Source organism: Cinclus cinclus, chromosome 3 (genome assembly GCF_963662255.1).
Source record: "Cinclus cinclus chromosome 3, bCinCin1.1, whole genome shotgun sequence".
NCBI lineage: Eukaryota > Metazoa > Chordata > Aves > Passeriformes > Cinclidae > Cinclus > Cinclus cinclus.
In genome coordinates, this window is record NC_085048.1 from 54,160,611 (window position 1) to 54,280,856 (window position 120,246).

Below are 120,246 nucleotides of genomic sequence, written 5' to 3' on the forward strand. Positions count from 1 at the left end.
TGGATGACCTAACTGGACACAACCCTTGGAAAAGGTAATCTGACTAGGCCTCAAGCAGAAGGTCAGAGTAGAAGGGACCTTAGGAGATCCCTGTCCACCCAAATTATACTGTGATTTTTCTGAATCTGTGTTTCAAGATGCACAGAGCCTGTCAGGGATAAATCTTCATTATTTGGTCACTAATTTTTGAACCCGTTCTGAGTAACCTGGTCTAGTCTGTGTCCCTGCCCATGGCAGGGGAATTGAAAGTAGTCAATCTTCAAAGTCCTGTCCAACCCAAACCATTCTACGATTCTATGATTCCTTGATGTGTTGAACACACAAGTCACTTTCAGTGTCCACACATGCAAGTGGACAATCTAGACAAGGTCATGCTTTATTTTCTTTGAATCTTTTCAGTGGAATCAATCAGAAAAATTTTCATTTCTGTACTTCTGCACAGTAGTCCTGAAGATAATAGTGGAATGGTCCAGACATTTTTAAGGTTAAAAAAAAAAAATTAGATTCCAAGTCTGAATCTCCAAGATTCAGGGTTGGAGCCTGATAGAGACCACAGTAATTCCGAAACATGAGTTTATTGTAGTTTTCAATGGCTTTTTGTCTGAGGAATTTCTGGAGGGAATTTCCACACAGATACACTAAATTTGTTTTTGGAACATTAGTACATTATGGATGAACTCATGGTTATACTCCAATGGCCATTGCCATTTACATGCAGAGGCACAGGATATTGCCTCTTTTGCATGTTACTTGTAGGTTCTTATTGGAAGCCTACAGAAAATAAGTTATATGGAACATGATTAAACAGCCACACTTTTGAAGTCTGTCCATTGTCCATAGGGACATGCTGTAAAAATCTGATACAGAAGTAGACATCAGTTCAGAGGAGGCTGATATCCATTTCTCCCACAGCCTGTACCATGAAAGAACCTTTGCCCCTGTAAGCTTGTGGTTCTTGGTGGTCTCTCTTCAAGCTTGGGAGCCGTGCTGGAGCTGATGCAGGCACACAAAACTTCATGTTCTCATCTGTTCCCATTCTAAATTAATAAACCCTTAATTATACTAGCAGAGGAGCAGAAACTATTTTTGAACAAATTAAAATACTCCATCATGTGCTTTGCGCTTTTTTCTAAGCAATTGTTGTTTTTTTTCCCCCTCCTCATTAATGCTTTTCACTGAGGATGCTAATGACTCACTCAGCAACGATGCTATTGCTTTTAGTTAATCAGCTCGTTAGCAGTCACTGTTGGTGTCAAAAGGAAACCAACCTCCCTGTCTCCCATGGAGTATAATTCACTCTGTGAATGTTAAGCTGTGAAAACAAGGTGTGTTTTAAGGTAACTTTTTCCAGATACTTTTTTGTTGCAACCATCAAGCCAAACTCATCCCGAATGATTAATATTTGTTCTTAGTAAGAATAAACTCCTCTGTATTTTCTTCTTGTCTGTAGAAGGAAACATTTACATAAATATAAAGGAGTTAGCCCTCTATAAAATGGAAATAAAAAGTTTTCAGTTGAATAATTTATCTAAAGATTATTTAATGCATGCAAGGAAACAGATAACAGTAGAAACTTTCGAAGAATTAAACATTTACATATTAGTATTGTCAAACTTTGACAGCTGGAACTAAGGACAGAGAACTTCACAGAATCCCAGAATCACAGAATCACTAGGTTGGAAGAGACCTTCAAGATCATTGAGTCCAGCCCATGCCCTAACACCTCAACTAAACTATGGCACTGAGTGCCACATCCAGTCTTTTTTTAAACATATCCAGGGATGGTGACTCCACCACCTCCCCAGGCAGACAATTCCAGTACTTGATCCCTCCTTCCATAAAAAACTTCTTCCTAAGATCCAGCCTTGGTGCTTCTTGAGACTGTGTCCTCTGGTTCTGCCAGTTGCTGCCTGGTGAAAGAGACCAACCCCACCTGACTACAAACACCTTTCAGGGAGCTGTAGAGAGTGATAAGGTCACCTCTGAGTCTCCTTTTCTCCAGGCTGAACAGCCCCAGCTCCCTCAGCCATTCCTCACAGGGTTTGTGTCCCAAGCCCCTCACCAGCCTTGTTGCCTCCTCTGGATGTGCTCAAGTGTCTCAATGTCCTTCCCAAACTGAGGGGACAGAACTGGACACAGCACTCAAGGTGTGACCTCACCAGTGCCAAGTACAGGGGAAGAATGACCTCCCTGCTCCTGCTGGCCACACCATTCCTGGTACAGCCCAGGATGCCCTTGGCCTCCTTGGCCACCAGGGCACAGTGCTGGCTCATGTTCAGTGAGCTGTGGACCAGCACCCCCAGGTCCCTTTCTGCCTGGGCACTGTCCAGCCACACCATCCCCAGCCTGTAACGCTGCAGGGGGTTATTGTGGCCAAAATGCAGGACTCAGCACTTGGATTTATTAAACTTCATCTTACTGGACTCTGCCCATCCATCCAACCATTCCAGGTGTCTCTGCAGAGCCCTCCTGCCTTCCAACAGGTGGACACACACTCCCAGCTTAGTGTCATCTGCAAATTTACTAATGAAAGACTCAATACCCTCATCCATGTCATCAATAAAAATATTGAACAGGACTGGCCCCAGCACAGACCCCTGGGGGACAGCACTGGTGACTGATCCCCAGAGGATGCAGCACTGTTCACCACCACTCTCTGTTCCTGGCCATCCAGCCAGTTCTTAACCCAGCAAAGAGTGCTCCTTTCCAAGCCACGGGCTGACAGCTTTTCCAGGAGTGTGCTGTGGGACACAGTGTCAAAGGCCTTGCTGAAGTCCAGGCACACAACATCCACAGCCCTTCCTGCATGCACCAGGCAGGTCACCTGGTCACGGAAAGGAGATCAGGTTGGTCAAACACGACCTGCCCCTCCTAACCCCTGCTGGCTGGGTCTGGTATCCTGACCATCCTGTAGGTGCTGTGTGATGGCACTCAGTATAAACTGTTCCATTGCCTTACCTGGTACTGAGGTCAGGCTAACTGGTCTATAATTACCAGGGTCCTCCTTCCCACCCTTTCTGTGAATGGGAGTCACACTGGCCAGCTTCCAGTCACCTGGAACCTCCCCAGTGAGCCAGGACTGTTGGTAAATGACGGAGAGCAGCTTTGCAAGCTCATCTGCCAGTTCCCTCATCACCCTGGGATGGTTCCCGTCTGGTCCCAAAAAATTATGAATATCCAAGCATCTCAGCAGTTCTCTGACTGCCTCCTCCAGGATAACAGGGGGACCATTCTGCTCCCTGACACCATCTACTTGATACTCCCAGATTTTTATTATAGTTTAGGTATCCATTTTTGCAATAATTTATCTTTTATAAAGATGAGAAAAATACTGGTTTCAAATTAAAAAAGGCTTGGGTAACACTGGCAGAATATGGTGAGGACAACTGGCAGTACTGACCCTTTGTCTCACTATCACAGCAGACAGAGAATATGAAACAAAAACATGAATCATTTAGGAGTGGACTGAATTTTACCATGTGGTTTTCTTGTTATTACTTCTGTAAGTAGATTGGCAAGAAATCATTGATTGCAGGACTTGCATTCAATGCTGAAAGTAGACAGGCACCCTGCATCAGGGAGAAAATGAAACTAAGTGCTAGCAATAGCACTGCTCTGGGGTTGCCCAAGCTCTGCGCTGTGCCCTTCAAGGGAAAGGCTTAGAAGGGGAAGGAAGAGGGATGCTTGGGTGGTTCAGGGCAGAAATCATTGTTCTTGCAACCCCAGATGTCAGAGGTGCCTCAGAAGGCTGGTGCTCCAAGTTGCTGCTCCTCTGGAATGAGGGCATAAACACAGTTTGAGAAACACACCCATGTATACATACACTCACAGTACACAATGAGAGCTTGTGTACTTTGCTCTTGTAAGAAAGTCATGCTCAGAAATTTCAGACAAGTGTGTTTCCAGTTTGCTCACAAAACACACCAGGTGTAAATGCTGACTGGTGGTGTTTTCCTTCTCTTGGTGTTTTCTGTGTCATTTAAAATTGAACCCCAAAATTGGAAAGGTATTTATAACTTGAAAAGAAAACCTTGAATCTTATACCAGCCTGGATTAATTTCAGTCTCTTCTTTACTTTACCCCCATAAATCTGCCGTTCTGAGTACTGAGTATTGACTACTGCTCGTTAGTGGTTGCTTATTTCAGATTTTATTTTAGATTTTACCCTCCACTGCTGAAATTTGGACACTTTGTGCTGGACTTACCACACATGTCTTCTTCCAGTAAAATCCTATTCTCTGACCCCAGGCTGAGGCATCCAGACAGATTGCCCATGAATAAGGACTAGACTGGAGGGTACAAAAACTTTTGAGGATGTTTTTAATTCCTATCACTATCTCCTACCAGAGCCAGTAGAAAGACTCCCATAAACCAAGGGCAACAGAGAACTGAAGTTCTTCAGTAAAGAAGGTTATCTCACCAAGTTCAAGGCTACTGAGTAAAAAAATATATTTATAATTTTTGTTTGTAAGGAAACTATTTATTACTCCATTCTCTCTGAACTTCCACAGAAAATCTTTTTCACAGCTATCTTTTGCTCTTATTGAAACTTTTTCTTTCCTTTGTTCTTATTGAAACTTGCAAAATAAAAAAAATAAAGCAACCAAGGGGGCTGTTGACAGAGCATCGACTTGAACAAGCAGAGCCTTTTGAATGGTCTTTAAAAATACATAAATGCTCCTTGGAACAAAGCAAGTCTTATACATTATTGTGTCCCTTTAGAATAGTCTAAAGTATCTCTTTAGAAAAAAAGAGCTATTATGAGGATTGTGTGGGAAACATTTGTCATAAATTCCATTTTTTTTAAATTCAGATGCAGTATCTGTGGGAGCATTTGGGCCAGGAAAGCTTTATCTCCCTAACGTGCATTGTTTCCACATTCACACCTTCAACGCCACCGGCCTTTGCTGGACCTTACAAACAAATAGGTGGAATTAAGCCCCTCTGTAGCTTTGCATGAAATGATTGCATGCTCCAGCTCAAAGAGGAATTACCCCACCAGAGCTCTTGTTGTCATCTCCCAAGAAGCCATAAAAGCCTCATAAGTTTTCCTCCACCATCAGACTGTGGTGCAATCAGCTGGTCAGACAGGCAACCTCTCTCTCCCTCTCCCCCCACCTCTCTCTCTCACTTAAGGCACAAGCTGTGAGTATTAGAACAATAGCATAAAAAGTTTCTTCCTGACTTTGGCTTCTGGTCGTATGACTGCTGCTGAATACAAACTAGAAAATTCACTGCTAATTAACTCACTAGGTAGCTGCTTGTTACACAATTTGCCCTATTTGTGATCAAAATTATTTAAGGATAAAAGTAAGGCAGTTCTTATTTATAATTTTTTTAAGCTGGATTGGCAGCAGTGCTGCTGTTGTTCTACTTCTCCATGTCAAAAGCCAAACAAGGGCCCCTACTGAAAAGATGTTTCATCATAGAGGATGTTTTTTGGTAAAATGACCTCGCCAGGAGGGGCTGATCCTGATGAGGGAAATTGCACAGAAACCTCTGTTAAACAATGAGTTTTGTGCAAACAAACGTGAACTATACACTAAATATATGTATGTGAACTATAGAGACTACTGTCCTTCCCCACTCTTCGCAACAAATACCTTTAAATGCACCAAAACAAGTATTTCCCTCTCAGATGAAAACAACCTAAACAAGCTGACAATTCATTCAAATAAAAGAAAATACGTTGTGCACAATTAAACTCCTTTCAATTTTGTTTTTTAATTTTGCTTCCTTTCTATATCAAAAACTGTTGCTTTGAATGAAACATCAAACCATTATAGTCCAACAGCATTAACATGAAACACTTTGACATTTTCATACCAATATTTTTTTTCCATGTCCCATCTTGTTTATGTTGTGGGATTTTACAGGTCTATGTTGTGAGTAGAGTGAGTACAAGCATAACTGACCTATAGATATATATATATGAGTTTTCTGAGGTACCAGCTGCTACAGCACTGAGGGCTATATAAAATTGTATATGTGTGAGGTACAAATAGATTTAGAGGAATTAGACAAAAATTAATTAATCATTACTGTACAGGACCCCATAAACACCACTTTCAGCAGCAAATTCTTAAATTGTAAATTATAGTTTTATAGATATATTAAATTATTGCATGCATTGAGATATTAAATAATGCATATTAAATATGCAATTACTGAATCATTTAAATGCAAATATAAAATATTTTAACAGCTCTGTTCTACTGAGATCATGATTTTTGTCCCCAGTCTAATAGAAGCCCACAGTAAAAACTCTGACTTTGGTCCATCTGTTGGTAAAGGAAAAAAAAAAAAGAAAAACATCCTTCCAGAAATTACTTTTGCAATTCTGGCACTGGCTTGTGATCTGCTATATTACTACTTGGTCCAGAAATTTCTGTTTCCCTCCAATAGCTTTTCTGTAATCTGCCTTCCACAGCTTTTCTATTGACAAGGGAAGTGAAGTGTTCACAGAAATGGGAAACGTTCAGTGGCCGTATAGCAGAAAAGGCTCCTGGTAAAGCCATACCACATTTGTCAGAGCAAAAGGTAAATGTTCTGTTCATGTGAGGAGGATGTAAGGTGTGCTGGTTAAGCTCTCATCGCTTGATCCTGCTGAGCCTGGCACGGTGACCTCCCTGCTGGGCAGGACTGGGCAATGTGCCCCGAGGTCTCTGACCAGCCTGAGGTGTGGCAGGTCACAAGGATGTGACTAGACATGGCCGCAATGTTTGCTGCATGGCAGGTTTACCCTCCCTGCTCTGCCACTTGTGACACCTCGTTTAGGGTGCAAGGAACAGCAGCAAGGACCACCAGCACCAAATTTGGCTCCTTTTTGGTCTCTCATCCCAGTTCTCCTTGAGCCATCTCACCATTCTTGTCTTAGCCTGGGGAGACTGGTAGGCATTGCCTGTCCCTCTAGCTGTGCCACTCAGAGAAAAAGTCCTGCCCACTTACAGCCCATTCAGCCTGAGAAATCCTTTAGGCAGACCAGCAGTGTTTGGGTGACAACAGACTATCCCAGAAAATCCCCAGTGCTCTGCTGGGTTTGCTCTACTCACCTTGCTCTCCTGACTCCCAGCCACCACAGGGAAACTCTCTGGCAAGGAAGAAAACACAACAGTACATCTTATCTTCCTTTCTGTTTTGTTTCAAACTACACAAAGAACCACCTTCTGTTTTTCTTTTCATTTCCTTGCAATTCTAAGTCCTAATCAAAGCACTCGTGAATCCCCCACTGTGCTATCACAGTGTTTATGAGTTGGAAAAATTGTAATAGTCTGAGAAATAATGAAGGAACATCTCTGATCTTTATTGCTAAAATAAAACCAAGGAAAGAAACTGATGAGTATAAAACCTTGCATGTCATATACTTCCTTACCTTAATGTGGGATTTGCATTTGTGTCACAATTTGACTGCTCTTCAACACATGTGTCTGACTTTCCTCCTCTCTGGAGAAATCTGTGAGAACTATGCTGTTTGAACAAACTCCAGGTTTTCATTTGCAACTTTTGTGAGTTTTAGAAAAATTTACTGTAATGCACTAATTTACAATTCTACATGTTACTGAATACTTGCAACATTTCTACTTTGCTAAAACAAATTCCACAGGGTTTTTGAAGCAAGATTTTTTATGTCCACAGCACTACTTGATGTAAAGGTGGACACCCAAGACTGGATAAGTGATCTTTGGAATATATAAAATAAAAACATGACTAAATTGACATCTATAATTTGCTGGGAGTTTATATAGGATACAAGGATATAACACCTTGAAAGAGCATGCTTTCTGAAATGGAGCATGTATCCAGTTTCATCTTTCTAAAATATTCTTAGTGAGGCAAAATCCAGGCCTCCAGGAAATCAGTATTTTATTGAAGTGGCATCATTATCATTATGATGAAGGTTGCTATGCCAGAATAAATACCTGGATTTAGTTCCCCCTCTTCAGGAAGCTATAAATGATCCCTCTAAATTAGAATTTATTGACTTGGTTTCAAGGCTCTTAGCCAAAAGCGTGAACAGCAGAGGACTATTTCATAGCATTCTCAGTAAGGCAAGCAAAGCTTTTTAGAGGTGCTGTGCACACATCTCAAGGAACGGGAAATGTCAGAATCTGCACATTTCTACATCTTTGAAGGTCTGGGGTTTTCAAGCATCTAATGATGCAGCATAGCTGTGCCTAAAATCCCTGCTGAGGAATATTAAAGCTCTGCATTACAAGTTACTGAGAACAGATGCAATAAGAAAGAGAATTTCTGTCCCAGGGAACTTTAGACCTCTACATGATGAGACACAAAAGACAAACACATTAAATATGTAGGGAATTTGGCCAATGTAAAATGATAATCTAGTATGAGCATTGGTTGCAGTGGAAAGATAGGTTAATACCTCACTTGTAAACCGAGGGGAATAGCAAAGCTGAGCATAATATTTCCATGTGACTACTGGGACCTCTAAAACATCAGTATGTTATCTGTCTTCCTTCACACACTCCTGAACCTCCACACAATGTTCGTATGACACCACTCAAAACTTTTTCCCCTCCACTACCTGGTGATACAAGCAGCTGCTGTTTTGGAAGCTGCAGCTTTGTCAAGGCTCTGCTGTACTCTGCAAATGAACTATTTTTCTGAATGTTCAGAAAAATAATGGAAATGCCTTTGTTATGAAAGGGAAAGGAGGAAAGGAGGAGGTTGTAGGACAGCTGATAGATTAGAAAATTTCTCTGCACCAGAGTTTCTGACAACAAATCCCCACTGAAGCCTGTTTCTAAACAAATGGTAACAGTGAGATGGCAGACTCTGGGGAAATCAAGTCTCAGCTCCTCATGTAATCAGAAGTGAGGCTTTTCAAGTTACTGTAGTCTTGCATATCTGCATGAGGGGAAAAGATGAGCTCTAGCTGGGTAAGGGGTAAGGGGAAGGAAAAGGAGAAAAAGAAGGGAAAAGGGGAAGATAAGTGTCTTCATCCCACCTTTCACTTGAAAGGGTAATTAAGTGTTAGGTTTGACTTTTTCTTTCCCCCCAGGCCTCAGCTAGGAAATACTTACCCAGAAAAAATGCTGGTTTGAGAAACAGAGACTGTGCAACCTCAAAGCATGATCCCTGCTTCCTCTTATGCTCAGGTGGAGAAATCCTCCTCTGAATTGCTTCTTCACCATTATGCATGATGAGAAAATAAGAAGGACTATTATTATACTTGAAAAAAACCCATATTTTTTGTGTTGAAAGAATAGTTGGTATCCATGTTGTCCAGTCACAAATCGTTTGGCAGCAGCCAGGGCCATCACACTGTCCCCAGCCTGACACTAGCCAGGGACTACAGAGTGATGTTAAGTCACAGTGTGCTCATGCTCCCAGTTCATATCTGCCTGCTTGCTCATCCTGCTCACTGGACTCCTACTAGTAACACAGAAGTGTTGCTCATAGGAAAAAACAGCTCAATACAGAGCTGAGCAAATAATGAGAGTCCAATTTTTTCTCTTTTGTAGCTGTGCTGTTGCTTTACCACTTTGTAAACAATGAGGTTAAAGAAGCTTAAAAGCACCTTGGCAAAGCACATGGAAGGACAAGGACAGTGGAAGGACAAGGACAGCAACCTCGCTGCGAGGTGGAAGAGCTTAACAAGGGGCATCATATATCATCCACTACATGAGCTATGGAGTTGCACCACTCTAAAACACCAGCCTGGCTGAGCAGCACAAGCTCTTAGTTCTCTTCTGGACAAATTCTTTCTGACAGTTTCAAATGGAGGGGCTTGACTAAGCTAATACAGGCATGAATTTAATTGTTTGGTTGTAGAGAGGATGTCAACAACCTTCCCATTACATACTGTTGTTAATTACTTTTGTCTTCTCTCTGTCACCTGTCTGCAGGATGAAAACTCAAGAATGAAGGATCCATCATGCATCTCCTCTGGCTGAGTGGAGTTCATTGTTATGGCCTGAGGCTGGAGAGGGTGGGACATGTCCTAGGGGTGACAAATAGGATTGTGGACAGTGATTTCAGTAGGAAATGTCACTCACTTTGATGAACAAGGGGTGTGTGAAAAATACAGAGAAAAAGTATGATCCTCTCCTTTGAATGCTTATGTCCCTATCTGCAACTTCTTTTTCTACCCTTCTTCCTCAGGGGAAAACAAAACCCACCTCCATCGTGATGGTCATTTTAGATATTGAGCCACCTGAATTGTGTTAGGTTTGGTGTGGGGCACTTAAGGATGACTTCAGATACCACAGAGAACTGAAAATTTTCTGTAACCGGAAGAAACCAGTGCAGCAGCCAACAGTGACAGTGGTGACAGCACAGGAGCACAAGTTTGAGAACCTCTGCAGAAGGCAAAGAAAACAGTACCAGGCTCAAGGGGAAGGCTGCTCTTAGCAGTTATTTCATTATTTTCCCTGTTATTTCCCTATGGCCATCACACAACCCGAATTACTAATGTGTACATGAGTACTTTACAGCCCCCATGACCCAACCAGGAGGTAGGGAAGCATCATTTGCCTAGTTTTAATAGTGAATTCCAAAACTTTGTCTAAGATCATTTGGGAAGACACTGTCAGAGAAGGAGAACAAACCTGCAGGTCCTTCCCATACCTCAGCCATGAGCCTTGGTTGTCCAACATTTTATACTTTAATTTCTCAAATACTCCCACTCTGCAGGGAGTATTTGAGAAATTAAAGTATAAAATGCTGTCCTACTTTTCTGTCTTTTAGTCTGTCTAATTTCAGGGAAAAATACAGACAACTGATTCCAAGGAAACCTATAAATCATTTTATATAATTCGTAACACTACTGAAAATTCTGTTTGTGATTTATGCCACTGCGAATGAAATGTGCCATTTGCAAGCTGCTTTTTATAATTTATTAAGCAAGCTGAAATGTTTGTTAAAACAAGCTTTGTTAGCGTGTCATCTGCTGGAGTAGAAGAAATGCTTTGCTGACAGATCATAGAAATTGTATTTTTATGGTCCCCCATCCACTTCAAAGAGTTTTCTCTGACAGGGTTGACACAGGATGCTACTTCAGAAGCACTGAATGTGCTCTAGGGGACCATCTCTGTTTTTAATTCATACAACAACCCATCCTGTGTTTTCCTTGAGTCAGCTCAAGGAATACTGTATGTTCCAACATTTCAATCTGGAAAAAATAGTTATATAGAAACACAGTTAAACATTTAAAGGCTGATGTAATGCACGCTTGGAAAGCTTCAAATTAATAATTTATTCCACATAACCTGCTTTGGACCCTCACTCGATTGCAGGTAGCTGCCAAGCAACCCCAGCAGGCGAACCTGGTGAGTGAGCTGTGTGTGCCAGTGTGAGAAGTACAAATCCCAGGTCAGATCCCAGTGAAGTGATGACAAGCTTTCCCTGGGCTTCACCGAAGTTTGACAGAGGACCCAAAGGAGCAGACATCTGATCAATCTCTTCACTTCAAGACTTTCTTTCATAAGCCCAAATATTGGGGAGGTGCCTAGAAGCAAGGATTATCCTAAGGGCTGTACTGGTATTTTGGATACAACGCTAGAAAAGCCTCCTGTGCAGGACAGCTTGAACACTCTGCATACAGTTTCCAATGTAGGGCCCCGATCAGAAATGTTCATATATAAATCTGACAGCTTGCAGTGCTGCAGCTTCTGCTTGCACACTGGCTGGAAATGTGCTCAAGTCAACATCTCCAGTGTTAATTCCACACACAGAGAGAAAAAGAGAGTATAATTATAGCACTCTGTTATTTTCATTTTGGTGAAGAGTGCTCATTTTGAAGAGAAGAAAGAGGTGACCCAAACTGCCTCTGAGAGAGATGAGAGCACCATCAACATGCTCAATAAAACTCTTTGCAGGCTGGGAGGTTGGACCACTTCCACAGCTCATGTGATGGTACATCTCTTGGAAAGCTATGGAAAATAAAATTAAATAGTGACATTCCTTTGCAGGTGGCAAACATCCTGATCCTACTTACATATTATGATGACTGAGAGAGGAAAAAACCCAACTAAATAAATAATTTATATTAAAGTTCCATTGCAAATATGGGTCATTGCATTTTTCCAGAATTCTCAGGAGATTTTTATATTTTCTCTGAAAATAATAACGAGAAATTGTAGTTAAAGCATCTCTTATTTTCTTGATTGTTTCAATTTCTCTTGCCCTCTTTTAAAGACAGAAAGTCCTAAATCTTCACCAAAGGATTACTGCTATTTTCAATATGTATGCTTAGGTCTTGGCTGCTTCCCATGCTCACAGGGGTGAGCAGCTCAGAGCTGGGGGAGTTTGGATCCAGTGGAAGTTGTGGTTGCTGGCCACTGAGGTTCTGCAGAGGAATGCTGTGATGACAGTAGTGAGAGTGGGAGCATGGAAAAGTGAAAGAAATGGGATAATGCCAGCGTAGAGGCTGCAGAAAACCAAGAGACTGCATTGCAGTGGTCATACATTATTGGGCCATCCTTCATGGGCTGGTCTGGAATCTCTCCAGTTGCTCACTGGATGAGAGAGGAGAAAGCTCAGGGGTGCAGGATCCAAAAGGGAATGCTGGGAAGGCAGGCATAGAAATGTGCCATGTGTCCCCGCTCTGTAGACCCCTCCCCAAATGTGCTCACCCAGCTGTGCCCCATGTCTGGGTCAGAGCTTCTCGCATACACTGAAGCACAGGAATTTTTCTCTGATATGCAGCAGCTCTGTGAGGCATCATAAAAGTCCTCTGGACTTGGTTCTGCAAGTCTTTTCCAACAGAAAATGCTGAGTGGGAAAAAAAAAGAAAAAAGAAGAAAAAAATGCAAGGAAATCTCAAAGGGAATCTGAACGAGTTGCAAGAGTGAAGAGGTAAAAGAGTTGTTATCTGTCAAGGGTTATCCATCTTATTAAAGCAAATGCCTAAATCTACTGTAAAATGAAGCTGTTGAGGGGGAAAAAGAAATAAGGAAATGAGAGGATAAAGAATCTGACCTAAATTATAAATAGCAACATGAATCATAATCTGTGAATGCGTTTTTCCTTCAAAGATACTCAAGTGGTGCTGCCCAGCATTGTATGTCATGGAAACACATATTTCTTAAAATCTGCTAAAATGGCATTTCAGTCATATGACAGACTGCAAAAAGACAGTCTAAGAAAAGAGTAGAACAATTGCTACCCTGCAAAAAAGCTCAAGGACAAGAAAGCAGTAACAGCTGCTGCCAGGTTTTTTGTTTTTCCTGTAGATGGAAAGAAAAACACATTCCTTCTTAGAGCAACTTCACCTCTGTTGCAGGTGTCACAACGAGTGTCAGGTTGAAGCAGTGAACTGGAGTTATTGGAACTTCTCTTTCCAAGGGACAGGCAAGCAGCAACTCCAGCTTTTGCCAGACCAATCTAGAAACACTTTTGCTCAGGGTGTGCGAGGCTGCAAATTGATTGAGTTGCCACTGGCTGTGACCTTCCTTCAAGGCTGTTCATCCCTTTTGCACAAAAATCCCCAGAGCTTCATGGAAAATATGGAAAACTCTCAGACACATTTTTTTTTTTGTAGTGGGAGGAGAAGGAGTTTTCATAAATGTTTCTTTCAGGATTGACTTTTTTTGAACTTTCACCATTGTCTTTGCTTTGAACTTAACACAGGGGTTGATTGGGGAAAATGAGAAGTTACTTTTGCCCAGTATTCAGGACAATTGGGGCCCCTTGGCAGTATCTCACCTCACTGTCCTCTTTAGGCTTGCTCCTCCAAACCTCAAACCTCAAAGAGGTCAAAACCAGCTATTAAAATATGTAAATCTGACTCTAAATATTAGAGAACACATTTTTATTGAGAAAAAAAGAGGAACTTAAAATAAAATTACTATGGTGGCAGTTCTCTCTCATCTGTACTGGGGGAATTTAACTCATCCTACTGAATAATAAGAGTTTAACATTCTCCACTTGAAGAATGGAGGTAGACAACTGTGTGCCATAACATAATAAGAGTCTTAGAGGCTGCTTCTGAAGCTAGGTACAGCACATACAGTGCTTCTGGCATACTAATTTTGAGGCCCACAGGACTCCAGAGAACATCTGGATGCTATTCAGGCTTTCCTCAGTTGCTCCTTTAATTCTAGAGGTAGAAGGCTAAGAAGGGTTTTGTCATGCACTGTCCAAATTCAGCTTGACCTGCAGCATGTGAGCCCTCAGCACCCTCTTCCCCACACCTACAGCCAGGTTCCTCTGAGGAACAAGCAGGGCATGGGCCAACAGCCAGGGGATAGCAGGAGAGGTGAAATCCATCCTGTCCTGTACTTGGGAAGGCCATGATACTACCAAGGCATCACAAGTTTCAATTTGAGATCCTAGGTAGCAAAGAGACAATAATGACTCTGTTTTCAGCTTCTCCTAGAATTTCTCGAAAAATCTGATTCACCATGCAAGTTCTCGTAAGAAAAACAGGCACAAAGCCATCAAAGAGGAGAAGGTGACATGGGTGATGTGTGACCTGCACTTGCAAAGCGTGGGTACACTCAGGCTGAGGGACCCATTACCAGCATGGACTTGGTGCTCTGCAATTCCACCAGCACCAGTGTGTGCTGAGACTTAGTTAGATCAACACTGCACCCACACTTCCTTTCCAGCCTCACAGGGCTTCCCCTATCCCTTCTAAAGCTACTGAGTAGCCCAAACATTCCCTGTCCACACTCGGGCTGTAGTCCTCCAGCAGCACATTCACCACATTTTGCACTTCCTGCAGCATGGAGGCTGGGAGATGCTGATGATACTATTCTTCTCCCAGGCCCTGGTTCTCATCCAGCCTCTCCCACGCCAGATGCCAGATAGGATTCGCTCCCAAAAGAGAAAAACAATTTTAATTTTCACAGAGTACATCTGCAGTTAGGGAGCAGAGGAGTCACCGGGGGCACAAATGAATAGAATAGGTGGGAAGGGAGAAGAAAAAGACAGTGCTGCTGCTGAACTCTTTTCATCATGTAGTTGAACTTACAGAACAATGCTAGTTCTGCAGTGGTAGAGAGGATACGTTCTCTGACTTTCCTCTTTCTATCCATAGTCAGAGCACTGCTGCTGCTTAAGAGGCTCAGTGCCTGCTGAAAGCAGATGACAATCTGCTCTACTATCATGCATGGAGTCAATCTACACTCCTCTAATCATTTTATCTAACCTTTTAAAGAAAAACAGGAAAGAAAAAAAAAAAGGAGAATTACTCCAGTAAGGACTCAAAGGCTGGTTCAGCTGAGGCTTGATAATATGGACACACAACAGAAAAGATACTGATGTGATAAGCTACAGCCAGGACTCCTTTCTTGTAAATTACATCTTGGCAGAAACAGCATCACGGAAGGAAAGAACCTATGAGGCTTTTTCTTAGAGAATTCAACCTCACAACCCTTCAGAGAATATTAACTTCAGAGAATATTAACAGTTTTCCATTCCCATGTTCGTCTCATCCTCACCTCTTAACACATTTCTTCATTTGCCAAACACCTCCATAAATTAATTCAAAAGTATCACACATAGATCCTGCTTTTCCATCACTCACAGGAAAAGTGATATTCTACTAGGAAAACCCAATAATTTTTTTCTTCCTCAACTATATGATTTTTCTCTTTCTGCACGCTGTCATTTATAGGCTGAAAGTTTTCCAGGGCAGGGACTGGCTCACTCAGGACTGGCTCTTTCAGGACCTTGTTTTGCGCTCTTGACTTTGACACGTTTAGTAAATAATTGTATGCCTTGAGTTATAGCTGCAGTGGGAATTGACACTGAATTTCTCAACTCCTCTCAAATCATACAGATAATACTATGCTGCCATTTCAGACAGAACATGCTAATTGTATTTTGTACAACTTTCAGTTGAACTTTACTAATTTTAAATAAACCTGCTGTTGATGTAATGACAGATATAGTCTTCAAGTCAGCATGGAACAGGCCACCTCAGTACAAATGTTACACAGGACTGTCAGACTGCTTTCTGTCTGCTCATTTTTCACTGTTTCTAGCCACCTGTCATCTGTTTATAATGATGTGAGTCATAACTCACTGACACTTGCATGTCCTCTCCTTGTTTGCTTTGCAGTACTTAACATGTGCTAGATTTCACTAGATATTATATCCCATCAGCAGGACCATAAAAAGATGAAACATATCAAAGTGGTTTCATACATGTTATGAAGAAATTACACCTGAGAGACAGTAAATGTGACAATGGCTCTTCTGGATGTGCAGGCTGATTTCACTGTAGGCTGAGCTGAGCTAAATTAATAATGGAATCCTACCTTAAATCTGGAATATCAAACTTTCAATTTATTTTTAGAACAACAATATGATCAGAGCTTCACACAACATGTAAATTATATACCTAGGAACTATTTAATAATGTTGGGGCTTTTTTCCCTTGCCTCCATGCCTCCCCCAGTCTCTCCTTCATGCAGCACTTTGAAGCCTTTCGCTTCAAAGGTACCCGTGTTGCTTAAGAATTTCCCATGTAGCACTGAGGTGAGGGCAATTATATGCAGGGACTTTTCAGCTTTTTAATTAAAAATTAAAATGTAAAGCAGCCTGGGCCTGCTCAGGGCTGAGGCAGGCTTGGGAGAGAACTATAGATCCTCTGCCTTTAATGGGTGACAGGAACCAGCCATGTTCCTCTCACCAGGACACAGGATTCCCTCACATTTCAGGAGAAAAATATTAGAAGGTGCCCACTTATCTTTGAAACAACTCACTCCTATTGAATCTGACATCAGATGCACACCACCAAGTCACAGAGTGGCCTCTCTGTGAAACACTAATGAGGTGAAGGATCAGACCTGAACAGCAGCATAGCTCACGTGAGTTTATACAGAACAGATATATGGGAGAGGCAAAGAAAAAGGAGAAAAAGGGAATGAAATCAAGGGGAAAAAACCCCATCCTCACCCCCTCAAAGACCTTTCATTTAACTGAAATGATTATAAGAATGGATGGAGAGGCACAATGATATCTCTCTGATTATGGCCAACAGCAAGTGCACAAGTGAATAAATAGGGTGGTTGGACGGGAAACTCGCCATGTTGGCTTTTTGGATCCTGAACCAGAAAATGAATCTGTACTGTGCTTGTATTTGCTGAAGGAACAAAGGTAGAGGGAAAGCCAAAAGATTCACCACATTTTAGAGCTGCAGAGGTATTGCCCCTGTTTGATTCACCTTCAGAAAAGGCTGCATGATTTCAGGTGCAGCCTGCCAAGTCACCAGTATCCATTTATCTCCTAAAAAACCTTTGTGCTAAAGATCAAACTCATATACATGGTTCTTATTGACTGGTTTTTTGGGGTTTTTTTTAAGTAATCAATTACGAAATTCTGTCATCAAATCTGATAGCTGATGCATGAATCAAGTGATTGGCTTTTATAAAAAAATAATCTGAGACAATTCTGAAAGACTAAAGATCTTTGTATTTGTTCAGAAGATTTTGCAAATCCCATAGATCTCTGGGGTCCTCCACCAAGCTTTTGAGGAAGATAAATAAAGCGTATTTCAAACATCAAGGACAACAGTGTAATGGGGCCTCTATGTTATCAAATCCTGGATAAAAATGTTGGCAGATCCAAGGAAGATCTGAGTGTTCAGTATATTGCATTATACTCAAAACAGTTAAAGACCAGATTTTATTTTTTTAATGAACTCTCCCTCTGGTGGCTAAAAAGAGAAATCAAATTTTTCCTGACCTCATTTTTTTTTTATTCAGGTTTAGAAATCTGTTGACTCAGCCGGTCACAATTTTAATAGCATTCCAAGTCCTACTTAATCAATGACTCTGTGAGAGTCAAATGGAGGGATGGAGGAAGTCTGGTACTATTGTGTCTCTTCCATATGGCTACCTGCAATTTGAAATACAAAACAAGAAGTCAAACCCCAAACCTCAGACTTATGTTACTCCGCACTACTGTCAACCACTTTAAGCTCCAGCAGACTGACCATTTTTGACCGACATATTTTGAATTTTAAAACCCATATGACAGCCAATCAATAACAAACATATGTCTGAAATCACACTAGAATTTTGTCTTGCTGTGCCAGCGCTTTAGGGAGTGAATTTGGTTAGCTGGATTTTAAAGGACAATATGTTCAACTCAAAGCAAGCATCAATAAGAATTGATTTTTAGACCAGTACTGCTTCTGAAAATGCCAATGTATATTATTGCAGAAGAGATACCTTATTCCAACTAGTGATGGTTAACACCTTCAGAAACTTGGGGAGTTTTGCAGAGAAAGAGTGTGCATGCTGGAAAGAAAGGATGGTCTTCCTTTGCATTTTGCAACATATAGAACATGTAAATCCCTAATCCTAGTAGGTGAGCAAGGGTCCCAATTCATAGCACTGTTAGTGGGTTGCACAGCCTTTAAGCTCTGGGACAAAAGTTCAAAAGTTCATATCTAGTCCAGTATTGATGAAAGCCAGGTTTTTTCATTGATTTACCAGTGCCAGTCCAGTTGATGCAAGTCCCACCCCCAGTGCCAGACCAGTAGCTCCAAAGCCAGCTTAACATAACTGCACCTGTGGCAAAGACATGGAGCACAGTGAGGGAGCTCTAAAGAATTCCAACAGCATTCAGGATGTGCTGCTGATGACGGTTACCCAACTTCTTCAGGACACCCTCTGAAATCCCTGTGACTGAAAACAGGTGCTAGTTTAAATATTAAAAGGGACACTTTAGGTACCACATAAAGTGGCAAAACTATTTAAATATGAAATAAGACAATTCAGGAAGATGCTCAGAAGTGTTCAAATGCAAAATAACAACAAAACACACTTCTTTCTACACTCTTTGCTGCCAAAAGTGCTTATGAAGAGACATCTCACTGCCAACAAAAGTCTGCAAACCCACAACCAAAATTTTGCTCTTTGGTCCGCCCAGAAAGCTTCCACAGAACAGTTCACTGGATTTTTGGAGACCAGCTATTTGACCAATTATTACTTGTTTGACTTGTTATCAAAATGGTGCCCAATGGCACTAGAGCTACTTGACTCTGGAAAGGAATACAAGATGTTTAAAAACATCACAGAATCATAGAATTATTAAGGGGTGAAAAGACCTTTAAGATCAAGTGCAACCTTTGACCAAGCACCTTGGTGTTCACCACTAAACCACATCCCCAAGTGCCACATCTATGCGCTTATTGAACACTTCCAGTGATGGTGATTCCACTCCAGCAGTGTATTTCAGTGCATGAAAACCCTTCAGTGAAGGAATTCTTCCTAATATCAAATCTGAAACCTCACCTGGCACAACTTGACACCATCTCCTCTTGTCACTTGTTACTTGGGATGAAAGACCGACCCCCACCATGCTACAGCCTCCTTTCAGAAGTAACAACCCCAGCTCCCTCAGCTGGCTCTTTGCAAGACTCCAGACCCTTCACCAGTTCCATTGCCCCTCTCTGGACATGCTCCAGCCCCTCACTGTCTTTTACTGAGAGGCCCAGAACCAAACAGGATTTGAGGTGTGGCTTCCCCAGTGCTGAGTACTGCTGCCACTGTAGTATCCCAGTATCCTGGGCACAATACACTGTTCCTGATCCAGACCAGGATGCCATTGGCCTGTTGACCACCTGGGCACAGTTGGTTCACATTCAGCTGCTGCCACCAGCACCCCAACATCTGCAGAGCAGCTTTCCAGCCACTCCTCCCTCAGCCTGAAGCACAGCAGAGGTTGTTGTGACCCAAGGGCAGTATGTGGCACTTGGCCTTCGTGAACCTCGTACAGTTCACTTCAGACTGTGGATCCAGCCTGTCCAGACCCCCTGCAAAGCCTCCCCGTCCTCCAGGTCAAAATTCCTCCCTAACTTGGTGTCATCTGTGACCTGACTCAGGGTGGCCTTGATCCCTTTGTCCAGATTACTGATACAGACATTAAGGAAGACTGGCCCCAACACTGAGCCCTGGGGAATGCCACCTGTGACCAGCTACCAGGGCAGCTGGTACCTGGTAGGTAGCTGGACCCTGTACCAGGGTACCCCATAATTATGCAAATGTGATTTTCTGTCAGACTACAAATTCATTAAAGAGCACTCATGGTTCTGTTACTCAAATTACACTTCGCAGAATTTAGGATCCAAGTACAAGGACAGCAAAAAAAGCAGACTAACCAATTTCCACCCACAGAGTCACCAACTTCTTTCCACAACTGTTGAATTTTTAGAGAGAAATAGATCAGATCAGACCTGATCTTAATAATCTGGACTCTATCTGTAACATGTTAAAACAATTATTAATGCAAAGCGGATAGAGAACTTGGGACATGGAAGTATCTTTGCTATGGTCAATTCTTATTTTTAAGGTAATGAGTATGGAAAACAAATAAACTTAACAATACTAATACGGACTTTTTAAACAGTGGTGTTTTTTAATTAAAAATTTGTCCAAAAAGATGAATATTTACAAAACACAGAGCCTTTCAATTTCATTATCAAAACCTGCTGAGCCCAGTACACATAAACCCTGAAGCAGAATATTATACAAATCCAAAATATAGTAAGATCAGTAAAATTGATGTGATTTAATTAATAAAAATGACACCATTTCCCAAATAGGAAAGATCAAATATGATCCAGCACAGTTTGAAGTGAATATGCAGACTTCCAATAGATTCATTGGAGACAGCCTCTGGGGTGTAATCCAACAGTCTAGTAACTGACACTACATCAAACCCATTGAGGTGTGTTTAATGAAATCCGTACACAAGAAATTTACAAATATTTTCAAAGGTTCATTCTTAGTCTTTGGAAAGATGTCATTATTAACTCCATAAAATTGATGCAATCTGTCTAGGAGCGTTTCTGAATAAGGGCTTAAACTGTCTGTCCAAAAAGGATTTAAATTCTTCTGTTGGATGAAAAAAATAAAAATCTTTAATAATAAGGCAGAAACCAAATTTTAAAAGGCTACTTTACACACACTGAGAGTCCTTTCATATCACAGGCAGAAAAAAAAAAAAGGAAAAATCCAGATGACTCAACCCAGGATGGGGAGCAGAATATGGTAAACTCTTCAGAAATCCATGTATTTGCTTGCAGAGGAATCTTTACTCAGTCCTTTCTGAGAAAGGCAACATATCCCTTATCTAGTGTCTAGCATAAATAGCTAAGAAGATTGGCATGCAAAGAGCTAGGCAGCTTCATGATGCATAAGAAATCAAAGCAGAAATCTTTACATGGTCCTCTGTCCTTTCATGAAGCACCCCAGATTTCAGATCAGATGCTGCTTCACTTGGGTCAGTAAGAGGAGGAAGCCCTCACACCAAGGTCAGCCCAGCACTTTGTTTCACTGGGTTACTGGCAAAGGCACGTTGACGGGCACTTGGCTGGGCTGCTGTGCTGGGGATCCATTGCTGAGAGGCTGCTGTGAAACAGCAGCTGGCTCCATTTTGCTGATGTGTGTTATGAAGCGCAGCCGAAGTTTCAAAGCTGGTCTTAGATTACAAATTATCTTCTCAACCTGTTTTGAAAATAGAAAAAAAATGCATTCGGTAAAAAACAGGCATATTTTTACATGCCACTACTGTACACAAAAACATGACATCAGCACAACAGAAAATGGAAAAAGATATAATAAATGGAGGGGTTTACATTAATGTTTTATTTAAAATGTTAGCTTTTGGACCTCCTCTGATAAGCAATTAAAGAAAACGAGCTTCCTGTTATAAGAGTTGTGCACCAAAACTTTGTAAAACAAGTCACACAACTGACACTTTTAAAAGTGCATACTGTTAGAAGCTAGAGATAAATTGAGTGAATGAATTTTCACTGAACATGAATGAAATCCTTTTGTCACATGTCAAGTTACACTACTGAATCAGAAATTAAGTAAAACTTTAGAGAAACAGATTTAAATGTATAGAAGGTATGAAATATCCAATAGCTTTATTTCTAGCAGTAGCTCTAATTATAGTATTTAAAGCACCCTGAAGCTTCATCTTAAATTTCAGACTACATAAATTAATCTTGCAATTTGAGATACCTAATCTAGCCATCTAAACCTTGTCCTGCACCAGCTTCCTACTTTGTATATAGAGACTAATCAACTGTTAGGGAATTTGTTGTACCGCTACCTATGAAAAATAGTTCACAAAAAGATTCAATTACTATATGGGAAGAAAGGTAACTGAAGTACCAAGATATACTGTTTACTTACTTGGTCTTTCACACTGTCACCTGTAAACATGTATTTCATATGATACAAGAAATCACAAATGGGATCCATGTAGTTCAGGTGGGAGCTGTACCGGTCTGCATTCAGGAGCATTTCATAAAATGCCACTCCAATCTGTTTCCATGGACACAAAGAGCAGCCCAAATGAAAACAAGTTTTAAAATATTTATTATATTGTTAATCTAAAACATGTGCTGCTTGTTAAGTTGCTGTGATTCCTAATAATTTACTTTCTTACCGGGATGAATGGGCAGATCTAGGTCATCCCATTATGCTTCACTAAATGATTCCCAAGTTAAGCTCTTCTTTCTAGCAGGGTCTCTGATCTGACATTTTTCAGTTCATCTGCCTACTGGTGAGCTGCATCTCTTTTTTCCTCCCCTAACCTTATCCACACTGACATGAATGTAAGCAACGGTTAATGTACCTCCAACCTCACAATTCACCTCCTGCATACTTCCTTCCAGGCAGTAAGTCTCATGTATATTTTGGAAGTAGTTTGAGAGCCAAAGAAAGCATCTACTGATTGATATTTCTGGGGGGTTATTTCTTTTCTTGCTTAAAAAGAAATGTACTGGGTGTTTTATCCAACAAGATTTTGGTAAATGTGGTAAGCTGAATACCATCTCAGCAACTCAGATCCCTGCAATTACTGCTTAATCTGTACAGAATTTAATTCTGAGTATTTGTTAAAGATTTCTATCCCATTCTGATTAATGAGTTAATTGCAAAGGTAAAATAACCCATGCAGTATAAAGCAAACCATGAGCCAGACTTTACCTCTATCATGCACCGTGTCCTCTCCTGCTGGAACCGTTGCAGGAAAGGACCAACAAGATGGTAAACATAGAGCAACTGGAACTCTGTTTTCACAATGGGTATCAGTGTTTCCGTGAGAAACCTGCAGTATGTCAAGACATGTACTACATCAGCTGTTTGGTTATTTGGAGTTCATTATTTCTTTCACCTGTATCAAATTCTAGCCAAAACATCACAGTCTCTCTCACGAATTTAGACCTTTATTTTAGAAAAAAAACAGTGTGCCTCTGGAAATATGAGCTATTTCAAATATTTGAGGGCAGCTCTAGAATTAAGAATAATATTTACTGTTACAATTGATGCTTTAGGAACATCTTACAGTCCATCCTTTAATAAAAATTTAAATTAATAAAAGCATAAAAGCTAATCTAGATTTAAAAATATTTACTAAAGGCAGTGACACTACATGACAGGCCTAAAGCCTACAGACAACCAGAGTTATGTCAATGGAAGAGGGAGCCGGAAAAAACCTTGTGATCCATGTGGCAAGTCTTAGAGGTCCCCTGTACATATTTATTCGTTGGTATAAGTGCTATAGGTGGAGATTTGTTATCTACATTACGTGTGGAATTTAAAAGACAAATTACATTATCAAATATCATTACACCTACTTAGGAATGAGAGAAAGCTGTCCAATGCTGGAATGATGCCAGACTGCATGTGCCAAAGCCAAAGTGTAGCTGCAACTCATCTCAGAGTAAGACTGGTGACATGCTGTGAAGTCAAAGAGCTGGAATGGGTAACCAACCCACTCTGTTTCTGATGTCAAACTGGGACTGTTGATGACATTCACAATGCAATCATGAAGAACAATCCAGTACGGCTCCTAGGGAAAGAAACACAAAACAACAGAACAATCCCAAAAATTCAGAATTGTTTATAAAAAGAACACCTAAGACAGTGCTTCCTCAGCTCTTTCCACTATTATTGCATTTCTAAAATGTGTATATATAAATATAGATATAAAAAACTGTTGTAAATTACATATGGTACATAAATGGTAGTTGATAACCATGTCTGATGAAAATTTAAGATGCATGATACAGAAAGCATCCATGTTAGTGGGTGTGGCAGACTCAAGGGTGTATAAGAGGCATTATAAAAATAATAAAGACTAATGTTGGCTTCCTACCAAGAAAAGGAACCATTTTATTGGAGAAGAGAGGTCACAAGAAAAGGACAGCTGTGACACACATAAGCAACACATATGGCAAGACCAAAATTACTCAGGCAATCTTTGTCAAGTATTAAGAGACATGATATTCATAAGATCAAAGTTTCTACTCATACACAAACTGCAGTACTGCAGACATTTCCTTTTGCAATCTTAGCCACATCTCATTTATATGGTTTAAGAACTACAGGATGTGAAAGCACAAGCATTAATGAAAAAATAACTTTGCATGAGAACCTTTATAGATCTGCCTATTACATAACTCCAGTTCTCAATACTACATACTATATATTTAAACAGGAGTGATTTACTTCTTTCCATCCTAGCATCACATATAAAATAGAAAATCCAGGCCAATTTTTCTAAGCTGGAGGGGCAGATTTTCTCAGACATGCATATAGACTTGTGAATAGCTTGCTGTGCAATCTACAGATGTTGGCTGTAAGTTTTTCCAATGTTCTCTAGAAAGATGATAAACATTTCACGGAAGAATATTTTTTTATTTTAAAATACAACATATTGACTCACTGGTAAGGCTGTGATAATCAGTCCAATCGCATTCATCCAAGCTGTGATGTTCTCTCTTGGCACCAGGGGCTGACTAGAGACAAAGAAAAAGAAAACCAAAGCTCTGAAGTACACAACTGCAATTTGTGTTTCTCATGTATCAACAGACCAGGTGTATTGACACCAAGAATGTTTGTCAAGTTGAGAGAACTACAAAAACACACACAGGTATTTACAAGAGCCAAAAGATGGTATAAATGCTATTGAGATATTGTGTGCAGAACTTTATTTGAGTGTTTTGCATTAGTAGCAGGCTTCCTTCAAAGGCTTCTAACTTTTTTACTTAAGCTTTAGTGCCTAAGGGCTGTCTGTCCCTTTATTGACTCCCTCCCTCCATATGCCCCAAACAGAGCTAACAATAATATATTACTAAGCTGAATGAGCAAATTACCCAAGTAATTCCAGTTCGTCATTGCTGAGGGATGCCAACTGAATGGCTACAAGAATACCAGGTCCTGTCTCTCAGTGCAGCTTTTTTCAGTGGTTGCTCAAGAAGCAGGTAATGGGTGAAATTTAATGCACCGTGACAAAAGGTCAGCCTTGGAACACCACTGTTCCAAAGTACCTCTGATCTACATCAGCATCAGGAAGGTTCAGAGTCCCGCCAATGATTCCGGTCCCTTTCTTTGCCCTCAAAGATTCTGTGGTATCAACTGTCCTCCTCTCAGCACAGCTCAAAAAACAACTGACTTTCTCCAGGCCTTCCTGCTGAACCCAATGGATAAGATATTTGCCTGTGTGAAGTCTTCCTTCTAACTTTTATCATGTCACATCAACTGTTCCTGAAGCACACAATCCACTACAGCACATGAATCTAACGCATAATTTTTCTGCTTGACCCCTGTCACCGTTTGTCATCCAAAAACACATTATATATAAAATGTTACCTATATACACCTATTTTTGTTTAAAGTAAGAAATCCAGAATCACAGACTACCTTAGCAATCTCTAATTACGTACGATATATTGCAGAAAACCATTTCAGAAAGCAAATGTACCTCTTCAGCACAACATTCAGCAGGGCATTGCCCACCTCCTTCCCTGGAACAGCCAGAGCCATGAGCTCAACACAGGTAACGTGCAGAGCATGGGCAGCTGGGTTAGGAAACTCATTGAATCTCCAGTCACAATTTGGAAATGGACCAGGTGATTTGCCTGCCATAGGTGGCAATGGTTAAGGAAGAAAAACCTGTCCCAACACAGACAAGTATAAGCAGCACAGTGACTAAAAATCGATGCATATACCACATACTAAACTGAACTGAAAATTATTGAAAACAAGTAGAACCACCACATTCCATTAAAAAAAAGTATGAATATAAGATGCTGATACTCAATCATTGAAGGACTGCATGAATACATAGCTATAAATATAAATAAAAACACACACAAAGCCACGCAAAGGATAAACTCCCCTGATAAAGAGGTGGAAAAAACCAGCAGCAAGCATCTCATTCACTGTCTGCTTCCAAAAGGAGAAAATATAAATAATAGGAATTTTCTATGCATGTATGCAGAAACCAGTAGTTTGCCTCCCTGTAAGATCTTCTGGCAGACTTCTAGGGTGACAGTTTATGTAAAAGCCTTTAGCATGAAAAAGCCTGCTTAGCCTCTGAAAATGTTCCACTTTCCCAAACAAGGCTAACTTATTTGAAATACATACAGAGACATTCTCCAGAGTTAACATCTGCATAAAAGCAGGGGTTTATATAATTTTAGCTTTCTTTAGAGACATGGAATAGACTTATTTCAAGTTACACATTTATGAAAGGAAAGTTCAGAAGAAGGAATGAAACCTTGTAACATCCTGAAATTGGTCAACTCTTAGAAAGCTGCTCCAGACAGAAGCTGAAGTCCAAGAAGATTCCTGTTCGCTAATTTGCCAGCTATTCCCACATCTTAAACGTAACAGTGCTCTCAATATTTTATTCTCAGTAATACCAATAAATGGCATTAGAAAACAGCAATAGTAATATCATTTTTGAAAAATTCTTTAAATACTCACACTTGGCTTCAAGCTTATGTTTTTGACAATCAAAATTCAATTCAGAAAGCATAAACATCAGTAACTGTATTTCTAAGTGATGCTTAAACAGCAAAATATTTATACAGCTGTACTGTACTTTCACCGTATCTTTTAAGATGTCTACTAGGGCAGCACATCGCTGCTTAGAAAAATGAAGAAATTTAACTTCATTTTGATGAAATGAAGCTGTAAGACATTGTCACAGCTTACTCAAAGCAAACTTTTAGAAGGATATTGTCTACTAGTCTTCCAATGAGCTTGCAATAGTAAGCATCATCAGGAACCCATGGATTCTCTTCTCGGGGATTCATAGCACATTTGAGGTAAGTATCACTCAGACACCAGCCCAGTGGACGATTATCTTTGAGAGAGCCAATTATGGCATGAACGAGTTTTCTCTTGAGGTTTGTGCGCTCTCTCAGATGCCCCTCATAATAGTGAAGAGTATTGTACAGGTAGGTCACCGGTCGGTCTGCCAAGGCAAAAGGGAAAACAATAAAAGCCAGAAATAACCTCCTGCATCACTATTTGTGGCTAACAAAACTAAAATCAAGAGCTCTGCAAGACTAAGTTGCGCCTATTTGAAAATGGCACGTACAGCATTAATTCATGTTCTTTATTTCAATATACTCTACAAAACTAATTTTCCTTTGTTTTGTACATACTCCAGTGTTTGTGCAGAACAAAAGAAGTGGAACAAAGAAAGTCAGTATTACTAAGAGTTCACAACTTAATGGTAATATTGATATATCTGTAAGTAAACGGACTAAATCATCTCTTCATATAGAAGTTACTAGTTAAGAAGATTCCAGGTATGAAGTCACAGTAAAGAAAGAATATTATAAATTGTCTGAGCATAACATAGCAATGATACTTAAAAACACAATTACTGTAAAAGTGCATTTCTAAAAGTATTCAAGTATCAGGTCAAATTATTTGAATCTTAAGTAAGGCTAGAGAGAGGAACTGCTTTTCAATTGTTTCAGTCTTGGTAACAGAAAGTTTGTTAGGACACAGGTTCAAGCATTTACTACTAGAAGGGAATGGATGAGAAAGGTGTGAAGGAAGCATGAATTAGCAAGAGGTACCTGAATAAAAACAAAGTCACTGTCAGCAAGCTGAAATTCACTAAATAGGAAATGTACTTCTCTGTGTAAATGTACACAGGGTTTAGAGAACAAGAAAGGAATAAGGCAGTGCTGTGCTAATACATGAACATAATGAATGAAAGAGGTGAAGAGGACATAATGACCACAACAGGAATATATCCAACTGTATTCATGGATAACTTACCATGGAACTTATATAAACCTCCCAGATGATCCAGTAAAGTTTCCAGTGATTTGGACACTGGAAGCAATTCCAGAAATCTATGAATTACAATGTCAAACACTGGCAGAAAGCGCAGGCATACGTTTCCAAAATAAATTGGTAAGTACTGGGGCTGGATCTGAACTGGGGGATTCACTTGCTCTGCCAAGCCTTCAAAATACAGCTTTTCAGGATATTTCTGGAAGAAAAGAAATCCACCAAAACAAAAATCAAAATCTCTTTTTTTAATAAGTAATGGATTACACATTCAGCATCTACATCTCAAAAAGACACTTCAGAACCCTCTTCATGATATTTGAATTCAGTGAAGCTTACTATAAGCTTACTGAAGAAAACTGAACTCTGACTTGAACTGGTGATGAGAATAGTAGATAACATCTTCAAAAAAAGCCAAGAATAAAGTTTCACCACCACTCAAAATGGGCATAAGAGAACATTATCCCAAAGCAAAGCTGAAAGCAGCCAGTGGAAAAGAATAGTAGTGTATTCAAATAACAGAGGAGAACTGCTGAGGGCTGAACCTACGTCAGCTTTACCTGTTACTGAAATTTCTATATGCCAGTTTGGGTGCAGTAACTGTGCAGCCATGTCAGAGCACTTCCCAGGCTCATTTGCTTCCCTGCTACCCTTACACTTTTAGGCACTGTCAAAACACTGTACAGACAAGTGAGAGGGCTAATATAGACCAAACAGCTCCTGGATCAAACTAGAATGCATGTATTCAGATACATGACAGTTTGTTTATATCTGTTGCATCCCAGTGTTTATTTTTTGACAGAACAGCTCATTGGCACATCCTCTTCTAGCCAGCAGAAACCAGTACCTTAAAAGAAGCATTAAAAACTCAGCAATTCTCTTCCCTAACATATCAGGCTATCATGTCCTTGTCACACAGAAGACGGAAGAAGTTTTAATAATTAGAAGAAAATTCAGGTTTACCTCTTGGTGTAGTCAAAAAAAAAAAAAAAAAAAAAAAAAAACCAGAAAAAAATACCTTCTCCCTGATGCACAAAAACTCTTTTCTAAGTGAATTTCAGTATAACTAAGATTTTGAAGTTATTTGATTTAGATGAGCAAGAATGAACATCCACCTAATTCTTAAGCTACTTCTATCGCTGACTATTATTGCATTATAATTTCAAAGTCATGACATACAGTGATTTATTATTTTCATACTAGCCCAAACAAATTACAGCTTATTAGACAAGTCCAAAAATTGATAAGGCTGTCCTGTAAATGATGGCTGATATCAATTCCACAGAAATATTACCATAAAAGAATATTATTAGCTGTGATACCTTGTGGTAACTCATATGTTTTGTATGCCAGTCATTCTGCAGCCAGTGTTCGGGAGAATTCTCCTTCACAAAATCACTCACTCTGTTTCTGAAATCATTAGGCTTCAACAAGAGTAATTGGATTATGAAGTAACAAACTTGAGCTTCATTTCCTTCATGACTACGCATAGCCTTAAATGAAACAGATCAGATAACATGAAATTACAGTTCACACTGCTGTCTGCTCTATAGCCCCAAAACATGGCAGCCAAATTTGCTACATCTGCACAAATTCACACTGAATATAGGGTCTTTCAAGCGAAGCCATAAAAGAGAGGCACGTTCAATCCCTATCCCATTTTTTGTTCCATGGGCACTTTCTCCAGGAATCTCTTATCTGTCAGTTGTCTTACTGAAAATAACCAATTAAGTGACAAGGAAGTTAAGATTGCTTTTAACCTCTGCCCATGCTGCCATGATTGGACTTCAGTCTGAAAACCAAATTAGAATTCAAACAACAAGCTTTACATTAAGATGAGATTTAAAATTAAATATAAAGGACAATTACTGAATGCAAATGTAGTTCTCTCTAGGTGAATACTGCTTTATTTTATAGGATAACATGAAAAGCAAGAGAATGCCATTTCTGTCTTGCTATTATGATGAAAGAGGCTGATTTCTAAGGAAACAAAGCATACTCTAATGGGTACAAGATTTTCCATATGCTTGTGAATATGAACAGCATGCTACATCCTACCTACCTTTTAAGGGTGCAGAAATTGCAGAACCATAGAATCATTTAGAGCAGAAAAGACCTTTAAGATCACTGAGTCCAACCATTAATTGAGCAGTGCCACTAAGCCATGAAGTGCTGTACCTACACATCTTTTAAATATCTTTAGGGATGGTGACTCAACCATATGCCTGGGCAGCCTGTTCCAACACCTGACAACTCTTTCAGTGAAGGTATTTTTCTTAACAGCCAATCCAGCACAACTTGATGATGTTTCCTCCTGTCCTATTGCCTGTCACTTCTTATGGGAAAAGAGGCTGACACCCTCCTTTCAGGCACCCTGAGCCTCCTTTTCTTCAGGTTAAACACCCCCAGCTTCCTCAGCTGCTCCTCATAGGACTTGTGCTCCAAACCCTTCCCCAGCTCCACTGCCCTTCTCTGGACATGCTAAACATCTGCTTTGTAGTGAGGGGCCCAGAACTGCCCAGCCTGTAGCACTGCAGGGGTAGCTGTGACTCAAGTGCAGGACCTGGCGCTTCGCCTTGCTGAACTTCAGACAACTGGCCTCACCCCATTGATCCAGCCTGTCCAGGTCCCTCTGCAGAGCCTAAATAATGGCACAGGTCTGAGGTCAGAGACACAAACCACCGATCACAACATATAATAATGCCAGTTCAATGGTTGCCATTAAATAACCGACAAATACTTCCCTGAGGACTCAAGAGAAATGTAAGAGTTGAGATTTTATGTTGCTTAAGAAGTAATCTATTATTCTACTTGATTAGTGACTTAGCAAATTGTCACTATTTAAGGCCAATCCATTTTTAAAAGACTGCTCCTAAAAATGAGTCAGAAAGCAGACTGCATCAAGTGTCATCTTCTGAAGAGATACTTACCAAACAGAGTATCAACCTATCCAGTGTTACAATATTGTATTTCCACACCATATCATTGAGAATCTCAATACATTTATTGAGCTGCTGTCCTCCTGCAGATGTAGAGAACTCATACACCAAGAAATCTGCAAATGTCCTGACATGTGCCACCAGAGCTCTGGCCCCAATTCTTTCCAACACTCTAGCAGAGGAGAAAAAAAAAAAAAGCAACAAAAATTGTTACAGTTCCTAATGTATTTCTAATGCATATCGGATTGATATGAGTAAGCAGCTTTTAACATAATAGTCTTAAAAAACAAACAAAAAACCCCCAACCAACAGCAACAAAAAACAAACAAAAAAAAAACCAAACAAAAAACCCCACCAAAAAAAAAAATTACTTCCCTCTTATTAAATTACTGAAGGAAATGCCAAAGCAAAGCAAAATACCCCAACTTTAGAGCAAGAAAATTCCAAAGTCCAAATACCAATCAGTAGAAATGCTTCAAGTTCACCAATTTCATCTGCAGTATTCTGCCCAGAACCCATGCTTTGCTTACGCCATTTTAGTTATACACCTCTGAGGACAACCTTCTGCAACTCAACTTTATTTTCCTATGCCATGCACTTTAACATAGCCATAGCATTATAAACAATTTCTTCACTGCACACAAGAATAACACATGCTACCATAAATACTGTTTCAGCAGACCTAGGAAGGACTGAAAAGAAATATATCTCTTTTTCACAGCTAGAACTGATGCTATTTCTACCAGAAACAATTTAAAAAACCAGATGATTACTAGTTCTGTAATGAATTTTCATCTTAATCCAACATTTGTTTTCTAAAGAAATATTTGTCCTTTATTCATGTATAAAGGCTAAGTAAATGAATGCTTTATATTTTCTGTTTACTCTTTCAGATTGCCTGAAACACTGCTATTATAAGTAAACTGTTTAATTCAGACACCTCACATCCTTGCTTCTCACCATAAGAAACATGCATTACAGACCACTGCATGGTGGAACCAATCTTAAACTCTGCACAATTATTATGGCATGCTGGCTACTACCTAGCTCCACTCTATTTTTCCATGCTACACATGCTACAAATTAATTAAAAGAACAAGCTGTTAATGTGCAAGGCCCATGTCCTCAGAACTGAGAATGCTGCTTAATAACTTTGAAATAGCATGTTTTTAAACTCACCTGTAACCAATTTGATTAATGTGATCAGTGTCTAACAACATCTTCCACAGGAGACAAAGGAAAAGCGGGGATGAACCTTGAGCAGAGAAGTGTGTGATTATTTCATTCTCACTGGTCATTGACTTCCACTTCCGGTATTCTTCTTCCACATTCTTCTTCAGATTAAATCGGCTTTCCTGAGGCACATTGTTCTGCTTGAAGAACACCTGAAAAAAAATAGGGTTTCCTGTGACTGAGAGCCTACAGTAAAACAGCTGAAGAGGAAAAATTTGCCTGATTTAGCACTGCATGGTTCCTACTTCCTTGTACCATACCACCTACTAGGGAGGGTTCTTATTTCACTTTGGTACCACAGGGACTGTTTTGTAACTAACAAAGCTACATGACAAACTGTCACAGGAAAAAATGGCTTTTCCAACTTTTTCTTTTATTTTTCAATTTTTAAACCACCTGATCTATCTTGCACCAGAAGTAGCAGTTGACCTTAGACAAATCTAGTAGTTTGACCTTGACAAATCTGACCTTAGAAGACTCCAGGGGAATGTAGCTAACACCTTTCTAAAGCAATAGCAATGTTATAATCATGCTGCATTCTTTAGGGACCTCAGATTAATGCAGTTTAGACAGGAGAAAAATCTCACCAACCCCCAAAAGGCAAATGATCTTGTTAAGAGAAAAAATTCACTGTATTTATAATTGTAACGTCTTCAGGTCTAAACTATTACCTGCAGAGGAGCTGGAAAACAGCTTAGTGTATGTGATGCCCAGTTATGTGGAGTGAAACTCATGATAGTCTGCAGTATATCCTTGCACCAAGTTCCCTGAATTGAATCAGAACCTGTGAAAAAGTCTAAAAAAATGGATTGATGGTATTAGAATTTCACACAAAACCATTTCTTATTGGTATTCCTTTTGTCATACGCATCAAGGCTTTTTTAGTCTAACAGTTTCCTTTTTTGTCCAGCTTCTCCAAGCCCCTTTCTCTGGCTTTATTTGCTGTATAGAAGGTGTTGGATATTAACTTTTTTATGTTATTAACAATAAAAAAAATATTTATAAGGTCTGAGCTAGAAAGCAATCACGATTTTAACATTTTATATTTAATTTCCTGTAATATCACTAGAACAAGCTTCTGCTGATTAACTGATTAGACTTTTAGAAAAAAATCCTGAGGAAGATAATGATGATGAAATTTCCAGATACCATTTTATATTGCTTCAAAAAGGCTGTTCAGAAGTATGCACCCCAATTAAGCTGTAGAAATGAAAGCCTCATTCCCCCAACCCTTGGGCTGACTTCATTAAAGGTTGAGAAATGGTTAAAAAATAAAAAAGAAACCAACACACAGAAGTCCTTTCCCCTTCAAATCCCATGCACCAGTCTTTGTGAATCAGTTCCTCTAATTCTCCAGTGAGTCTGAAAACTAGAACCATAAAAAAGGAGAGAGACAACGTCTCTCAAAGCTAACAAAAACCTGATCCATGTCACTGCACACTGTCAAAACATTACAAGACACAAGGAAAGTCTCCTATTTTCCCTTCCCAAAAAAAAAGAAACCAAAAATTCAGACTACTTTTTCTTAAATGTAAGCTATAGAGGGGGTGGCTTCCACATAAGCAGCAAAGTTGCCCTGAGTATTGCATGCTATTTAAATAGCATGTATCAGTAATCAATCCAAACTTTTCAATCTAAAACTAATGAAACTCAAAATAAGACACAAAAAACCTCTAAACCCTAGTCAAAGTGAACTTTTAAAGTTGCCCTGAGTATTGCATGCTATTTAAATAGCATGTATCAGTAATCAATCCAAACTTGTCAATCTAAAACTAATGAAACTCAAAATAAGACACAAAAAACCTCTAAACCCTAGTCAAAGTGAACTTTTAAACAACGTCTCATTTTACAACTGCTTCAATAATAGCTGTTTGTCTAAATACAAGTAGTTGGAAATTAAAATTACACTTTTCTCAAAACCAGAAATGCATGGGATATGTTTTATGACTAGGTCATTTCCATGACACTCTTTCGAACAGTACTTTAGAGAAATGGTTTGTCTACAGCTTTTACTAGGATGTACTGCTGTTACCTGTCACATGTGTTGCCCTTGCCAGAGTTAAGATCAAAGCCCTGTTGAGTTCTTCTGATTCTGCAGAAAGAACTGTTTTGGGATCATTGAGGAACCGTGTGAACTGCGGTTGGACTTCTGAGCTGCCCAAAGCTGTGATTAGCCTTAGAGCAGTACTCTCAACACTGAAAGAAGGAAACAGTCCATTTAGCAAGTAATACTTATGCTGATGCTTCTAAGATTCCAAAAATACCTATTTTTTCCTCCATTTACTGCTTCAAGTAATACAGAAACATTTTGTTTTAAAAATTATGTTCTTAACCTTTTGAAAAAGTTCACTGTTTTTACTGCTTAATAAATTTATCAACTATTTCAGTATCTCATTTTCAAATAAAGCACTCAAAAGTAGATTTAACAAAAAATTCCAAGTGCAGAGACCCTGAGAAAGAGCCTCAAGTCTCTCCAATTTAGAGCCCCCATTATTATTTTTTGCACATCTTCATTTAGAGAAGATAATAAATATATGCAAAACCAAAATAAAAAGGTATGAATAATACATAGGAAGCTTCAAAGCTAACTACCATCTTCAAGTAGACAGCACTAAATTGTCCTTATTAAAGAAATTAGGAAGTTGAGGAAGTATAACTTTTGATTAAAAGCACTTTAAATTCCAGTGTTTTAATTGGAAGCACTTTTCACACCAGATAGTCTGAAGACATTGGAAAGATTTTAAAACATTGTGTCTTTGAAATGCCAAAGCCATCATTTAGTTCATTCTAGTTGTATGCAGTGCTCATTAACGTTGACTATCTGTAAAAAAAAAAAAAAAAATCTGTATCTTACAGGCTAATATGACAAAACAAGACTGAGGTCAATAAAGATATCAAGGCCTTGAATTTCAAGAGAAACTTGACTTGTCCTGTTTTCTTTATGCTTGGTAAAGCATAAGCAACTAGGCAATTTAAATTTGGACTATGAAATTGAGAAACCTGATCCAGTGGAAGGTGTCCCTGCCCACAACAAAAGAGCTGGAACTAGATGACCATTAAGGTCCCTTGCAACCCAAACCATACTATGAATCTATTAATTTACTGTATAATTAGACTTTATATGAACTAGTCATAATGAAGTTACTCTGTCTCATACTCCCACAAGATTTACTGTACTCTAAGAGTAAATGGACACTATTTTCCCCAAGTTTTTGACAACAAGCCCAAGATTCTACATAGAAAATGAATCTCATGCTCTTCAACTTCATTAACAGTAAGGTAAACTCAAAACTTTTGCCTGGAATTACCTGCGTAACCTCTCTAGACCTTCTCTAACCAGCTCTGTCACCTTTCTTGTATTTAAATTAGCCACTGTTTTAGGCTATCATGACACACACTCTACGAGAGACTCCACTCAGGTTCACATACAGTCACCACAGCTTAGCACAAAATCCTTTTCAGCTACAGGGTGAACCAGATTATTTCTCTGATCTGACTGAAAAATCAACCTCACATAATAATTAAGTGGAACCAACTTAAGTCTTGTAAGGGAATTAAACATCCTCTACAGAAGGAAGCGAGCACAGTCTCACTTGCAGACCAGCCAAGCACTGATTACAAGTAGCAGGCATTGCTCTTTTTCTATTATGCACGAAGCACTTGTGGACATGACAGTTCTGCTGCATATCCTGTGTGCTGACTCATGACACTGCTGCCATGTGTATACAAGAGCATGCATCCCTGCAGAGCACTACTGCTAACATCCAATGGCACTGCTGAAACACGCCCTGCTGAGACACCCCAAAGTAAGTTAGTCATAGAAGTAAGACTTGGAAGTGCCATTTAAACAGTTCTCATGCAGCTGTCAACAAGAAGAAATCTGAGATTATGGACAAAGATGGAAACATCACTCACCAAAGATGAAGCTGGTTCTGATTAGTCTGTGGCACAGCAGCCAAGGAATGAAGATGGCTGAGGAGCTGGACTCTGTAGTGAGGCTGGATGTGATGCATCCGATAGCTGAACATTTCCAGCAGAGTATGCAAAATTCCCCATGCATGAGATTTGAACACTGTTGGCAGGAGCTGACCTTATGAAAGAAAGTTTGTACAGTAAGTTTTACAACTGATCACACCTTGAAATACAACTACAGAGTACACTGGTTTTACTAGGCTGTAAGTCAGACATTTGATTTAAAAGTGTGTTACCTACAAAGAGCATATGTGCAAGTGCTGTCTGAAGATGTAAATGTACAGAGCTTAATAATCTTTTGAATGAACACATACAGCAGACATGCAAATTATTTTAACAAAAGCAATTAAGTATCATGTGTCTTAAAGTATCTTTGTTGATGCTTTTCCATTAAGTATGTTTTTACACAACACAGCACAACTGGAAAGGTCCAGGCCATACAAGTGATGGCATAAAGGGACAGCAACACAACTAGTCTGGAATTTACTAGGACAACCCGCAACGTTTCTTTTACATTAAACTAATTAATACATGCATCATTATATTTTCAGTTTTACTATGGTCTGCAGTTGCCATAAAAAATACTACTTAACAAAAAGAAAAGGGAGGGGGAAAAAAAAGGTTTTCTTTCTTACTGATAAAGCCTTTGATGCCCAAGGATTCTATTTCCATATAAACCAACAGGCGACTATAGGTTTCCACAAGAGCAGGAGCCAAGGCCACACTAGATTTTGCATGAGCCAGCTTAATTACCCTTGTAGCTATGCTGTGAATCAGACTGAGGAAAGAGAGAAAGTGTTTTTGAATCAAAAACATGTACTTGAAATATAAAACATTTTAAAAGTAAATTAATAGATCTATATAGGACATGTCCGGCCACAGAAAGCCTTTCTGATGATAATTAGCCACGTACAAATTTATGGGTTAAAAAAAAGAAAGCTAAGCTAGCTGCATATACAGTACCTCATTTTGGCATGAACTGTGAGGGAATCCAAGAGGTTCATTGGCAACGGGGTGATAGACCCTGATGCCATGCAATTAGTGCCTGGAAGAGGTGTCCTCATGCTGCCATTTCCGTAAATAGTCTCTACTAGTACACCCATTGGCAAAGTGAAACATTCTGAATTGGTTGAGTAAGCATTGCACAACAAAGCAATTTTGTAGTCATTCATCTGTAAGCTTTTATTCCTTAAGCTTTGTTGCAAAAACCTGTGAGCCAAAAAGATTAAACATTAAGCAGAAAGTGCATGCATTCCAGGAATACAGCTACAACAATCTCAGTCAAAAAACACATTATAAAATAGTAGAAAAAAAAAAAATAAAAATAGTTATTAATTGCACTGCATCAAAACAACTACTTCTTATGCCACAGTTTCACCATGTTACAATTTTTCTACATTGGAGAAATACCTCAGGAGAAAAACACAGTTAAAAATCACTTTTCCAAACATTTAACCCAATGTACTGCTTATAGACACTTTCCAAGCCACAGTGTAACAAAACTAAACTGTCCATTTACTTTCAGATTCTCTATCAGTAATAAAGACTTATTATTCTGAGATAAAATATTTCATTTCCGCTAGCTAGATAATAGCATTCCACTTCTTATGAAGTATTTTGAGTTTGAGCTCTGTCTTTTTGAAATCACTTTATTGATAACCTTCATACAGCATCCAACCATACAATACATTCTGAACACAGACTTGGAACTGCCTATTTCATTATGCCTAAACATAAATCAGCACATAACAAGACCCCCACACTCACTCATGGTGAAGTTTAAGAGAATGAGGAATGGGAATCTGCAGCTTGGAGTTGTCACTATGGGCCTTCCGGTTCAGATGAATCCAAATGCAGGTCATTGCAAAAGCGTGAGTTGACTGGGGTTTGTTAATATCAGGTACAGGAATATACTAAAGAAAGAACACAGGAATGTGACATACCACATGGATTAACATGCAGAAAAACAACTTAGGGAGACAGTATTCACAAGATCAGGTTTTTCTTTCTTCTGACTTGCTACACCATAAGGAACATTTTTAAAGAACAGATTCTATCCTCACCAGTGTTTGTAATTTTAAATCAAGAGCTATGGAAGAGACCTGCATCTCAGTAATTATTCTGAAAAACACCCAAACCAAATAAATTATCTAAGACCTTGGCAAAAGAAAATTCATGCCTAAGAGCATACAGCTTCCAGACTTACATAGTTACAAAGAATATGCTTTTTCTCTCGGCCTCACACTTACACATTCAGAAACTACTTATGGTATCTGCTTCCATAGTAGGTACTCAATGGTTCAACAGTATTGTTTTTCAACAGAAAAATCTGAACTGTTCAGCGTCCCAGTAAACCCTCAAACATTAACACACTTCTCATGAAAAGGTACAGATACAACCCAAAATTTAAAGGTTTTGGATCCAGACTTAGCTACAGTACTGCCATTGGAAAAGGAACTCTGGCTCTCCCCTTTTGCAAACATTCGTGTTTCTTTCCCTTTGATAGAGTTACTGCTGCACAAACACTACTGACAGCGTGAGACAGCACCAGTACATCATCAACAGGATAGCAAGGCAGATCCTCTTCAGAGCAATGGCCAGACATAACATTTTAAGGGCTTGTGAAACTGAATCTTAAAAAATGCTCCCTAGGATTCAGTTTCAAAAGCAGTTAAAATGTAGCACTTAAAAAGCATTAGTCAAACACTTTCAGTAAGTGTAACTTGGAGCCACAACTACAGCTGAAGTGAACAGTCCTACTGCCCCTTCCTGTATTTGACGCTGACAAAAAGAAATTGAAATCTCCTGACACAAACTGTACTGAAGATTTTCTGTGGGTCACAACTAATGTAGCAGGGGGGTAAACCGTTGCATATGAGTTTGATTCATCAAACACTTGCATTATTCTATCCATTCACCCAAAGTAAAAAGCACTATGACAAGAGTAAGCAATCAGGACTTTGCACTGACAGTGCTGCCAGAATTGAAGTTTAAGAACTTCATGTAAGTGCCCCTTCCCCAGGAACTTTAATTCTAGAGGAAGGTACAAAGTATGGATATGATTTGATTTGCCTCTGCAGAATTAATTTAATGTACTATTCTGTTTCAGCCCAGATGTAACAATAAAATTACACATTATTCCTTTATAGCCTCCTCAGTGCTTCAACAAACTCCTCAAAACCTTAGCCAAACCAATGGCAAGGAAGAGAGGAACTAAAACAAAATTTTCTTGCCCCTAAAAACAAACATGATTATCTGGATATGAAATCCTCAAAACAACTTATGAAATATCTCCCTCCAATTATGCAGCACTCTATGCTGTTCTATGAGTGGCTAAAGAACAATAGTGATATTGACATATCAATGTCCCAAGTTGAATTAAACATAAAACTTCTAATATCAGAGACTTACTTCTTTTTCAGGATACAGGAGGTCAAACAGCTTCATAACTGGGAGGAAGTCAGCCAGTGCATTTTTCTGGATGCTGCCAGAGATAAACTGGAGTAGCACCCACATCAGGTGGTCTCTCCCCTTAATGAGACCGCGGCCTGCCAACTGCCAAGAACACTCAGTAACAGACAAATACTGCACGCAGAATAACAATCACTGCAAAGATTCTTATAAAAGTGAGAGGACAGACTAAAACAGTTTCAGCAGAGAATTGTATAGCAGGACTTAGGCAGAAACATATATTGTTTTCAGAAAGAAGAGAAATAGGTATGTTAGTTGTAACACATGAATGGACTCTGTGAAGGCCACAACAATTAAAGGTTAAGACTTAAAATGCATATAACTTCTGAGGATCACTGCTTTGAAAAACCAGCAACATTTAAACACTGGTCTTAAACTGTCACCTTGTAGCCCTGTAGTAAAGTACAGCATTATCACTGCCAGTATCAGACCACAGGTTTTATAAACTCCTACAAGGGAAGTCTCTGAGTCAGAGAAACTTCGGTTTGCTACATCTGGACTCACCTGGGGTTTTTTTTGGTTGATTAACTTCTTTATCTGTAACAGCAACTCTCTAGTAACTAATACTCTACACTTATCTTGCTTGCTGTAGTTTTAAACTAAATTTGTGCAACTGCATTGTATAATGCCTATTGCTTCAATGATTTATTAACAGTAAATACAGTAGGAATACAGCCCTGTTAAAACTAATTTCCAGGTAAACAGAGAGCAGAGAACTACAATCCACCGCCAAGTGGAACAAAACATACATAGTAATTTTTTACATGACACAGAACTGTGGACAAATTAAGATGGAGCAATGTGTTGTGCGTGTTGGAAACTACATCTAAATAGCCCCAAGCCAATCCTACAGTGAGGAGAAAGAACGTCCCTACCCTACCATCAAATGCATCTCAGCAAAGAGCTCAGGATGTTGCTGGCTGACTGTAACCCCTGCTCCCCCCTTCTTATGGAGGACTGGCATCACCACCCTTAGAACCCTGAGCAGCAGAGGAAAGGGCAAATAGTAGTATCAGTTTAAATGAAATTATTACTAGGAAGTAATAATAACTTAGGACTGTGATTGCCAGTATCACCATACTTGGACATATTACCTTTGATTGCTTGAGTAGATTGATTAGACAAACAGCAAGTTCCTACATCCATTTGCATGGCATGACTTTTTAGTCCACAAACAGAACAGGGCACTCACTCTGATCAAAATTCGTCTGTAAACTGGATGCAACAGCACAGTACTTAGATCTTCTGAATCATGCCAGTTTATCTCTTTATTCTATTTATTAGCAAACTTTGAATCCAAATAAAATGCAACATGCTGTAACTAAATACGCTAAAAACACATCTAGCTCACAGCACCATAACTTGAGAATTTGACTCCTAAAGAGAACAGTGATTAAAAATTTAATTAATTCTTACACATAAGGTACTTCTTGCAGGGATGAGTGACACTTCAAAAATACTGGTTTTGTCTTTTTAATTCCTCTTACCGTGTGGGAGCGATACAAACAATTTACCTTTTGATGGAGTGACAGGACCATATGAGGAAAACTTGCAAACTGAAAGAGCACAAAGAAAATGAGCTGGCTGGAGAGATGCTGCCACAGAAGCTGACTGGTTCCACCATCATCAAACTTCTCTTCAGTCTCTGACCGTTCCATGGCATACACCACAAGATCCACCAGCTGGTCCTCCAGCACAGGGCAGCGTTGTTTGTGCTGTAAGGCAGAGATCAGATACAGTATTCCAAAAGCCTTGCCATTAACTCCAGAACTTGCACAGTTGCAGTTACAGTACAATATTTTGACAGAAGGCTGGGAAGCATGAGATGAAGTCTGAACTTAAGTTAAGGATAAGCCAGTATATTAAAGCTGCACTATGTTACAGGTCACAATGCTTTTTACATTTTATCATATATTCCATAATTCCCTACTCACTTCTGAAACACAGCTCATCAATGCACAGGTAACATCTGTTTGTTTTTTTTTTTTTTCTTTTTGCTGTTTTATAATAAATTCAGGCAGAATGTTATTTCTCTGATTGCACTCACAGAAAACAAAGCCCATTCTTTAAACACACAGGTGGGGGTTCTTTCATTTGATTTGGGTTTTTTTTGCTGGTATTTTTTCACTCCTTTCCTCCATAAAGTCCATTTCAAAAGTAGGGATCACCATACAGAAAATGTTCAATTATACCATCAAATTCAGAGGAAACATCCCAATAAATTATAAAGGTATTTGATGACTATTCTCTTTTTCACTCTCATATTGGATTAACCTGCAACTAGCAGCAGAATTAACATCTGGTTAATACCCCTATAAATAAACTAGATAGTGTCCTATTGACACATCATCACAGGTTACATCAAAAGGCTTGAAAATTAATCAGTGTTTTGTTGTACATACTGCAAATAGAAAAGAAATTACACATTAGAGTGAGGAGCCCCTTGGATGTTGAGCTATGCAAACCCAGAAATAATTTCAAATGCACACCATCTTTGATGATTTTTAATTATGATCAAGTAAGGAATGCATTATATATTCAGACATATTCTGTTAGTACAGATGTATATAAAATAAGTCCACTACCAGTAATTTGGAACTGAGAATATACATCTGCAGTTCAAGACCACGAAGTATAACGTCACGTTACAAGATCTTCAGTGCGACAGCTTTTAGTTATTATCCTGCATTTGTACTATACACTCATATAATGTACTATAACTAAGGAAAAATAAAACACGGAGAATTTAACTTATCTCAGAAAGTGCGAGCACTTTAGAAATAATCTAACCTGTTTGTTTCAATGCAGTCTGTACTCAGGAATGGTCACATTTATTAATTTTAATTTGGCCCGATACCTGTAACATAATGCAGCCTTAAAGAAAAAATTATTACTTTATGATACAAAAGAAAAGGAACTGAGCTGCTCAAACACTAATCATGAAAATGCATTATCCCTTTCTAGAGGCAAAAAGGTGTATGCAAAAAAGTTTTAAAATATCACCCCAATACTCATAAAACATTTTAGGGATGCCTTAGATGAATTTTTTGACTTACTAGCCAAGCGGCCTAAAAAAAGGCTAATATAAAGATATAACAAAAGTAAAGAGAGATGCTGAAAGGAGATGCTTGTTCTACCTTCATTGATGGTAGTCTTTTGCTATAAAAAAAAAGAGATTCTCTTCAATTAAAAATAGAATGCAAGAATTGCAAAAGTTGACAAAATACAGAACAGCATCCCCTGTTGCATGCTCTTTGCCAGCTCAAAACTGCAGAAAGCTACGATTCCAGCTGTGCCTTCTTGAAGCATGCTTAAGACAAACCTCCAGCTAAGACAGAAAGCACCGATGATACCTTTTCTCCCAGTACCCAATGCCATTATCACAGACCAACCATGGTACAGCTTTACAGACAGCAGTATTGGCACCGTCACTTCAGAACACTTGGGGTCTTTTGTGGCTCGTTTTTCTCCCCCTCCCAAAGCAACTAATTATGAAGCAGAGCAGGGTGCAACAGACAACACTACAGACTAGTTTATATTCCAGCATGCAAAACTACTATGTACAGGGCTTGAAATTTAATAGTTTGCTAAGCACTGGGTTAATGTCCAAAAGCCTAATCGTGTTAGGCTACATTAATTTGGAATTAAGTTACTCAAAGAACACAACAGGAAAAATATTACTGTTAAAAAGAGAGCCAGAATTTCCAGTAGGAATTTTTGCTATTCTGAATAATTCTAAGACTGGGAAATGTTTAAGAGCCAGTAAATTTTAAAAATGAATTCAAGCTTCTATTCTGAAAATCACACTTTCATTGCTTTAAGAACAATTTTCCATCAGAAAAATAGCAGTACATCACATTCTATCCTCATTAATTTAATTTTCTGGCCTTTTTTTTTTTTCTGTATTTCAAGTGAACTTACAAAATATTTGCAGAAATGTATCTAAAGTTTCAGAACTCTTGGAAATAAAATACTGTACTGCACAGGAATTTGCAGGATTGGGCCCTTGTTTCATTAATTACTCATAAGTGAAAGAAAATCTCAGCATAAACTGAGATGAATAAAATTATCAGTAAGAGCTGATTACCCTCACAAATAAGTAGGAATGGATGTTTTGTTGTGGGTTAAGTAAAACAAACAAAAAAAAAAAAAACGAACAACAAAATACCTCTAAACACCTGGAGGTGTTCTAGATTAAGCATGAAAAAATGGAGCATTCAAAATCACTATGTAAACATGACTAATTTTTACAATTTGGTTGTACAAACACATTCTCCATTTTGTTCTGAAAATAACATTTAAAAATCTGAAAATATATAATTTCATCAAAAACATTATAAAACTGTGAAGAAATACGGGGAGGAAAGTGCTTCCATGACAACTTGACACTAAAATTTCTCGAGACCAGCCCTCTAATGTACTAGTAGTATTTTTTAAGTGGATCAGAGTGTCAGCTGGATGGCAGCTTGCTGTTCTTATTTGGGTTTGAATTTTTAATTCCTTCTTTTTTTGGGGTGTCAATACAGGGTGGATATCAAAGTGTGGGGCAGGGGCATGGCAAACATCAGAAGTATTTCCTAAAAGAAAAATATTTTAAGGAGTCAGTAAGGCTGGCTGATGGCTATGATAGCTTTTAAGTATTTTAAACAAACAACATTTAGTAAATATCTACACTTAAGAAAAGGACTCAGAAGACCAAATCACAGAGGCGAAGACCCCTATGAGAGTCAATGATGTCTCCAGAAGTCCAGTTCAAAATGCCTAAAGTAGTTAAAACATCACAGAATTACTCCCATATTTCATTTTTCAAAACTGTATGCTAGGAGGAACAAAACCTTAAAGCTTATTGTTTATATTATACCTGATTCTATCATCTATTCCAAGTTTGGCAGCCATTCTCAAGTTTCCCTCATTAAAAAAAGGAGTAAGTTTCAAGGAACATATACTTGAGTGTTCTCAACACACACCCTCACAATCAGAAACATATAAAAAATAATCACACTCCTTAAACTAAGTCCTTTGTCACATTATCACCATAAAATCGGATAGTAAAATCCCAGCATCAACCAAAATTTTAAAAATAAAAATGAAAGTCAATATATAAATATTGCATAATGTCATTCCTTTCACTTAACAGTTCTGCTTACAACACCTTCCCCATGCTAATTATCCTGATTTGCAGCTAGCAGAGAACACAACTACATATTCACCTGCACAGAGTAAGGCACAGATAAGCTGCAGATGACCATTGCTGGTTTAAAAGGTGACCAGCCAAATGCACTATTTAAAGAGCAAAATCATTAATAAATAGCTGCTAATTAAAAATTTTTACATTAGAGAAACAAGACACCTGAAAATTACCTCCTCTCTCAAATATTCGTCAAACCAGAGAAATATTGATTAGAGGATTGCAACAAGATCCTAACTATGCAACCAAAAATGCCATTTTATTCTTCATGCAAGTCTGTACATAAAGAGAAGGTAAAGATACAAACCAAAACATCCAAAGTGAGTTCATGTCCTTAAGACATTAGTTTCATTTTGAGAAACAACTGTAAGATTCCCTAAACCAAATCTTAATGTGGTATCAGTGCACTAAGGCACTCTGAACTGTTAATAATTTTCAAAAAACCCCCAAATTGTTATATAAAGTTCAAAAAATTATTTAAAAAAATAACTAAGAATTGAAATTGACACCCCTGCTAGCAGGAGAATATAAATTGACATAGAATTGTAGAATCATTTAGATCAGAAAAGATCCTTAAGATAAGATTTCAACTCTAAACCATGATAATATACAGGATAAAATACAATTTAAATCACTACTTTCCATAGACCAATTCAAACATATATACAAGAGTATCTACTGTCCCACACAGAAGTACACAGTAGAAAAATCTCAGAGGCCCCAGACACCAACAAAAGAAACATTTTGAAGTCCGTATTATTATATCTGGACTTAAAAACCATATACTTGATAAGGGTATTGGAAAACCTCATCCCACAAGAAAACTTAGAATTCTGAAAGGAACACATGAATCTATAAACATATTAAATTTTACCTTCATTTTTCTCCCTGAAAGGTTAACAGAACAGCTGGATTTGTATATTTTTTACACAACTCAGAGATGGCTTGAGTGAATAGTTTTCTAACACAGATCTGCTTAGTTTAGACTGAACCACAACATTTCGTTGTTCATCTTCAAGAATATTTGAGAACTAGGACAAATCTGGCTGAACCATACCTAGATTGTGATGCCAAAAGATTCAAATGAAGGCTCCAATCCTGCAACTGGATCTGTGTAAATAGTTGACAGGGCATACAAGCAACTCCACATAAATAATTAATGATCATAAATAAATAATGATCATTGCGTTGAGATGTTTCTGTATTTATTCTGAAACAAACTTGACACTATTTGCATTTCTAAGTGTCTTCTGTTATAGTAACAGCTCACTTTCTGCAGGTTATTTCTCTAATAATAAAATACAAGATTATCAGCCATTTTATGAAAGCATTGATATAGTTACACAACTTCTGAAAAGCATGCTACTATTTTTGTCAGGTGGCTACATTAACAAATTGAAATATAACACAAAGGTAATTTGTACCTAAAAGCAAGTAATATTTTTTCACAGTTTTCCACAGTTTTATGCAGAGTATATTAACATTTAAATGGAACACATTTCCTGTTCTATACCACTGTACCACCCACCTCTATATCTGTATTTTCAACTCACAAATTTTCAACAACTTTATGCCAGTGTAAAGGTAGTACCACAGCTATAGTTAATGTTCTGTCAGCATTTCCTTTATAAGCTACATTCTTCACGTTTGTTCCTTGGCCATAAAAGTTCACGCCAGGATGAAACTTTGTGTAGGAATTCCTATACCAGCAAACAAATTTTAGAAAGTATAATTTAATACATTTTATTTCTTCAATTACTTTTAGAGGACTGTGAAGTAGGAGTTAAAACCCAGCATTTTTAACAATTTTTTTTTTTTTACATGAAAGGACAAACCATCCATAGTTAGAAGAATAAAATGGGTTCAAGATAATTTTTGTCTGTATCTTCTATTATTTACCAGCTACAAGATGGATAGAAGAATAGTTTGGTTTATCAACTCAATGCAGACACAGAAAGACACACAAATACTACTTATTTAAACAGTAAACCTAGCAGCTCAATTCCAAGGTTTAACATTTCAGCTGCTTTAAATCTCAGGTACAAAATATTGTCATGTACAACACAGAGCCAAGATGCAGGAATCTGTGCATTCATAAACACTGTCCCAGTTCGGAAAATGCACTGGTGTATTCCATTACACTGGGGAATGTACACAAGGTTTCAGGATCATGTAAATTTTATAGTCAAGTTACAAACCTGAAAAAAGTTTCTTAAATGGAAACACTGACACAACCTTCACTATAGTATTGCAAACAGCAACGCTATTTTATAAATCTTAAACTCTGTGTTTTTAAAGTAGGTGTAGCAATTACTACTGCAATGAGGGATAAACTATGAATATAGCACCCATAACTTCAAATTTCAAGCAGAAGTCCACTTGGTTGACTTGCTCAGGTGTTTATTTATTTAAACAAGTAGTCAAATTTTTAAGAAACTACTTTTTGTGTGGTATTCTGCACTCCTCTTCTTTCACCTAGATTGTAGAATATTATAATTGCCTGTTGGGAAGTTCTTTACAGAGGCTTCCTAATGATAAGAAAATTCCACTAGTAAACCTTTCTTTTTTAATGATGTATTTACAGCCTTATATTTTTACAATTATGTCCAGTGGATGTTTTTTCCCACCGCCTTAAGGAAAGAAATTTTGAATTAAAAATCTCTCCTCATCTGAAAATTCCAGCAAAGTAAAAGTTATGACTGGTGAGGGAAATGGTAGCAGTCCATTCCAACAAAAATTTTAGTATCAAAGGACCACTGACTGTCAGCTTTATGCTACATCTCTCATATCTCCAGAGAATTGTAGTGAGAATTTGCTCTTGACTAATGGTCCTGCCAATTTCAAGCCCTGACTGTACATGTATTCTCTACCTGGAATCAGTGGCTACAAAGCGGCCAGCGTATCGTTAGTCACAATACAACAGTAAGGTTGTGAACATACCTGAGCAATGTTCAAGGTCTAGAGCATTGGAGGATGGGCAGGACAAGACAGGACAGAACAAAAATAAAGGAAGAAAAAAAGAAAAGACAAAACAGTGACTATGAGGCCAGCCTCAAGGATCCCCAAGTCAGACTAAGCCCCCCCATTCTAAGGTTTCAAAAGAAAAAAATGTAACAAAACAAACCCCAGCTTTCAACTCTTCTAGTACTATAACATTCCAATAAAACAGAGTACAACAACGCTTTAAAAACCAACTAACAATAACCAGTCTCCTACTGTCTGTCAAAGGTGTACTTGAGGCTGGCCTTATAGGAAAAAAAAGCAATGCAAAAAAAAATCATATTTTAAATCTCTACTTTTCAATTTAACATTCGTAAAGCAATATACAAATGATAGGAATAACAGTGTCCAATTAACCTAATATGATCTCATGAAAAAAAAAAAATCACTCTCTGTACCTAAACTGTTTTGCGTAGTTAGCTATAGCAAAGAAAAGAGAAAAAGAATAGTGCAGATTCTATGCAGAATTAAATCATGTGTTACAGCACAGTACAGTACCTGCTTATTCAGACCTAGCATATTGCAGACCATATCCCTTGAATACGGCTGTTCCAGCACATATCTCAACAAAGCAGTCTGTGGCTCAAACAGATCCTTGAAAAAGAAACAAGCAATCACATACAAACATATATTGCCTCAAGGATATGTTTAATACTGAGCTTACATTTAACCAAATAAACAATGTAAGAATGAATGTTTAATTTATGCAGGTATGTATTATCTGGGAAATCTTCTTGCTCTCTGGTAACTAAAAGAAATGAGGAGATAATCATGACTCTTAAGTGGCAGATTTTATGAGGTCCAAGTAGAAGAACATTCCTCATCCAATAAAAGGATGGTACACTTCTTGGAACAGCCTTGAACTCAAAGGCAACAAGGTAAGACAACTGAGGAAATGCACCAAAATGCATAAAAATCAGGACTGATGTGAAGAAATCAGATATGAAACAACTGCTTACTGCATCTTCCAACAGCCTGAATCACTTTAAATAAAAATATTATCTGGAGCGGAGCTCAACACAAACAGAAGGAGCCGATTCCTCATGCAACATGAAGCTGAAATGTGGCACTCCTTGTCTAAGGAATGTTAAGGATACTAAAAGCTTACAGGGACTCAAGAAGAATCTGAACAAGTATTTGGGAGATGAAGGTTTGCTAAATACAGAGAAACCACATCTGGGTCAGGAAATACACAAAATTATAATGGGTGTAGATTGTGAGTACTGTACATGTCACTAGACATACTGTATTTATTTCCTTTCTTAGACATCTAGGGTATGTGGAATAGGATGCAGGATAACATGGACAACATTTTAAATTCTGATCCTTTAAATTCTTTCAGTACACCACTACTTCACACTCAGAATTTTAAGTTTAAATACGCAAACTTAAAGTTTGAGTTGTAAATTATCTTTCCTGTGGGATAATGAAGAGCACAGAAAATAAGAAATTACTTTCCCATTCTCTTCCATCTAGCCAATTTTCCAACCAATTTTACACTCTTACTTGCTCTCTCAAATACACACACTCACAAAGCAGAATCCTGATAGCAGTTATACCAAACACTACTTTCCAGGTCCTCAATATAAACTTTGAAATCATTGAAATATCCTTCAAAGTTAGCCTAAATATTCACAGTTGAAATTGACACAGAAGATTTTTTTTTACTGAATGTAACAGGTTTGAGATGTTTAATAAGGCATACCTTATCATATGGTAAGAGACCTTTCAAAGGAAAACGAAGGGTTGTAGGATCCAGCTTCCATGAGTTACACATGGCACCCGAGTTATTTACCACAGGAAGGAGACTACAGCGACCTACACGCAATGAAACAAATTCTCAAGCAGTGAAACTGGCCCCTTGCCTGATCACTTTGATGCAAAAACTGGCATTGGCCACTTTTATGCTCTCCTTAAATTTCCACCGTTTAAAGGTTTTTACCACAAGATTGCTTCAAATTTACTTTATTTTTCTAACCAATTTTCAACTAATAAAATATCTAAGCAGTAATGTCCCCATTTATTCACACTGGGTACCCCAAAAATAAAAGTATATGCAAATATCAATCGAAAAAGTACACTTACAGATTACCAGCATCCTGTTCCCCCACCATTGCTTGACCTAGGGATTTGATTTTGGCAGACTGACCCTTTCCACAAAGAAAATAGCCTTGTAAACCTAAGTATAATCTAGTCTTTTAATTTTCCTTCACCGATCCTCTGGGCAAGACTGTGGTCAGTAAAGCACTCAAACACAAGTGTCTGTATTCCAATTAAAGTCGATGAAGATCCAGTAAATTCAGACAGTGTAGCCCAGTGAGACCAAAACACATGAAGCGCGTTTGGTAGGCTAAATTTACACTTCTTAGTCAGTGTAGATTAGACAACTAGCCTTTACTTTAGTTGCTTAAACATAAGCATCTGAACTGAGCCCCAAGCAAACCTGTATTATCAGCATGTAAATTTTGGTGCCTCAATTTTGACCTCTCTCAATTCAAATTCCATGACTTCTATTATCCAAACTGGCCATATTATTATCAGATAAAACAAGAAGTAAACAAGTATTTATTTCTTCCCTTCAATTGTATCTATAGAAGTCATTTACACATACAACACTTGGAAAAAATAAAATGCGATCCCTATCAGTAATATAAATAAAAGCTATTAATACTTTCAATACAAGAATACTGTAGCAAGAACACAATAACACTTTCAATACAAGAATAACTAGATGTTTCTGAAACAAAGTGCTTTGGGGAGCATTACAGATTAATCTATGTTTTTAATCTCTGCACTAAAGAAGCTCCATTGCACTAAACCTTGCTCAGAACTAATGCAGTTCTTATTAAACTACTCAAAGCAAAGAGAAGACATTTTTATCTTTTGAAGAAGAATGCAGCAGGCATCGCATTAAAACAGAAATTTCAACCATGAGATTTCTAATAATAAATGAAGATGAGCATGTCTTTCACAGAAAAGTGGAACAAGCACCCATGTGAGCTAGGAAATGTTCACCCAGAAGCCTGCAACAACAGAGAAGATACTGAGCAGCTACAAAAGCTCCAATGGAAACTGAATTCAAACCACTCCAAGCCTAACATCCCAGTGGATATGTATTAATTCAAAATCCTAGGGCATAGAAAATAATTTTCCTACTCTACTAGTGACCTACAATTTTCTACTAGTGACCTGTAGTTACAAACCACATGTCCAGGTAACAACTAGCACACTTCCACCACCAGCAGGTAGCAAAAAATTATTTTGACTGCATCGATGAATTTTCCCCTTAAAAAAAAACCTGAAAGGAACCAAGTCTGAGAACAAACTGACAAGGGCAGAGATACTAGATGAAACATAAGATCTGAATTATTTTGCTTAGATTATATAGGTCCCAAAAGTTTCAAAGAAAAAATAGTTCAAAATAAATTAATTCATTTTAAAGTCATTCATTAAGTCATTCTCTTACCACAAATAGAATTTATTCTTGCTGTAGGTCTGAAGGTATCCACAAAATCTGACACTAAATTACCTAGTAACTGGATGAGAAGAGGAGAAAAAAATTAGGGTTTACGTTCCAGACACTGATAAGGAATATTTAAGACTTAAAAATATACATGTGCATACATTTAAATAAAATATGCAGAAATCTACTAAAATAACTAGCTTCCTATTTCAAAAAGTTGGAAAAATCATCTGGAACATAAAACCACAAGATCAAAAATGTGGCATTAGAAAGGCGGTGCAGGAAGCACTGTTCCCCATTTGAACTCAAATAGGAGTTTACGTAAGGACTGTCTCCTGTGCAAACTATGTTATCTGAATGCGCAACACTTAGAAATAGGCAATTTTAAATAAGCTATAATTTCTGTTCATAACAAATCTCTGCCACTAAATACCAATTCTACATAGAAAAATTACCCAGATTAGTACAATCTACTTTAAACCTTCTCTCAAAAGACAGTGACAGTTTTCCCGTTAATACAAGGGAGTTGGGATTTGACCCTTTTCCAAACACCTAGTTATTTTAACAGAATACAAAATTAAAAACTGGATCAATATAACGTTATTTTTTGAAAACAATGACAATTTGGAAACAATTTCCATTCCACCAGAGCCCCAAGCATCTCTGCATAACTGAGTTTAAACACAGAAAACACTGGTCAGCTATTTAAAGTGATTTTTCTTATCCTGAAGCCACAGAGAAAGCACAGTGATAGGTATGCATGACCTGCATTTCCAAATGTATTCAACAAAACCAACTCAGTGCTTCAAGAGTTTTGAACATCAGACCATAGGTCAAAATTATGGCATCAGTTTCATGCAAGAACACATGGAGCTGCTGCTGCAATTACATCAAGCCAGTATCTTCATTTATGTGACTAAACACATAGCTTACTGTTGAGGAGATTTTAAATTTTCACATAAGCTTTGTTTTAAAATATAGGTGTTGTGTGCAACAAAATTCCAGGGTACATTATTTTATATTATATCATTACCCAGTGGGGAAGTTTTCCTTCAGGGTATAGTTTTCTTATTTCTGTAACTGCAAAGTAGGCAGGCAGCAAACAAGCATTTCTTTCTAAGATGTAGGCTACCACCTATAAATAAAAAACAAATACATCAGTGTAACAGATCCTGGATAGGGTAAATGAATGTGTAATCTATCTACTGGTCTGAGACAGCGCACTAAAACAGATACAAGAATTGAAATACTTTTTCTTGAGTTGTATTATGATAGTAACACTTCATTCTCAAACCTGTTTGTACAAGCATAGTAAGTTAGACCGTTTGAGCCTAATTAAGACCACGCCTATGTCTGCCCACAAAGTACTGAAAACAATTACTATTTTTATTCATTAAGAAAAAACTATTAATCGTTATTATAGCTTTTAAATCTTACATTATGCAAGTCAAGCATTGAGCCTGACTCTCTCATTAGGGATTTTAACACTTACTTACAATATCCCACAAAAGCACTTTGATTACTGAATAAACTGCAATTACAGTAAAGAATTGGAACACAAACAGCAAGACTTTCCTGTTGAACTACACCAACAATCAGAGCTATCCCAACCATCAGAAACTCACTAATAACAAGAGAATGAGGCCTATCTTCCTCTATAGTGGTACAAAATCCATATAGTTACCTCTCTTGCTGCTAAAAGTTGCTGTACAACAGCTGAGCTCACAGTGTTTGGAATTGTTAGGATTTTTTCTAGGATCACTTTCAGCAGATCACGCACACCCTGCAAGAAAGCACATAAAATTAACATTCCTAGATATTCTTTAGTTCTGGCAGAAAGATTACACAATCAATATGGTCAGACAATATTTTGACAGAAAAATTATTTCTTGCTGCTAAGTGTCAGAAAACAAATTGCTACAGAGAATATTAATACCGATTCCATTAAATTTTAACACTAATTACATTAAATTCCTTATGGAACTTATTAGTCTTAGGATGCTCCAGAAGAGAAAGCAACTGTTGGTATTCTGATGTGTATCCAGAGACATCCAACTTAACAAAGCCTTCTGCAGCCTGACCAGAGCAGTGTTGCATTTTATGTTTTCTGCTCTAACATGATCAACAATTCAGCAAGGTGATTCCCTGCAAGACATGCACGGTTTCCTACTGCTTCTGTTGGAGCTGTGCCACGGCAAGAACTTGGATTTCAGGAGCTTTTTTGCTATGTAGCAACAGAGGATTAAACAGATGACAGAATTCCAGCCTTAATGCCTGACAGTTTTTATTTTCCAGTGTTTACCACTTCCACAACTGCATTAGGGTTATTTAGCTTGTAACTGAAAATGAAGGAAAGAGACTGTAACTGAGAAGAGCATGAAGACTTACACTGTAATACAAAATTATCTTAGGGTAGAGTTCAAAAAGCATTAGCAGTGCTCACTGAATTTTCTTTTGTAAGAAAAGCAGAATTTGAAAAATTGGATGTTTCTGAGATAAAGCCATAAAAACAAAGGTAGCAAATAACATGTCTTTGCAAAGAGAAAGGAATGAGTGGAAGATACCTTGTAGTCTACACCTCCAATAATCTTCCGAACCAATTTAAATGTTAATGCCCACAGCTGAGTCCTTTCCCATTCAAGTGTATCAGAGTTTATCAGAGATTCACAAACCATCCTAGCAGAAGAAGACGTGCAAGAATGAATGGCAGATAATAAGCACTTATTTTCCAGTAGTAACCGTACAATGTCATTGCAGAAATACCTCAAATATAACATCTTCTATGTATCTAATCAATTATTCCAACATGGCTCACCTGGGTGGCAAAAGTCCAGTTTCTACTGCCATTGCTAGGCAGTCATAAAGAAAAGAAATTCTTTTAGGACTATGTTGGCTATGAATGAATCTTACAATCCACTGGACACACTGTTCATGGGACTCCTGAAAAATACAAGAGGGGAGAAAGAATATATTTACAGGTAGTGAAACAATTATCAAATTCATATAGTATACTACTATGAAAAAATGAAACTACAACAACAACAGGACTATAAATAGGAAGAAGTAATCCAGTTGCCCAACCTATAGTTTTTCCTACAAGTCTTATGATCGTATTTTGAAGCCCGCTTGTCCAGCAGAAGTTGGTCAGCTGTCCAGTACAGGAAGCATTCCCTAGCTTAACCACTGACTTAATTCAGTTTTTGAAAATAAGTCAGCACAGACTAAAGTAAAACAGAACTGTTCTACATTATTTTTTCCCTTTCACAATTATAATCAAATTCAGTGAAAATAAAGATGAACAGGCTTCCAATCATGGAGCAGTGTCTGGAGGTATCTAGCTTTTGAAAGGTGATTGTTTAACTTAGCCATCTTATATTTTTCTCTTTTACCTACTTATTGACTTCTACCAAAAACTCAGGGACAAACTACCCTTTACTGTTTATTTCTTTACTGTTACACTTCTATTTGCTTACCTTTATTTGCACAGCACATGAACCTCTGCTGAACAACTATATAACCTTACAAATCTCAAAATTACCCTTCTTTTCTTTCAAAGTCTTCCTATATTCTTTACTACACCATGTCTGAAACCAGATTCTGAATGACTGGACACAGACCTTATAGCTTAAGTGCTTGTCTACTAGAAAAGGTATATTTATATTAGAAAAGTATATAGAGTACAAAGACATAAACAACCAATCAAATGTTAACCTGGGAAAGACTGCTCCAGAACTGCCTAAAAGCTCCCAGGCAGCTGATCAGTTTGGTTCTCTCATCTTCAGGAGTGTCCATAAACATCCTAATGCAAATAAGAACATTAGTTATTAGCAGTACCTAATGAAACAAGTAGAAAAATACATTTATACATAAAATCTTACACATATAAAGCAGTATTACACTTACCCAGGAAAAGCTTCTTCAATTACTTCTGTTTTCTGTAAGAGAAAAATGCCAAGTGAGCTACTGCTAGAAGGTTTTCTACACTTATCACAGCCCCAGGATGAAGCACAAAAGACAAAGTCACATTGTTATGGGATTGTACCAGAGGACAGGTGTGATTTCTGCTAAAATCCCACTATTCCAAAGATGAGACAGCTTTGTTTTGCTTTGTTTTCATACAGACATAAATGCTGCACATCCAGATTAAGGCTTTGTTTCTTTGATTCGGGTTGTTTTGATTTGGGTTTTTTTTTTGTTTGTTTTTTTTTTAATTTTGGGTTTTTTTGGCTTCTAAACACTTGGAGATTAACTCACTTTCCCAAAGCTGGAGAAGTTATTTGACTGCATTATTACAGCTCTCTTCTTGTAATTTTAAAAATTAGTATTTTTGAATTCCATTAAGTTTTTGCCCCTCTTATGTTCCATGACACTCAGTTACACAAATCAATTAAATACAATTACTTTCTCATCCAAAATTAGATCCATTGCTTTTAAAATCAGATTAAATGATGTTATGGTCTCGTACTAGGTAAAAAACTAAACATTAGTATCTCCTCTAAGACCTTCCCTTACTCCCCCCTTTTCCCTTTCAACTATATTTTGCTCAAAGGCTTCTACATAATTATTCTAGATCTTCAATAAATAGGTTCTGGAAAATATTATCCTAAAGCTTTTCCTACCTTTTGTAATAATTTCATATTACACTCAGGTGTGATCTATCACTGACCACTGTGATTTTATTGTTATGTTACAGACATAAAAGCACGTAACAAAATCAACTTTTTGGTGTTCCCTTTCCATCATTTGGCCCAGAAATGCCAGTCACTGCTACTCAAGAACCAAAGGAGAAGCTGACACTCATCTGCTCTGCACAGAAAGCAAGGGAAGGTTTGCTGCTGCCCACCAAGTTGGGACCAGCAGCAGGGAAAGCGGTAAGTTGCTATTATATCAGTTATGGCTCCAAAAATATGGAGAAATTTTCTCAGGAACTATTTTGTTGTTGTTCCTAGTCAATCTTAGGCAAATAACATTGCATAAAAACAGGCAGTGTTACAACAGAGGCAAATGACAATTTTTAAAAATGGGAAAGCAATCTGAATGGCAGCGCCAAAATGAGGAATCGGCCACGTGTAGGCAATTAATATGCTACAAGCAACTTAACATCACACAAAGTACATTATGCATTTTATAATGCCAGCTTAAAACAGAAAGGTTGAGATTTTCTTTCCTCTACTGAAATTCATCATATGGAAATAATTTTCAATTGCTCTGAGACCTACGTATTCTTTCCACTTCAGACATTTCAATCAGCTTCTTTTTATCTGAAATGTCAGTCAGGTCCCACTCAGGATCAGCTCCTGCCACCCCAGTGTTTCCAACTGCAAATGTCCAATACCTACCAAGAAGCTCATTCCTTTATGCTCCACACAAGTGTGATTAATGACCCACTAACTTGGCTTCACAAAGGGAAAGTCCTGTTTAACTAACTTAACATCTTTCTATCATAAGGTCACCCATCTAGAGAGGGCAAAGAGAAGGCAGTGTGGAAGTACTTTTTCTGGATAATGCTTTTAATACTACCCCTCACAGCATCCTTCTGGACAAGCTGTTGAACTGTGAGCTAAGTAGGTTCACAGTGTGTTAGGTGGAAGAAATGACTGGAGTGCACAGCTCAAAAGGGTGCAGCCAGTGGGGCTGCATCTGGCTGGTGATGGGTCACCAGTGGTGCTCCTCTGGGCTCAGTTCTAGAGTTCAACATACTTCTATTTCTGTTATGGTGCAGGAGTTGAATGCATCATTAAAAGATAATCTGCTGATGATTAACTAACCTGACAGCTGCTGTTGACTCTCTTGAGGGATGAGAGGCCTTACAAAAAGATAGACTAGAGCACTGAGCAATCAGTAACATGAAATATGGCAGAGTTTGTACCTAGGACACAGTACTTCTGGGCACAAGTATAAGGTGGGAGAGGAATGGCTGGAGACCAGCCCCGCAGAAATGGATCTGGGAGTGCTGGTCAGCAGCAGCTCAGTGTGAGCCAGCCAGCATGACCCAGGCAGCCAGGAGGGCAAATCCCATCCTGGGGTGCAGCAAACACTGTGTTCAACCATCCAGACAAAAGAGGTGATGATCCTGCTGCACTCAGATTTGGTATGGTCACACCTCGAGTACTGTGAGCAGTTCTGGGGCCTTGAGTGCATCCATGGATAGCCAGCAAAGCTGGGTAAAGTGCTGGAAGAAACGTCCTATGGAAAACTGAGGGGGCCTTTGGGCTAACTGTGCCTATTTTTGCAGGCAACATTGTGCGTGCGTACTTCCACAATGTGACCATGCCATTACGCTAGCTCGCCCACCCGAGACATCCATCTTCTCCTCGTCCCCTTAAAAACTCCTTACACTGCTTATTTTACAGGAAAGTCAGCATTGGCTAAGCAAGCTGTTTTACGCCCAGCCCAACTCTGTCCCAGCTTTCCCTATGAAGCCCAGCGGGGGTAGACGGCAGCCCTGAAGAATCACCTTCCCTCATGGCTCCCCCGCCGCCGGGAACAGCGCGACACACGGCCGGGGACGGCGGCGGAGCTCCACCGCACCGACTGCGCCACGAAAACCCAAAACACCTCTCCCACCCTCTTGTAATTTCCTTCAGGATGGCCCCATCCCCCCCAGAGGGACCACGGCGGGCCGCAGGGACCCGGACGTGCGGCGGGCCCGCCCATAACGCAGTCCCGGCAGCGGCGGCGCTCCGGGGACGGACTCACCACCACCTCCTCGAAGATGCTCTGCAGCTGCGTCTCCATGGGCACCATGGGGATCGCCATGGGGCCGGGCCAGGCCCCGCCGGGCCCTTTGTCAGGCGCAGGCGGCGGCGCCCACCCCTCCTTCTCCCGCCCCGCCGGAAGCTCCGTCCCGGATCCGCTCCCCGGGAAGCGCCTGCTCGGCCCGGCTGTTCCGGGGGGCGCCGCCCCGGCCTGCCCGCAACGCGGGGGAAGCAGCGCCGCCTGAAAATTTAGGAGTGACTTGGTTTTGTTTTTCTTTTTTTACTAAAATATTCGTTTAAGCTTCTTTGGTTTTTGAGTAATATTTTCGTAGAATAATCTTTTCGTAGAATATTTTGGTGAAATGCTGGTTCTGGTTCTTACGGCAAGGACGCTGAGATCCCTCTCTGCAGGGCTGGTCTCCAGCCACTACTCTCCCAATTTCTACTTGCGCCCAGTGTGGTGTAATTACTGTGGGGTTATTCATTCCTGTATCTAACGACATCCAGCAATACAGGATCACAGAATGGGTTGAATTGGAAGGGCCCACAGTGGATCATCTGCTCCAGCCTCCCTGCTCAAGCAGGGCCATCCCAGAGCGCGTGGCGCAGGATTGTATCCAGACAGTTCTTGAATATCTCCAGTGAGGGAGACTCCACAACCTTTCTGGACAATCTACTCTGGTTCTTGGTCACCTACATAGTAAATAAGTTCTTCCTCATGTTCAGCTGGAGCTTCCTGTCTATCAGTTTCTGCCCATTGACTCTTGCCCAATTGCTTGGCACCACTGAGAAGAGTCTAACTCCATCTTTTTGGCACCCTCCCTTCAGATGCTGATAGATATCGATGAGGTCTCCTCTCAGTCGTCTCTTCTCGAAGCTGAAAAGGCTCCCTCAACCTTTCCTCTCTCGTAAGAGAGGTGCTCCAGTCCCCCAGTCATCCTCTTGGGCCTCCACTGGACCCACTCCAGGAGCTCCATGTCATTATTGCCAGACCTGGATACAGTAAAATGCAATAGTATTGCATTTAAAAATTAATACAACAGTATTACTTTAGAATCACAAAATCATTAAGGTGGAAAAAGACTTCTAAGAACATCGAGTCGAGTCCATTTTCCAAGTCCCTCACCAAACCACATCCCTAAGAGCTACATCCACACATTTTCTGAACACTTCCAGGAATGGTGATTCCATTACTTCCCGGAGCAGTCTGTTTCAATGCCTAATCACCCTTTGAGTAAAGAATTTTTTTTCCCCAGTATCCAATCTAAACCTCCCCTGGTGCTATTTGAGGCCATTTCCTTGTGTGCTATAACTTGTTGCCTGGGAGATGTGGCTGACCTCCATCTGACCACAACCTCCTATCTGGTAGAGACCATTATACATACATATATATATGCATATATGCAGAGGTTTTCATACTAAAAAAGAAATTTAAAATGCCAAATCAAGACAGTTCTAAAAATTTGTTTGTGTTTGATGCTGACACTGTATTTTCTGAGCTGTCTGTGGATGTTTGGCTACAAACATCCAGTTGGTGCTGGTAAACAGGTACAAACTTACGTTTTCAACAGAAAAATAAAGCTGATCACCTCCCTGTCTGATCAAATATCTGGCTGATAACTAGAGGCCTCAGTGCAGTGAAAAATTAACATTCTCAGGCTTGGAGTTGAGCAGAAGGTAGCAGAGTGTACTTATGGGGAAAACACTCACATGGAATTGGATAGACAATTACTTGTTTTAAATGTAAACAGCTTTTGTGTAAATAGGCCTGGAAGAATACATAACATAAACAATGAGAAATGGTATTAGTAAATTTAAGAAGTACCACAGAAGACAACGATACATGGGGCATCAGTGTTTGCACAGCTAGCAGAGACGTGTGTTGTAGGCTCCAGGCACAGGCTGCTTTGAAGTCAGTGCTTTCTTGTCAGCAATGGGAAATTTCTGGTTAGGAAACAAATAATGCTTGCATGCATATTATTTACCTACATATACATGTAACAGATGATCATTGAAAACAGAGGGGATGCAATTGAGAGTCTGCTTGTGCTTGCTTGTCTTGCTCTTAGAATTGGGTTGTCCTTAGTCTTAACATGAGGTTATTTATTCTGTAAGAACTGTTATTTCTACTCTTAATTGTATGCTTATTTAAAGATTGCTACACAACAATCTGATGTGCCCATGCATGTCCCATCAACACCCAGTGTCAGCACTTTTTATTAAAATGACAATGCACAGGGTGTCTACTCAAATTCACACAAATTCTACTCAATCCATTCCCACAGTGACCCATAAGAGGACTGGAAACTGAGCCCAAAAGTTGTTTTACTTGTCATAATGTCCTATTATTATTTTGAGGACCAGTCTACTATTCTTAATTTTTTTCTGCCTTACTGCTCTGTCAGATTCCTAGGATAACAGCCATTCCTATCCAATCCTAATACATACCAACATACAGTCTATCCACTACTTTGTGCCTAATACAATTTTACCTTAATTTTAAGTCATTAACCAACATACGTTCTAAACAGAACTTAGCATCTAAATCTAGCTGGTCATATTTAGTAGACAGACTTAGTCTAATCCTAGTTAGAGTCCTGGTTCACAACTTGTCCCAAATACTATACCAGATTTTGAATTTTAAAACTGAACCACTCAACCATGTAATATCCTTGAACCCCCAAAAACGTTTAAGTGACAATTTCCGTCCTAAATTAACATCTTGTCTAACCAGACCTCGTTTTAACAAAACTGAACTACCTATGATCCTTTATGAACCTTTATGTAGAAGAGCAGTAGAAAGCAGGCTCTTGGTCAGGCACAAGAAGTATTACATATTATGTAGATGATTATGATTAAATTTATTGCTAATGCAGTATCTAAATATTGCCAAACCAGTATACAATATAAGCACGTTATAATATATAAACTTATTATAACCAGCTAGAAATATACAGGTTTACAGTCCAAAGACTTACAAAGACTTACAGAATGCACAATGGCACAGCATAAAAGCACCTGTGGAGCTGCTTTAGGATTCTGACTGGATTTTGGTGCTTTTACTCACCTGCCCAAAAGTGAGTGTTCCTCATCTTTGGGCTGGATGTACCCTGTACGCACCCCTTCCAGGACAGGGTGCTCTGCCTAGAAGCTGCCTGCAGCCTGGGAGACCAGTTTGCCCAGCTGGCCCAGTCTCCAGCAGTATTTTAAACACCTTTACAGGCTGATGTGTGCCAAAGTCATTACAACTCCCTGTCTCTTAAATGTGCCATTATGGGAACATCCAGACTGTTCCTCCTGGAATGCTCACTGAGTGTTCTTACCTTTGCACCATTCTCACTTGATATTCTTATCTTAGGACAAATTTTATTTCCCATCAGGGACAATTGTAAAGGAGTGGGGTGTGTGTTTGGGAAAGGGCACACCTGCTTAACTTATCTCAGTCACACTTTGGCAGAGAATCTCATTAATGGGATGGAGCTGGAAGCAAGGGGTGCTGTGGCAGGTGAGGCCTAAGCAAAGGTCATCCTGCTTTGCCTAAGGAAGCCAAGTATCTAGGAGGAGAAACAGTACTGCCATTAACCCTGAAGTGACTGCACCCAGGTTTGTCTGCCAAGGCAGGAACCACTATGAGTACTCTGTACTGAGTAACAGAGCCACACACCTCACCAAACAAGGCAGAAAAGCAGCATTTACATCAGGATGAAATGACCCTATTCACCCACGCATAAAAAAAGCAATGCACTTTTCAAAATGGTTGTAAATATCGTATTACTCTAACAAAAACACCTTCATCAAAATGACCATTTTAATGTTTGTGGGTAACAAGAAACACTTGCAAGAAAAATGGTTAAACTTTGAAATGTTTTTTCCTGAGTGCCATTTATTTTAGAATATAGATGACAAATGAGTACAAAAATGTTTAGAATTCATGGTGTGTAGGGTCTGACTAGTTCTTCATGGCCTTAGGGGATTTGTGGCTTCTTAATAATGAAAATTGAAAAGTGTCTACAACACAGTGCTATTCAGAAATTACTCTTCCCATGTTCCTGACATGCTTATGGCTGAGATGTGTTCTTTGAAATGTGTTCCTGCCTGTGTTCTTTGAAAACATCTTCTTCTTCCCGAAAGTGTCAGATGAACTGAGGACTGCAGTGTAACTATGGGAGAATAGGGGTTTTGTTGTACCCCTCACCCAGTATTTGAATAGTGTCAGTCTATATTCAGAACAGCAGTCAATCAAAGTTATGATTTAGTAATTGACGGCAGAAAGGAGAATTATTTCCTTCTTACTTGTTTTTTTTTAGTCTTATGTATTGATCATATGGATTGTTTGTGTTTTTTAATGTGAATTTCATTTTGGTCGGGATGACAATAAGTATTTTTAACATATGAGGCCCTTGATCTTGAAACAGAAAAGTCTGGGTTCTTGGTTAATATTTGTTAAGTTTTATGATAAAATTTAATTGGTGAGAAATATTCTAGAATACCATGACTCATCATGGGGAGTATAAAGTATGTCAAGTTAGAGCAATGATTATGCAAATATAGTAAAATCAGGTATATGAGATCAGATCCTGTTGATTTTAGGTGTTGCTTAAACAGACTGAGACCCTTCTTTCTGAGTAGCGTGGGGTACACAAGGGGCTGGGAGGGGGCACAGCTGGGATACCAGACCCCAGCTGACCAAATGGATACCCCACACCATACAATGCTGTGCTCAGCAATAAAACTCTGGGGAAAAAAGAGAAGGCATAGAGAATGGTCATAGTGATGGTGTCTGGCTTCCCAAGTAATTATGACATGGTGGAACTCTGCCTTCCTGGAAGTGGCTGAACACCTGCCCACTGATGTGAAGTAGCCATGAAGTGATTTTGCTTTGTGTGAGTGGCTTTGCTTTACCTATTAAGCTGCCTTTATCTCAACCCACAAGTTTTCTCATTTTTACCCTTCCTGTTCTTCCCTGCTACCCACAGCAGGGGACATTGCGAATGGATGTGTGGGACTGAGCTGCCTGCTCAGATTAACCCACAAGTGTGCTTTTTGTCACTCAGTGTGGGGCCAGAGGGATTGAAGATAATGACAGATTTGATAGGAGTGTGCTCCACTGGATTTACAGCTGTTACAGCTGTTTGAGCTATTAATTGGCAGGCTGCTGCTTTCACTGGAGGACCTTCTTGCTTTGCTCTCTATTAGAATGGAGTGATTGTTCGTGGTTGCTGTATGCTGTAGTGCTTATCATCTCACTTTCCTGTGCCTGGGGACATTTTGTAAACAGCACTGGCCATGTGCCTGGGCTGACAGATGGCCTGGTCATTGCTGCTGTTCCGGTACTTATATGGCATGTTGTAACTGTAGTCTGAACTCAGGTTGAAGGGGGTGTGAGCTCTGAACAACACCAGGCTGGAGGAGGTGTACGCCAAAGTGTCTGTGGCTGTGGATATGGCCATAGTGGAGCAGTTACACTCCTGAACAGTACAATCATTTAGGTTGGAAAAGACTGCTAAATCCACCACTAAGTCATGTCCCTAAGCACCACATCTACATGCCTTTTAAATACCTGCAAGGATGGTGACTCCACCATACCCCAAGGCTTGACAACACTTTTGAGGAAGAAATTTTTCCTAAGAGCAGCTAAAGGCCTTTTCCTCTTGTTGTGTTACTTGTTACCTGGAAGAAGAGACCCACTCAGCTACAGCCTCTGTTCAGTTGTTGCAGAGTGATAAAGTTCCTTCCTAAGCCTCCTTTTCTCCAGGTTAAACAGCCCCAGCTTCCTGAGCCATTTCTCGTAAGACTCGTGTTCCAGACTCTTCCCCAGCTCTGTTGCCCTTCTCTGGACACACTCCAGCCCCTCAATGTCTTTCTTGTAGTGAGGGGCCCAAAACTGGACGTGGCACTCGAGGTGTGGGCTCACCAGTGCTGAGTACAGGGGACAGTCACTGCCTTGGTCCTGCTGGCCACACTATAGCTGATCCAGGCCAGGATGCCACTGGCCTTCTTGGCTACCTGGGCACACACGGGCTTATGTCCAGCTACTGTTCACAACACTGTAAAGTCCCCTTCTGCAGAGCAGCTTTCCAACCAGGGCAAAGCCTGCAACCTGGGAGTAAGTCCATGCCAGCATGGTGAGACAAGAAGTAATTGTGGAACCTTAATAGCCTCATTCAAAGGGTCCAGGTGTGGAAATTGAAATGGATGCAATGTTTAAGTGTTGTAACTCATTGCTTGAGTTTGTGTTATATGGGAAGCACTAGAGCAGAAGCTGCCTGAGCAGAGGGCAAGCCTCACAAGAATCCTTACAGGTTTGACCCAACCTGAACAGGTTTTGGCAACAAGTAGCTCCACACAACACACCTCCTGCCCTGAGCAATCACCACAAGAGATGCAACCCTGGTCATGGAAGAAGGCAACTCAGTGGGCATTTTATGGACTTTTTACAGGGGTATCCCATAGAATAATGGAGTGATATCTGTCTGTAAATTAAAGGATGATGATGATGATGATGATGATGATGATGATGATGATGATGATGATGTGTGTATGTATGTGTATGATTATTTGGGTTGTACTGGATAATGTGAGACTTGAGCATAACACAAACTGCATAGAATAAGGAGATTGTACTAATTTGGGTTGCAGTGGAGTTTATTTTCTTCATACCAGCTTGCATAGTATCATGGTTTGGATTTTTTATATGTAATTTTAAACATTATAAATTTAATTATTTTAAGTTGCAGCTCATGCAATGCTCAAATTTGGAATTAGATCAACATCTGAAAAATTACACATTCATAGTCCTAGTAGGCTATGAAGGTACATTTTCATAACAGTCAATCCTTCCAGTAGCCACCAAGTTGAAAAACAAATAGATTTTAAATTGCACTTAAACAAAACCTTTTTTTTTAAATTTGATTCAGTCTTATACACTTTGTTTTTATTTAGCAGTTATAACTACTGAAAAAAAGGAACAACTTGTAAGAAGCAGAATAAAAAGTTGAGACAAAGATGAATTGAAACTAACAGGAAGGAATCCTGTGATGCTAAATAAGGAAAGGGATCTGAAAACAGGCGTGACACAGAACAAGAACTCTCCTTTCATATTGATTTTGTATATTTAGCACTTTCTTTCAGGATAAATTCTCTGGATGACAAGCTTTTAACAGAAGAGTTGAGTACTTGAGTATTTTTGCATTTTACTGCTTAGCAACATTTTAATTCTAATCTCCACTTAAGTGTTTGCCTAATGCTGTTCTTATCTTGAACAGTCAGGTTCCCTGAACACAGATAATGTTTTTCAGCCTTTGACCTTTCAGAGTAGTTTTCCTGCTTGCTTTGGCTTCTTGTGAACCTGATGCTGATGTAAAAGCTGAGATCTCATAAAAAGACCTATGAGCAAAGTACTAGAACTCTTGAAGAAGGAGTGACATCTCACTCTCAGCTGACACAGCTGGGGAGGCTGAGGAAAGCCTCAGCAGACAAGAGGCAGATCTCCACAAAATGGAGCTTGAGGATGATATAACCAAGGATCACAGAGGATATTCGGATGAGTTGTCTTTAAATCCAGAAGAGTACGTGAAGAAAAAATCTGTCTTTAAATACAAAGTCATCTGTGCTGTAAGTAGTGCTGCTCTTCAGGGCTGCTAGTTTAACAATTCTCAAATCTGCATGAGATTTTGAAGTTTCATTGTTTCACTGTAATCGTTCTGGGTAGATTAGTAACTGGTAGTTAAAATTTGACTGCATGAGTGTGTGTCACTGAAACGGCAGTAACTTCACTGGCACATTTCTAAAGTTCTTCTGGTACCTATGAAGCAATTTTCTTTTACTGGCAGTTTTTGTTGTACTTCATTAACCCGACAGTTCTTTTACATAGTGAAGACATTGCTTCGATACTTTGTTTTAGATATTGTCTTAAAACAGATGTGTTTGTGGCCAAAGCAACCACACTTTCTTTTTGCTTATTTTGTATATTTACATTTGTCATTAGCAAAACAGAACCTATAGGCAAGTCGTTGGCAAAAAACACTCAGGAAGTAAGGCATGAGAAAAGCCTAATGAAAAGTTTTGTACAGTATTGTCTGTCCCACACCTTAAATATTGTGTCAACTCTTTACCTCTTCCCTGAGGCTTTAAAAGCTATGCAGCTGCCTTGTAAATAATAAATGTAGGCTTTTTGTTAAGTTTTAAAAATATTTTTTTCTGTTCGTAACCACAATAGAAACAAACATTAAATATGTGTATATGTTGGCACAAGCTCTTGCATTTGTAAATTGAAATTTAGAGGAAACTACAGATACTGATTTTAGAAAGCTTGCAACTTAATTTTGAAAGCAGCCCTATGAGGAAGAGAGTCAAGCTTCTATACTTTTCAGCTTTGTCATCAGAACAATCTCACATAGTACGGTTTCCTATTTAATGCTGCATTCTGCAAGGATTGCATAAAATATGAAGGAAATACTGGAAATTGTGAAAAGAAAATGAAATAGCAGACATGTTTTTCCTAAAGTCATCAGTTTAAAATGAGTCATGAGAAACAATGTGGGAAAATTGCCTATCTATAAAGGAAAGTAAATACCTTCAAGAGGTACTTGGAAGAGTAAAGTGAGAAATTTAAGTGTCCTAAAACATATTCCTTCCTTCAGATGCACTAGTTTCCAAATGCCCACCTCTGTAAAACCCAAAATCTGCATATATGAGGTGTAAACTATTAATATTCCATTCTACACTATTTATGTTTCTGATAAATCCAATGCATTAAATACTTTCTTGGCAACTTTTTCAGCAGAGAACTGTATACTCACAATTAGGAGTCACACTGTACACTAAGTCTTCAGCCAACAGAGCATATGTGCTATGAAGGACTTTCCTATGAATAAGTAGTTGTAATCCTGAATTGAGTCACAGAAGTTAGCCGTGGAAAGCCTGAGGATTTGAATAGGTGCTACCAATGTTAATTCACCTTAAGAATGAATGTCCCAAAATCAAGGGTGTTTGTGTAAATATTATAATAAATGCAGCATTTTATCTGTATTACTGGTAGCAGTTTTTGGGTTTTGCTTCAGCTGTATTTGAAGAAGTGGGAATATTTGTTGCTGTAATAGATGTATTTTAATTTGTACTTCAATTTAGTATAACCTATTTATTTAAATTACAAATGTAAGTTTTAGTCAAAATGAAGGGTAAAGCCGTATTAAGGTGAAAAGTACATGCCCTGGTGATTAGCATTATCTGTGCTCAGTGAAATATGACCTGTTAGGTTAACTCAGTAGAGTTATCCTCCCTGCCCAGAAAGCAATCACTGCTGGTCTAGCCCAAAAGAGCACCCTAACACCCTTATTCTCAGACCCTGCTGACTGGATGTAGCATTAAACTGCTGCCTTTACACCCGAAGTCTCTTTTCAAAAGACTAAAGCATTTCTGCGAGTTTGGGCAATTTTTCCACACATCCTTACTCACTTGTCTCTCTCATACCGTTCTCTCACCAATTCCATTTCCACTGTTTTTGAGGTCCATCTGTACAAAAACCTGTGAGTAAGTAGCAGAGAGAAAGTAAAGGTGAGAAGGAGAAAGTGTGTAGGCAGTAACTATGGCAGGCATTGCTAGTGTTTGCTGTTGCCTGAGAGATGCATCAGTTGTACACCCACACCTGAGAACTGAGCAGCCCTCCCGGATGTCACACTTCTGCCCAGCACCTGCAAGGCAGGACAGGCAGAGCAAAGAGCAGAGGTCGAACATGCCTTTGTTCTCGTTCCTTAAAAGTCCTCAGATAAGAGGTTCCATTACAATAACACTGAGCTTGAGAGTAACCTTCTGTCACTTCTACTGTGTTTTTTAACCTTTGTATTTCCAGGAATCAGTCAGCTGATTCCTGGAAATGGCAGAACACAAAAGAAAGCTCGAAGGCAAAAGTGGTACAGTGATTTTTTCTGTGATATGCATTTTCTTTCCCATGATTATCTTAGCAAAGAAGAAAGTGCATGCATCACAAAAGGATTGTCACTTTTCACTGCCCCTTTCAGTCAGAGTGAATTGCCATTTGACTTTGGTGTCTGTTGATCTGATAGAGGCTTCCCCAGTGCTCTCCCAGTCTCCCAAAAGTTAAGCTGCTTTCTGTTAGTTTCCCTGGGCTGTTAGGCTCTTTCAAGTTTCCTCTAACCTTACTAGCTGTGTGACTTATTATAACAAGCTGGCACCTGGGTGAAAATTTTACACTCGCAGCATCAGTCCAGCTAAATCTCTTAAGAAATCCTTGTGATCACATCAGGTAAATACAGAAGATAAATAAAAGAAATTACCTTTATTTGTACAGATAAAGCATATGCAAAACAGACAAATACACTGATTGCTTACTACTATCTTTTCTCCGGCAAAGATTTCCCCAGTTACAAAGTTACAACTGGCCATAGGTTAAAAGTGCAGCATTAGGACCTTGGCTTCTAAGGCTATAATTATTGTCCCTCCCTTGTCTTCAGGCTCAATTTTAGGATGAAGAACTTCACAGAAATTGCTAGTTTTAAGAAATAATGCATTCATAGAAATATTAAGTATAGACTTGATTTCTAATAAACATAACAATTTATCACAATTGTGAACATTGTTTTCCCTGTGTCTGTGTGACAGGTTTTGCTGTGTGCTTTAGTGGCTATATCCCTGGGACTTGGTTTAGGACTAGGACTGAACCGTGGAAACCAGGAGCAAGGTATGTTTATGATATTTTCAGCATAATTGCCAATGTTCTGGATCTGGTAAAGGCTTTCAGCAAAGGCTCTTTTACAGTGTAATGTAAATGATCTGTGAAAAGTCACCACCTGTGAAAATAAAGTTCTTGCATTTTTCAAGTGTGATAGTATAAAAACTGAATACTCACAGCCTATACTTGAAAACTTATCCTAAACCAGCAAGTGCCTTGCTGAATCTTTCCAAAAGTGTGAAACCTAGTTCACAGCTTGTTTGGAAGTTTTATTACGTTAACACTTCCAGAAAATTTGAGATACATGTTATCTTATTACATACAATTATTGCAATTCCTTAAACAATATTTTGTGAAATAAATCTCATTAGATCATCTTCAGGTCTCATACTTTGAGTATATTTGGCATAGTACAGGTAGTTGATGCTAAACTGATTATGAATATTCTTTGAAAAATTTTCAAAGTAGAAACATAAACAGAGTTTATGTAAAGCTATGGTAAAAAGGGAGTAGTGGCTTGATTTGATGAAATGGTATTTTTTAGTCAGAGGATCAATCTAGGTGAGAACAAACAAATGCAACACACTGTGAATTAAATGAAACACTTCCTTTGGAATCAAAACTATAGTAATCCCACACTGGAGGAGTTCAAGGAAGCACAGTTTCTTTCTCACTGCTAATCAACACATACTGTACCTGTTTACCTAGTCTTAGACCCTTCTGAAGACTTTCAATAGCATGGGCCCTAGCAAATAAGATTAAATGGAACCGTAATAGTTTTTTGATCAGTTGAAAATCATTTTAGCTCTGCATAGGCTCTACAAAGTGGATACTAAAACCCAAATTTGTAGTCAGTGCATTCTGCAAAGGCACGAACCTTGTGGTAATTACAATAAGAATTGCCCTATCAAATGCCCTGAGTAGATAGTTATACCTATTCCTGTTTAACTGTGTGACCAGAGAAGAAAGCTGGAAATTCAGGAGCTCAGCAGGATTTGAACAGTATGTCTGGAGTACAGAGAATGTGGATACAAGGCTCATCCATGTGGAGGCTGACATGGAACTGAGAGTGATCTTTGGAGATTTGGGGTTGTCTTTAGATGTCCTCAGGAGATTCAGAGGTGGCCCTCCACCCTGCTCAAAGGTGTCAGAGCTGTGCTGAGGAATACATGTCTCAACTTCAGGCCGCTCATTTGGACACTTTTCTTTGTTTTAATTAAAACAGCCAAACATACAGAGATTTAAGGGACATTGTACCGACAAAGCAGCAGACATATTGCCAGAGTACAATAAGCTTTATGGATTGTGTCCAGTTGCTTCTGAATGTCTCTAGGAAAGGAGATTCCCCCGGGCTGTCCCCACCCTGCCCAGGGGCCACTGGCCCTGTCCCAGCACTGACCCAGCAGGGATAGCCTACAGCTCCCCAGAGCCTTGCCCTGCCTGGCCATGAATCCTGCTGAGCCAGACCAACAGCCCAGCCTTGACCTGTCCCTGTTGTCAGGGAAGTTCCCAGTGCCTGTTGTGGGGCTGCCCTCGTGCTGCCTCAGCTGCCCTGCTCCAGGCTGGACTGATGGATCCTGATTGCTGATCCCTGCCCAGCTGCCCCTGGGGAGTCCCCATGGCTTTGTTACCCAGCCCTGAAGGAGCTTCCATCCCATGCAGGTGTATTAGAGAACATCCAAAGTGGGAATCATTCCTCCTCTTTTATTTCAGACTGAGAAATGAGCAGAGGAGATGCCAGTCTCCCTTTCTTCATGCTGGCAGTGTGGGACACCCTGGCACTGTGCCAGCAGTCCTGCAGAGACCTGTTGCAGAAACAGCCCTGCCCTAGGCTGTGAGCCAGCATGGTCCCAACAGCTGTCAGACTTTCAGGTTCCAGAGGGATTCCTACAGCCTTCTTTCCACTGTGTTGGCCCATGTGCTAGTTGACCATGCTGGAAAATTGCTAGGGAATCAGATTTGGGAAATTACTGAGCACATCTCTTCCTGCAGCCCATATCCATGATTTGTTTAAGTGACCTACCTGGGTGGGATAGGGTTATCTGAGCACTCAGCCTTGCTCCTTCTCCCTACAGTCAGCTGCAGACACAAATGCAATGAGCCCCATGGGAAAGGTGTGCCGGGCTGCCAGTGTGACAGCAGCTGCAAGGAGCGTCAGGACTGCTGCTGGGACTATGAGGACACTTGTGTGGAGCCAAGTAAGTTCCCCTCCAGGCAGTGGTCGCTGGTGTCCATTTTACTTTGAATTTGTTTCTTCATGTGACTGTAATAGAAAATGGGTGGTTCTCATGTTTATGCAGATACACACAAGTCATGTCACATTTCCTAGGGAGGGAAATGTGACAAAAATCACAAAATCACAGAATAGTTAAGGTTGGAATGAACCACTGGAGGTCATCTAGTCCAACATCCCTGCTCAAGCACGATCCTAGAGCACACTGCTGAGGCTTGTGTCTGGAAGGCTTTTGAATGTCTCCAGGAAAGAAGATTCCACAACCTCTCTGGGCAGGCAACCTTTCCAGTGCTCCATCACCCTCACAGTAAAGTTATTCTTCCTGTTCAGGTGGAGGTGGCAGAGTCAAGCTGCCTCTGTAATCAGGTGGCTAGAGAGCTGTAACTTAGTGACCTGGCAGGACACAAAATTTTTCTGCATCTTTCTCAAATCAGACCCCTGTATTTTTGTTCCTGTATGGATAACCAAAGCATTTGCCATACATATTTCATGGCACATATAAAGCTGAAGATGAGCATGAGCATAAATAATGAGTTATCTTTAAGCCGGGCCCTTGAAGCAGCCCTGTTGTGCCAGTACCTCTTGCACCTCTTGAAAAGAAGGGGGTGTTTCCCAATCAGTTGTGTTCTCAGCCTCATGCAAACCTCGGTGGGTGCCTGGGACTGGAGGAGTCCACTTGTCTTCCAGGGGGAATAGCGTGGTTCTGCACTGAGGCCAGGCTCCTCTCCAGTTGCTGTCTCTGCTTTCCCAGCAGCTGCTCAGATATTTCTTCATCCTTATTGCTTTTTCTGCTCACTTTCAGCCATTACTTCTCTTTTGCTCTGTGCAGAAACTCTTGTCCAAGAGCATGAAAAAGATCAGTTTGCTTCTCTTTCTCATCTTTAAAACAAATATGGAGTGTTGTGGTTTTTTTTTCCCTAGATCTTTTTGGAAAGATGGAAGGCATTGAGGGAGATATTTTTGGGGACACCTTTGTAAAATAAATTATTTTATTACTCTGTTACCATTCAATCACCAAAGAAATAGGCTTTTTGTGTTAAGTGAAATCTTGAGTTTTCTTTCCAGAGCAAAATTCTAAAGCAACTCAAACAATACATGTAAATAACCATTTTTTTTTCTTTATCTGTTTGTTTGTTTGGAGGATTTCCATGCAAAGAAGTTCACATGAGGTTCTGTGAACTGAATCATAATTTTTTTCTTTGAATTTTCAGCCCAATCTTGGAAGTGCACTAATTTCCGTTGTGGTGAAACAAGAATACCTGGAAGTTACTGTTCTTGTTCTGATGACTGCTTGCAGAAAAACGACTGCTGTGTAAATTACTATAGCATTTGCAAAGGTAAATCAAAAGTCAGAAAGTTTTATTTATAAACTATTCTATTAAATAGATGGGCAAACATTGAAAATATAAAGGTAAATGAATTTGTTTCTCAAGACCAGAGTCTGACTGACAATTTGAAAAATTATTGTTTTGGTGTGAAGCTTTTGGTATTTTTGACTATGAAAAAGACTGTTTCTGCAGGACACTGTGAATTGTATCATTCATGAGAAAGACAGAATGATTTGGATATTGCAGAAGTATACCACATGTGGGGGCTTTGGGTTCTTTCCGTTTCTTTTTTTTCCCTTTTTTGCCCCCCAAAAATGGATGGAGACCATGTGAAGTATATATTGTAGTAATCATCCCTTATTTAAAACGTCCCATCCTTTTTATTACAAATATGGTTTTAGATTGGATTTCTTATGTTTTACATATTTTGGAATATCTTTGTTCATGGCGAATTGCCTCATGCAAGCTGCAGCTAAACACATAAAGAATACCACAGGTATCATTCATATACAGTAATGACACTTGAGTATGCTGGTGACATGATATCTGTTATCCAAATTCTTTTTTGTTGTGGAAGGGGATAAACTTAAGGCAACTTTTGCAAAGTTGTGTTTGCTACCTAAATGCAGATTAGAGCAAAAAGGGGCTAAACCACAAAGAAGTGGAAAGAAGTGCTAAAGGGAGCCCTGGGCTTGTCTCTAAGTGTGTCAGTGGTACCCAGAAAAAAAAAAACCTGACAGGATACAGTTTGAATATTTTTCATTGAAAACCCAATAAAAGGCTAAGCTTTCATAGTGTTTTCTTCTTCATTGTGTTTGTTTGCTTTTCTGTGTAATGTATACGCTTTGTTTTTAACTTACAGTTGTGAGCACTAGTCCTTTCAGGGACTAATAGTTTGCACCAAATTGTTTCTAAAGCAAAGGTGTCTTTAGCCCTGCATTTCTGTTGAAGCACTAAATGTTACAGGAAGAGCTTAAAAAAAGATCATCCAAGTAGCTGCTTGTTTTGGTGGTGGTGGGGTTCAGTAACCAGTTCAATAACTATTAATAATATCTATATCAATAGATATAGAACTATCAATAATTCAGTTCAATAACTCAGTATTTTTTTTCTTTTTAGGTGAAACATCTTGGGTAGAAGAACCATGCGTGTCAATTGAAACTCCTCAGTGTCCAGCTGGGTAGGATACAGGAATTTGTCTTCTTAGCAAATGAAATCTTTGCAATGGTCATAAATGCTCCAGTGTTCTGCAACAGGTTTTCATATTTTTGGAGAGTAAAGTCCCTGCCCTGAGGAATATCCTGTAGGAATGGTTTGTGGCTAGGAATGTTTACTCTTTTTAAAATCTTTGTCATCTTGGCGCACATTCATTGATCATTTACAGTTTAGAGCAGAGTACAGCGGTTTAAATTCAGATTGAAATTCAGTTTGCAAAGACCTAAAACAATTGTTAAGAGTTATCTCAAGGTTCATTAATCACAAATTGTCCATAGACCATTTTATGTCACCATATTATATCTCTGACAATTCTGATGAGTCACCTTATCCAGTCTGTAATAACAGTTAGAATCTGTGATTGCAATTCTTAGGCAACAGGTTTGTTTGGGGGTTTTTTGCTCAAATTATTTGCAGGAAGAAAAGTTTGTTTAAAAGATAGCTATGAAATACCTATATATCTACAAATGCTGAAAAAAACTAGCTGTTTGTACAGTTTTTCAGAATCACAGGGAGAGGCTAGGCAGAAGAATTGTCCTCGAAGAAAGATGAATTAATTTCTGTTTTAGTTATATTTGTGGCTTTATCCATTATTTTATTTTATTTTATTTTACTGCCAATTTAGTTTAATTATAACAGTAAGACCATTAGCACTGTGACTTCTTTGTGGGTTCCTGCATACACTTCCCAACATAGGTATAAAAGTACACTTTTTAGGTTAACAAATAACTTGCTGAGTTAACAGACTTTCATAGGCTAAAGCTTGGAAAGTAGTGGATGGGGGCTTCTTTAAGTGATGTAAACAGCATTGCAATATAAAAGTCCATTTAATTTCAGATTCAAATCAGTAAGCTGTTTTATGCAGACTGTTTTATGCAAAGTATTGATGCTAATGTGCTTCTGTGTTTTGGAAACACTGTTAATAAAAAGCAAATGTGGATAGTGATTACTGCCTGATGTCGTATGTAGCTTTTTAAATATTATGATATTCCTCCAATGTTTCTTACCAGATGGATTGTAAAGATTGTATTTGGTCTCAATATTAAACTATTTCTTTAGCTCACACTGTGTTATTAATTCTGGTGCATACATGAATATTCTAGATACTGCTTATAAAAGCTGAATTTATATTTTTAGAAATCTTAATAAGTCGTCAAATCTCCAAACTTCTTTATGATGATAAACTTATATTTTCTTCTAGATTTACTCTCCCACCACTTATCCTTTTTTCAATGGATGGATTTAGAGCGGAGTACTTGGAAACTTGGAGTTCTTTGCTGCCAAATATTGAAAAACTCAGTAAGTTACCAAGGGTGCTTCGACTGTTTTCTTTAAAGGTCTGCATGAAACCTCTCTGGTACATTTTTCTACTGTCATGCATATGTGTTGATCAGCAATAAAAAAATCACAAATCAGGTCTCTCTTATCAGTTGTATATTTTCATTATTATATGTTCTGCATTACTTCTTGTATTTGCACAGCAAACATGACTTTTTTTTTAACAAGGCCTCTAATATTGGTCAGCAGCTTTTTATTAAATACACGGTTTGAAGTATAAATTAAAATACAATTTAAAACGGAGTAAAAGTTCCAGATAAGGATTTCCTGCACTCAGTACTGCATTAAAAATAGCTAAATAGCTGATAAGGAGTTGAATATTAAAGTATAATACATTGAGTTATTGGGAAATTTTTCTTTTATTTTCAAGTCAGATATTTTAAGATGTTATGTTGAAATTATTGCAGTAAGGCTCAAGTAACCATTTTTTCAGTATTTGTGAATATTGTGAGGTAGAGTAAGTTGAAGATCTTTAGCTTGTACATTAAAGCACTCTAAAAAGTGAGACCATTAGTACACACTTGGTTAAAATTCCTGAATATTTTAGACCTCAGATGTCAGAGACTTATATCTGGACAAAATGTCTTCAGACTACGTAATTTATTCTCAGCAGCAGCAGTCTAAATTGACAGTATTTGTATCAGTCCTGAGTATATTACATTATGTTTCTATTGTGCTCATTTGAAAATTTCACATGTATGTTATGAAGTACTACATTTCACTGAATAATTAACAATTTTGTTTGTGTATAATGAGAGCATCCAGAAACCTGAACTTGAACTAATGTGCAAACCTGACTTCTCGGGCTAATTGTATATTCTCTGATGTCCTTCTGACTGCAAGGAGCTTGAATCATTGAAGGAGTCATGACTCCTGAAGGAGGAGGACTCCTCAGTAGTAATGAATAATGAAGTCACTAGTCAGTTCCTTTCTTTTGAAACAAGGTGAAAAGGGAATGCCAAATTGACAAAAGATATTAATACCAGTCCATGTCTATGTTTCCAAGAAATCCTTTGAAACAAGAACTGATCTAATTCAGCATTACTCATGTTTGTGGTCAATTTGAGCAATTTTTAAATGCACATTCATGCTTATATTTCTCAGAAATGTACAGGAAATGGAAATTTCTTTCTCTGCACAAGAAAAAATATAATGTTGCTTTGTAGAGTAAAATCTTTCCTCTCTATTAACTCCTTTAACCTAGAACTTTCAGAAAAGGTAATCAAGCTTATAGAATACATACACTATGAATATATATCCTTTATTATTGGGGAAGATGAATCAGGAAAACCTTATAAATATGATTGCTTGGCAAAAGGTTTTGAGAATATGGAAACTATAAGCAAAATTGAAATAAAAGCCATTTTTGAGATACCAAACCTTAGTTACTGAACAACTAGAAAACAATAGTATGGCCAGCTGAAAGTAATCCCCTCTTGATTTAACAATTCCCTCTGCTTGCAGACAGGTCCAAGGGTCAGAGCAGACCCTACTAGCTGGGCAGAAGGGGTTCAAAGAGTAGGTTTTAGTGTTTAAAGTGTAACACTGTATGGTAATGTAATGATTCTTATAGTCTGTATGTAAATGCTATAGGATTTGTATGTTAGATTGGTTAGTGAAAATTAGAATATTCAACACAGAAGATTTATTGTATTGTAATGAGAACCTCGCTGTCTTACCTCTTACTCTCTTGCCCTTCCTTTTACTATTGTTCTTACTTTCTTAGCTCTTTACTCTTACTCTCTCAGTCTTCTTCTTACTCTTGCTCTCTTGCTCTTTGGTGCCTGCTCCAAGCTGCAGCTGGCAGATCCAAGCAGGGCCCTTGCACCCACACCCTTTGCAATAAACCACAAGTTCCAAGACCTGGCTTCAGAGATCTCTTGTCTCTGTCCATCCCGACTGTCCTACCCCACCAACGTTCCTACACTTTATTGTGCAAGAGAAATCCATAGAAAATTTTCCTGGTTTTTCTCATGTCTTTCAGTTACTCAATATTTCTGCTGTTCTTCAAACACTCTTTAAGTCTTTTTTTTTTTTCTTCTGTATCACACTGGGACAGTTTTGTTGAAAAAAATTCATGCTTTCATTGTTTCGATTGTGTAATTAAAATCAGCTTCTGTTCTTTGGCTGAAATGCTCTACATCACTGCATAAAGTGTGCTTGAGCATGAATGAAATAATAATCTGGTTACAGCTTAAAATTGAACTTTGTCCATATGAGTTAGATGTAAAAATGTCATTAAGGCATCTTCTAGTCTTCATATATTTGTTTTGTGGGTAAATAACTTGAATCTTGCAGTGGATTTAGACTTTACAGATGTTTGTGTGCTGAGTACCTTTGATTGATGAAAAATAATGCAATGTTTGGAGGTACAGGTAGGACACCTGGGGTGGGATTCACTCTAGGGCAGAACACCTGCATTTAGATATGTTCTTGTAGATGTCTGTGTGTGAGATGATTATATGCTCATTGAAGTCAATGCCTTTATGTTTAATATAGTCTGCACAGTGCAGTGCAAGAGCCTAAAGGACTCAGCTCAATCAACAGACATAGAGTGCCACAGGACAAGTTGTTGCCCTAATCTGTGTTTTTGATATACTTCATAGTGCCATGGCCTTCAGCAGCAGTGTCAGGAGAGAGTGTCAGATTTGCATCAGAACTGTCAACTTTCATGCAGATGTCTTGGACGTCAGAGGGTTTCTCAAATGGCACCTGGCTGCAGTGTTTAAGCAACTGAGTCCTTCCCTGCTTGTCACCAATCAGCTCTGCAGAATATCTTGTTTGTTCTGACCTCAGGCTTCAGTCTCATTGCATAAACATGTATAGCTGGGCCATTTTGGATCTCAGAAGTATCTGAGAAACTCATTTGGATCTGCAGGCAGGATGGAGGAGGAGCATCTGAAGGATGGGCAGGAACATTAAAGATTTCTCAAAAGACCTTAGGTCTCTAGGCTTTAGGCAGCTGAATTGGGCATCCAGGTCCACTGACTGCAATGGGGCTGTAGGCTTAGCTCACAAGGAGACACCAGGATTGTATGAGTCTTATTTTGGAGTAACATTTCTCCACCTTAAACTGCAACAACTGATTGTGGTGATTTCTTGTTTGTTTTTAAGACTGTCAGTTTTCAATTTAAAAAAATTTAAAAAATGAGATGTATATTAATACTCTGATCTGTTGCAGAAACATGTGGCACACATTCAAAATACATGAGAGCTGTTTACCCCACAAAAACCTTTCCAAACCACTATACTATTGTCACAGTAAGTGAGAATTTTTGTTTTTCATTATCTGCATAGCACAGAAAGGATTTTGTGGTGCCCATCTTTCTGTGGGACGTGGGAACTCATGCTATATGTATAAGAGAGATAGAGATGCTGAGATGGTACTTGCAGGCATGATCTGTGTGGCTATACATGTTGTGCTTTCTGTCCCTGGCCTGGAAGCTGGTTATTCCTGATCCTTGTCGGTTTAATCGGATACAGGTGAGCATGGGTGGGGACGCAGCCTTTTGATGATAGCATTTGTTAGAGTGGATTTGGCAGCTGACATACAGCCACATAACATACAGGGTACTTAATCTATAGCATATCAGGTTTTAATTGGGCTGGGAAGGAAATATGGGAAAGGGAATTTGATGGCCATGCTGAATTCATTGGCAGGGAGACGATCTGTGTGAATTAGGAAAGTGTTCTGTTTCTGAGATAAAGCAGTTCTTTTAAAATTGCAACACTACAGGAGTGTGCATTGAAATGTAGTTTAGGTTCCATTTGATTTCAGGACTAAACATTTTGTTTATTCTCATTTTACAGGGATTGTATCCAGAATCTCATGGTATCATTGATAACAACATGTATGATGTAGGCTTGAATGCACATTTCTCACTTTCTGGGGAGGAAAAATTCAAACCTGCATGGTGGAAAGGCCAACCAGTAGGTTTGTTTGTCATATGGTGTTTATGCCCAGAGCGGTTTGCGTCATATCATAAAATAAAACAAAAAGGGAATAAAATTAAAAGCTGTGAAATGTATTTACAGAAAGTACTAGATCACCTGTAGGCTTCATATTATAGGCTGCCTACAAAATAGTTAGCTTGTTATGAAAGTAAAAGGACTCTTCAAATGTTAATTCTGAGACTTAAAATTTCCACTTAGTGTGGCAGTTAGTAAAGAAAGACTGAAATATTTAATCTAGTACTGGAATGGATTTCTTGCCACAGGAAGCCACAGTAATTTTTCAGTGTGGTTTGATTTTGGAGTATTTTTTCTTGCTTGTCTTTTGATGACTTGCTACAAAATGAAATTAGTTTCCAAATTGCATCTATTTACATGTATCTATTTGGAAATGTCCAGGCATTTAAAAGCAGTGAAGGGAGTAGCAAAGAGTCTAATTTCTGAAAAAAAGTCAATTATTTATAACATATGGCACATTTCATAACAACCCCGGATTGTACCGATGGTTATGATTAATATTATTAATTTCCTAAAATATGAAGCTCTAGTAATGGTGCTGAAAAAACCCCAATATATGCAATATGTAGTATACTTTCTTACTATACATTTATATATGTGTGTCTGTGTAGTAATGTTTATGATATACTCAAATACTGTTTGAGTATATTGGTGCTGTTTTGTTTTTTTTCCTGAAGGATTCTGTCAGGTTTGCAACACCACTGGAGCTGCACGTTTTAGGACTAATAGAAATATGCCCTCTTATAATAAAATCATATAATTAGAATCTGTATCTGAAATAGAAATAGATACAAAACAAAATGAAGCTAATAGAATAGTATATTTCAGTTGGAATATATAACAGTTATCATCTACTCCAGCTGCCTGACCAACTCAGGCACACATCACATTTCAAGGGTGTTGTCAAATGCCTCAAACACTGACAGGCATAGGGCAGCAACAACCTCTTTAGGAAGCCTGTTCAGGTGTTTGACACTGTATGTGTAATAAAATGTTTCCAAATGTCAAGTCTGAATATCCCTAAGGGTTCTTCCATCTTTGTGATCCTGGGGTTTGCCACAGGAAAAAGGATCTGCCATTTATGGAAATACCTGTATGGGTTTTTTTCCGTGCTGAGAATATCCAAGAAATGACAGCATCATGGTTTCCATGCTACTAATTTTTCTTCAGAATGTGCATGTAGGAAACAAAACTTCAGCTCAGATATGGTCATTAGGTAACTGTGATGTGTGAAAGAAGGCAAAATGCATGCTTGCCATACATATTTCTACTTTTGTAATCTGAAGTCCTCCAGTGGTGACAAAAAAAAATCATTTGTTTGTATCTTTACCCAAAGGTCTGGCTGACAGCAATGAACCAAAATTTGACAGCAGGCACCTTCTTTTGGCCAGGCTCTGATGTTCCAATTGGGGGAACATACCCCACCTTGTACACCATATACAACGGGTAAGGTTTCATAGGTCTTGTGCTAAATTCCTGCAGAGTACTCCAAAAATCCAAACTGCTATTTGACAGTTGAAGGAAATGAAATACAAGATTTTTGAACGAGTCTGACAGATAAGTGCCATGACACATTGTCCTGGTTATGCCATGGAATGGCCAAAAATACTTGAAATTTTCAAAACTGTTCAGAGGATTCACAGTGAGAAAGTCAAAGGGTACTGTATATTCTGCTCTCCTAGACAGTTTAGAAATCTTAGCAAACTGCAAAACACTAGGAGAGCATCTGGAAATTATTAGTAGCCACTGCTAAGCTGCACCAATGATTACCATATTTCTATGCATAAAATCAACAGATATTATGTAGCACTTCAAAAATGCTTGCACTTGCACTTGAGAATAAACTTACAGATAACCTATACCCTAAGACAACAAACACAAACTAGGAAGCCATGGCAAGAGGCTATGGGAAACAGAAAATTGTTGAGGAGAGACTGCTGGATAAAGAAGCTGCTGAAGGAAGCGGGGCTCTGAATTTCCTCTGGTCTTGCTTGCATGTTTGATGATGTGCACACAGATGTTGAATCACAATTCTTTCAGTTCATTCAAAGGTTATGCATGTGAAGTACCAATTGCATTCATAGTTTTTGTGGCATTATTTTTGTTTTGTGTTTTTTTTCTTTTGTGTTTCTTGCAGTTTGTTTTGCTATGGAAGGCATTGGGATTAGTAAATTATTTCTAGATTTTTGATGATTGTGATGATTGCAATCCCATGATTCTTCACATTTAGAAAGATAATCTAAATCAAGTATAGGACCATAAGTCTCTGTAGATAACAGACTTTGCAGTGATGTGTAGCTTGTTACTCAGAAAACACCTGAGTACTGTGAGTAACTAACGTACAGCTTGTGCATGACATTGAGGAAATGCAGAGCTATTTAATGGGTGAATTCTTTCATAGGAAATGAAGCATGATCTCACAAAGATTTTGATGGGATTATTACTTATTTTTCAAATATGAAAGTCCAATACTTATTTATACATGCTGGAAAGAATAAAAATTATTCTACCTTGTGTTTCAGGTTTATTTGCTGAACTTAAAATATATTTTTTCCATGTATTTATAAATATATGAGTAGTCCCACCAATATAGGTTTGTGTTTGCAAAATCAGGGTCTCTCTAATTTACCACTTAAAGTGACTCTTAAAATGAGAGTAATAAAATAAATTGTTATATCTTGTTAAAATGAATTATTCTTACTTCCAGATCTGTGACTTTAATATATGTCCTGAGTATAGACACTTTCCCTGTATCTAGGAAATAGAATTGCTAGTCAGAAAGTCTTGTTAACATCATTCTTTTTTTCTTTTTAGTTCGATTCCATATGAAGAGAGAATTTCAGGAATACTGAAATGGCTTGATAATGACCAACCTAAGAGGTAACACTGTAATATCTACCTGCTTTGTGAGATTATAGCTTAGAAAGGTTTTGATGCTTAGCAATTGAAATTTCTGTTGGTGTTTGTGAAACATGGAATCATCCTCACCATTTTAAATGATTATTTGCTGAACTGAAGCCTGTTCTGTATCTCATCATAGCCGTGATAAGACTTCAGGTGCAAAAGATTTAAAAGTGAACATCTATCTGAACAGGATGTACTGTTATATGAGTTTTATTTGATTGTTGTGTCTTTTTTCTTGGTGCATGGCCTGTAGAAAACATTGAACATTCAGTTTCCAGTCTAAGTGTATGGATGAGAGATTTAATATGAAGGCTATTGCACAAGAAAGGTTAAATACATGAAAGTAATTGCAGCAAGTAACTCAGGATGAAAAGTAAATATCAGTGCTGATTGTGGGTTAACTTTGTCACGTATAAAGAAATGAAATATATGACAATTTGGTAATAAAATCCTAATGTATTTGCAGTTAGGAGATGCTCTCTACAGTCTCACTGCTTAGTTAGGAAAAACCCTTTCAGGTGGTAGTTCCATTTACATCTCAAAAAGTATTGTTTGCTCTGGTGTCTGAAATCTTGAATATTTCCAGAGTGATTTCTGGTTGCCTGTTAAAGTCACTAGATCCTGTTTCTGAAATTGTAACTTCAAAGTATCTGTGTTGATTAATTACAAAAATCAGAGGAAGTTGAATGATTATATTTGCCATATGGACTGTTAACAAGTTTTAGAGAGGCTATTTATAATTACTTTTAAAATGTCATTTAATATTGTTTTGTTTTGTTTTGTTTTTTTTTAATTGAAGTGTTCTCTTTAGATCCAGCCTCTAAATTCTCATAATGTTCCATTTATGTTCCACTGATGTTCTTATTTATTTGTAACTCCAGGCCTGATATATACACATTATATATTGAACAACCAGATTCTGCTGGACATTCATTTGGACCAGTTAGTGCTGGTGTAAGTAGTTTCTATATTTTTCTTATACTTAATTTCACTAAAAATAGTGTTGTACTGTGAACTTAACCCATTTATAGATCTGAAAAGAATAGTAGATGAAAAATTGCCATGACTGTTTTATGACTTTTTGTTAGGAACTTTTGCTTGTGGTTGAGTCCATTGTTATGATTCCCACATTGTGTATGAATCAAAAGAACCATAAACCAAACAGACTGGCGGAAAATAATTTCAGTTAATACTATTAGAAAAATATTAATATTTATATTTAGACTGAACTTTAATTATATTACTATGCAATATTTAGAAGCATGCAGCCTGACAAATCCTCAGAGCTGTCTTTTGTTTATTCCTGTCCTGTACTTCAATGTTTGCTAATTTGTAACCCAAAAGTATTACATTATTACTTGCATGAAGGCAAAAATTTGAACTTCAAGGATCTTTGATGTAACTGGTTTATCTCACAGGTAATCAAAGCTTTACAGGCAGCAGATCAAGCACTTGGGATGCTCATGGATGGACTTAAACAAAGAAACCTGCACAAGTGTGTAAACCTCATTGTTTTAGCTGATCATGGTAATGTATATATTTCTGTTTTCAATTTAATTTTGCTCAGTCACTTTTCTCTTCCTCTGTGAAATATGTGGGCTTAGTAGTGTTAATCCATTCTTAAATCACTTTATCTTTCTTGCCATATGAAAAAGAACTGTTTATATGTTGCCCTTTAGGGATGGAGAAGACCTACTGCAAACAGTTAGAATATATGACTAATTACTTCAAAAAGGTGGATTTCTACATCTATGCTGGGCCTGCAGCTCGCATTCGAGCACAGAATGTTCCAGGGGACTACTTTACCTGTAAGTGTGGACCAATCCTGGGACTGAGCAATCAATATAGCAGGAAATAAGTAAATAAATAAATACATACATAAGGAAATGGAAATCAGTAGTGATCAGCAGTGTGAGCTTTCTGTTTCCCTTAACTTGGCTTCAACATCCATGGAAGTTGTTTGAGGTATTTTTTTTCAAGAATGACCACTTTAGATGAAATTGAAGGTTAGAAAGGATTGTGCAGACTCTAATTTGCATTTTCTTGGCATGGAAAGATGAAATAAAGGTAGTATTTTTTTCTTTTTAACTGAAATTCAGGTCTTTCATAAGTGCATTGCTCTTTGCAGATTTCTTGTGCAAGGTTGGCAGAGTCATTCTTTTTGAAACAATAAATATTTCTGTTTGTACAAAGTTACAGAATCTGAATTTTAGCACAGTGGGATCTAAGCCTCAGTTAAGCCCTTTAACTACTGTCTCAAAAGAACAGAAAACTGAAACCGTGTGAGCTGACTCTGACTTGAAATAGCCATGCTGCCAGACTGAAGAAAAAAAAAATCCCATAACTTTCTGTATCAGGGAAAAGAATGGAGATAAAATAATGGAAATGCTCTATGTGTTGACTTCAAAGAATTTATAAAATATTGTAAAAGGCATAGTCATTACAGTTCACAAATAAGAGCTGGGATCCCATTGTATTTTTTATTTGTATTTTATAATTGTACTTATATTTGAAGGCACAATATTTATATGACATAAAGCAGACTTTCATTGGTTTAAGTCAGACAAAAGCAGAGTAATGAGCTGAGGAAATAATACTCATGGTTTTTCTGTGTCTCAATCTCAATAAAATTGTTGACTAATTTCCTCTAATTGTCTTAGATTTTCTGTAGGAATTTTTCTTCTCTGAAGTGCTTAGATTTGCTTTTTAGAAAGTTAGTGTCAAATGGTAAATCACTCTTTCAAAATGGGCAAGGTGAAAATACCAAAAAAGACTGAATTTTCCTCTGTGACTGTTGCTGGAAGCAAAATACAAGACAAGTGCTCCGGGTCTTGTTCAACATAAAAAGGTTATACTTCAAACAGGGATTAGAGAAGACGAAAAAACCTCAGGTCTGATAGTCTGTCATCTTTAGCTGTAGGCAGTCATCACCATGGAAGTTTTCTACAGTCTATCCTGATGTACCCAAAGTTTTTGTGTTCTAGTTGCTTCCACAGGCAGTTACCATTGGAAACATAACATTCCTACCTGTGGAAGACTATAGTTGCCACAATCTTCACAAGCTAATAAAGAAAATCAACTTTATAGACAAAAAGCTTGTTTAAGTTTTTCTCATGAGGCTTTGTCCTTCAGCCATTTGAATGTGTCTTAATTCATCTTTTCTTTTTAACAGTTGACTCAGAAGGAATCGTTAGAAACCTCACAGTGAGTAAATATTCTCGTAACTTTTGCTCATAGCTACTCTTCATAGGAATCTGAAGAAAAAACACAGTTTGTAGAAAAATGAGGCTATGGTGACAGTTTAAATAGTGTACTGACTCCAGTGTACCATGGGAGGCAGTTCTGGAAGTTGTTCAAAGATGATGCACAAAGCTTTGTCATAGCAGGTCTCGGGTCAGAGAAAATTTTTCTGTCTTTCACTTAGAAAGAGATGTGACTGACTTCAGGGGCAGAAAGCAGGGCGTATCTTCATGATAGAGAATACAGCACAGAGGTGCTTTAGACAATAGGCATCTGTTAGCATTGGAACACAAGTGCTGCACTCAGGCGAGGCTAAAGTAACTTTTCCACACAATAGATAATGATGTTGCAGAGCACATTGCCACAAGGTGTTGTAGAGGCTGGAAATATAAGTAGGAGGGGTAGATTTTAGATACATTAATGCAAGACAGTCCTGTAAGGCCTTTTAGACCTGATCCACAAGGAACATCTAACTTAAGAAATCCCTGAATCCTAGAAGAAGCTAAGCAGGTACAAAAAAGAAACTTCATTCAATACTTGGCTTGTTATTACATACTTTCTCTAAGTGTCTGATTCTGGAAACTTTGGAGATCTGATTTGAAACAGAGTACTAGGCAAGGTGGGCCTTTGGCATCAGGCAGTGTGACTCTCTTAGGATTTTGTGACATATCACTGAAATAGCTGCAGTGCTTTTATGTGTGCTGCACCATGACAGGGCCCCGTACTCGTAGTTCTGCTTGGAGCTGAGCCGTGCTAAATGGATGTAGCATTTGAAGCTTGCCTGTGTCTCCCATGTGGGTGCATTTTGACAGCTGAGTTCTGAAGGATACAAACAAAGCAGTGCAGAACAGAGTGCAAAACAAAGGAAGACCAAACTTATTTCTTTTACTGAAAGGTGACGTGATAGTCCATAGTTCTCTCCTTATACTTTCTTAGATGGATAATTCACCACCTTCTTTTTTTTCCTTTTTGGTAGTGTTAGTGTATGTCAAGACATACATTAATACATATGGGGTGAATGTGTTGGCAAGCTAACAAACTCGTAGGGCAGTTGTCTTTTTGTATTTTTTCCTTTTACAGTTTACAGTGGGTTAAACATTTAAACTGCTCGCTCTCAGTGTGCTGTCATAGCTTCCCCTTCTTTTCTTCATTGCCAATTTGTTTTCTATTCTGTGGCTTGTCCTGGGTTAAGCAGTAGACAGGTGTAGTACATTTAGAAAAAAAAAATGTTTGCCCAAATCCTGGGCTCCCAAATGGATCTGTTTCCGACAAACCACCACTAGAGGTCTCCCTGTAACCTGCTGGGCACGCGGGACCCAGGCTCAATGCCTGGAAATTGCTGAAGGAGCTTTCTCAGTGCCGCATCCCCTACCTCGCTGTGTGATGTGGAGTCTGTCACATTAAAGAGCATTGGTATGAAGGGAATATCACAATTTGCACGTTCTCAGCCTCAGCTGAAACTGCTATTGCTAACAGTTAAAGAGATGTGACATCTTGTCCCTTATGAGAATAGCCTGGTATCAGGATATCTCCTCTTTCCTTTTCTCTTCATAAATGGTTGGTGTATTTTGTCTCTGTCAAGTTATTAGAATGAGGTGTATTTGCAGGGAAGGGAGTTGTGTGTTGTATGTTAATTGCTAATGAATAGACATAAGTCATATGCTGATTTCCTCTGTTTTTCCTTTTAGTTAGACCTCTTCTTCTGGGCTAGCAAACACATTGAATCCTTATTTTTCACGTTCCTGGATTCCTCTGTTCTCTGTTGGCTACTGAGGCACAGTTACTCTCATGTCACGTGTTAAAGTCTGTATTCTGTGAGAGCATACGATTCTTGTATTTAGAAGTGAAAATTCCAAGCATGGTATAGTTTGCACAGCCTGTGTGGTAAAACAGGTCCACTTCCATGGTCTACCCAGCTTCCTGGCAGCTCTTCCCTTAGCATTTTAGATATTCTGGGTTATCCCAGTGCTGGGTTCCTAATCAGGAGCAACATTTCTGAAACGTTGCCATGATGCTTGCAGCCAGCTGGAATGGTTTCTAATGGCCATATATAGTTAAGTCTTGGTAGTATGTCACATAGTTATCATTAGACTCACAATTCCAAGCTCTTCCATGGCATGCCTGCTAATGCAGCAGTTATATGAGCACATTAAATGTGGGTTTAAAAGCTAAGAACTTTAGATAACAGCTGAGCAATGGACATTTATATGTTCAGGCTTGCAGCTAAAACCCTAGACTGTGCTAAGTTGTGTATGCTTGGCTTGCTTTGTTATTTATTGAATGATAAAGTGACAGAAGGTGGTAGAAATAAACTTCCAGGGAGCTTTCTCTTGTGGAGGGTAATCTTACCAACTAGATGCCAATGGCATTAGTAAAGAAATATAGACTAAACAATTCTACTGAGTGTCTTTAAGCCTTAGATGTACTTTTACCACAGTATTTGTGGACTTGACACATAAATTGTATGTAGTCTGTTTCCAAGGAGTTCCAGAGAAACACTGCTTTTCCTTGCATTGCTTTCGGGGCCAAAAATGACACCTGCAGGTCAACCGAGAAGTTATCTGTGAATAATGGGCTTTGTGCTTGCATTCCTACCACTAAGATATTTGTCATCATTTTGAATGACGGGCAGTTTTTTGAAACTGAGTGAAACTTGTGACTGGAGTCTTTCCTCTTGTACAGTGCAGAAGATCCCCTCAGCATTTCAAGCCCTACCTGACCCCTGACTTGCCCAAACGATTCCACTATGCTAACAACATTCGCATTGATAAAGTTCATCTTTTGGTGGATCGACAGTGGCTGGCGGTGAGGTAACACAATTTGTGTGATTGTTATGCCATTTTTTTTCATCCCACTCTCATCCCTTTAATTTCCTTTACAGATGCTCCATTTCCTGGCTTGCAGCCAGCTGCAAGACTGTTACATTTAGACTTGTTATATTTCCATGTCTGTTACAGTTAAAATCATACCATGCATAAAAAGTAAACGTGCTTATTTTGTAAACAAATAATTATTCAGGACATAGAAAAAGAAATGTGCACTGAAAAAATCTTATAATCACCTTATTTTAAACTGTGTTCAAATGTTCTTGGGCCTCTGAAAACAGTGCAAATGTTCTTGGACAATTGACAACTGTGCATTGAATTGGTATGGGGTGACTATCTATTTATCCTCGTGTCTTAGCAATGGGTAGATAAAAATAAGTGTTAAGTCACTATGTCAGAGTATTCTGTTGTGTTGTTAATTCCACAACCCATCCCCACATTATCCACATGTCTCTTCACCCTTCAGAATCCATGATGAAAATGTCTTGTAAGGCAAAATCCCTTCCAGTCTTATTTATATTATTCCACAGAGGCTAAGAGCAGAGTTCTCCCACTGTAAGTTTTCTGTTAAAATGCCAAAGAATGTAACTAGGAATTCTTCCAAAGCAGATTACACTTGTTCTGCAACCTATAGCTTGGTAAAGGCCTCAGTTCAACAATAACCATTTTTTCAATTTGCTTTGAAAATATTGTTTCACTGTACACTCATAGCCAGCTAAGATAATTTATTACTTATCCATAGCAGTTTCTGTTAAAGGAGAAAGAGGTCTTCATAGGAATTAACACTATGATGAACCATAAGTACTGCAATATGATGGCAGAATCAGTTCTCAAGGAATGATCGAGTCTGTGAGCCACAAGGACTGTTACTAAGTGCTTCTATTTTTGTCATTTTTATTTACACTGTGATGGTTTCCCCTTAGAGATAAAAGTTACACATTTTGTGATGGAGGTACCCATGGCTATAACAACGAATTTAAAAGTATGGAGGTAAGATGATTTCTATTCTATTCTATTCTATTCTGTTCTTGAACCTCTTTATATACAAAATCATGATGTGCCAGGTAAATCACCAGAAGACAGAACAATGATAGCTTTTGCAGTGTTCTTTTTCTTTTCTGACCACAAGATGTGTGAACCATTAACACATACTACTAGGTCCAAATATTTGTGTTGCCTTTCATAGATGTGTACAAGGCCTGTTTCTTTGGGGACCTGTATTAAAGACAGTCTGGGATTACCTTACCTGCTTGGAGACAGGTAGACTACAGTAAACAAAATCTACCATGCTTAGCTTCAGGACACTGAATTCTTTTGTTCTTTCATTCTTCCACTGAGGCAATCACTGAAAAATCTCATCATCTGAGATTCATCTCAGTTCATCTGAGCCTGTATGCTGAAATAAAGTGAATGTCATTGTCTCTGCTTATCTTACAAGAGTTAATCATATCACCAGAACAAAAATAGTAATTAGCTATACTGTATGTTAGTATAGCCTGTGTTGCAGTTTCATCTCATTTTCACTTCTGGTTACAGTGAAAATATGTTGAGGTTTGAGCTTTTGGTTTTTCATGTACTTTCTCTGATGTAAATCTTTAACTAAGGTCAAGCATGTCACTCTAGATCCCATATTCTGTGCCTAAGAATCAGATCCTTCCAGATCAGATTTAGTTTTGTTAAAACCAAATGTCAGTGATCAGAATTATGCTGAATGTTTGTATGAAGAGAAGAGGTAAATTCTAGTTTGGTTACCATGGACACCTTAATAATAATAGATAACTTTACTCAGATGCCACATGCTTTGTTGTTTTTTGGGTTTTTTTTTTTTTGTTCTTTTACAAAAGGAGCAAAATGTCATCTTTCTATAATAAATTGAAAATTCTTTTTCTGTTATGGACACATAATATTCTTTTAGAACAGATCATTGTCCTGTTAGTCATGTTTCCTGTATCTCCTGGCAGGCAGCTCAGGAGGCTCATAAAGCAGTAGAAACTCCTGTGAGACTGTACATAGTCAAGTACAAGTCATAGTCTGCATCAAGGCTTGCAGGCTCCAGAAGGGCTGCCCAGCACTGCATTGTGCCATTGGTGATACAGATTTCAGGTCTCTGCTGAGCTTGGAATGGGCCTCTGCAGTTCCCTGCTCCTTGCTTTGACCATGGCCATAGACTCTTAAATAACTCAAAGACTTCAGAGTGCAACAGGTATTAAAAAAAACACCCCAAAGTTAAATAAGATTAATTATATAGTTTAAAATACCTTGCTAAATGAATTTTTGCTTTGCATTTTTCTTCAAATTATGTGCAATGGTAGAAATTAGCCTTCCTTGCCAGAACAATCCTGTATTTTTTTACTTCTGTGACTATGAAAAGATAGTAGTTTGTTCCATTGTCCCAGTTTTCATAAGATGCAAATGAATTTGTTTTGACTTTGGATTCCTGTAGATAACCCATTGTTTTATTATTACTATTACAATCTAGGCTATATTCTTAGCATATGGTCCAAGCTTTAAAGAGAAAACAGAAGTGGATCCTTTTGAAAACATTGAGGTTTACAACCTTATGTGTGGTGAGTAGGAGCAATCCAGTACTTTAGGTGATAAAATTCTAGATTTTCATACAACAGTGTTGTAACAGCTAAAAGAAGTATAGCTAAAAATTGAGTGAGTTCATTCAAAACCAAAATACTGAAGCCATGCTCTTAGGCCTTCTTTACACTAAGAAATTGACTTCCAGACGTTGTTCTGCTTTGAAGGTTTTTCTGATTGCAGAACTCCACTGAAGAATCAGGGGGAACCACACATGCCATGTGGCTTTGCTGTCAAACTGATGCCTGTGGAATTGTGGATAAGAATCTTGTAGAGAGTAACTGCTCTTGCTTATAACTTGGGATGGATCACTGCAGTTCCAGCAGAGCAGAATTAAGAAGCATGTGCCTCAGAAAATATTGATAAAAGTATCACACAAAAATGCAGTAGGCTACTAGGTTCCACAATATGATGCACTTGCAATAACATTTATACTTTGCATTAAACCATCTAATCTTGTGAATGTTATACCAACAGTACTCAAGTCTATAGCTACTAAATCTTGATGCAGTGGAAGATTGAAAAGAACCTTCAGACCTAGAAAATTGCAAGTTGGTGGGAGTAGTTACTGTAATGGTTTAAATAATGGAATAAACTATTTCTTCTACCTTTAAAAATGACTAGAAAATTAGTAGAATTGGAAAGAAAATAGCTTTTTAAAATACCATTTTAGTCTTAAAATATGTTTAGAAATTTCAAATGTTTCAACAGATTTGCTGCGTATATCACCAGCAGAAAACAATGGAACACATGGCAGCTTGAATCACCTTTTAAAGAAACCTTTTTACAATCCTTCTCATCCAAAGGAAGTCTCAACTCCCTCTTCATGTCCAGTTTCCAGTCTGACCCCTTCAAATGACCTAGGATGCAAATGCATGCAAGTAAATAGGGGTTTCTGGCATTTTTTAATAATCTTTGTCAAGTGTGTTCTGCTTTCTCTGTTTTTTTTTTCATAAACAATGGATTCATTTTGAATGATTCTCTTTATTTTTTACAGATTTCAAATGAGACACAAGAAATGTCACTAAACAAGAGGTTAAATCTCACCACAGAAGAAAGTAAGTAGCAAAAAATTAAAAAGGCAGCAGTATTTTTAAATCTACACCTGGTTTATATTTTATGACATTTGTTTCAGTGGGAATTGTTGCAATGTTAATTACAATTGAAAGTGAATTAGGAAAATCAGGTCAGAAGCATATTTTTTTTATTATTTTTCCTTTGCATTTCTTAAAAAAATGTTATAGCAACTTGTATATATAGGAATAGGATCTGAACCCCATTGAAATTTTGGAAAAAAACATACAGCTTTCAATGGTCTTGGAGAAAACCTGAGCACTGTCAGGCTATATGACATAATCCTTATTCCTTACCCTGTATACATAACTTTACCTTTCTCTGATCAAAAATTCCTACAGATACTTCTTTCTGTTTTTTTTTTTTTTTTAATGGGGTTTCTGGATATCTGGGGAAACATTGTAATGCCTCTTAGTCAAGTAAGATGTAAATTTCACTCCCTGGCAAGATAAATTCAAAATATTTGCACTGGTATGAAATTTCAAAGAAACCAGAATTTGCAAATCTGATATATTATATTGACTTTTGTACATTAAATATAGTATGAAAACTATTTTCTACATTTTTTTATTCTACTTACAAGCCCAAAGAACCATGACTAGGTTTACTGCTGGATCTAATTGTATTTGCTAAAGTTAATTAACAGGTTTTTTTCTGCTCTCTTAACCCCTTGTGCCACCCAAAATGTTATAGGAGAATAAATCAATAATTATTATTTAAATTTTAGTAAAGAAGGCAAGCTCATCTCATTTGCCATATGGGAGACCCAGAGTTCTTCAGAAGGAAAATGTCTACTGCCTCCTTTCCCATCATCAGTATGTGAGTGGATACAGCCATGATATCTGGATGCCACTGTGGACTGCATACACTGTGAAAAAGCCTGTAGGTTATCAAATATCTGTACTACTCTTAAATATGGGATATAATGGATTAAAAACACGGTCCATTCATCAGGAGCCCTGTTTAAGGGCTGTTGAATGTCATGTGACTAAAGCTCTGGTGACTGAAATAATTTCAATTTCAGCTATCTTAAAATGGTGTTTTGAAAAGTTGGAATGACCTTTAGTTAGGGACACAAAAGATACAGGAGAGTAGAGCTGTTGGTAAGCTGATTCTATTAAGCCTGTTCTGTAATTGGGATGTACTGTCGAGGCAATTCCCCATCTTGTCTTTCGGTCCCTGTGGAAAAGCAGGCTGTAATTTCCCAAATCAGAAGTTTTAAACTTTCCTATGAGTACTATGATATTTTTCCTATTAAATACCCTTTATGCAACTCCACAAGACAGTTTGCACTAATGCATTTTTCTGTATGTTCTTTGCTCTCTGTTACATTATATAATTTCTGAAAAATGTAATTGTAGTTGAATGAACCTCTGGGTGTTCAAGGGTATGCGGATCTGGAATAAATTGTTTTGAGTTTTCAGGGTCAGTATACTAATGGACATTCATGAGCTTACTTGCTCTTATAATTCGACTCTTTTTCTAAGTTGCCTTGAGAAAATAGTTTCTATGTTGACTCTTCTGTCTGAAGAAGACTGTTATTGGTGTCTCTGTGATTTCTCATTTCATCAGCACAAATATGAGGAAATTAATTTAATCAAATGTATGCTGCTAAAATGGAGTTTCACTCCATACTTTCTACTCATTCTTCACTATCTTGGTTGAAGGATCATAAATCCAATCCTAAGAAAGCTAAAAGTCATTTAAACAAATGTCCATTTCAAAAAGGACTGTTTCTACTTCATATTCAAAGATCTGCCCTTAACCCTTGCTATGAAAGTGCATTTCCCAAATGAAAACTGTTTAAGTGTGGGCATATTTTTTTGTCTGATTTTGATTTAAAAAGACTAAAAAAGTCCCACCAGAGCTGCAGTCTTCTTAATATTGAGCTTAAAAAAAGCTCAAAAACCCAAATAACTTTCCAGACATTTTCCCTTGTTGAAAAACAAATTCTCAGTAAGCAAAAAATCATAGAATCATAGAAGGTTAAGGGGTTGGAATGGACCTTAAAGATCATTTCATCCCAACCCAGCCCTCCCATGGGCAGGGACACCTCTCACTAGATCAGATTGCTCAAGGCCTTATCCAGCCTGGCTTTGAACACTGCCAGGGTTGGAGCATTCACAACCTCCCAGGCAACCTGTTCCAGTGTCTCACAACCCTCACATTAAAAAGTTCTTCCTAATATCTAACCTAAATTTCCCCTCTTTCAATTTGTACCTGTTACTCCTTGTCTTATGACTACAGTTCTTGACAAAGAGTCCCTCTCTGGCTTTACCTGTAGCTCCCCTTCAGATACTGGAAGTGTATAAGTAAAGTTCTTGCTCAAATTAGCATCTAAATGAAGAGAAATACATGTTTTGCAGGAGTTTCTTACAGCAGTTTATGCAACATTGTGGGGAGCAATGAATGACTTGAGAGTGAAGTACTGGAGGATATAGATCACAGCAGATTCTAATACAATGGTGTATGCTTTCTGTAGAAAGAATAGGAAATAATAAATTCCATCTGTAATACTGTCAGAGACACAATAGTGAAAGGCTCTGAATGTAGGAGCTCACACGCTGACTTACCTTGCAAGTAAGTAAGCTGACATTATGATTTTTTATTACATGTACTAATCGAGAGAAATAGGCTTTGTAAATTATAACACATGTGGAAGGTCAGATGGATAGAGCTAATGCCTTTGGTTTGGCTGCAACACTTGGGAATGACAGAAAGTTGCACTTTCTACAGGATTTTTGTTGCACCCTGTGTTAATTATGTTTGGTTGCAGCCTGTGCAGTGCTTTACACAATTTGTAAGATGGGGTATATCTCATCATTACATAGCTATTAAGAAGGGCTTAAATATTAAACTAGGTATTGCAGGCTGGGTTTTTGCTGCTTTTGTGTGATTTGGAAGTTTTGAAACTGGATTGATATCATACACTTGCAGATGTTAAATAAAAGATGTCAGCATTTTAGTGACTTAGTGTTCTCAGGAATATGGAAAATTTAAGATTGAAGGAAATCAGTTTTCTCAAGGTTTTGTACTCATCTGTCAGGGAGGAAGGCATACTTTCTTGCAAAAAGACAAGTACTCCTGAAGGGGGCTGAATTTGACATAAAAGACCACAGCAGATGCCTAAATTCTGTCATGTAATTCAAATAACTCATTCTTCTTTGCATTAATTACTGGCTCATCAAAAAGCAATAACCAGCATCAAAAAGTAGAATTCATGATGCATGATATGATAGGCACACACAATTTTTAGTTTTAACTACTTTCTTCAGAAGGCATTATGGTTCTTTGACCTGAAATAGCAGGAGCCAAATTGGTGATGAAGGCTTTGTTGTTGTTGGTTGTTTTGTTTTTTGGGTTTTTTTTGATGCATGATCTGCTCAGGAGTCAAAGGAAGACATTTGTCTTTTATATTTTGTTCCATGTGGTATGCATGTTTACCATTAATATACAACCTGACCATAATATGGCATCTACTTGAATTCTGATAAAAGTAACTGAAGAAATTAAATCAAGGAGTACAAAGAGGCACAAGAAGAACATTCCAGTTCTTTATTTTTGCCTGTTTTTGTAATTGATCAAAACAGACGATGTACTGAAAATCAAATTAGATGTTTAACTTCTGTTTATAGAGGTATAATGCAAGATATATTCCAGTCTTATCAAAATGAAAATGTTACGTGTAAATGAGGATTTAAAAAAATAAACACAAAAAAGCAAATTCAGATGATTTAATATTTTTGTAAAATTATGAAAAAATGTGTAAAAAAGGTAATAGGAAATAAAAGTGAAGGTTGTAGAAAGAATTATAGTCATCAGAATCACTTTTGGCCAGATCTTAGCAGGTTTTGGTGAAGTTAGTAAAGCCAGTAAAATGGGCTAAATTTACTATGTATTTCTTTATCTGTAACTCTTCAGCAGCACAGATTCTTACAGAGACTGCATCCTCAAATGCCAAGATGAGGTGATAGTGTCATTTTTATATACTAGCTGCCTTCCAGGAGGATGTGACATTGAGTTTGTGTTTCCAGAAATATGTAAAAGTGACGAATGAGTCAAATGTGAAATCTGTTTTTGCCTAAGGTATAACCTTATTTTGCTGCTACAGTTTTACACGGTGCATACGGATTTCCCTGAATTACCTAAAAACAGAAGTAGAAGAAAAACACTACCCAGAAAACATTAGTGTCCATTACTTGCATTGACCTGATTCACTATGAAAATAGGAGAAGATTCAATGAAGTCCATTCTAGAAAGTTAAAACCATACAAAGCATTGGCTTAGCCACAGCCGTGGGTGTAAGATTTTTTTTTTTCATTTTCACAGGAAAACACATCTTCTCTTCCTCCCACTGTTTCAGACTGTCTGCGGCCTGATGTTAGAATCCCTGTTGGTGGGAGCCAAAATTGTTCCGACTACCCAGAAGGGCTGACCTTGACCCACAGTTTCCTCTATCCTCCCAGTGAGCATGGTTCTTTTTATAGAGAGACCTTAGAAAGTCTTAATCAGCTGGATGTGGGTTTATGTTTAAACATATACCCAAACACCAAAACAAACTTCTTTGGATCAGCATGTTGGGCAGAAAAAGGCTTCCAGTGTTTGCAGACTGACCAAAAGCAGGGCAGCTGCTACTTGTATCTAAATATTTTTGGTCTAGAACATTTAAGGGATTTTTTTAAAGAATGGAACAGCTTGAATGTGATGAAAACTGGTTGGAATGATGTGAAGGGTTGGAAGGAAAGGTGGTCCCTCTTCCTCTGCATTCATTTCCTATTTTCAAATTTGATAATTATTATTTATTGAGTAGATTTATTGAACAAATTTGAAGATATGTTTGCAGTAGGCTCATACACTCATGCTCAAACATAAAATGTAATTGAATTACATGTACCTACAACTGATAGTGACATATGAATCAATTTGTATATATTCACTTATATTTTGGTCTTTTTATATAGACTACAATTCAACTGATCTTGAACAGTATGATGCCTTACTCACCAGCAATATTGTTCCCATGTATAAAGCTTTCAAAGGTAGGTTGCAAAATTTTGGTTAATTTTAATTAATTTTCTATAATTATTCTTCTGGATTTGATAAAGCCATTACAAAAATTTAAAACATTAATACATGACCTGCTGTATATCCAGATGTTGTGAAAATATACTTTAAACATTTTAAAAGTAGATGTTTGAAAATTATGACACAATTATATGTTGGGTTTTTTTTCTTGGTATAGTCCCATCTGATTTCTGCTTATCTCTGCTTACCTGTTTGCTTTTGAATTTGCTCTTCATCTCTTCTGTGATGTCCTAACATGAGATGCTAGCTATGAAACTCTCATAAAAATTTCCCTTGGGAAAATATTTAAGGTGAATGAAAATGGCATTTCTTCTTTTTTCTAAATCTGAAGAGAAGACCTCAGCAATACTGTACAATACTATTTCTCTAATAGATGTTTTTATTGTGCAAGTATGGTAAACTCTTCTCATCCAGCCTGACTCACATTTACTTGTAATCATTGATAAGAAATTTTCTATAACTGCTTATGAACCTATTTTGCTCTTAGGCCTTGGCTTATTTTCGTAGAAAATGCATAAAAAGAGGAATTGTGTAAGGAAAAAGCTGGCAAAACCCCAGTTAAGTAACTACCTTTCTAATATTCAGACCTCATTTATTCATTCACTCATATGAAAAGCCAGAGATCCAAAAGACTTAAGTGTCAATTTTTCAAGGAAAACAAGAAGTTTCTATAGGCAATAAACAACAGATAAATCAATGGTGCCATCAAGACCCCAAACCTGTCAGGTTTTTTTGCCATGCCAATTGTAAATATTTCAATAATCTCACTAACTTATATCCTACAAAATGTATTTTCTCAAATGACTTCTGTGAAATAAGTAAAATTGTCTAGTGATATTTGGTATGAGCTCTGTACAGTTAAACTAACACTCAGGTGGTAAATATTCCTCTTAAAAAACCATTATGTCAGTTCTTACTATTTGTCACACTGCAGGTACAGGCAGATCAGCCAGGAATTAATGATCTCTCTGCTGTAGGTTTGTAGCTTCAGCTTTAGATCACATCATTATACATTCCAGTAGTCCAATTTGCCTTCTGGACTATAATAGCATTTGCAGCACCTCTTTCAATGGCAAGTGGGAGTTTGAGTGTTCTGATGAAATCCAAATTTTCTGTAACAAAGAGTTGATTTTATGGGCAGTTTAGTTCTGAACTTTTTTTATTATTATTAATGTATAGTGAAAACACAAATATGCTGTTTTATTTCAGTGATTAAATTACTTTAAATGGATATTAATTTTGCTTTTCTTTTCTTTTTTATGACAGACATATGGGACTATTTCCATTATGTGCTTCTTCAGAAGTACGCTAGAGAAAGAAATGGAGTAAATGTTATCAGTGGACCAGTGTTTGATTACAATTATGATGGCCATTTTGATAGCCCTGATGAAATTAAGCAGTAAGTACATGGAAAAGTCAGAATTCAAACTCTATATGACTTCCACTGTGTTTCCACACAAACAAGCTATTATTTAAACAGAACAAGAAATAAGTATAATGGAGAATGCAGTATTCTCCTTATAATCCTACATCCACTAGTACTCATACAGTAAATGCTCTTGCAAACAGATAGAGTACCATAAAAATTGAAGTTCAAGTAAAGAATAAAAGAGCTGTGCAGTTACATGTGTATCTCTATACACATGCCCAGCTACAGACTAGTAATTAACTGCCTAGATTTTAGATTTTGGGCCTCTGCATCATTAATGCTATGAGAATATATGATATTTAAACATGCAGAAGATATGCATAAGCATAATTTTCTCACTTTCACGACATGCTCACTCACTTGTTTGTTCTTCCTATTGTCTCAAATGGATGTATTTCATCAAAAGTCAGATTTGCGTGTTTGCCTTCACTGAATCATCTAACTGGAAATGCAAAATGTGACATTCCTGAGAGGTACCTTAGTGTAACTATGGCTTACACAGCTCACTGCAACATCTAACAATACTTACGCATAAAGACCAATTATTTGTGTCAGTGAATATGGATAGAAGGAAATAAAAGCAGAATTAGAACAAGTTAGATTAGGGAAAATACCTTTTGAGAGTAAGAGCATTTATGGAGTAGAAAGGTGCTGGGAAATCTGCACAGCTGAATCTGTCACTGGAGATGTTTTATTAAGGCTAGACTTGACCACATCTATTAAAAATGGTTTGGGAATGGGAAAATCAGCCTGCCACGTAGTAGGAGGGTGGAAGGGAGGAGAGACTCCAACTTCCTTCCAAGCAGAGTGCTGTAATGCCCAGTTGACCACATAATGCTGCCTCCAGCTTGGAATAAGCATGTTTTAGTCAGCATGGTTAGGCAGTCATACAAAGCAGTATAATAATTTCAGTGGTAGTGTTTTGTTCAACACTGAACAAAAAACCTTGGGAAACATTCAGCTCCTTTTACACGAGAGTGACCATATTTGCAGAACAGTCAGAAAAGAGCAGCGAAGACATTTTCAACTGAGTATCCTAAACTGGTTTCTACAGCACACAGCCACAAATCACTGGCATTTCTCTTGGAAAGGAGTCAGAAGTTTTCTCATCACTCTCCTCCAATTCACATGGTAGAAATTCTTAGTGTAATGATGGGCAAATATGATGATCTATTCTGAGTCTTCCAGATGTAGAGATCTCTGGCTTTGGCAAAATGGAGTATTCATCACATTAAACAGTCCTGTTTCAGTGGGACTGCTTGTATGCACAGAGTAATCCATGTACGTTTGGCTGTTCACAAAATAAATGCTGAGGCTTTCTACCCCATTTTTTCAATTACAAAAGAAACTTAAGTCATAGAGTATTGAAAGAGATATGCTGAGATAAAATCTATAAATTTCTAATTGCATCAGCGGTGTTAATACTTGGTATCTCAATAAATGCCTTAATTAATGTTTGTTTTGTAGGTATGTAAACAACACAAAAATCCCTGTCCCAACCCATTACTATGTGGTTCTGACAAGCTGCAAGAACACATCCTATACTCCACTGAACTGTTCAGGATCCTTGGATGCTTTGTCTTTTATCCTTCCTCACCGACCTGACAACACTGAAAGCTGTACTGTAAGTATACGATCCTGTACGCCAATGAACTTTGTGAACTGATTCCCATTGGAATCTAGTCATCCAGAGAATCTTTATCAGTCTCTGAAATTAACTCATTCCCCATGAGCTGGGAGTGAGCTGAGAGTTAAAGCAATCACTAGAAGAGCAAGGAGTTCCAGGAGAGGTATCTGGAAATAACAAACTGATAGGAGGCAAGGAAGAAAGAAGGAAGGTAAGATGAGAGGACTGGGAAATGCTGTCACCTGAGAAGGGCTGAGAACAGCAGCACAGGCAAGAGGAAGATGAGATATCTTTATGGAAGATTGCAGGATAAACTTATTCCAGAGGTATCAGAGGACTTTGAGTGTTATTCCCTTCAGTTACTAGAAAATTCCTTCAGTTGCTTATTCCACCTCTATGAGAAATTAGACAGCAGGCACTTAGATGGATGGTCTTGCAGTTAAAATTGATACTTGAATTAAATAAAATCTCTGCTTACAGCTAACAGTATAAATCTTATGCCTTGTAGCAAACAAAATACATTATCTGAGTGTAATATGTATTGTTGAGGCAGCTGAGTTGCAGAAGGTTCCTAAACTCAGTGTATATATATTGCACAAGTACCACTGCACAGACTTGAACTGGTCCTCACAGACAGTTTTTAGTTTACTTATAGCTTTGAACTCATAACTCCAGACAGGTGCAAGCTTGCCCTACTTGGAAACAACTTCTGTGTCTCCCCATTTGTAGTGTGGATAATCCACAACTTCCCAGTGAGATCTTTTTAGTAGTTAAAGGTTGACTCATTATTAGAATGAATTAGTCATTATACTTTAGAAGTTGACTGTAATTTCTAAAGATTAGCAATAAATCCCAAATATATTCACACTTTATATTCATCATGTTTGGCAGTAACATAAATTTAATGGATCGTTTGCATCAGAAGCAGATATTGTTAATGAAAAAGCTAATTACCATCTGTTTGCAAAAAAACTCTTTTAGTAAAAGAACAGAAAACAGCATTTTTGCTGGATTACTGTTTACATTTCCGTTGTTTTCCCCATCTAACCAGCAGCTATTGTTGCTGTCCAGCAATCAAGACTGAGCTGCTATAAGGACTTCTTGTGAGTTGTCAGGTGCCTGTTGCTTGACTGGCCTGAGCAGTGCAGCTAATTTCTACCATAACTAAAACTATCCTTACGTGTGTGTTTGAAACATGACTCATGCATTTTGTGGTTAAAAGTCGCAACTGTCATTTCAGCATAATTCTTCTCTGTCTCTTTGGATGTGGAGAGGGGGGTAGAAGAGCCATCCTCTTGATTCTGTTTAAATGAGATCCATAAAAGCAAGGCAGTAAGGCTGCCTAGGAAAGCCTGAAAGAAGTTTTACCAGCTGGAGGCCTTTGGTCTGTCAAACCAGGTCAAACACTGGTACTTGCCTAACACTGCCACCAAACAACAGAGGGCCTTTTGCATGTTTGAGCATTGTTCTTGTTTGTTTTGACAGGAAAATAAGACACTTTCTGAATGGGTTGAAGAAAGAGTTCAGGCTCATTCTGCACGTGTTCGGGATGTGGAGTTGCTAACTGGGCTTGACTTTTACCAGGAAAGAAATGAATCCGTCTCTGAGATCTTGCGGCTAAAGACATTTTTGCCAATATTTGAGATTGAAGGTAATTGACTATCTTTGAAAAAGGGATCAGCCCTTGGAAGAAAGAAAATTAATGTGATTTCACTTATATCCTTGTTTAAGTATGTGGGAGTATTTTTCAAATTTTTGTTTTTCAGTCAAGTGTTTTGTGCCAATAAAATTTGAATAAAAATTAAGCATAAAATTATCAAAAGTGAATTCAATCATTATTGTGGTGCCATGCTTTCAGAATACAGACTATATTTTTATTATGTAAACACTAATATATGATATAACTATAAAAATACATGACATATTATATGTGATATTATATATAAAATAGTAGTAGTAATGATTAAAAACAAATGTAAAAGGAACATATTTTATACTACTGAGACACCAGAATTGCACATTGTATATAAAACACTTCTACAACGGAGTTGAAAAATGAAACAGTTTGAGAGGAGTGTATGTGTTTTTTCCCTTGTGTTGATCAGAGAGGTTATGGTTCTCTAACACAAGCACATCCTGAAATGTTCTGTATTTCTCTTTCTCACCCACTAGTTTACATAGAAACATATTCAGACTCACAAAAAGTTTGTATACAGTGTGAGTCATCATCACCTGTGTTTTCCACTTGGGTTAATTCATTATGCTAGTAACGAATGAAGTGAAGCGAATAAGATGTATTCCTGTACCCTTCAGAAATCTTAAAACATTCTGAACATGAAGAGGTAAAAGAAGTGCTCCACACAGAAAAATTTTGTCTTGATATTTACCTGTATTTGCAATGGTTTCCAAATGCCTGGTGATAATAAAATGTTTGTGTCTACTTTCAAATAGTTAAACTTGAGATTAGAGCACAAAATTAGTAGTAAGATCACAAAATGAATAGTCACTCTCTGTAGAGACTTTATATACAAATACTCTGTAGCACTGTGGTGTACACAGATTATTACTGAGGGCAGGTAAGTAGGACAAGACAGTGGAAATTCCCAGATTATGCTAATACAAAAATGTCACCTAGTAATAGAGTGTTGAGATGAACTACTCCTCCTACAAATGTTTCTAATTGCATTTATGAATAACATAATGATATTCATGAATGAAAAACAGCAGAAAATTGATAATTTGATTTATAGGCACAATGGAGGCATTTTAAAGAAACATGTCAAAGTGTGTTTCCATCTATAAAACTAACTGTGGACTGAAGGAGCTATGTCTGTCTAAAGAAGGAAATTTTAAACTTCCAAACTTTTCTGCACAAAAAATCCAAAGCCACCACAGGACACTTTTCCCCCCAAATCCCCAAGATGATCAGTGTATGTCCACACATCAGACAGAGTTTAGCAGCACTGATCTTAAAATCACAATGTGGGACCAAGCTGAACATAAAGATTTTTATCTCAGTGAAACAATTACACCACCATGGAGTTGTAGTTCACTACCCTACAATGTTATGACATCTAAGTCTGCTAAACTACCCCAATTAAGTACACAACTGTTTTTTTCACTTCATGGTAAATCATACCCTAACTCAAGTAAAAAAATCTACACTCTTACTGTAGAAGAGTGGGACAAAAGAACAGTGACTAAATGTATAAAATAGATTGAGTTTATTTTACTCTGAAATGCTGAGAAATTCAAAAGTGAAAGTAACAACAAATAGACAACACAAAATAAACACAATGTATTTAATTTAAAAACATAATCCTCCTTTCTTAATCATTCTACTTTGACGTGAGATCTAAGAAGTTATGCTGTTTCTGAATATTTCAATTTTCTGTTTCCTAGGGGATGTGAGTATAGCTTTCCCAAATTGGTAAGTCCTTTGTTTCTGTGTTTTTCAGCCAGTTCTGAAACTCCCAAAGCTGAAGTGGAATAGCCACAAATTAATCTGCTGACTGTAAAAGCAGATGTTGCCAAGTCTCAGCTCTCAGAGCCACCTTCCATGTGAGCATTAAAAATGTAAATTCTGTAAAACATGATTTTCCATAGACCATTACTGACGCTAAGAAACTGAGTCCTGTAGACATTGAAAATCTGAACTAGGGAGGACCTTGCTGCTTCCCTCTCTTATGCTTGGGTCCTTTTAAGTTTTAGAGTATTAGAACCAAACCTTTAAGCAAATATAGAAACTTGGCACTACCTCTATCTAGTGTTTTTCTCTGTAGCAAGGCAGAGTAATAGTGAAAGAAAGTAGGCAAGAAAAACAGCCTACCCTGCTCCAGAAAAGTCAGAGCAAGGAAAAGCTGAACTGATGTTTTTTTAGTAAGTGCTACTGTTTCCCTAACACCACACCCTGGCTCTGTGAGACTGTCACCATGTAAAACAAACCTTTTTTGTTCACTTAATATTTATTATAGAGACTGATGACTTTTTGTCCTGAAATACCTTCAAAGCTCAGAGCAGACACTGAAGTGGCACAGAATACACTTGGACATCCTCCCTGAAGGGAAATAGTGTCAGTGGATATATATAGAAAGGGCTGTTTTTAAAAATTACCTCCCTCATTGATCCTGCAATGGTGTACATAGGACGATGGGATTTTTCATATGCAACATGTGCAATTGTGTTTCTAAGTACAGATTTTTTTTTTTTTCAATCCTTACTGTGCCATTTCTGTGCAGTGAGGGAGTTACTACCTCTGGATGAAAGGCTGTCAATAGGAAGGCAAGCAAATCTCTCATGCCTCTGGATCCAAAGTCTTGAGAAGACTGGAGGCTCAGAAGTGTCCTCTTAGAGCAGCACTTGCCTGTCCCACCACAATTTCCCTGGGGAAGGAGCAGTGAAGATTGCTAGCATGACTTTCCTTACCATAGTCTGAAAGGCAGGAAATGAAAATTCTTCCCAGAACCTGAAGCGTGAACCAAAGAATGGCAGTGTTCTCTGAAAGATGAAAAAATGCTGGGTGGAATTCAAATTGATATTAGCCAGGGTTGTGACGAGGGACAGCTTTGGGTTTGACATCAACCAGACTTAAAGCAGAAGTTTCAAGGACACCAATTTTTTATGAATGTACATAAAGGAGACTTGGCAATGGATGTGTCCCATAAACCAACCTGCCCACTGTCCAGGAAGCTCAACCACAGTCTGCCTTGCCTGTAATGGTTGGGAGTTGGAAGGAGAGCAAGTGCTTCCTAAGACTGGCTGCAAAGAAGTGCATTTCTCCAGGTCTTACTTACCCTATGTGAGAGAAGCATGGATAGAAGGAAGAGTACTTTGGCTTTCCAGAGGCTTTCCAAGGAAGGACAAAATTGCAGAGTTTTGTTTGGTGTCTATCTTGCCTCTTATCAGAGAGTCAGATTGCTGCTTAACAGATGGAACAACTCCCTAAAGAGATGTGTGGTTTTGCACAAGGTGAGGGACTGTACAGAGTGGTGTTACAAGCCAAGAGGCAGGGCAAACTCATCTGGGCAGGTGGCAGGCGCAGTCTTTCCTTCCTGCCAAAAAAGAGGCTCAACTAATCTGGTATTTGGCAGTAAGGATGTCATTTCTCTGCCAGGTTGTACCATAACAACAGGTCCCAGAATCACAGTTACAATGGCAGTAGGAGATGATTTAGAAGCCACTCTCTCAGGAAGGCCATGGCTGGACAAGTGAATTTTGACCACTTTGTGACTTCAATGGGATCAGCAGTTCACAAACAGATCACAGTCAACCATACTAAATCCAGCTGTGCTTGCAAATCACACAGAAAAGGCAACTGAGTTTAAAAAATTGCATGACTGTCTGTCATGCCACATAGCTGAAATAAAATGAGCTCTAGGTCTCGCTCCACATTTTGATGGGAGAATGAGACAGTTAAATTCTGTAAATTCCTGAAATCAAAATCCCCATTTTTTTCTCCCTCATTCTGTCCTTCAGTAACTTGTGCTCTTCTAAGCCAGCACCAGAAAGGGTATCCACATTAATTCAGGAGGATCTCTGAATGCCTACAAGGTCTAGGTATAGGGTAAAATGGAGGCAAAATCTGAAAAGGCCTGTATGTAACTTGAAGGTTAGACTAGATGCATTTTACAGATCACTGCAAACATAGTGGATCTTAATACAACAAAACCTTTTTCTTAGATTTAAGTTGAATCTCCCACGTTTCAGTTTGTGTCCACTGCTTCTTGTCATGTCACTGGGTACCACTGAAAATAGCCTGACACCATCCTCTTTGTACTCTCCTTCAGGTATTTGTACACCTTGATAAAACCCACCCAAACTTGCTGAGGGTACACTCCGACCCATTGGATATGTTGGACACTAATGGAGGCAGTATAGCCCTCTAGGGGCTACTCAGCAATGGGAATGCCTCCAATGTCCAAGACTAAGATCTGTGCTTTTTCAAGAATGCTTTTTGAAGCATTTTATATATTGCTCTGATTTTTTTGTTAGTGGCAGAATACAAGCCTGTTATTCTGTGGGCAGGATAAAAGTTTTCTTGTAGTCCTGCAGTTCAGATATGTCAGACTTTTTTATATGAGTCGCTTAACACTCATCAGCACAGATGAAAGCTGTGTCAGCCAACTGCAAACATAAAAAGACTCAATTTGATCAACCAAAAGATATTCCATAACAACTTTTGGAACTAACAATCTTTCTGACCTTCTCTTCATATCACATACAGGTCATACCACAGAATTCTCTCTTGAATCTCAGGGGTAACCAGCTCTCCTAGGGAACAAGGATTTAAGGGGAATTGGTGAGAAAAAGCATTTTGAAAAACAAAGTTCTGTTTGCTTTTCAAGCTAGCTATTGAATGCAATTTCCATCTATTCAGCTCTGCTGGTTTGGAATTTTTCCTTATTCCTATTTGTTGTCAGGGGAAAAGCTGATGGAATTGTGTCTAGCTACCAAAACTACATCTGTGAATACCATTTCTATCATCTTTAGAACATTTCAAGGATATCCCCGTCGGCCAAGAATGTAAAATATGATTCAGAAATCATAGTAAGTTTTAATTTCTCGTTATTAATTTCTCCATCATTTTAGGCAAAAGAATACCTTTTCTGCATCTGCAAACACATTTTCATGAAGCAGCATATTTCAAAGATGTTAGTTTGCAGCCCTTTTCTTCCACTTTTCCCCAAGGGGCATTGTCTGTGTCTTCATATCACTAGTTTATATGCTTTTTAATTTTTTGTTCATATTATAGATGCCAGATATCTCCCTAGCACCATTAAGCATTCCAAATGAGCTTCAGTTACAGAGAAGAGGAAGGTCTGAAAAAAAAGCACTGTCTGAATGCAGAAAAAGCCCAGAATATTGAAATTTTTGTTCCTTCATGTTTTTAAAAGCTGAAATGCAGACCCATGGGAAAGGTGAGTTCAAGCTGTTGCTTACTCTAATTCTTTCCACAGAATGAGAAATGTTGCCTCATTTCCTTTACTCAGTTATGAGTTAGATTGCATTTTATGTGGTATGCAGCTCAATCTTATGAGTAGTACAAAGTTTTGGGAACAAAATTTAGCTGCATAGGCCATGGTTCCTGCTCATCATTTCTCTTGCTCCAGTGTGAGTCTTTGTCTCTTCCCAGCCCTGGCTGTGTTTCTCCCCATCATCTGTGTCTCAGCAGTTGGCACTTGCAAGGAAAAAGTTTTAACTCCTTTCTCCAATTTGGCCCTTAGCATATGGCTCCACTGCTCATGTGCCAACCATGCTTCCAAAACAATTAAAAATTAATTTGGAATAAAGCCAGTAAGTGGACTAATTTCAGGCTCAGTCTTTGGGACTGTGATCCCTGCCACTCGTGTTTTCTCAGACCAGAAACCATACTGTTTCTTCAACTCAGGATTTTCAGAAAGTTTAGTGTAGAAGTGATGAATTTAGTCATTAAAAGCACACAGTTTCTGACAAAGGAATAGAATGAGATACAGGTTTTTCCATCACAAAAAATGTTAACATTTTGTGATAACTTGCATGGCATCATAGCTGTTCTCTGAGGTACAAGTTTAATTTAATGTACTTGTATAAAGACTCTTAGATAGAAAATTTCTGTTGGTCTGAATGACTTGTGTTTGAGAATTTCTAAGTAAATACCATTGCATGATAAATGCTGCAAAACTGTGTGTGTTACAGAAGTTTATATAATTTTCTTTTAATGTCTTCCTCACAAGTAAAATGCTTAAGTGAAATAATACAGCAGAAATGTTGTCAGTGGTACTGCCAACTGTTCTATCTATTATTAAAAGCTACCAAATATTTCCAAAAAAAGTGCATAAAAACTATGTGAAATCTTAATATAGAAATAAAAATAGAATAAAATATTTTTGTATCTTGCATAATAAGCAGCATATATTTCAAAGCAGTAGGCAGAATGAAATTGCTACCTGCTGTTAGTGCAATTATGGAAAGTTCCTTCTTTCCCAGCTATGAATAACCTAATACAACCATGGGCATAATGCTGCAATATTACTAGACAAATTTGCTAATTGATTGCTGTAAAAAATGGCACCTTTTGAAACACAGTTGATACATGACATAAAATCAGAAAGAAATCTGAATAATTCAGGAACTTTATGAAACCCACTGTAAGAGACTATATTTTTTCATAGGAATTGATTTTCTGTTTTCTATTACGTTTCTCGACTGTGATTAATGCAGAATAACTTCACTGTAAAACAGCACTGAACAAAGTTTGTTCTGGCTGAAGCTGCTGCTTTCTGAATCACTGAATCCACAGCCTATTTCTTGTCCAACCAAGCTGCACAGCTATTGTGGACAGCTATAGCATGGGATAATGACATATGGGGCGTGACACATCAGTGTCCTGTTTATGATCAAGGTTTTTCCTGTGTGTGACATCTTGGTTTGTTTACTGAGGTTTGAGGTTAAACTGAAGAAAACAGTGATTTCCTCCTCGTCTCTGATAATCCATTTGGTTTTTAACTGCTCAATGTCCTTTTTGAACTACTGTCAACTTGTACTCATTACTTTGAATACAAATGAAGTCTTCCATATATGTTGTTGTTTATACAACCAGAGGGGCTTGGTGCACTGAGGAGCTGTAGTGATGCCTTAATGGCCAAGTCTCTCTCCAAGAGGAGAGAATATAAAGAATGGCATAATTGCTTCTTCAGACACTACTTCTGAATGGTTTTACATATAGCTACTTATGGGTTTGGCTAGCTCAGACCAGGGCTCACAAAGATTGTGTGTAGGCCTGGGATGACCATCAGTGGCAGTGAAGCTTCCAATAACCTGGTCTTAGTCATCCTGAAGCCTGTACAGAGTGCACACAGGGCTTCAGAAAGCTCTTATGTAACAGAAAACTTGCTTCAAAGTGAAAAAGAGTGTGACTGCCATTGGTGACACCTCCTGTCCTGGATTGCCAGTAGCTAAACAGGCTGAAAAATAGTTGATCCACATGTCTTTCAGAGGTGATTGTTGGAACTAGAAACAGAGTAGAGCTCACGTAAGGCTGGCAAATACATACTGATACATTCTTGTTGTTTTTTAATACAAGAAAGAGACTCCAAAACGTAAGAAATCACTGTAATTCCATATAGATGTGAAGTGATTTTGTTTTTGAGTCACAGCAAAGGAAGGCTCTGATGTCATATGGAAAATTAAATCCCTATATGCTTACCTACTTTAATCTCTTCACACACAAGAAGAGATTTTTTTTTCTGTTTAGCAGAGCAAACCCAGAACCTGAGAAAAGTTTGACTGCTCTTTCTAGCTGTATTGCTAGGAGTGATAGTAGTGATGAAGAGCAGAGAAAGGAAAAAAGAAAAAAAGAGTCATTTATAATATAGAAAAATGTTAACAACAAATAATAATAATGATACATACATTTGTTAGCTGTAGATTCCAGCTGGAAATCAGAAGACAGATTCTCACCAGTAGGCTTCCGGAACAGCTGTTCTATGAATATTGCAAGGGATGAACAAAAATACTTTAAAATAAAGAGCTTGGTAAACCTCTGAATCAGCTTGAATTGCACAGTTACCCATGATAGCACAGAACTGTCTCAATGACCCTCTTGGCCCTGTGTTCTTCACCTCAGTGAATAATGATTAAGTGAAAGAAAAAAAAGAGGAGAGTTACTTTAGGAAGGTAATGCAAGACCTGTTTGACTGAGACAGAGATTAAAGATTAACACCTCAGATTTAACAGAAATTAAGCCCTCAAATCCTTGCCAACCAGTAACTTGAGAAATTTGCCTGGGTTTACTGCAATTTAAATAAAAAGCATCTGTGTGGCCAGGATTTTTAGGAGCACTGCTGGTGCTGCCATTGCATCAGTCCTAGGTCATGCTCTGCTTTGGTTGCTTGTGAATCATATTCCTGAACATGTGGATAGGAAAACCGTATTCCCTGCTTGCTTTACTTCCAGCTGTGTTTGTGAAGTTGGGAAGAATGACAGGAGATGTCATGCTGGGCTAGAAAATATCTGTACAAAATGCTTTTGACTAGCTAGAAGGAAAAGGGCATGGATAGAGTTGGTCAGAAAAAGCTTAATAAAACTTAATAGGTTTTGGTGGTTTTTTGCTGTTGGCTTTTTTTTTTTTAATGAATTAGTCAGATCCATGGAATTAAATAATTTTTCAGAGTATGAGTTTGCTTACAGTGGTGTCCCAACACAGCTGTGCCAGCCAGACAATTTTCAGAACAAGGTTAGATGCCAACACATCATCTCCATGACTTTTTCTTTCAGGCTTCTCCCGAGCTGACAAACAACCTGAACTCACTGAATCCTGGCTGACAGCCATACTGCTCCATGGCCTGCTGAGGTGACAAAATCCAGAGCTGGAGCAGCTTGCAGGCATGAACTTGATGCCAGATTTTGTACAACTTCAGTGAGTGTCTTAATAACCATTCTGTGACTTGTTTTGTTGTTTTTCTGTCTGATGGGTCCCCACGCCTGAAAGACGGCTCTGACCTGGTGCAGAATGTGAGAGGTTTTGAAGCCCTAAAATTTCCCTGAGGGCAGGAAATTTTTTCCAGTGCAGCATTTCTGTCATGACTCTCCTCTTCAGCACATCCAAAACTCATGCTGTTGTCCTTGCTTGCTTTGCCAAAATACTATTCCAACTCCTCATAAGAAAAAGATATATTAATTTTTTGTTGGAATATATTCAGAGAGTGGGCAAGGAAGCCTGGCTAAAAGGAGAACAGGCACATGGTGGAGGATTTGGCCTGCTCAGAAACTTTCATGTCAGAGAAGCTGCCTTGCAGGTCATTTCTATTTATATCTACTGAGAGCAGTAGATAGAGAAGAGCTGCAGGAGCCCAAAGGCAATTATAAGTATTACATTTCCTAGATGTGAGATATGGTGACTGAGTGACTATAAAGTGACTATCATAATAGCTTGGTCCCTAGACCTATTGTTATTTTGGATGCAGGATGCAGCAGTTCATCATTGTTCATCAGTATCAGTATTTCATTAGCGACAAGAAACTACTTTACTCTTATCCTTAAATGCTTGACCTGCCTGTTTTGTCATTTGCAGAGTTCCAGAGTAGCTGAAAAAAAAATATTCTACTTTTCTGTCCACCTTTCATTTATCTAGGGAATATACAATGCATAAGATAAACGCCAGTTTCTGATGTATAACCTCAAAAAAAAGATCAGAGGGAAAATTTTTTATATGCTTTATATGAAGTAAACTGCTAGGATGGGGCTTTGGATTTTTATACCACAAAGGGGGAGAATGAGCAGATTTACTGCCTTGTGGCTTTTAACATTAAAAATGTTGCTCCAAATTCTTTTCATGTAAACCACACAAGGATTCCGTATTTATGTAGTTCATAGGCTGTAATAAATGCTTACTTGTCTCTGTTCCTCATATAAAACTTGTACAAAGATTGATGGGGCACGTACCTTGAGACTTTAAGCTGACATACAGAAAGAAGTATAGCAATATCTTCCTTGCTTTCTCAAAACTCACTCCGTTGATATCTATCTTCCAATAATTAGTGGATAATCTGAAAAATAAAAATACTTGCTAACATGTAGGCTTTTGTAAACAAGGTACAGGTTGGATGGAGTACAAGGCCTACAGCACTGCTGGGACTGACCATCAGTGGTTGGGATTCACCCCACCTTGTTACCTGTTGCCACCTGATTAGTTCTTTCCTGAAACTGATGGTTGTGATAAGAGACCAGGTCACAGTGGGAGCCCCAGGTATTGGTCCTGTGTGAGTCAGCCTCTTTATCAGGTCGGTCTTACTGATTGATCTCATGTTGTTGAGTTGGATTTCCTCCTGAGAGACGTGGAAAGTGAGAGCCATGGGGCTCCTGTACTGTACGTTGTGCTAGTAAAGAGGGCTGTAACAAAAGCCAGAGGAAATCTCTCCGTGAGGTATCAGGCAAAGAAACTATGACTTGTTTCCTACATTGTCTGTGTTGTTTCTATGGAAAAGTTAATCTGGATTTACTGAATCCTCTTAGACACTCCCATTGCTCTCTAAGAATGCCAGGAAGAGCATGGAGCTATGCCTGCCGTTTTCCTTGTTTCATAATTGTACATGATCTGAAAGCCCATGGGGCATGGTGGATTGCTAAACCAGAAAAACATGGGCAATTACTTTTGACTCTCAATTAAAGCACATCATTACTTCATCTTAAGGAACTGGTTGCCCTATCCCTCTTCTCCATGGAGAGCAATGAAAAATATACTCTTGACCTCTCTCTAAATAGGCTGAATTAAAGCCAGTTTTTGAAGTTCAAAATATAAATTCTCATCTAGCTCTTTGTTGAGCAGCTCTAACCTAGTGTTACAGGGCATCACTATGAGCCATCTTGCTGACAGTGAATGCTACCGTGGTCATCAACACTTTTTTTAGACATTTCTAACGGGGTAACTAATAGAGAAATGCGTTAGCACAAATGCTGTGTCGTGTTCAAAATGCCAGCAGTCACCACTGTTCCTATGTTTCTCCTGCAAACTATTTTGTGGTTCAAAAGGTAAGAGCAACTTTCAGGGTAACTAAGTTCAACAACCCCAGAGTTAGTTAACACCCTGAAAGAGTTATAGAAAGATGCCTTCCAAAGTAAAGCAATTCTTCAGAGACAAACTGATTTACCAACAACCTGAAAACTATGTTTTTAATATATCTGGTACGTAGAGCTCTTGGAACTTTCCACGAAAACGTAACCCCAGACAAAAATAAACATTAACTAAAAACACACCATGTTCCTTTCTGGGGTGAGGATTTGCTCTCTCATAAGCAATAGACTACTGAGAAACTGGGGACAAACAAGTTTTACCAAGGGAAGCAAATATGGAGCAAGCAATTCTTTCTCTGACATCTCAAGATAATCTGGCTGGCATATCCACAAAGGGGAATTACTGATTTAGTTTAATGTAGACAGCTGCAAAAAAGTTTGTTAACATGCTTGACATAAATTATATAGGAGTTTTATAAAGGATGCTTAACCATAGTTCTCAGAAGATTCATTTGCAAATTAAGCTGAAGCAGAGTGAATTGACTAGTGAATGGGCTCAAGAGCCTACTGCCTGAAATAGTTAATGTTGTTTTTAGGTCAGCCAAGGATTGGCTGGTGTGTTTATTAATGACCTGGATTTTGTTATTCTGCTTCCTGAATACATGCAGGAGTATTGCCTTCCACTTCTCTTATGGGCTACAGAAAGGTATGAAAGGAGAATAGTAGAGACTGGAAAGTTTATGTTTTTAGTATTCCTTTATACTAATTGTGGCATCAGTATTGACTACATGTCCCTTCAGGACTGGCTTAGCACAGGTTCCCTAGAAGGGGTCTGTCAGCCTCACCTATAGGCTTCAGTTCTCTTTGTCCACCAGCAATATTTTGACTCTTAAAAACAGACTCAAATTCTGGTCTGAAAGCAGAGCAGTGGGTTGAGTTTTAATGGCAAGAAGAATATGGGCAATGACTTCTGACTCTCAGTTAAAGCATTTTTATTCCATCTTAAGGATGGAATGCTCTGCCCCTGTGAACTTCTCAGCTTCTGAAGAGCATGTCTGGGCTATGTTGCATAGACCGTGAATCAAACTTGGAAGAATGCACTTCCTGGTTTTCTCTAGAGCTGGTAATAGCTGTGCTTCCTGACACCTAGCTCCAGTGAATCTCTAGACAGTCTTTTAATGATGCCTGGGTCAGGAATAATATGCCCAAGACATAAAGTATCAGGAGTAATATGCCCAAGCCATAAAGTATCAGGGATTCAGCAGTAAGCACCCTGCTAGAAACTTCATGCAGATTCTCCAAAAGTATTTCTTTAAGCATGCCTTGTTTCCCTTGGTGGGCTTCTTGCCTGGGATATGTCCCAGAAAGTGGTTTCATTTTATGACTCTGGAGCAGCTTTGCCAAAACCAATTTTTTATCCTTTTGTACTTTTATAAATATTTATAGTGTCTGCTTTTGTAAATGGGGATGGGGGGGAGGGGGGGACAGGCAAATAATGGAGCCCCAAAAGAATAATACTAAAATATTCTCCCAGAATTTCCCTGGGTATTTTTTTTTGTCATGTGATCCCAAGAGGAAGCAGCACAGGTTAGCTGGGTGACCAAGCAGAGTTGAAGACTCCAGGTTTGAAGGAGTACTGTGAGCTCAGGTGCTGGTCACATCCACTCACACTGGAGATGAGAATGTGAATATTTCCTATCACAAGGCCATGTTCATTTACTTGGTGGATTTTTCTGCATGTGCATCAAGTCAGAAGAAGCACAGAAGCAGAATGGGAGAGCAAGAGGTGTGTGCCAGTGAGCAGCTCAGGCATAGACTGACTTGGAAGTTCAAGGACAAGCATTTATTTCTGACAGTTAACGCCATGTAAGACCAGAATGTTAGGTAATTCTATTGGAAAAATTAGTCTCCCTGAGAAAACATGTTTCTAGTCAGCTTGCTCAGAGATTATTATCTCTAAAATTCATGTTTTATTTAAAATTTATGTACAGATGTAACTCCTAAACAGTGCTTAAGCTTTCAAAAGCGTTTGCACAGAGACCTCTCAGGATTGCAAAACCAGCTGTCCAGTAAGGGCTGTGATGGTCAAACCTTCAGAAACATGGAATATTTATTGCTGTCACAGTTCTGAAGAACAGAAATAACAAAACTATTCAAATTACTTGGAAGCTTTATGGATGTCCTTTTTATGGAGAGGAAATTTTGATCAAAACAACAAAATTATTTCATTAGGTGTTTTGCTCTATTGAATTGGATCATCTGTTAAACTTAAAATGCTTGCACATAAGGCACTAAAATTCAGATGGATGAGAAATAACATCTATACCACTAAAAAAAAGAGATAAATCTTCCCCCTTTCTTTCCATCCAGGTACCCTCTGTCCATCCACTCCTCCCTCCCTCTTTGGGATCTTTGAGTTTTATCTCGAGTTTTTCAGTTGGCCTTAACATTATACTTGTCAAGTGTAACATTGATGTTAATAATGTTAAATTCCCATCTTATAGTTTGGGGTTTTTTTAAAGAACACATGTTTTTTTCTCTTATTATCCGTGCATGTGATATTTTAATTTTGTGTGTTGAGTAATATTGTATTTTAAAATACCAGATGTTTCCTTAAATGTGCAACAAGTTCCTGGATCATTTGTGGGTTGTTGAAGCACCAGAAGAAACAACTTGCATTGTAAAAATCACATTTTTTTTTTCCATGCTAATTCAATGAAGCCTGACTTAAAGCATCTTTCCAGGTATTTTTTTAGAAGTAGAGATTTAGTCCAGAATCTTGTTTTGATGACATTTTAGTAGGTTCATGTGAAGTAGGTTTTGTTCCAGCAATGAAATACAAACTTGGCATTCCATGCACTTGTTTCCAGTAAAAGGGTAGTGAATGCCAATGCCTGTGAGATGATGAAAAGAATACATGCAGCATCTGAATGGTAAAGCAGGACAATGGTAAATACAGGACACAGAACTTCTTCAAATTACATTGACCTACATATTTTACATGGTGACAACAATATACTAAAATTTAAGGAGGTATTTCTTCACCAAGTTAGAATGCAAAATTTTGTACTACAGGATGGGGTAGGTCCTAGAATATGTACGTGTTCAAAAAGTGGTTAGACGTGATGAAAAATTATCTCAGTATTTAGCAGGAGACCCTCCCTCTGGCTCAAAAATCTTCTCAGCTGCAAGTCTTTGACCACTGTCTATCCTAATTTAATAGAGCAGTTGTACTTCTAGGGATGAAATAAAAGGGGATTTCAAAGCTGTTTAAAACTGTTTATATGATTTAGAATAAAAAATTGTATGCAGCTGGTGGATGTCCATTGCTAAATTCCTTATGCATTTTTTTCAAATCTCTGCCTCCAAATAACCATCTATTTTAAAAGCCTTTTTTCTGCCCATCCTGATTTGTGTTGAATCTTGTTCACTTCAAGGTGTCAAAAATCAGTGAGAGGTAAGAGGATATCTAGCTTAAATTGTAAGACAACACTTAACTTGTGAAAGAACATTTTATCTACTTTAAATCACCCTCTAGCTGCAGTGGATGTTGCAATACCCACACCATTGCTTTGCTCTGGACTCCTTCCAGGCTGATAAGCACTGCTTTTGATATTACTACAAGCACCACTGCATTAACCTTTAAGGCCTTAAAGAAACCACGGTCTTTAATACTGTATTCCCCATCCCCCCACCTATTTTTTTTTGGTGAACATCCTACAATTTTTCCACCATAGGCACCAAAGTACTGCAGACCACTTAGATATGGTTGGTAGATTAGTTATTGAAATTGTGTTTCCTAGAGGGATTACCCTGAGAAGAGCATAATAAATGTCTGCTTGGTTAGCATTAAAGTATTGAAACATCATCTAGTCTGCTTCCCAACAAATCCGAACAATATGTTGTCATCACATCAGGATTTTATAGTTTAAAGAAGTACAGGTTTTTTTTTTTTTTCTAAAATCCAATAGAGGCATTTTTATATATCTTAGATAGACAGGAAATCACTGTCAAGCAATTATTTCCTATTGTTAAAGAAAGGACTTTTCATATGTTTCTTCTACTGTTGGCAGCAATCTAACAGATTTTGTGTTAAGAGTTATTAAATTTCCAATAATATATGCCAAACTAAGACTGAAAGGAAGACCAATTATGCCATTTTTCAATTATACAGGAAATATTATTTTATCAGTTTATTATCTGTAGATTTTTTTTGAGACCAGCTAAATAACCAAAAAGTTGGTAATAATTTGCAAAAAAACAATTATCTTCCTGTGCTTATTAAAAGGGGCATGTTGGGGAGTAAAATTAACAGATTTTGAAGCAAGTAGTTATAAAGGACTAATTAATTTTTCCTGACAAAGAGGCATCTTGATGCTAAGCTCAGAACCTGAGACTTGCAACGTGAGCCTTGAAACTCTACCTTGCCCTTGTGTCTTGGATCTTTGTTCAGTTATGTACCACCCCTTGATGCAAACTGTTGAGTCCACACAGTTTGATATGCCCGTAAATGCCAAGGGATTTATGACTTCCTCTTAGGCATTACTCCCAGACATAATAAAACAGTTTTGAGATACACCTCCAGTTTCACTTGTTCCTTTTATTAAGGACTTCTTGCATTTTTGCAGAGTTTTAGGCACATTTTGAATGCTAAATAAAACGATCCATAAGAATATTTCAGAAACTACCATAATTGCTATTTTTTCCAATGATTTCTAGACTAGTTTACAATGCAACACTCATCCATCAATGCCAGAGAAGTTCTTATGGCAGGAGCTGAGAAACAGCTTCAGTTAGCTCCTATAAGGTAGAGTCCTGTGCTACACTGAGCAGCAATAGTCTTTAACAGGCAGCTTCAGACTTTCCTAGGGCTCCTGGTCTTTTTCATGGTTACAGGAATTTTGCTGCGGGTTAGAGGCAATGCAACAGGAAATACTTGCCACAACCACCAGCCACTGGTTTCTATTGCAATGCAAGGGTCAAGACTCAGCCAGCTTGGAGCTGATTATCACTGGCAACCTCACAAGATGATGCTCCTCTGCCTGCGAGCTGGGTCTGTCCCCCTGCTGTGAGAGCAGCAAGGGCCTCCCAGCTCTGGCTGGTGCAGGTAGATAATAGTCCAATCATGCAATACAGTGCAATTTACAATCCCTGTCTCTAACCACAGCTCCTAAGTGGGCCAACACCACCTCACACACAGGGGCCAGAGGAGAGCACTTGGTGTTTGCTCAGGTCTTTCCAAAAACAGATGTTCGGTGGAGATTTTGTCGGGGTGAAAACATGCATGGAGAAAACATCACAAGCTGTGACATGCAGCACCATGGAGAACTTCCTGTGTTTACTGTTTTCTCCTACTATATAATTTATGTTTGTTCATCTTTACTGCAGCCACTAAAATTTGAACAGCAAATTGAATTGATAATCTCTGTTGACTCCCTTCACAGATGAGGTCTGCAAACCTGAAGCTGGTGTTTCTGCTATTTTCCCTTGACATTTGGTTGGGCAGCTTGATTCAGTTACTTCTGGACCTGGCAGCTGTGCTGGCAGCAGCCCTTGATTCTTCAAAAGCTTCTTTGGTCTCTGTTGAAATGGCTGTGGCAAATTTTTGGAATTTGGATTTGCAACCTCAGTAATCTCTGCAATTAATTTGTTGCCCAATGATGCTTTTTGTCACAGATTTGTTAAAATGGTATTTACTGCTATTCATCACTCCAAAGAGACCAAGCAGATGTGGATTTTTGAAGGTTTAATATTTGGAATGTTTTGCCTCTTCCCCCAGTATACAATACCTTTATTTGGATACATTTGACATATTCAGCATCAAAAGTTAGTCCTGTTTGGTTTTCCAGACTCTCTTGTCTAGAGCACTTTGACACCTTGTTAATCAACTGAAATGAGCTTACTTCTCACTGTTAGGTTAATTATTTTCCTTGCTGGTTAATTATTTTCCATGCCTAGGCTGAAGTGCCTTAACTATTTGTATTGTCACAGAAAGAAATTATAAACTGATGCTGTTTCATGAATATTTGTACACAGAAGAGTAAGCTGCAGAATATCCTTTCTTTTTATGGAAAAAAAAAGATACCTTTTTGTCTGCAATGTAGTTATATGTAATTGCCATTGAAACATAGTTATACAATATGTACTATTCAAGTTTTTGAGTGGGTGACAGGACAAAAAAGGTTTCTATTTGACTTAAAATTAATTAAAAATATCTTCTACAAAAAAAAAAAACAAGGAAATGAAAAATGAAATTTTATTTGTAAAAAAAACTCTATAAACTTTCAATTTCTCTTTTTATTTTTTTTATTTGTAGAGAGAAAGCATTTACTTCCTTGCTAGTGTGACTGGAAATGGAAAAAGAAAAGATTTGAACTTAAACACATGATTGCAGTATCTTTTCATTTTATGAGAATAAAAGGAAAAAGTGAGAGTCTACTACCACTTGTGCTAATTATTAAAGCCGCATTCACTGAAAGAAACAAAACCAAAACAATTTCATGTCAGTTTTTATGAGAGTTTCAAAATTACTGAGCAACCATTATTCGATTTGCAACTTTCACATGCCAAAACTCTTGAATGTAGAATAAATAGTCTGCTCAGCTGGACAGCTGTTTGAAATGCCACATTAATGGAATAAAGGAGATTGTTAATGTAGGCTCAAGGGCTTCGTTCTCACAGTTTCTGTTGCTTTTCTCTTTCCTTTGTGACCAAGTGAAACATTAGTGTAGAAATTCTCAAGACTGCACCAATAGAACCTCTAGATGACATCAGACACATGGAAGCAGCCCTGCAGTGACCCTCAGCATGCTGTGAGCTGCAGCAGCACTGCAGACCAGCAGTTATGTACATGCTGCATCTTTGCAATTATTTCTAATGGGAAGTTGTACTGACAGCTTGTTCTTGCAACTCAACTAAAATAGAAAGCAGAGCAACAACATTTCAACAGGGATCAAGATCACTTCCGAAGGAAATTTTCATTTCACTGTAGCTATTTTTTTAGAAAATACGTATTTTTGTCAGAAACTATAAAAGGGCCACTCCTGAGTACATTGACAGTTAGAATAAATCTGACATAGACTCCTGAAGCGCTAGGAAATCAAACCCACCATCCCATTAGAACTGAAAGACTAAGCCTAATGTCAACATACATAACTGTATAAAAACTTGACAAATTACGGAGAACGAGATACTTTTAGTAATTTTAAGCCTAGGCGTACTTCGCAAGTCTTGTTGCTTCTCAACACTCACAGATCTATTACAGAAAGGAGGAATGATCCACATCTGGAGCCAGCCCTGCAGTCAGGACTGTACCTACACATGTGGGGCGAACTGCCTTTCCTCATGGGCAGCCGGGGTGTGCACAAACGCCTTTCTTGCCAAACAAGCAGGGCTGAATTTAGTGGGAATGAGTGGGCAGGGACACCCTGGACCCAGATGCTGCCAGTCTCAACAAAAGGCCATAAACCTGGTCTAAAAGAGCACCAAATGTGGATTTCACCCCAACAACGCCAGCCCTCTGAGCAGGGCCTGGCTTGGAGGCAGCGAGCCCAAAGTTACAGAATCAGAGAATATGCTAATTTGGAAGACACCCACAAGGATTTTCAACTCCTGAACCGGCACAGGACCATCCCTGATAGTCACACCATGTGCTTGAGGGCATTGTCCAAGTGCCTCTTGAACTCTGTCAGGCTTGGTACTGTCACCAAGGTTCCCTGGGGAGCCTGTACCAGTGCCCAGCCACCCTCTAGGTGAAGAATCTTTTCCTGATATCCAACCTGAACCTCCTCTGACACAACTTCAGGCCATTCCCTTGAGTCCTGTCGCTGGTCACTACAGAGAAGAGATCAGTGCCTGCCCCTCCTCTTCCCCTCAGGAGGAAGTTGTAAACTGGGACGATGTCTACCCTCAGTTCCCTCTCCTGGCTGAACAGACCAAATCACCCCGAAGGAGTGGCAGTGTCCCCTGGGCGGGCGATGAAGTTGCCTGCTGCGCTGCGCCCTGGTGTGCGGGCACTAGGCTGGCAGGGGGTTTCCGTGGGCATCCCGCAGACACTTATGGACGGGAGGGGACAACCTCTTCGGGAAGGGGCGAAGAACCGCAGGCAGGGGCGGAGGGAAGCACCTTGCGAAGGAGACCAGCAGCCGGCAGCGCTCTCGGTGCAAATGCGCACCGGGGGCTGGCTGTGTGCCCCTGGTAGCACCGGGACCGGC

At 38.4% G+C, this 120,246-nt stretch overlaps 2 protein-coding genes across 8 annotated transcripts; one reads left to right on the forward strand and one right to left on the reverse strand.

Annotated features, from left to right (window-relative positions):
- Positions 1-20,320: 20,320 nt before the first annotated feature.
- On the reverse strand, positions 20,321-58,087 carry MED23 (mediator complex subunit 23). Of its 7 annotated transcripts, none has more exons than XM_062489981.1 (30): positions 58,003-58,087; positions 55,207-55,238; positions 55,015-55,102; positions 54,119-54,243; positions 53,868-53,979; positions 52,988-53,086; positions 52,337-52,438; positions 51,307-51,376; positions 49,546-49,658; positions 48,339-48,434; positions 47,781-47,798; positions 41,167-41,208; positions 39,593-39,736; positions 37,949-38,094; positions 37,145-37,390; positions 36,817-36,959; positions 36,125-36,299; positions 34,242-34,405; positions 32,881-33,005; positions 32,156-32,361; positions 30,968-31,148; positions 29,360-29,530; positions 28,023-28,239; positions 26,965-27,201; positions 25,702-25,867; positions 24,664-24,736; positions 23,573-23,787; positions 22,923-23,043; positions 22,125-22,256; positions 20,321-21,428 (listed from the first exon to the last, which is right to left on the reverse strand). In XM_062489981.1, the coding sequence occupies exons 1-30, from the start codon at positions 58,060-58,062 to the stop codon at positions 21,255-21,257; spliced, it is 3,993 nt and encodes a 1,330-aa protein (XP_062345965.1). In that variant the 5' UTR covers positions 58,063-58,087; the 3' UTR covers positions 20,321-21,254. The 7 variants fall into 7 exon arrangements, with proteins under 7 accessions (XP_062345965.1, XP_062345963.1, XP_062345964.1 ...); XM_062489979.1 differs by having other exon boundaries at positions 41,167-41,367; XM_062489980.1 differs by lacking the exon at positions 47,781-47,798 and having other exon boundaries at positions 29,498-29,530; positions 41,167-41,367.
- A 7,411-nt stretch (positions 58,088-65,498) lies between these two features.
- On the forward strand, positions 65,499-101,203 carry ENPP3 (ectonucleotide pyrophosphatase/phosphodiesterase 3). The gene is made up of 25 exons (XM_062488815.1): positions 65,499-65,615; positions 68,622-68,700; positions 70,767-70,889; positions 72,136-72,261; positions 73,372-73,432; positions 74,669-74,766; positions 77,987-78,066; positions 78,616-78,735; positions 80,111-80,220; positions 81,589-81,654; positions 82,560-82,632; positions 83,097-83,205; positions 83,358-83,486; positions 84,851-84,882; positions 87,601-87,728; positions 88,667-88,733; positions 90,223-90,310; positions 91,041-91,210; positions 91,327-91,387; positions 92,131-92,285; positions 95,733-95,868; positions 96,365-96,442; positions 97,755-97,887; positions 99,385-99,541; positions 101,030-101,203. Exons 1-25 carry the CDS (start codon positions 65,499-65,501, stop codon positions 101,201-101,203), a joined length of 2,670 nt encoding a protein of 889 aa, XP_062344799.1.
- Positions 101,204-120,246: the final 19,043 nt, after the last annotated feature.

What these genes read in the sequence shown, in the direction of transcription:
- MED23 (XM_062489979.1), bottom strand. Translation starts at nt 58,062, where the DNA reads ATGGCGATCCCCATGGTGCCCATGGAGACGCAGCTGCAGAGCATCTTC. An exon ending in TTGGAGGTGTAGACTACAAG is followed by an intron (nt 53,087 to 53,867) that starts GTATCTTCCACT and finishes GCTTTCTTGCAG; the next exon opens with GGTGTGCGTGATCTGCTGAA. An exon ending in AAGAATAAATTCTATTTGTG is followed by an intron (nt 49,659 to 51,306) that starts GTAAGAGAATGA and finishes CATTGCGTGTAG; the next exon opens with GTCGCTGTAGTCTCCTTCCT.
- ENPP3 (XM_062488815.1), top strand. Translation starts at nt 65,499, where the DNA reads ATGGAGCTTGAGGATGATATAACCAAGGATCACAGAGGATATTCGGAT. An exon ending in AATACAAAGTCATCTGTGCT is followed by an intron (nt 65,616 to 68,621) that starts GTAAGTAGTGCT and finishes TCTGTGTGACAG; the next exon opens with GTTTTGCTGTGTGCTTTAGT. An exon ending in GATAATGACCAACCTAAGAG is followed by an intron (nt 81,655 to 82,559) that starts GTAACACTGTAA and finishes TTGTAACTCCAG; the next exon opens with GCCTGATATATACACATTAT.